Source organism: Necator americanus, chromosome II, assembly GCF_031761385.1.
Source record: "Necator americanus strain Aroian chromosome II, whole genome shotgun sequence".
In the NCBI taxonomy this organism is placed as follows: Eukaryota; Metazoa; Nematoda; class Chromadorea; order Rhabditida; family Ancylostomatidae; genus Necator; species Necator americanus.
Genome location: NC_087372.1, coordinates 34,747,596 through 34,891,774, shown reverse-complemented (window position 1 = coordinate 34,891,774; position 144,179 = coordinate 34,747,596). Strand labels below are relative to the sequence as shown.

The window sequence follows — 144,179 nt, the reverse complement described above, 5'->3', positions numbered from 1 at the left end:
TTACTAACAAGATTTCGAGTGACAAAACGTTGATGTAAAAATTCTTGTAAATTGACAGTATTATAGTATTCTTGATAAAATTCGACTTCAGCTTACAATTATTGAAGTGTGAAGGGTAAAAAATTCATTTAACCCTCTTTTGTTTATTTTTCATTCGATTCTTCTTTTCTCTCACATTTTATTACACTGTACTTAACTCAATTTATTCGCTTATTTATTTATTTAGTTATTTATCTATTCAATGTATCCTAGTAGTTGCACCACTAGTTTTTTTGATGACTCTCTTGTGATTTATACAATTAAAAATATTGAATAAATAAGTAAATAACTAATTCGAAAAACACAACGTTCTATGGATTTTATGTAGGCACCGAGCGATCCAGGCGGTATTTTCAAAGAATCCACACACCTCAATAATTGTTTTACAATTTCAGCACCTCACTAAAGAGCGCATGAAATATTGTGGCTGTACTAGAGCATGTCAGCGCTGTATCCTTGGGACCATTACGATATGCGGCACTAAAGAGGGATAAAAAATTTTACAGCCCCCCCAAAAAAAATTGGCGTACGTGAAATCCTCGAAGAGTATGAGTAACGCATGTACATCTTGAAATAAGTGAAATGAATATTGGGAAAATCGAAAAAGAAAGAAAATACGGGGGATTTCCTCAAACACTCCAGAAAATATACGCTACAGAAGCGCTTTTGTACTTACTTATGCGAAGATGTTTATTTATTCGTTTGATTATTTACTTCTTTTCAGAATGTTCCGCACTTAATAAAATATGTCCAATGTAAATTATAACCGGTTGATTTACAATAGAAACAGACGGATTCACCGGTTTTTAACCGTGGATGGGTCCTGTTTAATGTGATCATTTCTCAGGGATTTTTTTAAAAATGATTTTACTTTTGAAAAAAAAGATTAGTTCTATGAGATGCCTCCACGTTGATTTCAAAGTGAGAAGAGAATCGCAGTGAAATAGTTGTTTTGTTCATTTTTTTTTCGCTCTGGTAAATAATTGAAGTACAAGAAAGAGCAAAAAGTCAGGATAAAGTCTGTGACATATCGTATCCGCTTGGGATCCACCACAACGTACGTTCGCTTCAGTTCAGAATCAGATTTGAGGTTTACGAACGCACACAGGTCTGGTACCAATCGATGGCCCCGAAAGGCTTGATAGGCACCAGAGCGGTTTCGAACCTCCGATCATGAGAATATAATAAAAAAACGAAATAAAAGTAAAAATGAAACTATAAAGTGTGGAACACGGAAGAAATAAATTTATGATTTGTTTGAATGAAATACTTATTTTATCTGACGACACCATGTTCAGAGAAAACCACAGGAAATAAAAGTAAAAATGAAACTATTTATTTTTTTTGCCAGTTTTAGCACATCAGAGTGGTTTTTAAGATAAAAATTCTACAGCGTTTTCACTACAAGTAAAATATGTTGTATTTGAGTAAAATATAAACAAATATAAACAATCATATATCCGTTGATTGATTTTTCAAAACGTATTTTATTCACGCTATTTTAGTTCCTTAATTAATTCTTATATGGTGTGGTTTCCAGAATTAGCTCACTAGCAGATCGTACCCAAAATCCACGCTAAGCAAACAACGTATGTGAGCTGAAATAGCGTGTTTACAGTCACAGTTAGTTGTAGTTCTGTCATTCAGAATGACAGTAGGTCTATAATTGTCCTCAGTTACCGTTAATTACCCACTCAAATTCATTACTCTGTCCACATTCCAACGGTTTATGACTGTGTCTAACAAACAATGCATGCTTCGAAGCACTCATAAGTACTACGGTAACTCCTTCCCTGACCGAAAAAATCAACAACAAATAAAAGAGGATCAAGGAATGGGACTCAGCCAAAACGAGGTATAGATGAATTTAAAAAAAAATAAACAAGAAGTAGAACAGGGAATAAAGAACATCATCTTACCTACACTGATTATATTTGAAAATGCTGTAGATATTCGTGGAAAACAAGGATGAAAATCACATTTCTCAGGAAATTGTTTTTCGCTAGAAATTTGAGAAAGTGAATCGCAACGGCGAAGGTAGATAAGAACAGAAATGCAGTAACGGATAAAATGAGAATGCGAATTTGAGATTTTTGTTCGACTAATCACTATTCAATTAAAAAATTAATTGTTACGTGAATTTGCACAAAATTCACGTACGATCTTCGATGCACGAGGAAGAAAAATCGGAAAAAAGTTGTTGCCGTGAGCTAAGAGATCAGAAGAGGATAAACTGAGTTAAATATGTATGTATATTTGTCTACTGGATTGAAAAGGAGTACAAAATGAGAAAAAACCTTATTTCTTAAGTTCTGAATAAATAAATTATTAATAAATAAAAATAAATTCCTATTAGGTTACAATAAACAAACAACTGGTAGATAAGGATATGTGTTCCATAAGAAAATGTCTAGCAGAAATCAACAGACAAAAAAAAATAAAAAAACAGATTAGAATTTTTTTCTACGAAATAATCTACTGTTTTGAAAGTATATAGGTCTTTGAAATACTCCTAATATGCACCAAATAGATAGATTTTCTCATTTTTCTAAAATTTTTGGATTGTGGTCATGTACGAATTTTTCTTAGATACCGAAACAATCATAAATAAAACAATCGGAAATAATAAAGAAATCATAAACATATCACTATCAGAAAAAGAAACAAAAAAGTGGAGGTGCGGTGGAAATATTGAGGGAAGTTCCGGAAAATCGAATCTCGTTGGATTTTTTGCCGGTTTTTTTTTCCATGTAAGTACGTGAGAGCCAGCAATAACCAAGGAACTGCTTTCTGAAGTGCGAACCACTTACGGGTTCTTTTCAATTTCGACGAGAATTGTTCCCTAAAAATGGCTGTGGTAGGCTGGATTGTGACTTTAGACGAGGAGAAAAAGGATATGTACTCAGGAAGGCTCAGGAAAAGTCCTCCAGAACTGCAAGAGCAGCATTTCGAGATGCTCGTAAAGTAGAAAAAAAAAACAGATTTGGAATAAAATAAGCAACAAAAAAGAGTAGGTAGTTAAAATAAGCGCATAAAAGAGAAGCAGCAGAAGAAGAAGTATGCATGTAGTTTCCAGCAATTTTTTTCTGATAGAAATTTCCAGAAATTATTGATAGAGTAATAACAGAGCTGCAACAAAGGCGCTCACAGCAGATGAAGGATGGGAATATTCGTAGCGCTGCGAGGAGAAGTGAGACGAAGAATTCCAGAGGATAATTTATGAGATGCATTAGACGAGATATGAGATCGAGATCTTTGAAAAATCCGTCCACGAGGAACGCTCACATGATCGAGAAATGCAGTTCCGGTTTGCTGTTTAGTGAGTCCGCCAGTGTATGACCATAGAAGAACTCACGAAAACATTTCCAGAACGGAACCGACGAATGTTCCGGATAAACACATCCCGCCCGCAGTCAATCCCTTCATCAGGATAGATTTTTTCCCCGCGGAACAAATTTGGAAAAATCTGGGAATTGACATACAACAAGTTAAAGGCATCACCCCACGACTCTGAGGTGGTAGGGATTTCAGGTGGATTATTCGTGAACGGGATCGTAGATTATGGAGAGATGGATGATTTCGTCCATTTCTTCTTAATTGCTGTAAAAAATGGCACGGAAGATACGGCTTGAGCGTTCCGGAGCGCTATTTTCTACTACGAGTTCGATTGGAGCGCGCCAGCCTAAAATCCATACTACTTCAGATTCGTGGGGTGATGCCTTTAAACAACTTCAACTAACTTCACCTTGAACAACTATGTGATTTGAGGAAAAAATGACATTCGAAAAAGCCTGTCTTCTAGTAATGGAACAAACAAACGTCTGTTTTCGTCATTGGGTCCTGCAGCGAAATGATCAAGCTAGTGAGTTTAGTGATGTGTTCAACATATAATTATGAAACATAATTATGACTTCCTTCTTGTACTAACGAAAACTAGTCCCCTGAAAGATTACCTAAGGAGAACTACCAGATGGTTAGAAACGATAGAGGAGCTTATTTATCGCTAGGAATTGGTGACAATATTGAGCGAAAAATTGAACAAAGATGGGAAATTCCAGCTTAATTTCATTTTGTCACTTTTAATTTAAATCAGAAGAGAAAAAGTATTGCAGTTTTCTCATTGTACTAAATCCATAACTGTAGAAAAATGTTAGAAATAAGCAAAAAAAAAACAAAAAACAAATGGAGAATTTTAAAAGGAAAACAGTTCTATGCGCTTATAAGAAAGTCATATTCTGAAAGGTGAAGCACCGATTTCTCATCCACTTGCTGTCTTACTAAAAAATTGTTCTGTACAAGTAATTTACTTTTGTAATTTTTCTGTTTTATTTTTCTGTACTGTAAAATTTCCTATAAGAATGGTAACAATTTGATGGATGGGTGATGCACCGGTGTCTCACCTATTCACATGCTAATGAAGACAAAAAATTGCTTCTGATTTTCACACATAATCAATGTTAAAGACATGGGAAAGTGATAGAATAAAAATAGATAAATAAAAAAAATATAAATTTAATATAAAATTATAAAATATCAGTCAGTACTTATCGTTGCGGAACCGGCATCGTTCCTCGGAAATGAATCGTAATAAATATTCGGGAGCGAGGAAATAATCACGTCGAGAGGAATGGGGGTGAAAATGAGAAATCACATCAACGCCGAGCGTTTTAAAATGGACCCGCTAAAAATGTTGTTGTGGTCTGGGCGCACATATGTGTGTGCGTGTGTGTGTGTGGATGTAAACTCGCACCGGATGTGTGTAGTTTATTCCCGCCACCGGACATCTAACACATGTGCACAGGTGCAAGCAGCAAGCAGTACGTAAAACCCCGTCGTCGTCATAATCTGGCGATGAAAGGAGGTTACAGCGATTAACGGCGGCGGTAAAATTCACGCCGGAAGGAGCGTTTACACTTTGTAGTACGGCTGCACTTTTTTCCTTGCACTATCCGGCTGTCGCCGTTTTGCTGCACATCCGTGCTGTGCTTCGTGAAGAATTTCGTGCAAAATGATTTTAAATCCCTCGAAAATAATCGTTCTGCTAGGTTCATGGATAAGATCTTTGTGATCTTGATTGATCTGATTGGGATTTTTGATCAAACTTGATTGTGATTTTTGATCAATTTCATGCAAAATGATTTTAAATCCCTCGAAAATAATCGTTCTGCTAGGTTCCAAAATAGAACTTTGGCGGAATTTTCTCTTAGGAATTCTCTCCGAATTCTAAGGATTTCTCGGGAGAAATTTGTGTAAAGGGGCTGTTTCCGAAAAAATACTCGTTTGAATTTCAACGCGTTTTCCTAGTCGTTGCATTCCGTTTGCACTTATCTTGCATGAATCATTCTTCGAAGTGGATGATTTAAAAGGAAATTATTGTTTTGAAATCGCATGATGTTTCTAGAATTTTTCCTAAAAAAAAGGAAATTTTTGCTCGGGTTTTCCCGGGAGTTCGTGGAAATAAATCATGTTAAACATAAGAAAATATCTTTAAAAAAATGATAAAATTATTTGAAAGGCGATAAAAAATCAAATAAAAATAATCAAATCATTGGCATTACGCTGAAGTGACCGAAGCGACACTGGAACGGTGGGTTTTAAGTAAATGGATTTGCACACACGTACCACACCCGCAATCATTTCACTCCCGAAATGAACCGAGAAAACCGGTCCGATTTCGATGGCGCTACGTGGAGCGAGCTATTCCCATATCAGATAATTACGACTCACAGCAACTTTCAGTTTCATTTAGATCCAGTGAAAATAGTATGGTCAGCAGAAGGAAATGGTGGTCTTAGATGGAAAATCTGAGTTTTCACAAAACTTCAACAATTGCTTAGAAAATATTTCAATTCCTTTGACAGAACGAAAAAAAAAGTTGAATTAAAAACTCCTCAAGTTAATGATCCAGGAGTGAAGAGTACATAGTGCTATAATCATACTACAGTAATAAAAGATAGGAAAATAAGGAAAAAAGGAGAGAAGAAGGAGGAAGGAAAGTTTCGAACAACGATGCAAATACAACAATTCAATAAAATAAAGAAACAAACGATAGAATAATAGCAATTAGTGAAAAAATAAATTACAATTAATTGACATTACAATCAATTTAATTGCAGTGCAAAATTTTGAAAAATATATTCTTTCTCTAAATAAGCAATGGTAGCAGCCACAAAGAATGACAAGGAGCCACAAATTTTCAAAATAACTCGGACTGAATAGACTGAGTATTCCAGAATTTTTCTTATTTTCTACTCGCAGACCGTTAGAGAAAGCAAATCCCCGTCGTATACCCAGAATTTTTTTTCCAGAAATATTCGAGCCAACTCTAAGTGACTCCTCTACAGATGTGCTCATTTTGGTTCCGCTCAAAGTCTTCGAAGGTAGACGGGAAAAGGTAAAAAAATCTCTTTTCCTCGTTAACAAACGTCCATGAACAGTCCACTAAGGTAATTTCTTGGAAAAACCGCAAGATTTTCAGCAAAAAGAGGGAAAAAGACCAGGAAAATACAATAGGAAGCTCTGTCATGTGTACAAATTTCCAGGAAAAAAGGGAAACTTACCGAAAAATTTCGTTCCAGTAGCAAACGACTGGGTTATTCGAATTGATGTCGATAAACTGTAGTGTGAAGTGACTCGGACGAATCAGTCCAGTCTTTTATTCGTGGACTATTGATTCCGAAAAGATCGGCTACACCTTGTTCACTAGTAGTTCTACGAGGAATTTCTATTAACTCAAGTGTCATCGCATAGTATAGGGGGAACTGAGATGAGAAGAAGAAGAGAAAGAAGAGGAAGAAGAAGAGAAAGAAGAAGAGGAAGAAGAAGAGGAAGAAGAAGAGGAAGAGAAAGAAGAAGAAGGAGAAATAGAAAAACGACCGGCCAGGATCGATACGATACGGTGGATTCCGTAGGTTGTGGTGATTGAAAGATCGCAGATATCTCGATTTCGAGGCGAGAAATGCTCTTAAGTACAAAAAAACAACGTTGAAAGGGATTTCTCGGCATGTTTCTCGGCCGATAAGCTGTCGGAATCGGATGGAAGGAGGCAGAAATGAAATACCGTATCCATAACGAACTGAAATAGTACGTCTACCGTTTGATATGTGTCTGCTGCAATAGAAAATGCACGTTTCACTGAACTCGAACTGGAAATCCATGCCCCGCAAATCAAATTGCATTGTCAGCAGTGAACCACCGTAGACCTATGTATGCGCGAGAACCGTGCGTGTATCATCACGATCAGAACGATTACAGACGAAAAATCAACCTGATCACTTTTTTTTTGTTTTTTTTTCTTTTCTAGAACAGATCGGTTAGGATTATCCTTGTCTTTTTTTCTGGAGAGAACTGAAGTTTTAGGGTTTAGTGTGTTATTTTCTCGAGGAAAATATGAAATATGTCGCAAACAGGAAATGTTCCCCTTATCAAGGATGCGCCTTGGTCTTTGATGCGCTGGTAAAAGCAAGAAAAAAATGAGATATTCAGATTTTTAGAGTTGTCAGATTTTCCAGGATATTCGATAAAGAAATGTTCAAATGGAAATGGTCAAATATCCTGGAAAATTTGATTACTCAACAAATTTATTGCTTCTTTCTGTTTTTTTTTCTTTTCTCTTTTTGTTGAGGGCTCTGGTGGATGGATGTTCTTGAGCTGGAACTGAACATAAAACGAATAGAAAACTGTGTGATTTATGAATAAGGAAAACACTTAAAAAAAGAAAAAAGAGAGATGTATTGGGAAATATAGTAGTTGTTTTCACGTCAGCAGTGAACAGATCGAGTCAACAGGAACGGAACTATCGTCAATATTTCAGGATAGGAAAAAAAATCCGAAGCTCAGAATCGTTTGGAAATCTTTCCAAATGTTTGTGAATCTTTGGTTTTCCAAAAGAAGTTCTCTCCTTTTTTTACTATTACAGTTCTTTTTCAGTGATAAAAATAACTGTAATAGTATACATATGTTTTTTTTTATTTTTTTTATTATTTACAGTTTCCTCTAAGTGAGATGATATCTCGCAATCAATCGTTGACAGTTCGGACCGAGTTCTCGCAAAAAAAACAACCATCAAAAAAGCGAATACAATTAATATGTAGTTACAAGGGGTTTTTGATGAAACTATAATATTCATAGATCCAGAAAGATTTGACATAGGGGCCAAAAATTGAACGGGATAATCTTATAATGAGAAATAATAGTATTTTATCGAAAAACTAGGATGAATTAGTGAAAAAATAAAAAGAGAAAAACAAAGATGAAGAAAAAAATAATCTCCTCCGACGTCTGAATGATAAATGACGTCCTTTCACGATAATGGAAAATAGAGGAGCACACAGAGGTGCTGGGACTTGGCGAGAAACGAGAAATTAACGAAGCTCAATGAAAAAAGAACAGGATTGGACTCTTGGCCATCTTCGATCACATCACAACAGGTTTTAAGGCATTCAACTCTCAGATCAAAGGACTTGCCGCTTCTCGCCTATTTCCTTCCGCCAGGAATTGGTTGAGAAAACAAAAAAAAAACGAAATTTAAATAATAATTTGATGGTACGAATATGCAGGTTCTTTCTCCGTAATTCATGTGTTGCCAACAAACTCTGACAATAAAAATAGCAGTAAAAATAGAAAAATACCGATGAAATGTAACGACAGGGGATATTATTTTTTCTGTACGTCGGTAGAAATTAAAAAAAAAACCTGTGCAAAAACAGCATTATGAACTTCGGAAATAACAAAGTTAACAAAAATGAACATTTTACAAAGGTAAAGAAATTGAAATTAAAGAAAAAAAAATGAAAGATCAGGATTTTGGATCTGGAAAAATTTCCTGGAAGTCCCTTACGAAGAGCTGATGTTGACAAATTCTCACATTTCGCTATATGCAGTTAATAATGCAATTAAAGAGCCGAAATCACTCCAAAATTTTAAAGTAATGTGGTTCCTAACGAAGGGTTCTGAACGGCAAATTAATACACTTATAGTAAAGGAAATAAGTCACACCAGGATAGTGTAACTAATACGAATTAGAGGAAAAAAAAAGAAAAAAAAAGAGAAAGCAAAAAAAAATCGCTTGCTAACGAATTCATCTGTCTTTCAAACCTTATTAGCATCAATTTCTTTGATGTGCTGCAAAAGGGAGAAGAATTAGAATTCAATCTCTAATTTTACAGTGAATAAAAATATTTTTATTTGTAGTTATTACTGTTAGGAAAAAAAAGAGAGCTAAAAAATATTATTATTCTTACAATAATATTTTTTAATTCTTATTTTCTTGATAGGAAATGAATTACCTGCAAATAACTCACTTTTAAACGCTGAATGCTTTGAAAGATTCAAAGTCTAGCTGGGGGGAGAAACTCGGAGTAAAAATCAAAAATTTTCTTCGAGAGGGTAAAACTTTCTTCGAGAAAATTTTTCTTTGGGAGAAACTTTCTTCTTTCTTAAAAAAAACTTCGTTAAACGTAAGAAACGTTCTTGGAGAGGGTAAAAACCAAGAATTTCCTTAAAAAATAGGAAAATATCCCCGAGAAAAGGAATTAAGCTGTACGCTCGAGCACGTTGCTCATCGAGCGGATGAGCTTCGTGCACCCTTCATCATTCCCCCGAGGGGGGTCGAGAATTGAATCTCCACAATTACAACCGTCATGGAAACCAAAAACAAATCGTCGGCCAAATTTTTTGGCGGCGCCGACCACCCATAACCCGCAGCAAACAACTGTGAGTAACCAAGTTGTTGGATTGAGGAGTTTGTTGACGTTGTGGTGGTGGTGGTGGTGAGAAAATACGAGGATAATCCGGTGATGCACACGAGTACGAAAATCTGGGTGGTGGTTTTTGTGGTGTGAAAGGAATAGGCGGAAAACAAGTGAATGAATAATGCGGGTGGTCCATAACAACGGGCACCTCTCCAGTTCTTAGCCAGCAGTTCTTCCCGCGCATACGAATGGTCCTAGAAGTTCCAGCGGCGCTCACATACCTTTGCTTCACTTTTTTTTAGAAGAAAAAAATCGTTATGCGAAAGAGCTTAAGGAAATAAATGCTCTTTCTTTAGAAATGAAAAAAAAACAGATTTTTTGGATTTAAAATATTAGAATTTAAGCTAAGAAGAATTATAACTGAATAAACTAGCTCATCTTCTGAATAGGAAGAGAAGGAACTAAGCTAGAAGGATAATAGCTACACGCACATGAATTTATGCTATTGATTTTTCCATGTGAATTTTTCTCGAAATTTTTAGAACACAAAAAGAGCGAGTAGATCACAACACGAGACCACAAAAATCGAAGGGAGTGCTTCGAATCATTAATTTTAATAAAAAAAAACAGATTCATGGAAGAAAACGTGAAGAGATAATTTGGAGGGTAGGAGGCATTTGATAATAGTATGTTACTTAGATTAAATCTTCAAAAAAAAATTAAGAATTAAATTTGACGTCAACTAAAATTTCAAATGACGAATTTAGGACTTCTTGATAAACGTTGGGAACGATAAAAATGGAGAACAAGAAAAGGAAAAGGAAGAAGAATAGGGAGGAAAGAGAGTGAAACCAAAAAGAAAGGAATGGAAAAGAAAAAGTCGAGAGAAAACGAGAATAAAAAGAGGAAGGAAAGGAAAGTAGGAGACGTGAAAAAGAGGAAAGAAGGAAATAAAAGGGAATTTCACACAGGATAATACAATTACAACATTTATACATTTCACACAATTTCACAGGATAATAGATCCTATAACGGACGCACATCGCTCCGATACAACCACACAACGAAAATGTGGCCGTATTGCCATAGCAATCGTTGTTTTTTCGTATTTCGATAAAAAATAATCCACAAATCGTGTTGCACTTGTGCGATTATGATTCACTTCATGACGGTCAGCTTATATTTTCACCTCTTTAGTGCTTTAAAATTGAATTTTAACGAAGAAAAGGGGAAAAAAGAGGAAAGTGTTTAGTATAATTAAAAGTGAAATCATCCTCACATCTCCAAGCACATTTTCATTCATTCATCTTTTTTTCACACATTTTCACTGTGCCGTAGACGTTAGAATGAAGCCTGAAATATTTCCTGCAATTTTCTGATAAGGTCATCAAAGCTTTCTTTTTGAAAAATTCTTACCATCACCATTTTTTTTTAAAATAAAAAATGGAGTGCTAGTTTCGACCAGCTTTCTCGGATTCCTAACTCAAATTAGGACTACATTTCTCAATAAGAAAATAATAAATAAATTTATTATTTGATTTTTTTTGAGAATTTTTTGAGAAAGGAAAAAGGAAAATTATTGTATTTATTTATAGTACTATTTATTTATAAGATTATTATTATTTATAGTACTGTTGTTTAGTGGTATTTATTATTATTTTTTAATATTCATTTATTTAGTATAGCATTTGTTTATTTATAGTACTGTTGTTTAAAATACATTGAAATGAAATTCTTTTCTACAGTACTCCAAAATAAAAACGTATGACCGGTGAGGTTGCCTCAAAAAATCAAAACAAAACTGTCGGTGTTCTTTTGCCTCGAATTCAGCGATCACATTCAAAAACTTCAAAAAGAATTCACGTTGAATAACGGGAATATTCCAACTAAAATAGAATTTTGAACAATATTGACAATATTGCCGCCGGGGATTATGTATAGGATTGCGATTCAAATTCCACACAATGCGCCGCCCAAAATGCAAGCGAGCGCCCATCCCGATTCGAGCCAATGTCAACTCCGGAATGTTGCATCCAGTGATGGATGTGACATGCTGCGACGATCCCAGAATAAAGAGGAGCGGAATAGAGTAGGAATAGAATAGGATCCCGGAAGCGAGAGACAATGCAGAATAGTGACCGAAGAGCTGCATTTAGTATCCACTAGTATTTTCCAGGAGTTTTTTTTCCCTAGAAGTTTCAGGAAGCAGAAAAGTCGTAAGAAACGGAAAAAATCAATAAATATTCCATAAACATGCTGTCGGATCTCTTGATACGGTCATAGTTGATCGCGAAAACATTACTTTAAAGGAATAGAGTAGACAAATAGGATCCAAGAAGCGAGAGGCAAAGAGTTACAGAGCTCAAACACAACTAAATTTAACTAAATATTATTTTCTAGAAGTTTCAGGAAGCGTAAAATCGTAAAAAAAGTCGTTGAAAGAAAAGGAACTCAATGAATATTCCATGAAAATTCCATCTGATCCTTCAAAACGCTCACAATTAATCCGAAAAAGCTCACTTAAGCTAAGGATAACCAGCAAAAAACTAATTTCAGCTCGATAGAAATTTTCCAGAAGTTTTAGCAAGGGGACAGTCGTAAAAAGACATGGAAAGAAGAGGAAGTGCATAAATATTTCATAGAAGTGCTATGGGATCCCTCGATACGCTCATAGTTGATCCCGAAAACATTAGTTTCAACGATGAAAAAGAAATCAAAAAACTAAATTTAGCCCAATAGAATCTTCCAGAAGTTTCCGGAAGCGGAAAATCGTAAAAAAATTCGTGGAAAGAAGAGGAACTCAATGAATATTTCATGGAATTTCTGTCTGCCTACAGAACACTCATAGCTAATCCCGAAAACATTACTTTCAACGATGGATGACAAAGTGAAGAACAAAATTTAGCCCAATAGAATTTTCCAGAAGTTCAACATGTGAAATGTAGTGAAAAGAAGAAAAACTTCCATGTAAATGCTATCTGATCCTTTTATACGCTTAATATGCTTACACTCCGTACCGGAAATATTATTTCTTCCGAAATCCCCGGAAAAACGTACCTGTTGTTCTCCGAACGAAGTGAAGAAATCTGCAGAAATGTCCTGTTCAAAAAGCGCGCTCACGAAGAAAAAAAAACCGTGTCGACGAAATTTCGTGCAAACACAGCGCGGCGCGTGTCTGAAAACCTTCACGCACCATGCGCGTGTTTTCAGGAGTTTTTCCGTTGTGGTCGGACATTGAGCCCTCGGAATCTAAAGAGTTCCGGTTTCCTCCGAGTAAGAGAAATTTACTGGAACTTGAAACTCGGGGAAAAAATTCGAACGATTCCGTCCAGATTGGAGGGGGAGGGGGAGGATGAAAGGAAATTTTTAGCCTTTTTGAGATCCAGACTCAGCCATGAACTCGTTGGTAGCTGAAAGAATGAGAAAAACCAAAGCTTCTGAACGATAATTAACGCTTTTAGCGATGAAGCTGGTCCGGTATTTGAGTTCGCAAAATGTACGCGCCAAATATTTATTTTCCGGATCACATTCTGTTCCAGCAATAATCCGATAATGTTCGTCTGTCTGGTGTTTTTCGCCTAAACCGTTTTTTTTCTCTGCATCGCTGAAATGTTGCCGAAAAAAAAACATTTTACAGTAGATCGGTTTTTTCTTCCAAGGCTCACGTGGAAGGTCATGTCACTCCTGAAGGTTGTCCTAGGAAAAAAAACAGCAGATGCACATAATTTCGGGGAAATTTACATTGTTTCTTCCCCTCCCGAACTCTGTTTCTTAATTATCTTTTCTCTTCCGAGACAGCCCCACTTTTTTTGGAGTTAATCTTCCATACGGTTTACGTCCATTAATGTGGGTGATGAAGAATAAATCCGCAATTGTACACTGGCTCATTCCATGAATTATACTTTTTTCCACAGTTTCTCCATTTTTCCAAATTTGAAAAAAAATTTTCAAGTTCAAAATATATTTTTCTTTCGTTTCCAACAGTACTTATTCAAGTTTCCAGTAAATTTAAATGTGTATTCTTCCAGAAGGTTCTCTTACTCTATCTTACATTTATTTATTTCAATTTTCTCTACTTATTTAGTTTCTGGGTTTGGAATTTTATTAATAATATTTTTAGAATAACCTAAAAAATATTATATAATAAAAATATTATTTATGAGATGGGCAAGTAAATAAACATGTGGGGTGAAGTAAATGTCATAGCCCATAGGCATGACAAACATTTAAGATCTTTTACTAATTATTTTAATAGTTTATATTAATTTAAATTAATCATTTAATATTTTGGTAATAGTCATCTTAATATATTTGATTTTTTTTACTAATTAAGATAGAGCTACATTTAGGAATTTGCTAATTATTTGGAAAAGTACTGGATCTACTTTAGTGCTGCTGCTTAAACACAGACAGCTATGTATTCAGGTCTTATCCGGAAACCAGAGACACCTGAAAGGATTACCACCGTTTTGAACATTTTTCACGAAGTTACCGAGTCATAACAAAAAAAAAGTTCTCTGGTAACAAGAGCTTATAGAATCCAGAACGAGGAAAAGAAAAAAAGTAGGACCTTTGGGAAAAGTAATTGCATTTATGCGCTTCATCATTTTGAATAGAATGGCATTCAACGACATGACATCCTTTTCATCAAAATTATTGTCTCGCAATCCAATAAATAAATAAATAAATAGAAAAAGACATGTTTACAAGTTGAGAAAAAGATGAATTACGGTAGAATATTGTTTCATCCCTGAATTGCCTGATTCTGGTGGTTAGGTGTTTTTTTTTTGCAGAAACGAATCAACATTATATATTGAAGGTCTCACTAACGTTTTTTTTCCTATCCATATGCTGAGTACATAGCTAGGATGGAGAGAGTGAATACATAATTTAAATTTGCATTTGTCCTTTAAAATTTTAAAATTTTAACTCTAATTAACTAATTTTAACTTTAAAATTTGTCCTTCACAGAATTATTTCAACTGAAATAAATTGCTCGATGGGTTGTGGACATTGAGAAATTCCCGTGAAATTTTCCGAAGGGTCGCGACAGTCGCGACGTGCGACCTGCATTGGATAAAAATTATAATTTAAGGGAATCTACATTTAAGAAAAAAAATATACCTACATGGAGTAGGTATATTTTTTCCATTCTGTTTTAACATTTATTTCAAAAGGATTTAAACCAAACAGTAGATCATGATGGGTACTTGCTGGAATGCTCGAGTCTCGAATGCTGTTAGTTACAATGAGACGGAGCAAAGTATCGAAACAAAACCTTGTGGGGATTCATTTTTTCCCCAATCATTTGAAGTGGACGATGAAATTTACTTCCTTAAATATTGGAGCATTCTTTTCCTCTCAAAAGAATAAAGTATCTGAAATATTAATCCGCTTCGGATGCGTTCAAGTGCGGTGCGGGATTATAGTCCATGTGCCAAGTCACTGTTTTCACCCTCCCACCCGATTAACTTGTTAATTGATAAAGTAAATAATTCAGCACTAAATAATCTAGAAATAGATAATTTAGATGATCGTGAAGGTATGAAATGGGTTCAGGGAAGTCTCGAACTTTCAAGCGTGCAGTAACAGTCGAACCTCTTACCGACTGCGCTCCCGTTTTTTTTTTAAATTACATTTTAAGGAATGAAATCATCTCAAGGTTGAAAAAAATGACGTTCGTTCCTTTTAAAATAATGACATTCGTTAAAAATGACAACAAAATTCTCGAAAAAAATGATTAAATAAAATCGCCTCAAGCTTCAAGTCGAGAAGTATCAAAGTAGTTTTTTTTTTGAAAAAAAATCTTCTTGGCATGAAAAAATGAGTAAAAAATGAGGCGAATGAGGGAAGAAGTGGGATCGGAGCGATGTGAAAACATTGTGACAGGCTCGGCGTACGATCAACTCACGCACAGTTGTAATGTGTTGAGTTGCGAACATGACACATATGAGTCACACGGGGACTACTGTCCACGTTCAGAACGCAACGCAAAATACGACTACGTATACACAAATCACAAATTTTATCCAGATAGGTATTCGCTAGAAGACAATACGTTCCAGAACGTTTAAGGATCCTCACCATCAGGAGTTTAACCACACGCAGACCTCGGCGCTCCCCGCAAAACACACAAATAACGTACGAATTTGACAAATTGATAGTGTCCGGCCGAGGAACAGGCGTTAGATGAGCGGTGGATTCGATGGAGCGGTGGGAGGAGGAAGGAAGCGATTGCGATTGCGATTGCGATTGTTGTGATCAGAAAGGAACAAATTGAAACGAAAGAAAAAAACAAGAAAGAGGAAAAAGAGAGCGATGAGCATTCGACGAGGAGCCGTCCGAAGACGAAGCGAACAAAGACGATTTTAAAAGAGTCTAGAATGCTATTCGGGGAAGGAGGTGGAGTTAGAGCCAGGATGGAGCGAATTTTTCGCTATTCTCTAAAAATCTAAACGGTGAGAAAAGAGTTTTTTAAAGTTTAAATTTAAATTTTAAAGTATTTCAATTTTAACTTTAAAGAATTCTTCGTTGTACCGCCAAGTTCTATATTAATGTAATGAATTAAAGTCTTGGTAAAATCTAAGAATTCTTTGGAAATGTACCAATCGTTGAGAAAATTTGAAAAAAAAATTTACTGAGTTGAAGGAACGCAATTTTCCGAATTTATTTTTTCCCAAAATTTTCTTTTTTTTTTAGTTTTTTGTTGTTCTTTTTTCTTCTTCTTATTGTTATTATTTATTTTCATTTTAACTTTTTATTCTTCTTTCGTCGATTTTTTTTCGATAAAAAATAATGTTTTTATTCAATCACATAAATAGGAATAAATGAATATACAAATAGAGTGCAAAATTGAAAAAAAAGATAAAAAAAATAAAATCGGATCTAACCAAGTTTTCCTCTTTGAGATCTGTTGGATTATCCGAAACAACTGGAACCAACGAAAAAAAAACTGTTAAGCCTTTTTGATACTCATTGAAATTTTATTAGTTAACGAAAGCCGAAAATATTAAAGGAAATATGTGAAAATACGAAAAAATAAAATTTGTTGAGGTCCGCTGAGAAAATCAGCCATGCTGGCTGCGAACCTGAAAGCTCAGTGGTGTCTAGTTCCGCGATTATACGATTACTAGGACAAAAAAATGTCACTTAAGAACTGTCGCAGCACCGAGAAGTGGAGCTTAACGCGAATGGTCCGGAGAAATCCGGAAACATTATGATGTGAAAAGGATTAGCAAAGCTACTAAGTGCAGTTTTTCCCGAACTTTCCATCCCAGAAAGCTTTTAGATGGTAAAGAGCGTTGCCATTTCGAATAATTCCTAGGAATGCTGAAGGTTATGATTACTGTAAGCTAAAATGTTAAGCTTAAGCAGAATTTTAAAAAATAGCACCAAGTAGCTATCCAGCACAAATTCGATTTGAGCAAATCCTTAAGAGTTTCGCTCAAGGGGGAGCTCAAGCTCTTCTTGAGACTTGTGGAAAAAAGAGAGAAAATGTGGTTCTAAGAAGGATTTCTCCTGCTCAGCGCATCGTTCGACGTTTGAGGAATAGCTGAAGGTCTTGGACTATGGACTCAGCGACTCAACAAAGAATCTAGAATCCAGAAATGCAAGGATATTTTCTTCTTTTTTTTCTGCTAAGGATGTTTTGGGACCGTTTCGAGCCATTTCTCCTTCATTTCTTGGACAAGTTCGCGTTCTGGCTCGTGCTAGTGCTAAATTGAATTTAATTAATTAATTTTTGTCCAGAAAATGTTAAGTGTCCGTGATTTCATGTATTGCTGGTGAAAATGTGAGTATAGAGAAGAGTTTTCCTTGCTGAGCGAACCTTCTGTCTTCAAAATTTCTCTTTCAGGATACCAGAGAACTTAAAAATAACCTAAAGAAGCTAACCTAAAGATCTAAAGACCTAAGCTGAAGACCTGAGGAGCTTCATAAAAAGACAATTGAGGGAATATAAAAAAACTCAGTTTTTTTCTTCAAATCTAGATTTTTTCTAAAAATTTTAACTCATGATAACCTAGAATTCAGAGCGAGCTGAATGAAAAACCAAGGAGTTTTAGGCGAAGACAATTAAGGGATCTAAAAGAAAAAGATGGAGTCCGGGAAAATGAGGGACGCTGGACAGAGTTACATAGTAAGATCCGGAAGCGGTAGGTAAATGCTCTCCGAATAATTTCCACAAACATTGAATACGGATTCGAAAGAAGGAGAGAAGTGGAAAAAAAAACCCCAGAAAATCATCATCGAACGTTAGAAGCTCAGCGTCGCCCCAATGACCGTGTTCGTGAGGTTATGACGACAAATAATCGTTTGATGCCGACACAACATAAAAAGACGGATTGTGAATGTATACGTAAGACACGACGATTACCGACGACTAAATGAGAAACGAATAACTAACAACGGGAACGAGGAGGAATTTGATTCCCGATATGGTTTCGATTACCGCTACCGTAATGTGGGTCGTCACGTGGGTTCAAATCCACATCGTAGAAATTCGCCAAGGAGCAGAAGGAGGAGGAGGTGGTGGTGAGCCGGGAGGAGCTAGGCTTGGACCACCACCTACTCTGACCAACATGATGCATCTGATCTCAGTTTGATTTGTTGTGGACCGATAAACAACAACAAACAGGTGTGTTATGGTCAATTTTTGGTGGGATGTAAACAGACGTGTTGTTGGTCTTAAACTATATTCTATAGCGGTTGGAGATGTCATTTTCGGAGAAGATTATGAGATTTTTTCCGAGAATTTTCTCAAAAATCCAGAAATTATCTATGAAGGAGTGTAAAAGAGTTGTTTTTCAGAAATTTTTTGAAAATCCAGGAAAATCTTTCAAAAAGTATGGTCGTACTGTTTGTACTAACCGCGTATTTGAATGAATTCTGAAGAGAATGAAGTCTAATGTAAGCAATTCTGAGGAAGAAAGAAAAAAATTGAGTTTAAGGGAATAGCTCCGTGAAAATTTATGGATTTTCTGTTCTTTCAGTCTTGTGACTGTAGCTAGGCCGACTCCACTTCCTACAACAAAGAATTTCTGAACATTCCCAGCAGATCTTAGACTTTTCCAGATCAAATTTCAAGCAATTTTTCCTCGATTTCAGGATGGCGTCGTGGATTGTATTCGAGAAAATTCCCGAGATTTCAGGTAGACTAATGAGCATTTTCCAATATCAGTCTGGGCATTAGCCAGAAAAGAAAAATAATGAAATTCCCCGTGAGCAGCCAAGCAGTTGTGGTGTGCTCGAATGATTCACATCAACGACTGCGATTTTTCTGGAAGCATCGGGAACAGCGGTGAGTGCTGGGAGCACTGAGGTGTCCTCGAGTCATTTCACTTCACATTAAGCTGCATGTCGACTTCTTTACGGAAGAACATGAATGGATAATTGCGGGCGAAATGACGGTAATTGCCCGACCGAATCGTTTTGTCAAAGCACACCGAAAGAACATGAGAGATCCGTGGTTTTTTTTCTTCGGATTAATGCTAAAGCCTTTATTCTATGTGTATTTATTTGTTTATTCATAGTTGTTTATTTATGGTCACTCACACTTACATATGTGTATTTGTATTTAATCTTTTAGGTAATACATACAATTAAAAACAATTTTAAAGTTTTTTCAAGTTTAATTTTCAAGAATTTCACTCAAAATTCACTGAACAATAATTTATTTCTATTTGGAAACGAACAAAAAGTGATTAGAATACGTAAGGAAAAAAAGAAAAAGAAAAGTTTGAGTACAAAATTAACTGATGCAGAGAGAGATCAAATAATTCATTTTTTGAGCACAAAATAATAATTTTTTTGATCTCCTAAAATTTTTTGGAAAAATAATGTAGGGAATTAAAAATAGCGTAAATAAGTAAATAATAGTGAACGTTGAGTGGTGTGTTGTGAAAAATGTTACTGAACGAAAAGTCGTGAATAGGAATAAAGAAATAGATAAATAATAATAAAGAAAGGTGAAGAGTAATAATAAAAACAGCAAAAATTATAAAAATAATAAAAATAGCAACATTTTAAACAGTTTAAAATCCATTGTTGAGAAATCATTTCCGGAAAAAATTTCCGGAAAAATGTTTTGAAAAACACTAAAAAGTTATTACTATTATTAGAAATTAAGAAATAAGAAAGAAGAAATACATATGGGAGAAAAATTGGGGCCAGAACAGCTGCAATTGCTGAAAACACCCGGATTGTAGGTGTTCCCGAAGTGGGGGCGGGCCTGAAACGCTCCGGTTTCTCACCCAGGTGTGTACAAACTTGCTCCGATCATTCTTGGTGGTTCCCTGAACGCAATTTACAGGAATTTTTGCTTGAAATTTTGAGTTTGGCTGTCCACATGAAAAGAAAATATGATTCAGTTGTCTTCTTACTTTTTTCACAACTAATTACAGGAAGTTAGTTATGACCGGCTCAAAGCTTGTGCAAAAGAGGGGAATATGGATGATCTGGCCAATTTTTTTTAAAGGACGAGCTATGGTGGTTAAAAAATACGAAAAAATATCCCCCAAGGGATTGTTGGGCAAGGAAAAATGTGGGAAAAAAATAAAGTTGCAAAACTTAAGCTTTTTTTTCTTTGTTTGTTTTTTGGCTTCTTCTTTTGCTAATATTTATGGCACATGTTTATATTTTATAGATATTAGTAATTTTTCTTTTCTTTTTTTCTTCGCAAAACTCCAAGGGAATGTGTAGTAAGTTTATTCTAGTCTATGCTTTCGCGCTGCGCTTCAACCGCACAGGTGAATAAATGAATGTGACATGAATTTAGACATGGTCGGACAGCCTCTTATGGGTTTTCTTACTTCAAGTTCGTTGTTGCGACTAAAAGATACATACGAGCTATTATAAAAAATCGAAAAAAGATGAAATAAACAACAAAAAAAAATGTTTGCAAACGTAAGGTTTGGTAGTTTTTCTGGCAATATATTTAGATATAATCCATAATAACATCAATTTCAGATGGTATAATTTAGTGAAATATTGCCCGTTTGCTCCTCAAAGAAAAAATCCATACCCCTTTCTGGCAGGTATTCTGCGGAATTTTTCGCATATGTTTTTGAATTAACCAGTAGTGAAAAAGTAAGAACGCTGAAAAAAGTTGGAAGCTACTATAGCTTTACACCAGGATCGATGTTGGCATTCGGCCGCCGGTCCAGCAATTCAATTTTTCTTGCTAACCTTGGCAAATTCTCAAGAAAAACCAATGAGTTCCCGAGGCGAATATGTACGTACGGAGAGAGAGAGAGAAATAGAGAAAAAGAGAGAGAAATAAAGAGAAAGAGAGAGAGAGCTGGAGCATACGTTAATGTCGTCCAGGAAATCAGGTGAACAGGTTGGAAAACGGCGAGCAGCGTGTTTGCCTCGTGTTTGCCCTAAGAAGGCAGGAAGGCGAGCTGGAGCTGGAGCTGCAGGCAGCTGGTCGGCCACGTAGTCCGACGATCAAACAACGGTAATGGCACTTGAGAAGCGCCCACAATTTACGGATAGGGTGTGAAGAGATGAATAAGCATACTTCGGTCGCGAATACACACAACACATACCGTATTAGGTTCGGAAATATTCGGGAAATTTAATCCCGAGGACCCTAAAGCGCTCTTTTCCCCAGAAACGTTCGAGCTCTCAAGGGAATTTCGACGTTGTGGTTTCGAAAAGAATTCCTTCCACCCGTCTTAGTTGAAAACAAAAAAAAAGGTGAAACAAAAAAAGAAAGTTCACTAAATGTAAAGTTTTAGTAGTTCTTCTAATAACATATTTATATATGATTAATAATAATATTGATATTCGATAGTACAACTTAACGTGTAGCCTTTCAGCCCCTGGAAAAAAATCCGTACGCCTTTTTTGCACGTGTTTTCCGAAATTTCTGTTTCTTCTTTTTTTTTAAATTTACTAGTACTAAAAAAGTAAGAACACTGAAAAAAAAACGATTTACGGATACGATGTATAGGCATACTTCGGCCGCGAATACACACAACACGTACCGCATTAGGTTCCGAAATATTCGGGAAATTAATCCCGATGACCTTATAGGGCTCTTTTCTCGAAACTTCATGAAAAATTCGAGCTCTTATAGGAATTTCGACGCTGTGGTCCCGAAAAGAATTCCTTCTACCCGTCTTTGTTGTAAAATTGGACAAGGACCACGTTATAATGACCATTTCCGGTAATTTATTGAATTTCTGGTGAGTTTTTTTTTGTCCAGATAATGAGAGTCAATTGTTTGAAGGTCATGACCTGGATCTTTTTCCGTGCGCGTATAACCCGCAATCGAGAAAAAAAACATCGAACGACGTAATTATTTGATACCTATCCAGGCCTGCCCAAATAATAGTAATTGTTCAAAAAAATGATAAAAAATAAATTATTTACTGGTACTTACTATTAATTCTATTATTTATTTTATAATTACGTCCACGGTATTTATTACTATTTACGGTATTCACTTTTTAGCTGTTTATTCCGGAAATAATGTCATAGATCACAAATGTCACATTATAAATATTTGAAAATGACAACAAAATCACGTTTGACCTACAAAAAATGCATGAAAAAATGACAAATTTCGGCCGAATCGTGTCAAAAATGCGCGCTTCTGCGGAGTTTTTTTTTCGAGGATTGTCTGAAAATCGCTGGGTGACAGCGGTTAATCAACGTTTCAAAAAAAGTGGGCTTATTTCTCCTGAGAATCTCGAGGTCTCTAGGTAGAAATGTCGACATTCTGGTCCCGGGAAGAATTCCTTCCAGCTGTTGTTAGTTATGGGATCCAAATATTCGAATTACGCGAATTCATCCATATATAATAGTAAGATGTCCTCCTTTGTACTATGTATACGTAGGAACAATGTGTGCATTTATGCGTGAATGCATCCAGAAAAAAGCTACACAAACTAATAACGTTTCAACCTACCCTGATTAAATACATGTTTCATATTCATGGAAATTTTGACCTGGTTGATTGTGGGAAGAACTTTTGTGGCGGCAAAGGCAAAAGAGGGAGAGAGTGAAGGAAAAAGGAGATGATTTCTTACGGTAATCCTTAGTAAAGAACAATGAAATATCTTACATTATTTTATTTTCAATATTGTATTATATTTATTATTATTATCCATAAAATCAGAGCAGACTTTAGATATTTATTATACCATTATTATTATTATTATTATTATTATTATTATTATTATTATTATTATTATTATTATTATTATTATTATTATTATTATTATTATTATTATTATTATTATTATTATTATTATTATTATTATTGCCCATGAAATCAGAGCAGATACTTAAAATGAACACAAACGTAGTAATTCAAGGATAAGTACGAAATATTCAAAAAACGTATGAATCACGTAAGCGAAAAGTCACAAAGAAAAAAAGTGAGGGAAAATCCTGAATTACGTCAGCACACACTAAACAGCTACAGTAATTGCTAAGCGAATTTACCAGATGATCCAACGAAATCCCAACAAAAATATGGTAGGGTTGGGAATTCTCTTTTTTCGTTTCAGTGTAGCGTAAAAAAATAAAAGACTTAAAAAATTACTATAAAATCAAAAATTAAAAATAAAGATTCGAAAGATCGAAATTCTTCCCCTCCCCCTCCCCCTTCCCTTATCTTATAAAATAAATTTTAAAAAAATCAAAAATCAAAGAATAAGACAAAATTAACATAAAAATTAACATATGAGAACCAGTACGGTGATTAGTGAGTTGATAATCATTTAGAGGTGCGGTTCGCGCAATGACCTTCGTCATCCCAACAACAATCTCATTTCTCTGATGCTCGCCGATAATTGTGTACTATGGATAGTTCAAAAAAGAATAGAATGCTAAAGAGCAATAAAAAAATTACGCAAAAGTATTGGTGAGTGTTGAAAATGTGAAAGAGAATAGACGCGTATAAAAAAAGTTAAAAAAAAAGAAGTTTTAAATCGTAGTCAAGTAATTAAACAAAATTAAAACTTCTCACAATAAGAACTTTAATTTAAGAAACAATAATTACATATTCGAAAGAACCTAAGAAGTAATTATCGTTTGAAATCCGGACGCATGATCCACGAGTAGAAGGGCCTCGCCATTATGTTATTCGGGTTGCGTGAAGAATTTTCTATCCTCTTTTTCTCATCTTTAGAGGGATTTTTACAAATTTTAGCACATTTCTGTATGGAAAATGAGGACTCAGGTAGGAAAATAGTGTCCTTAAGATGTTTTACGAGAAACAACTGTATCAGGAATATATGGGACAAGTACTTCTAATTCTTCCAAAAGTTGACTGAATTAAATGCCAAGTTTTCCAGATTTCTAAAAATTTTCTTTTGTAGCCAATGAAAGGTTACCAGAAAAAAAGCTATTTAGAAAAAAATTTGGAAAAAAGTGAACAGAAAAAATGTTGAAAGTGAATGTTAAAATAATAACAATAAAAAAATTATAAATAATATTAAAATAATGAAATAAATGCTAATAAAAAAGTCAAAAAATGATTAGGGTAATACTTAATGCTAGGTATTTTTAGGAAAAAAAGAACTAAGAAAAATTGATGTATGTAACTCATTTAAACGGCTAAATTTCAAAAGCTTGGAATTTTGGGCGGTAAGTTTCAAATTCTCGCTTTTTCAACGCGTTCGACTAATTTATTCGATCAATAAAAATATGGATTGTATTCGGTCGTGGGTGTATTCTATAAATATGTATTTAAACGAGCCTTTTAATGTGCAAAGTGGTATCCATAAGAATAATTTATTTATTTATTCACATACAGCAACAATGTCGTGTCGGAAAAAAAGAAACACACTCTGCCTGAGTCAGAACATTGAAAGCCCGATTGTTCGATTTTTTTTTCCGTCAAGTAGTGGAGTGAAATTGATGGAGAAGTTCCTCGTACTTTTTTTTCTGCGATCACCGGAAGACGAAAAAAAAACACATTTTGCCTGAGTCGGAACACTGAGGAAAAAAGTTCAAGTGTTCGATTTTGCCTTCGTGAAAAAATTGAAGGAAAATGGAATTGTCGATGAAATCGCTCCATTCTTTCTATGAGTATCATCCAGAAGTCGCTTCTAGGAGTCAGTAAGAAAGTAAGAAACAAGCATGAGAATACGAAAAGAATAAAGAATTGGTCTGCGGCAATAAAGTAAAGTAAGTAGTGAGTAAAATAAAGTATAAAGTAAGTAGTAAGTAAAATAAAGTAATATAACAATAAAAATAATAAGGAACCGACGGTGCGGCACCGTCGGTTTTTCAGTGTTCATCTGTGATTATAAGTTATATTATACCTATATCTGTGATTATAAATTATATTTATTTATTGACATAAAATAGAAATTTAAGAACAATTTATATAGCATTAGATTAATCTCTCTGAGATCTATCCAAAACTGCAATATCGTTGAGAAAAAAGCGAAGTGACGCCAAATATGCGCCAAAATGCAAAAAAAAAAATTAGAAACTAGAAAAAAAAACTGGAAAAAAATTGGAAATAATAAATAATTGGAACCTAACAGAGCTTAGTTAGTAATGGTAACGTTGTGGGAACCACGAAGAAAAAGTCTAATGCAGCAGAAGGATTTTTGGCTTTATTTAATGAAGCTAAAAACTAATTCTAACGCGATTCAGCGATTAAGGTGTTCATTTGATCTCCGACAATCCAAAAAATGAACAGATCAATCGGTATTTGATCGCTTTTTCGAATTTCATTTACTAATTCATTTGTATTTTGTAACACACTGCATTTATCTTGCATTATTCATTCATTTATTCACATATATTTTCATTCATTCATTCATTCATTCATTCATTCATTCATTCATTCAATCGTTCATTAATCATCCGTTCATTCATTACTCATTCGCTCGCTCAACCAAATACACCAAAAGATGTCCGAGATGAAGAAATTATTCGTTTAAAGGATAAAGGATAAAGTCACTGCCAAATCAATGCACTTGGGATGCGCCAACGCGTTTTTTTCACTGGATTTCGTAATCGCTGAGGTTTCTGGAATGCGTGTTGGCCTACACAATGACACGCGGGGGCCAGGCGATGTATCATTCCGGTGTTTTTATCCTCCCAGACAAGTCCGGTACCAAGTTATCGACCCCGGAGGGATGAACCGACTTGGTTTGCACTAGGGCGGTTTCGAACGCTCGATCGTGTGGTCGTACAACGGACCTCTACGCCACGCGTGTCCTGTTATTCGTTTACGAGCAACAAATGCGAGCCAGAAAAATGAAACCAAAAAAAAAATGAAAAAGTTGTGCAAACGTCAAAAACTCAACTCAACTGAAAATTTAAAGAAAGCAAAAACTACTAGTTCTTCCCGAATAACTCTAAAATAACAACTTTGCTCACGCACTTTCCGAGAGAGATCAATTCAACCCAATCAATCAATCAATCAATATTCTCCCCAAACATGTAGTCTCAACGATTCTAGAATATCCTTTCCCTCTCTACGTCTAATATAAAAAAAAATTTAAAAAGTTACTATTAAAAATTTACTGTTGAAAATTTTCAAAAAAATCAGGCGGAATTCGTTCCAAAAGGCTAGGGATATCATTGATTATGATTTTTGACGTATGAACAAAAAAAAAAGAACCCAGAGGACAGTACGTAATTACGGACTGCAGCACAATGAATGAGTTTTGAACGATAAAATCCTAAAATTATGAAGCTAAACGAGACGTGAACGATTCCTGGAGCAATTCGAGAGGGAACGCCGCCGCCGTTGTCAGAGCAATGGAAGCGAAATTTGGATGAATCCATGTTTCCGTCCGCCTCTTTTAACTGATTCATGATGCTGATGAATCAATAGCAGCAATAGAAAAAAAGCAACATTCACACAATGTGTCAATGTTTTGAAGGGGAATAGAGAGCGACACTTTTATGTTCGAACAATAGAACTTGAAATGTTTATTATAATAAAATTTACTAGAAGAAGAAGAAAGTCATATGGAAGTTGTTTCGAAGTTGTTTTCGAAGTTCCAAGGAGTCAAGGAGTTTCCTATGGTTTTATTAGAAAAAGTGGTTCGAAAATTATTATCTCCATCATCTTTTTTTTTCACTTCAAGCAACATGAAACGATAGAAATATTCGAAATTTATTCGGATTCTATTTTATTATTATTTATTTACTTTTTTTTTTACTTTTTTATTATTTTTGTTATTTTAATTTCTTAAGGCATGGAGCGATAGAAATACTCGAACTTCATCACGGACAGGAGGTCTACGAGAGGTTCCCGAGCATAAGACGATCAAGCGATTGCCTGAAGCGATTTGTGTCACGGCCGGTCCTGAACAGAACCGACCACGTGGGACTTCAGGCAGATCGAGCTTCCCCTACAGTTCCGCAGAACAACTCAAATCCTTTGCGTTAATCTAATATAGCGGACGGAAATTGTGCTCTAGAATTCCTCCCTCAATCATTAAAAATATTGAAAAATAATAAAAAAATAATGAAAATAGCAAAAAAGAAGAATTAAAATGCTAGGAATAGATAGCGATTGAAACAAGGAAATCGTATAAAGTAATTTTAGCCTTCAATAATCTTTTCTTCGCATTATTTTTTATTTTTTATTTTTTTCGCATTTTTTGAGAGATATTTATTGATTTGTTTATTTATAGACACACTTAGGTGCACCATAAAACAAAAAAAAGAAGATAGAACTGAGCTCACTAGAATTTCGCCTAAGTTTCAACCGGCAAAGTTGACCCTTACCCCTTGTTTGGTGGATTGATGGGCTATCCTCCTGCCACAAGGAAGGTTAAAAATCCTTACGCGAATTTTTTTCCCCAAGTCCACAACGCTAAAGATAGAACAAGGGTTTGGATGACCAATTTAACCCCGGAAAACGGACGAGTCTGGTCATGGAAGCCCTTCTCCGTGAACGGGTGGTTGCAGTTCAAACGGGGGATGGGAGGGGAAGGGAAGGGAGGGGAGGGGGTCGCCAATTTTCAGCTATCCATGAACAGCTAACGAGCATTAGCATAGAATAAGGATCAATCATTAGTGCAAATTAAAAAAAAACCCTTCTGAAAGAATTGCCGAAAAAAATATAAAAAAATCTTTAATGTGCAAACTAATTCTAAACTGAAGCAAATTAAAGTGAAAAAACTCTTTCTGCAGGAATTTTTGAGGGATTCTATCTTGTTTATCTTTGATTTTATTCGATTCATAAGGGACTTAAGGAATTCCTTTAATTTTTCTTTTTTTCTCTGTCTATGTTCTCTTATAAAAAAATTCCCGTTATATGCCAAAAAGAGGGCAAATTAGATCAAAAGTCCAGAGACTTCAGAAAATTACTAGAAGTATTAGAAAATTTAAAGGCATCACCCCACGAATCTGAAGTGGTACGGATTTCAGGTGCAGTATTCTTATACGGGATAGTAGGCTATTGAGAGGGGGGTGATTCCGTCCACTTCTTCCTAATTGCCGTAAAAAACGGCCCGGAAAATGCGGGTCGCGCACAAGGCTGGCGTGCTCCAATCGAACTCGCTGTGGAAAGTAGCGCGACGGAACGCTCGAAGCGGTATCTTCCGGGCGGTTTTTTACGGCAATTAGGAAGAAATCAGACGGAATCACCCCCCTCTCCACAATCTGGTATCCCGTAAACAAATCCTCCACCTGAAATCCGCACCACCTCAGATTCGTGGAGTGACGCCTTTAAAATTAAATTTTTATCATTGAATTTAAAATTGGATAAAAATTTGAACTGAGTGGATATAAATGCAGCATGAATGACTCGCATATCCACGTATCCGTGTCATATATGAACAGATGTAGAAATCAATACATCAATCGCTTCAAAACGCTTCCAACGTCATCCGCATCTGAATAAACATCGAACGAGAATAGAATGACTGAAAGCTGTCCAGCAATTAGGTACTGGATATATGTACATGTAGTTGGAACATTGAACCAACGAGGGGAAGGGATTTGAAAATCCGAAAAAAATTAGAGGAAATAAATCAAAGAAAACAACGAGAGCCTTTGGCAGAATTACTTATTTATTTACATCTTTATTTTGCTGAGAATACTGAGATTTTCTCCCCAAAAATTAATGGCGGGGAATATTTGTGGCGGGAACTGTAAGGATCACTTAGAATCCTACATTTCCAACATGTCGTGACATTTCCCTCTCTGATTATTGTATACAGTAATACATGGTCAAATATATCGTAACTAATCTCCCAAATCATAAAATCCTGAATGTTTCGAATTCAGAATTGAGCAAAAAGCAAAAAGGAGAGATTGTTTTGTTGTCTGTTTTAGTTTTTGTTGTTTTTTTTTTGTTTTGTTGTTTCCACGCAGAAAGTTCGAAGAGGAAATTGAATGGGTACGAAAGTGCTGGTATTCATATAATTTATATCGTAGCAAAAAAGTTCAATTATTTATTTTCTTTAAAAAAATATGTACATAATTGGAACAATGAGACGAAGCAGCAGTTTTGCTTCAGAAAAAAAGAAGAGGTCCCATATCGCTGGCTTAAATTTAGGAAACTCCTGATGCAAAGCATTTTAAAGCAAGCATTATTTAAAACTTCCTGCAAAGTATTTTAGGGATTTTTAACTTTTTTCACAATTTCCTCCTCAAAAAAGTTGATATAATCGGGAAATTGGAACTGGCTGATAACCAGTATTTCTGGAGGAATTAGCAAGGAAACGCATATAATATAGCAAGAGGTGGCGAGAAAGTGAAAATCATCAGAGAGACCTGCAGCGAAGTTCCGGGAACTGGGAAATGGAATCGGCGGTGGCTGTGGGCTCGCGGCCTGATCCATGTGAACTCGTCCACTCGTTTCCAGACAAGAGAAATCCCAATGATAATCAGAGAAGAATGTGCGATCTGGACGAACCGGATACGTACATACGTACATACGTATGAGGTCAACGCAAAAGGGATCGTTCATAATGATTTGCGGATGCATGCGGCATCAGCATGTCGACTGCCATAAAATTAGGCTAAAACTAGGATTAGTGGCCTATGATGGACGTGTATCGTTGAATTAAGACGTTCTGGAATGTGTCCGGAGGAATTTGAATCCGTTGCCTTGGTGATTTTTTTGCTGCATACAAGCTACTTTTAATTATTCAGTTTCAGTTAACCACAGGTCTCCGTAAATGGATCAGAGTAAAGAAAAGACAAAAGAAAAGGAAAAGTGATGAAATTATGAGAAACGAAAAAATAACAGAAGAGAAATAGATAAGAAATAAGAAAAAATAAGAAAAAAGTAATGAAATTACCTGAAATGAAAGAATAGAATGAAAGGATAAAAAAATACGATTATTTTTAATTAAATTCTAAGAGTTAAACTTTTTTCTTGCATCTGATAAGTATCTTCGGCTAATCGTTTGGTGGTAGATTCTTTTCGAGAAAGAGTTTACAAAAAATACAGTAAAGTTAGTTACAATTATAATTCCAATAATTAAATTTCTAACGAAATAAAATGACTTAATAAGATTTCTGGTCTTAAAAAAAATAACAATTTTCTATTTTAATACTATTTTATTGGAATAAAAAGGCAGTATGATCTAAAGTTTTCCTTGTTCTTTTTGAAAGAAAGAAGTTTCTGGGAAAAATCCAAACACTTCCACTCGGAACAGAAATATGCAACGATGCGCCTTGAACATTTAAACACTTCGAAAACCTCCGGGAGGAGAAATTCGACGAGCTTTTTTTTCCCACCCTCGAAATTTCGAGAAAACGTCGTTGTCGGAAGTTCTTTGATAGAAGCAGTTCACTGAACACTGCAATTCTTGTGAAGATGTTTGAAAAAGAGGGGGAAAAAAACTATTCTCCAATGAGTCTCCGAGGACATTGTCCTTGGCAGCTGTCGAGACGAACGAACTCATCTATGATCGTTGACAATTTTGTTTCTTTGACACGCTAGAAAAGAAGCGGATGCGCTGATTTAGTGCTGTATCAAATACACACACACATACACACATACAAACATACACACATACACATACACACACATGTACACACACAAAGAATTTGTGGTGAACCAAACAGGCACCGGGGCCAACTATTGAATGGAAAAATTTACAATGAAAATATCTTAATAGTTTCTGATTTGAAGAATATTTCTAAAAAGAAAATTTTTTGAAAGAAAAAAGTTATCAATTTTGAAAAACTTATTAGGACATTTATCATTTTTTGCTCCATAGTTTTTGCCGACAAAAAAAAAGACCTCACTTAAGCTTTGCTGCTAGTATATTTATGATTTTTTGTATCTCTGTAAAAAAAACGCTCATACGCTTATTTTTACTGTAAACGAAATTGGAAAAACTGTAAATTTCAACCCATGTCTTCACACTCTTTTCAGTGATTTTCGGACAGGTATACTTTAAAAATACTTTAAAAGTTTTTACTTTAGATGCCTCAAAATCATAAAATTATTTAAGCACCTTATGTACAACTTACTAGAAGTCAATACGACATCTCACTATCCCGACGTTCATGGAAACTCGATCTTTTCGACTAAATTAAAATTATTTTTAGAACAATTTTTTTTCATATGTTCAAAAAAGAAGGAAAAGAAATGGACAAGTTTGTGGCTGTGTTTTATTGCGTGGACAGTTATGGGCTCTCTTCCTGCAGTGGATGGGGTTGTGGACATTTGTGGACAGATTTGGCAGCACAACATGGATTAGAGGCGCATGAAATTATGACGAAAAAGACATCATAGTCATCGAATTTCAAGTAACTATTTTTCTAGCCTTCTATGCATTAATTTTTCTAGGCCAGCACAATAAATTTACATCTAAACCACATTTTTTTCGATGGACCTTCCGAACCGAATTAGTGTGAAAATAGTAGGTTGTCCTATAAGCTTCTTCCCTACTTTTCTCATTTTTTAATTTTTTTTATTCAACCTACAAAGTTATCTACATCAAACTTGAGTCATGATCTACGAGCATGGTAAAAAGAAGGGTACAAGAATAAAATCGACCATGGTTTCATAGAATAAGTTCGAAAGTAGAATAGAAATTAAAAAAAGAGAAGAAAAAAGTGAGAGAAGAAAAAAGTGAAAGCAGGAGAAATAGAAAGTAACAGTGAGATAAGATGAGACATGTAAGATGATATCCACAACGACGATCTACTACTTCTGAATTTCTCACTGTACAGTGGAGATTGAAAGGTTTTCATTTTCAATTTTAAATGAGAAGAGTAAAGAAATTCCGTAGATCCTTAGAAAAAATCTCTGTGTTTCTAGATCAAGGATGATAGTATTGAAAAAGTGTTGTCAGATAGGGGGGGGGGGGACGTTAGTACCGATAAATTGATTAAAAGAAGTAAATTAAAAGAATAAAATTATTCACAAAGTAATAAATTGTTTGGAACAAATATTTGCTGTTTTAAAGCAGTTTTCAGTAGTGTTTCGTATAGCGCAAGAAATTTTTTCCCCGTTATTAAATGTATGAAATGAGTCTTGCGCATCTACAAGTATTTGTGCGAATAATTCTGAATTTTCAAACAATGGATATTCGAATATTCAGACCTTTGCTTGGGCCAGAGAAATTTGCGTATTAATCTTAGAAATTAGTTTCACCTAATTACTAATAGAGGAAGAAAAAACCGATCTTACAACGAATGATTCTAAATCTCAAATTACTCGTTTTCATTCGAATATTCGAAAATTCACAGCCTTGGTTGTGCTCGAGAAATTCAGTTAATGGTCTCAGGAATTAGTTTATCTTGGTGACTAACAGAAGAAAAAAATCGTTGGTGAAAAAAAAACAAAGAAAAAGAAAATAAAGAAAGAATACTAAAAAAAAATCTCTCTTGCTTGAACACTCGAAATAAAATATTTAGGTGACAGCGACTAGTAGTAGTCAGGAGCTTATCAGGCGGAAAAGTAAATAAATAAACAAACAAATAGATAAACAAATAGTCATACATTATGAGGGAAATCGCATCGAAGCTTAGATTAGGTCAGGTTTACCTGTGCGGCCTACAGAAACCTTGTAATTAGGGTTGGATGGAAGTGGGATGGTCAGGTGGGTGGCGCGTGCTCATCCATCACCGCAACGCGATCCAGCATTTGATAACCGACGGCATCAAGGTGACATCTACGTTCGTGGAGCGGCTATGCGGTAAATCACCCACGTTTCGATCATCCTGATACGGGCTGGGAGACCCACCCTAAAATAATCTGACATTTTGTGGAAAATATCGAATATTTAGGGACTTGGAATAATTTTCCCCCGTACTTTTTCCACTCCACGAGAAAAAAAAACCGAACTAATGCACTTACGTCTTCGATGAAACGTTGTCCTTGCCGAAAGAACTGCAATGGAAAATCGCAAATAAATTACCATCGTAAACATCACCATCACCAGGAAGTGAAGAAGGGGAGCCAGATTTTCATCCTATCTGGAGGGAGGTCGAAAGTGTGCGCGAAAAATACCATAAAAATTCAAAATTTATTACGTGCCCGGTGAAAAGTGAAGTCAGTTCACAAGACCCTTAAAGAAGAAAAAATGGACAAAATGGGAGCATAAGATTTCGTTTTAAGGTTTTTAAGGAATCTAACCGGGAATACAAAAGAAAAATAACTAGGTAAGTAATAACTACTAATAATTAGATAACTGGTAGGTAAGATAAGTAACTAATAATAATAAATATAAAAAATATAAAACTAAATAAATATAATAAATATGATGATAATAAATAATAGTATAGTAATATTTAATAAATACAAAAATAAATATAAAATAAATATTATAATCAACTAATTAATTAATAACTACTGACTAATAATAACTAGATAACTAATAATTAAGGAAATAGAAAATAAATAAAAAAACATATGAATAAACGAATAAAAGTGATATAAATGATAACAAAATGAATGAAAATTCATACAAATAAAAATAAAGTAAAATAGAAAATAAATATAACTCATAGAAGAAAAAATTGTGGAAAAGAAGAGAACGGAAAGGAATAATTTGGGCAAATTTCGCCCTTATTCATGATGTAAGGATACGGTTACTGCGATTACCTTGCTAAATGCTAAGATAAAACCCTGACAACAACTAGATGACTAATAATTAAACAAATAAAAATAAATAAAAAATCAGAAACGATTAAAGGTAACATAAATGATAACAATGCAAATATAACAATATCATCTTTAGAGTCAAATGAGGGGAGAAATCTCTTATTCATTTTTTCTTCAAAAAAAATTTTCAAAAAAAAAAGACTAGGCCATAGGTCGAAGGAGTGAAAACGGAGGAAACGTGTAGTAATGAGTACAACTATTTACTTATGGCTATACACCACAGCGGGAGTTCACAGCTCAGTAACTGTAGTAAACAAATAAGGTGGATACAAACAAACAAAGAAAACAAGGAACAGAGAGTAAAGAACTGGTGAAGTTATTTTACTGAAAGAAAACAACTGTTGCTGGAAACTGGAGTTATAGGCTCAAGATCCGTGTGTTGCAGCCACAGATTACTGTTTAGAAATAATGTAATCATAAATAGGATGAAAAAGAATTTAATGAATGATTATGAATAAGTATATAAATAAAAATAAAATATACTTATATAATTGTTCGGAATTTCAATGCAGAGTTAGTGCCTGTATCTCGTTTGTATTCAAAAACAACCAAAACTTGGGAATACAAAAAAAAATTTTCCCTCTTGAAATGAAAAAGAACAGTAGTTTTCATCTTAGCTCCTACGTCCGACGTAGAAAAACTTTGAAACAGCCGGCGAACGTTTTGCCTTTTCATGGCAGAAAAATCGATAAAATCCACTACAGTTCATGGGTGGTCCAGGGCCATCCATATGTGTGGTCTTGCCATAGTATGGAGGCAACGTGTGCGGTCCCAACGTGGACCACGCAGGAATTCTAAATTTTATCGATTTCTTCGGAAAAAAAAAACAAAGTGAGAGCTTTCCCTGTTCCATGCAACGCAAAATCTAAAGTTGACCTGCCTCCTGATTCTAACACGGATGTATGTCATCTGACACTTTCCCTGAATACGTACGAGTTTTCCGAAAGCTATAAAAATTCGAATTAGCCGCCTTGAAATTTGAAGAGAACTTGACCTGGAACAAAGTAATAAGTAATAAAGAACTAATTAATAACTAACTACTGACTAATAATAACTAGATGACTAATAATAAAATAAATAAAAAATAAAGTAAAAAATATGAATAAACAAAATTACGTAATATAAATGGGAACAATATAAATAGAAAGTAATATAAATAAAGATTAAGTAAAATAGAAAACAAATATAACTCAGTAATAAAAATAAAGTGGTGTAGAGAACGAAAAGGAATGAGTACGAATGAATGAGGAATGAATGTAGATATGCTGAAAAATTCTTCTGGAAAATCACAACGGAGAAGATCTGTGCGTTTCTGGAGCATACATGTGATAAAAATAACACTAAAGTAACCAAAATAATGTAGAAAAACTAAACAATTCATTCGTGAGCAGTTAAAAATTATCCATACCTCTGAAAAAAAGAAAAGAGCGATTTACAGGTAGGATTTTTCCGTAAGAGTAGAAAAGTTCCAAATTGATTGAAATCGATAGGGGGTTATGGAGTGGGGTTAGGTAGGCAGTGAGGCACCGTAGAGATGAGAAAGTGGATCGAAAATGACGGGGAACCATGGATTATCACTGTAGATCAAATATTGTGCACTTGTTCGATAAGGAATTTGCTCTTTTTTCCTCATTCTTAGGACACCTAAACCCTAGAAAAAAGTTTTTCTGAACAATTCCCTTTATTCCTTCTATAGAATCTGGCTCTTGGATTTTTTTTTACAGAAGATTACTTTCAGGTGGATGTTTCAGCTTAAAGTTCCTATAAATTCAGAAAATCCGTGGTTTTAAGTTTTAAAATGTAAATATTGTACAAATTGCTCAGCGCATAGATGCATTTTTGGCTCACCTACCGGACCAAATGGGATGATTTCCTTTGTAGATGGGTTCACTTATGTGAATTCATAAAAAATAAATAAAAAATATGAATAAATAAAGGTAATATAAATGAGATAAATAAAAACTAATATAAATAAAAACAAAGTGAAATAGAGAACAAATATAACTCATACATGAATCCCTGGAAATCTCATGATCACATCGAGGAATTGACTGCTGAGCGTGACCTACCGATGGGTCACGTCTTCACCTTTGAACTTTTCTATAAACTATTTATTGATCATATTATTTATTTTTGAATATTCTTATATTGGGACTGTGATCAAAAAAAAACATTATTGAGCTACATTTTGGTCACAATGGAACATATAATACCAATATAAAATTATTAAGTTCTTAGTAGATTATGTTGTTCAAAATGTGATATTTGCCTTATTTGAAAAATATTTGCTCCATCTATGAAAAAATAGAAATAAATATTTGCCCCATCTGTTCTGAAAAAAAATCTACAAAATTTTGTCCTCTATTTCCTATAAGAAAATCTTTACCATTTGTCACTATTTATTATTATTGAGTTAATGAGTTCACTATTTATTATTACTTTTTAATATCAATTTTTATTGCTGTTGTTTTATTATTGTTCTATGTGTTGTTTATTTATTATTTTTTAAAATACATTAATTTATTTTAACATATATACGTTTACTTTTTGCACTACTACGCTCGTCATCTTTGAGTTTTATTTTAAATATTTTATTAAAGTAAAATATTAAAAATTATTAATTATATTAAATGTATTACATTAAATTATTAATTATATTAAATATTATTATTATTAATATTTTAAACATAGAACTGTGGAGGAATTTTCATTTAGCTACATCCACGAGGTTTTAACCGCTATCATAAAATTAATCATAATTGCTCTTATTTTTTTTCCTAAAAAAATGATCAGCTACGGTACAGCATAGGAAGCGGACCATACAGAATCAAAATTGTTCTTGCAGACAGCAAAACAGTTGAGGTTCCTGGAGCCGTGCAGAGCGATACAGTAAGAACCACGAATATCCACACGCAACTCAGAATGATTTTTTTCTGCTGAAATCGGCAGCTTCTCGCCCCCGTACTCTATTTGTTTCGGCTATTGGATTTTCTCCACTCCAGAGATTTTCTTTTGTTTATGGTTACCATAGAAGTGTCTGTTCAAATCCATATGGTTAGGAAATAAAATAGTTGATAAAACAATCATGTGAATTAATATTAAATTAAGAATTAAGTTAAATTAAAAAGATTAATTAAGAATTATTACTAATTATTATTAAACGATTACGGCTTGGACATTCGTTGACTTCTACTCATATGTACACTGTGTCCTTTCCACAGAAGGTAAGGATTCGGTCTCTAAGCTGTTTCCCTCTCAAATGAGAAAATTTTAAAAAATTGAAGAATCATTCTAAGGTTAGAAGTTCACCACCTTCATAAATTATTTAGAGAAAGGCTACACTAGAGCTCTTCTTCTTCTTTAAATCATTTAAATCAAACCAATAAATTTCAATCATTCGATCGTTTAAAATTTTGCGCTTTTTATAAATTTAATTCATTTGGTTCTGGCTACGCTAAATCAATTAACTGTAATTTAAAATATACAAAGGTCCCAATATTAATAGCACGGGAGCTGCAAATAGGAGTTTCTACTAGCGAATTTTGCGATACGATCAGTTCTGGTCGGTAAAAATCTCTGGATCTGCGCTTTAAAATTTCCCGGTTACTTTCCATCTCTCTTGATACATTAAAAAAATGTCTCCTTGCGATGGGACCTACATATAGCAAAGCTACGACGACTTGTTTCCAAAAAAAACCGTCACAATCCACCCAAATCCTTGCTAGGGAGTGGTGACAAACTAAAAATTTTAAAATACTAGTCGAAAATGAGAATGCAAATGAGCCGCTAATTTAAATGAGCCCCTAGAATTTAGTTTTAGTCCTATATTTTGATGTCTCGCTACCTTCGTCAACTGCTTTCACACTCCCGCAATCCTGCCATAAAAATATCTTACGGAAACCTATTCGTGGGAAGAAAAGACGTTTGTAGAGTTCGAGCTTTTTCCTTCTCAAAATTAGCTAAAATATTTATTTATCATTTATTTATGATAACGAGGTCATTAAGAACATTTTAACGTGCACCGTGTGAACAGTACATACATAACAACAGCTTAGGTATCATGCACTGAATAATTTTGCTGAGTATTCAAAAATTTTCATCCTAAACAGTAAATATTCTCAAGAAGAAGTAGTGCTTGTCTTATCATTTCAAAAATTGTAACTAACTGTAAATTTTTATAAATTGTCAACTGTAAATATATAGAATTTTCACCTTAAACAATGAACATTCTCAGAAAATTCGGTGCTTATCTTATTATTTTGTAAGTTCCTAATCGGCAAATATATTTATTTATTTATTTATTTATTTATTGGAAACACCTGCAGGTGTGCCATAAAACAAAAAAAAAACAGGATTGAACAGAACAGATATATGAAATTTTTACCTTAAAAAGAAAATATTCTCGGAAAATTTGCTGTTTATTTCTTTTTTTTTTGGAAATGCCCGAGATGCAACTACGTAAACAGTGTGTTAGAATATTTATTGAAATATTTTCTATTTCTAGAACATTCTGCTTACCAGACAACACAGAGTTACGTGAGTTTTAAGCACATGGTTATGGCACATGTTTGTGCTCTGCTTGAATCGAGCACATATTCTTGTCGTCGTCGTCTCGTCGTCGTTGTCGTCGTCGTCTCGTCGTCGTTGTCGTCGTCGTCGTTACGGGATAAATATGCTGCAATTATATATGTATGTGTGCTACTTCATTCCTACTCCTACAACGATCCATCGCTCCAGAAATTCCATTATCGCGTGATTTCGCCCACTTCAAAAATTTCCCTCGTCAATACATGTGTCGTGGAAGCAGCGGAGCGCTCGAGAAAGAAATCCTAGCTGGACCCACCTTGATTTTTTTCTCACTCGCGTTTTAAAAAGAAGACAACGACTGCTGTTTTTTTCTCGTTTCTCGGATCTCGTTTTCTCCGAAATAATTTTATTTTTTCGTTCTTTCACCCGTCGTTTCATCGACAGCTTTTCGACGCATTTCTGGGGGACGACGGAAAAAATATGTCAGCCGCTCGTATTCGAACAACATCCGAAACTTCACATATCTTTGATATCCGCATTCGTAGCATTATGTGCGCTCGTATTTTCCATACTTGTAACTATTCTGACATCATCCAGAAAGTTGAGTTCCATTCTAGAAAGGTCATTGTAATTTTCTCAACTTTCTATGGTTTTTCGTGAAATTCAAGACTGCTGAAATGAAAGCGCACAACGTTTTGCGCAGAAGTTCGGCTCAATCATGCAGGATTCGGAAATTTTCTCCCCGAAACAAAAGTCAGCTATTTGAAAAACACAAAACGTTTGGCTTGGAAAACGTTTTCTTAAAAAGAAAAAAATTCTTGCTACTGACTGACCAGGATTATAAACTAGTAGTGGGACCATCAGATCGGATCTCTATTTAGGATAGTTGTTTTGAAAAAGAAGGGAATTCTCTGAAAAATTACAATTTCCAACTTCTCAGGAAAAAATTCCTTAGTTACTTTGCTATAGATGTGTCCTGTGTCGAAATGCTCATTATCTGGATGAAATTAACTCGTCAATGCTTAAAAAAGAGCTATAGTGAGCGTGCCTTGAGAAAATCCTTGAAAATCTAATCTATGCTTTAATGGGAAGCCTCCTTACGCGGGAAATTTGCTAAAAGCATGAGGAAGAAATTGCGAGGAACAAGAGACGACAGGAAATTTCTAGCTGTTGCATCCTTTAGACAGCATAATAATAGTATTTAAAAAAATAATAAAATAATAATAGTAATAATAATAATAATAATAATAATAATAACCTTTAAATAAATTAAATAGAAACACCACATAATCTTTGGATTCGATCGCTCGCTTGCTCTAAGGGGGTGGGAGGGAGGGAGAGATTTTGCTCCAGCAGACCACTAGAACCTACACCTCGATCCATAGGTAATTGCCGTCCAGGTAACTACGACTACTATTCATAAGTTCGCGCTAAATGTTCGACACAAGTCTGAGTAAGCCGCCGATGTTCGTTTTCGTCCCTTTTTCCCTCTAACTTTCTTAATCTCGTGAATATTTTCAATTTAATCAGATTTTCTTACTAAAAGGATAAAGGATAAGGTCTTTGGCGTATCAACCCTATTGGGATGCGCCAACGGGTTTTTCTGGAAAAAGTGATCTTTGGGCGTTCTGGAACGCGCGATGTCCTACAGAATGACTTTCGAGGAACAGCCAGTGACTAAGTTACTGGTGTTTTTATCCTCCCAGACAAGTTTGATACTAATCTATCGACCCCTGAGGGCTTAAAAGCCTTGGTTGGCACGAGGGCGAATTCGAACCATTGACCGGGCGGCTGCAGCGCACCTCTTTCCACACCCTCCTTATTTTCTTATCAAGTAATTAATTTATTTTGTTTTTTTTTTATATTTCCGACTAATATTCTACTATTTTTTTCCAGCCTTTCCGTACTTCCTAAATGATCCCTTCGCTTCTTCGCTGATGATATTCTGGAGCTTCAGGATATTTTGCATTTTTTCCATTCAGTTTTTTCTTGCATTTTTTTGCATCGTTTAACAGATCATTTTTTTTAAAGCAAGAAGTGTTCTCAGTGGCTAAATGTAGATTTTTTCAAATTTTCGTGTCTTAGTGATCATATAGGGGGTTTGGTACCAAGCAAAGGTGACCTAAGTTTTCTGCGATCCCGGAAAATCCCAATTTCGAGCGGTATGGCCATCCGAAATACACCGGTTAATCTCTGATGCTGCAAACCTTCATTTTTAATCAGACCGATCGCCTTTCCGCCGATGCGATTCCAGAAAATCTCAGGGAAAAATGAAGGATTCACTTTTCCCTGAGATTCCTTCACTTTTCCGCATCCATCTCCAACTGGAACATATGTTTTCCATCGAATAGAATTGTTTACATCAGTAAAACATGTCCATTCCCGCGATAAATTATAAACAGAAGAATATGTGAAGAGTTATGAGCATTACTATTTCTTCATTTACCAATGATGTATTAGATGGGAAATCCTTCTGCTATTCCGGAAAATTTCAACGGTTTCACGGAGGGATCGCATCGCTCCCGCTCCTCAATGTGTGTCATTTTCTCTACGTGTGTTTTGAGGAAGAAGTTTTTTTTTCTAAAAAAGGATTTTTCCGAGTTATTTACATACAGTTTAGCTCATTTTCAACTCATTGGATTTTCCTTCAAATACATAAAATTTTTATTTTCAGGCATTTCAGCTTGTTTTTGATTCTAGCAAATAGTTTTTTCTGCAATATCGTCATCAATATCTTAGCCTCCAATTCCTGCATGAACATTTTTTTTAAATTTTAAAATTAATTTGTTTTATTTTATTTGATAGTTACTTTGGAGTCACCAGGCATCCATAGAAGACAGTTCCCCCTCTGAACTCGTATTTGACCTCATTTATCCAATCGGATAGGAGCGCTCTTGCGGATAAATGAGGCTGGCCTAGCCTGAATACATTGCAGTAATTAAATAATTAATTTATTATAATCAGATATAATAAAAAGATAAAATAATAAGCCAGTAAGAATTTCCCGCGGGAAAATGCACGACAAAGCAACGAAAAAAAACTGCTTTCGTTCTAACACTGGTTATACCACGAATCTAAAGTGGTGAGCGAAATCACGGGATAAGTAAGAGATGAGCTTGTAGATTGCAGAATCGTCGCAAAATACCGCGTGGGAACTTCTTTAGTTCCAACGGGGCACGTTAGAACGCTCCGCTACACGTTCCAGCCCCTTCAGCAATCTGTTAATTGATTTCACGTGAATAGCCTGTGGTGAGGAGACATCATTGATCTTCGACCGCTCGCGCACGGATGCGGCGCGTCTGCAAGTGTGGAGCGTTGCTGAAAAGTGAAATTGTCGTGAAAAACAGAGCCTTCCACGCTTTTAGTCTTTTTTCTAACGACCATTCGGAAGAGGTGAGCGGGACCACCACAGGTGCCGCAATCTATAACCGCATCTCTCCAGCTTTTCCCGACAAATTCCCTCACCACTTCAGATTCGTGGTATGCTGCCTTTAATCAACCCAGTAATGTTCGATAGTATGATAAAAGTAGGAAGAAAAGTAGGAAGGTGACATTGGGTTTATTTCGATCGACTTTGTCCTTTCAAGAGCAAATATTTTGGATACGAGCTCTGGTTCAACTTTAATTCGTAGATCAAAAATTTGGAACAAATTGGAGTTGGATGTTCTTACTACTAGTTGGTCGCTTGTTTTCTAGGAAGCTGATGATTCTGAGCTGAGTGTTTGTTGAAATGGACGACGTTCATAGATGTTTGTGACGTTGCCCTCTGAAGCATTTGTATCCTGACGAGCAATCCTCGATGAGAGGCCATAAGTACGAAGTGTCCTTTATGTCGTGGACAAAGCCTTACATAGTTCAATTGCTAATACGTTCCTTCAGGCCTCGAAAATTCTGCACAAAATTTAGATTTTCTCTGGGATTTTTTCCCTATTGACTCTGAATATTTGAAAAACGCTAACTTTCAAACAATTAAGAAAGAAATAATCCACTGCAGAGAAAATGGCATGTTCTTCCGGAATTCTGAGAGATTATTTTGGATTCTCTTCACTTGGTTTAAGTGAGGTTCGGCACTTTTAGCATCGTCTCTAAGTCAAGGAACCCTAAACCTCCACCCTTATCAAATCGTTTGAGGGAAGACTGCAGGAAAAAAAAATTTTATATAATTATTTATATCCAAACGTTCTCGTGTCCTTGAATCTCGGCTTGCTTCTGTCTATGATTTCTATTAGTGTGTCTATGAGGTTTTTAGATAGAATCTTCACTAGTCTGACGTTCCGACGTTTTTCCGCTATTTTCTTTCGGAATTTTAATTTTTTACTTTTCACTTACTTTACAGCTTCTTTAATATTTTTTATTCATATGCTAAAAAGATATTTCAGTCGGCATTAATGGAAAATTCAATAGCTTTCTTCTCTAAGGGGTCAGTACTTGGAAAACATCCAGACTTAATTTTACACCTATTTTAAAAAGGAGACAAGGGTTTGCAATCCCTGCTCTGCTGCCAATTCTCGTGCCACGCGGGCCTATAATCTCAAACTTGGGTAATCGTTCACTCTCTTCTTTAAAGGTATCATCCCACGAATCTGGGGTGGCGCAGATTTCAGGTGGAGAGTTCCTATACGGGGTCGTAGATTATGAAGAGAAGGTTGATTTCGTCCATTTCTTCCTAATTGCCGTAAAAAACGACCCGGACGACGTGGTGCTGGCGCGCTCCAATCGAACTCGTTGTGGAGAATAGCGCTCCCGAACGCTTGAAGCCGTATCTTCCGGGCCGTTTTTTTCATAGCAGTTAGGAAGGAATGGACGGAATCACCCTTCTCTCCATAATCTACGACTCCGTATTGGCATAACTCACCTGAAATCCTCATCACCCCAGATTGGGGGGGGGGGGGTGATGCCTCAAAAGAGTAGGCGGACATAATATCTGCCTTGGCGTATCTCCATTGTATCCTCAAAATATTTCATCATCTTTGCGTTCACGTGAGGTTTTTGTTCAAAATTTGTCCCGTATATTCCTCAGGGGCGAAGCAGTCGAATTGAAGAGTTTTCTTGGTGGTTCACGACCGCAACTCCATCAAGCATTTACGCGTCACCTCAGACTTGGATAATTGCACCCATGGAAACACCAAGATAATCAGCTAAACACGCACAGAACACGAACACAATCGCTCACGAGAGAAATAATGATACAGACAACAAATTTATAAAAAGCATAAGATAGAAAAGTGAAATCTCCCCTGGTCCTATATGTAAGAATGGCATCTCGCGCGATGACAGCATAGATATTGCCACGAAGATCGCGTTCCTTTCCGTGAGATGAGTGACCAATAATGGCCTCATTTATCTACCTCTTTCGCCTCGAGAGTACTTATTCTCGCCATACAAAAGTTTTCGCTTTCCGCTGTAAATGCTTTTTGTGACTGCATCGTCCCGGCCTTCCCTTAACAGATATCCTAGCTTGGAGGGTATCACAATCAATAATAAAAAGTTTAAAGGATAAAGTTTCCAGTGTTAATCAGTCCGCTTGGGATGCGCCCCCACGTTCACCTCAATCGTCAGAATCGTTTGAGGTTTACCAACGTGTAACTGGCGTATACAATGACTTGTGGGGTCAAGCCGATGTGTTAAGTCAGTGTTTTTATCCTTCCAGACAAGTCTGGTACCAATTTATCGACCCCGGAGGGATGAAAGGCTTGGTGAGCACTAGAGCGGAATCGAGCCTCCGATCGACCGTTCAGGAAGCGGACCTCTAACCGCTACACTACACCCGCCCCATCGCAATCAATATCGATGATATTATAGCCTCAGGGCTTGTAGTTGACGTTAAATTCCAGATCTGATTGCACATAGTAATACTTTAGGGTTTACAGGCGCCTGTCACTGTTTGGACAAAATAATATCCTTTCCTGCAAATACCCCATGTCTTCGGAAGCGAGATGGACTTGCTCGGCCTTTTCTGTAATTGCGTCAGTCTTACATAATTGGAGATTATGCTCGCATCCTATAGTGCATCCCAAATTTGTAGAGGACTAACGTCACATTGCTGGCTCTTAGGATGTTCTTCCGAGAATGTATGGATTGACAAATCCACTTTATTTATTGTTGGCAACTCTACTTCATTTGCAAGTTGCCTCTGGTTGAACGATCCAGCTCGAGCTCCTGTGTCCAAAAGAATTTCAATATCTTGAAACTTCCTTGACTTCTTATTTCGTACTTTCGTATGTCCTTTTAATGAAAGACCATTGTTTTGCCCTAAGTTAATTTCACTCTTGGAAACGTACAGGCCTTACTTTCACTGTCTTCTGCTTTAGGCAACATCCGAGCACCCTCGCTCACAGTGAAATTTTATTTCTGTGAAAATTTTCCTCTTTCTTGTTTAAGAGTTTGACGTTGGTAAGAGTTCCTATTAAAGCATTTATTCTTTTTCACTGACTCGAGCTTAACCAGATGAAACTGTGCCTCTTTTCGAACACTTTTGTCTCCTTGCAGTTCTACCTAATCTGTTGGTCTGTCAAGACTCGCCAAATTTGCGTTGGTCAGCTTGTGTGGTCATTTGCGCGGTGATTCAGTGTCGGTAAAGCCTTTACCACAAAAAGAATAATTTTTATCTAATCCCGGAAGCGACATAGCTGATATCTTCTAGCGTCTGCCTGTTGAAACAATCTTTTTCATCAGATTCTTGAACTGTTCCTTGAATCTTGACTGTAATAGAGTAATGATAACTGGATTTAAAAAATACTGTTAACAGTTAGAAGGTATCCTGTAGTGTGCACAGGATTATAACACACATAGTCACATGTTTATGCGTTAAGAGAGTAAGAAAAAGAATACAGGGAATAAAACGCGTAACTAAATTCATAACCATACACCTAAGCATTAACAGAGCAAAGAAAATAGGAGTGATGCATTGACGTCCGGAGCTGCGCCTTCTCTTCAACTCTAATTAACGGATCGTTCTTCATGCAGGGTAGCTATCATTGATGGAGGAATAGATAGCACTGAGTGTTGTGAAGAATCACGCTACTTGCTAGCCATACTCACTGTTTGGTGGAGAATATTGATTTATCCCATTCTGAAGTCAGTTGGCTGAGGTCCATACATCTTTTACAAGTGTGAACAGCATAGATTGAGAACAAACAACATCCAACAAACTTCTCATCACAAGGGATGGAGTCAGTGACTGTGAAGTAGCGTTTAAAGGCATCACCCCATGAATCTGAGGTGGTACGAATTTCCGGTGAAGTATTCGTTTACGGGATCGCAGATTAAGGAGAGGGGGTGATTCCGTCCATTTCTTCCTAATTGCCGTAAAAAGAACGGCCCGGAAGATACGGCTTCGATGGTTCCGGCGCACTATTTTCTACAATGAGTTCGATTGGAGAGCGCCAGCCTTGTGCGCGCGCCGCACCTTCCAGGCCGTTTTTTGCGGAAATTGGGAAGAAATGGACGGAATTACACCCCTCTCCATAATCTACTATCCCGTATACGAGTACTCCACCTGAAATGAAATACCACCTCAGATTCATGGGGTGATGCCTTTAACATGATTGATTTGGATGTGAAAGTAATAGGTGTTTAGATTCCCCTTGCACCATCGCGCACTCACAGGACAGTTACTGTCATCGAGGGAATGCCCTGTTTTGTCAGCTGGTCAGTTTCTATGGGTGACAGTAACCATAAATGCATAAGCTAATAGTACATATCGTGAACGAATCTGGCCAAGCGTGCTCACTGGTGACCACTGCGCTTGACAGAAACCCGGTAGATGCACACACCCAAGTCACCAATTTGGCCGTGCTGATGCTGGTTCGGGCTGGGTTATAGGTGTGGGACGGGTGCAGGATTCTTATCACCATTGCTACGCCTTTCCCTGTATTATTATAACCGGTTCGGTGATGGTAAGGAAACCCATAGATCTGGGAACTGTATTGCTTCCTAACTAGATATAACGATCTGACTTAGAACCCTTAAAGATACAGGGCACATTATTGAACAGAACCGTATTAACCGTATGTTTTTTTTTATCGGATGGTTCAATGGTTCCGCACACGGCGCAAGCACTTTATCTAGCTTCAAAGTTAGGTAATTAAACAAGAAATTCAATACAAAGAAACACAGAGATGAAAGAAGATGAACGAAAAAAAATGATGAATGCAGAAATTGTCGTATGAACAATCGAAGGCGCCTTTTATCAGCTCAGAAGCATTCCAACAGCAACATTTCAAACATTTTCAAGATGAATTCTATGTTAAGTGAACACAAAATAATCAAAGCACATTTCGGTCGCTTGCGAATGAGTCGCCATACCTTTCCTTGATTTTATTATTGTTGATTCCTCAGATTTGTTCTCGTGTTCCGGACTGGTATGACATTTGTTGGGAAATGCAGGAAGCGGAGCAGGAGCAGAAATGAAAGCACTGGTGATACAGTGGTACCACGCGGGCTTACAATCTCAAACTTGAGTAGTTAACTTTTTTTTTTTAGAAAACAGAAAGATTCAGAAAAAAGAAACAACGATCAAATAAAAACGGCGAATAGGAATGAAAAGCAGAAAAAAACAAAATAAATGTGTAAGTAGCAGTAAACAGTACAAGAAATTCGCAGAAATTAAATAATATATACAATGATGAATTATTCGCTCAATCGCAAGAATTTAAACAAGCAACCAGAAAGTACAACGCAACGTCGGATTTCGCCTTTCCGATCTCTTAATACTGTCTCAGCGCAAGGCTCCTACACATATTTTCTTCGCTGATCGCTTGAGATAAGCGTTATCTCCTTAGAGGAAGCCAGATGTTTTTGAGGGCAAGGAAATTTGATCCACATTCTTCCTTCGGTACCGCTAGAATTTGGGAACATTCCTTGGAGTATTAGACATTCTTATCCTTTTCATCAGTAGTTAACATAAAATGATGTATAAGGTAGTTAAAGGCATCCCCCTACGAATTTGAGGTGGTACGGATTTCAGGTGAAGTATTCGTATACGGGATCGTAAGGAGATTATGGAGAGAAGGGTGATTCCGTCCATTTCTTCCTAATTCCCGTAAAAAACGGCCTGGAAGATACGGTTTCGAGCGTTCCGGGGCGCCACTTTCTACAACGAGTTCGATTGGAGCGCGCCGGCCTTGTGCACGCGCCGCATCTTCCGGGCTGTTTTTTACGGCAATTAGGAAGAAATGGATGGGAATCACCCTCCTCTCCATCTCCTCACCCATCCCGTATAAGAATACTCCACCTGAAATCCACCTCAGAGATTTGTGGGGTGATGCCTTTAATCTATGATTCTTTACGAATCTTTGAATAGTTATGTGATCTCACCAAGTAAGTAATTATTCATGAAAAGAAATCTGATACATCGTCAAGCTCAGCATACGTGGGTTCGTTCAAATCATGATGTGTTTTAACGTAAGAGACCCGTAGTCGTAGTTTCTAAAGTCTGTCAGCCGAAAAAAGTTAGAAAATATTTTTGAGTAGATGTAAAAAAACAATACTTACAGAAACTTATAAAACTAACGCTACTACTAATTAACTACTAGACAAACTAAATCTACTGGTAATTAACCAACTAAACTACCAAATAATGAACTCTTCTCTTGATGAATTTTTTTTTGAGGTGATCTTCTTATGTGGAGCTTAAAAAATGACAGATTTTTATGTTTTTTGGTTAAACAAACATCCCAAAAAAATGATTTTAACCTAAAAAAAAGAGTCATTTTACGGAGGGAATTTTTTTTAAATAATAAATAAACAATAATTTGAAACAATTAAAAATAATAAAATAATAAATCATTTAAAAGTAATAATAGATAATAATTTTAAAAATAAATTAATGAATAAATAAAACAAAAACCGTGAAATAAAAGCAAAAGAAACGCTTAAATCAAACAATAAAAACACTTTTATTTGCAATATTCTTCTATTAATTTCCAGGAATTATGTGCTTGCTTGTGAAGACAGTTTTTTAAATTTTTTCTGGGGTTCGTATCATTAATTTCCTTCGAGTTTCAGTTCCTAATCGTCATAGCTGATGTCTTCTAGCGTCTGCCTGTTGAAACAACCATTTTCTTAAATCGGGTTCTTGAATTGTTCTTCGATTTCTGACTGTAAATAGAATACAGTGACAGCTAGATTTTAAAAAAATACTGTAAACAGTAAAAAGGTATCCTGTAGTGCCCATCAGGATGAAATCCCAAAGCAAAACCCATGTCACGCGCTATTTTTTTCCCTCTTCTTCACGTTGTTATGTTGGATTGTGCCCCACAAATTTGGTTTTCTCGGCGCCGATCCCCGGAGGATTACTATCAAAGCAGCGATGAAGTTGACGAAATGCAGCTATGCAACTATGTATGCGCCTATCGCATACACGTGAATCACGTCGATCGAATATTCGACTATTCGAGTTCATAGGTATTCTTTTTTATAGCGTAAAAGTCCTCGAATATTAGCTGGTGTCTGCGAAAATTTCCGCAGTCGTACATAGTGCTTTTCCTGATCAGGTTACATCCGAATTTACTTGTTGTCATACTCAATTTGTAGAATGAATTCCCTACGATGTTTACATAATTTGTTTTTGGTTCTCCGTACAAGTTGTGCGTTCATTATTATTAAAAATGAAATTTTTCCTACGATTTTCAAGTACATATTTTTGATCCATGATCTACCTATGTGATCTACATCGAATTTTGGCACAATCAGCGCACACATCCCACTTCATATCGCTCGGGACTCGTAGTTTCCCGGGATCGGTGGTTCACTTCTTTAAATTTCTCTAGTATTTTTTGGTATTTTCTACTCTGATTTCCCCTTCATGGATGTGATATTTTCAAACGTTTTATTTTTGATTTTACAGATATTTTCTGGATATATTCTGCTCTATTTCTTTCTTTATGGATGTTATACTTTATAGGTATTATATTTTATTGATAGATTAATTTTTTGTAGATTTATTTTAGATGTTCTCACGACTTTATAGAAGTTTCTCGAATATTTTCTGCTTTGTTCTCCCTTTTATAAATGTTATCCTATCAATAGTGTGACATCTATTTATTTCCAGTTATTAAGAAAAGTTGTCAGCAAAATGTAGATCGTCTGGGTCCTGAAACAATTTCTGTTCGACTTTCAGTGGAACTTGTTTCTTCTTTTTAGTCGGACTCTTGCTCTCTTGATTTTCTACATAGACATCTACATTTTTTTTTGCTTTTGACGCTTTTTTTTGGCTTTTTTCTGGTGAACTGAAACTGTGGTACTCTTTTACTACGATTCCTCTTTGCTGTAGTTCTTATTGCTGATACAAGAGCCGCGAATTCGAGTCATTGCCGTTTTGGAAATAAGGGCTATATAATTTGCACAGTCATATGACGAAAGATATCCAGACATTGCAAATAAGTGCTGTTTTTCAACATTGTGTCAATGCCCAACCCAAGTAGGTCAAATACGTAGAGGAGGCATGGAATCTTTGGTGACAACTCTCCGTTTCGATAAGCTGAACTTCCGGACATTGTCGACCTCAAGGTGCTCGGGTCACTCCGTGGGGGGTAGGCGCTTCACGCCAGACGCCAAATGTCTCGCGGGATACGGAACGGTGACGAATAGATGAATTCTGTGCGAGCTCTTCCTGTAGATCAAGGAGGTGGGAAAACCACATCTCGGCGAAGCTGCGGGTAACCGCATCCGGAGACAATACCAGCCCAGCGATTAAGTTAGAGTAGGTCAAATTAGACGCCAAACTATGACTGTACTGTGGAAAAACTTGAAGATAGCACAAATATTTTTATGTACCTCGGCATTACTTCTCTTTCCTGGTAAACGTTGTTCACTACGGACTGCTACGGTAGTAGATAGCTCCGAGTGGAAGCTTATAACCACAATATCTTCCCGATAAATTGTGGTTTTATTCGGCACGGACCCATAGTTCATGCAACCACCGCAGCACAACATGTTTCTATGGTTAAAGACATCGCATCATTAAAATTAGGATGCTTGGATCTCTTGTGGACAATATAGTGTTCGGGGTGTGGATTAAGAACCTCTAACCGTCCCCGAAACGGCGTGGGAACTACTTCCTGCACTTTATTTCCAACGAAGTACGTTAGAACACCTCATCCCAGCACACGCTCTGGTTCCTTCAGCAGCCTAATCGTTGGTTTACTTGAATGACGTGCTGAGCGGACTTTATTGATTTTCGACCGTTCGCTCGTGGACGCGAGCGCGGGTGTACAAGTGTCGGATAAACCAGTGTCCGGCAATAATACCAACCTTGCGAGATTGAGTTATGAGGGAGAGATATTGCTGATAGTGCTATGAAATGTGAGTCTGCACACAAGTGCACCTCTATAAACCAATCGTTGAAAGCATTCTTTTAAACAAAACAAGCAGCTGAAGAGTCAAGTTACAGTCAAAAAAGAAACCAGTGCGCTAAAAATACAAATGCCAAATGGCCGCCATATTTTTTTCCGTCAGAGCCGTCATATGTTCAGTGCAAACTTCTTACAGGGTTTGACGATTATTTCTCTGGGTGAGCCTAAAAACAACGTAACGGGATACATTGATAATGTTTGAATATTACCAAGGATAGTGAGTGTAGTCCACAAGTAAGAGCAAAATTGTCTTTTTAATTTAATTTTAATTCTAATTTTTTATATACATTACCAAAGTCGCATTTATCGCTCTTTTCCCTTATGGTGATCCGGAAAGAAGCGTGTGAAAGGACCTTGTGTGATTTCATCATCCCAACGATGCAACTTATTACAGGCAATAGAAGGAGGACATTCCGCACCGTGTTCGCAGTTGTGCGGATGACTCAGTTTCTACTACCTGTTTGAGTTATATCTGAATTGTCGTCGACGGACTAACCTGCGTTTTATAGCGTAATAAGCTGCATCGTTGGGAAGACTTGAACACACTAGACTGTTCTACAAGGGTTTTTTTCTGGATACTTGGAAAAATTGAACGTTATCGTGCTCGTACTCGTGTACTACTTCACTAACCCCATCTATTGGTGGATGAGATCATGACATCGTTAATATCCTGGTGCATAGGTTGTCTTTAACCTGCATGGAATGTTTGGATGACTCTTATGACTCAGTGAATCCCAGGGTAAAAGAAAAACTTTTGAAAATAGGACTTCTGTGACTTATTGATTTACTGACTCGTAGTTAAAGTTTGTTTTGTTCCGAAAATAGAGGTACTTAAATAAATAATATAAATAGTTCGATACGTGTGTTCGCCCTCTCTCTCACAAAAAAAAATTAATCCCCTTTCTTTGTGTGACCTATTATTACAAACATATTCGTCATTTTTTTCTCTGTTTTCCTCCGATTTACAATTTCAATCAGTTGACGGATGAGTTTTACGTATGTGGCTGGTCTTCATCAGTCAGTGATCAGCTTTTTTTATATAATCTCTAAGAGGGTAACTTCTATAAAGGACAATGTGTCTGACGTTAATCAATTCTCATGGGAAGCACCTCGATCTTCTCCGAATTCTTGAAGATCTTCTGGAGTTTCCTCATTCAAAAAAAAAAAAACGCAAAAATCCCTTATAAATCGGAGATTTTGCGGCTACAGTCCAGAAAAAGCAATACATTTTCTTGGTACAAGCCGATTTTTGTTCTGGGGATAATATTCCGCAAGTGACAACTTCTCGTGAATTTTCTCATTTCGAAGCTTTTGAAGAACAAATTATTCCTCTGTAGCGGCGGTCCCACCAAGCCCTCAATGACTACTTCTTCCATCATTTTTGTAGTTTTTTTCCTTCGAAATAAAACGAAAAATACTGAGATTTGAGGCTCGCCCGTTGTTTTTTCTATCTTCTGTTTTCTTTTCATTCTTTTTACTTATTCTTCTCTTCTTCTTATCTATTGGATGTCTTCCGCTACAGTTTGCTGTTTCTTTGCAAGTAGCTTGTTTACAATTAAGTAAAGCGTTCTAAAAAAATTATTAAAGTAGAATGTTAAGGAAAGTAGCGTTGATACAAACTTTTTCAAGAATTAGCAATCTACCCATCCATATTATCCAAAAATTACTCTTTCTGTTGTTCATTGTTTATTTATTTTGTTTATTTTTGTTTGATTTACCTAATTTTGTTTTGCGCATCCACGGGCTCTAAAAATAACTTTATTTTAGAGATGTTTTGCGCAGTTCAATTGAATCCACAATGAAAAAAAAACCAGAAATTTTTCGCATAAATTCTTTCAACGCAGCCGCGTCCATAACCATACATATGTTTTGGAAAACATCCATAAAGTACATTATACAGTGTACACAAGGCATCTATCTGATCGTAAAATCCATACATAATCCAGAGGGGAAAAATTCCCTTACGTCAGCCACCTGGACACCATCGACGAAAGTCAATTTCATATGAATGAGGAGTATCGTCCGCAGTTTATACTCACTTCTTTATGCATTTATAGTCGGTTGGTGCATTCGCTGCACCTCTATACATATTTTTACATCGAACATACATATGCTGCCTCGGCTCCGCTTACAAACTTTATTTCAAATTCTAAAAGCTGTTTATTTTCCCTTCACAACAGTAACATACTTTTAACATACAAAATTCTACATTCTAAAATATGTTTCTTCTCCGAAAAATTCTTCAAATATCAAAAGAAAATCCTGAAAAAAAGATATCAAAAAATTCTAGCTCTTCTCTCAGGAGAAATTGTATTCTTTTAATTGGTAATGGAATGTTTAAGCGGATCTATTCGGGTGCATTATTAAATTGAACTCAAGGAATCTAACAATTTATGGATACAAAACCATGAAATTAAGGAATTTTCTCTATTATTTACAATTAATTTAATTTAATTTTAACTTCCTCTATTATTTATTATATTAGTTACTTAACAACTGAGAAAATATATTACGAGAGCTGAGAAAATTTAATAAACTTAATTTTTCACTTAGACGGTACAAGAATCGTTTTCACCCGTCCCCTAATAATTTTTCCTTAATTTTTCCTCTTTTTCTCTTTCTTTTTCCCGAAAAAATAAGGTGTCAGATTCAAGTTGACATACTTAAAAAAAACAACTCTAGCAAATCTATTTTTCTGTGAAGAAATCTTTTTTTTGAAAATGTCCCTTTGCGAAAATCAAAAATCCTAGAAATCTCTACCGCACACTCAAATACATCTATCTCATCGATCCCTTGCGTCAGAATTTTCTCGATCTTTCTCGATCACATTAATTGGTGTGCGTCAGCTGCACGACAGATTACGAATGGATCAGACAAAGCGACAAATTGCTATCGTATTTCTCAATTCTTTGCGTTTTTTCCCCCTACACACACATTCCATCGGAGGGGGCGGATGTAGCGCAGTCGGTAAGTGGTTAGGCTATAACTGTACGATCGATTCTTGGTTCGAGACCGCACCGGTGTCAAAGATGTCTTTCATCCCTCCGGGGGTCAATAAATTAGTACCGACTCGGTCTGGATGGATAAAAAAACACTAACTTAACGCATCGATTCGCCTCGCCGGTCGGTCGGTTCTAAGGCTGCATCCTCGGACGTTCCTGAAACCTTAGAAGACGTCTGAGTTGACGTCAAACGCGTACGCGTTTCCCTGTAAGAATTCACCGACACCGCGTGTACTTTTTATCCTTTATCCGTCGGATGTCCGTAAGTACCACGCCTCGGGCGGGGATCCGGTAAGTGCCGTTGCAGCATTGCAGTGTAATTTATTTATGTGCATTACGAATTGGCGAAGACAGCAAAAAAAGAAGAAAGAACAGAAAAAGAAAACCACTGCAAAGTCGTTCGGCGAACATTCGGCGTTACGATTCTAGCGTCTAACTGAACTATGTAACACCTGTTCGTTTCAGGACCCGCCCAATTGTGCTCGTATGTTTGTGCGCGTGTGTTTCCCACCCTGACCACACATTATGATGTGAATCCGAACGTGCTTCGAGCATTATCCGCGTGCATTCCAGAGCTAAGCTTAATTTTTGCTAATTTCTTGTTGATTTTTTCGTACGGAATCCATGACTGAGGTAATTCTACTTCTAGTCTGCTTGTTTCTTATTCTTTTCGTACAGTATTCATGCTTTTCCAGAAAAAAACGAACTGCTACTCCAAATTTTGATATTATAGAGTAAAAATATGAATTAATACGCTAAATGTACACCTATACAGTGAGAAAAAACGTAGAAATTGTTGTTTCCTCTTTCCTCCCTTCTTTTTCGCCCCTATTCCCCAAGGAAACGCCGAAAATTGTGATTTGGGGGTCCTGAGAAGATGACACACAAAAGCCAACGTGTATGGCTGCAGTCTGTGTGATTTTCTCATCGAGCAGAAAAAACCCGGATATTTAGCTTAGAAAAGATGGCAAGATTCGTGGAGACGATTTTTCTGGATCTTTTCCATAAAATATAGCACCATATTCCTTTGCCTGGCCCAAATAATTTCCAGAAACTTCTTGGAGTATCATCCAATTCGAAATCGATACTACCCGAAATTTCTTCAGTCGCTTCACGATGAGATTTAGCTTCTATCCGTTTTATTTTTGGAAGCATCCGTGCGAATTTCTGGATAATAACTCTCCTCATCAAGACACTAAAGTCATATCCGTGACAGCAAGGGATATTTTCGAAAAGTTCGGGCACATTTTTGAAGCTAGTGACGAAAAAAATGGACAAAAAGAAGACAAGAAAAAAGAGAGGACAAGAGAGGAGGTTAGAAAAAAATTGTTTTGCTGCATTTTTTCGTGTATGTGTGCGACTGAATGCTAAAGAACCTCTTTCTCTCTCGTTAAATGTGCTTTGTCTGTGAGGAAAAGAGGAAAGCCGGGGAGTGCTAACTAAATTTTCACTGGGTGCTGTCGATACACATCCCATGAATAGAAAAACTTTATAAAATGAGGCTTCTTGAAGAAATTATTCCTCCTCCATTGCTTCTACCTAACCCCATATAAAACTTAAAGTATGTAACATAAAAGTTTCATTTTATATATTTTCATTGAATTCTTTTTCCTAGATATTTTAGTTCCAAAACGTTTATTTCCATCGAAAAAGCGGTTTTGATTGGAAAAAAAGTTGCCGGGAAGATTTTCAATTTTACTAAACTCCACAAGATCCAACAAATGAGTTATCTATAGTACATATTTTACAGAGATCGTAGATAAATTGCGCTCGCGTTTTTTACCATTTTCAGGATTGAATTCCTCTGATGTATACTCTAAATAGTGAGGATGGTCTGGATGGTAGTTGCTGGAAAAGTGCTTTTCGAGGGATTTGAAAGCATGGCAAGAAATTCTACTTCTGGTCCTATTGAAAACCTTTCTGCCTTGCGGGATAGCGTTTGCTACCGCACTTTTTTCTCTATTCGGCGATAATGTAACGATTTAGATCACCATCCCGCAGTTCCAACGTTGATTACTGTAGCCAGAAAATTCTGCTACACCTAGTGAACCTAGTGAAGAGTCCGTTTTGTACCGTTTTTTGTGCGGTTGCTCTCTAAGGATTCCTGCACTCCGTCATGCTGTTTGTGCCCCTTTACGGTAGTAGGAGCAGTGTTGCGCAGTCTGTAAGAGGTGCCGCTGTGACCGCACGATCGATCGATGGTTGAAAACCGCTCCAGTGCCAACCAATTCTTTTATCTTTCCGAGGTCGATAACTTGATACCAGACTTCTGTGGGAGGATAAAAACACTGACTTGACACATCGGCTAGCCTCCGCAAGTCATTGTAGGGAGTTCGTAAACCTCAAACGAAGTCTGAGTTGATGTTGAACGTAGGCGCATCCCCATAGGGATTTATTAACGTCTTGCACTTTATCCTTTATTATGGTAGTCGGTTGAAGGCAACGTATCACGAGATTGAGTACATAGTAAGGAAACCACGGACTCGAACTCGTATACTTGGGTTTGTAGATCACGGAAACGAGCGTGGTTACGCTCAACTGATCCTCGTAAAAAAAAGCGCCTGAATAGCGTTTTCTCCTGCGAGACGCGAGGAACATGTCCCATTTAGTACTTGTTCCGGCGCCCTCAGTAGCGTATTTATTGGTTTTACTCGAATAGACGAGCTAGGAGACATCATTGATCGTCGACCGCTCGCTCGTGGACGCGGCGCGTTCCAGACAAGGATGGGGTGCGTTCCACTTTATCTCGTAAAGAAAAACACCGTTTTTTCACGCCGTTTTTTTAGACGAATGTCAGGGGGAATTTGAGCGGAGCCATGCTGGGTTTCCTGGGGCTTAGGGTCTACCGCAATACGCGATGATACGCTGCCTTTAATCGATACATTTCTCGTCCAGTTGCTATGATCCATCGAAATTTCATGTAAATACGACCAACTGATGAAAATCAGACATCTAAGCACCAAAATTGCGTCCTACCAAAAGTATGAGCAGCAAGTTTTTTTTTTGACAGAAAAATATCTCTTGATCAATTATAAATGTAGTAAATAATAATAAATATAGTAAATGTACTCAGTGACATCAAAACCGCATCAAAATTCACATATAGTTGAGAAGAGCAGGAAAAGAAGGCAAAAAAAAGAAGAAAGGCATATTTTTTCCGAGAATTTTTGTTTTTTTCACACGTTTTACTATGACGTTTTGTTGCTAGCTGTCTTTTTTCAACGGAAATTAATATTACCGTTGCAAATATTTATGTATTCTTGCTTGTTATTTATTATTGTTTTTATGTTATTATTTTTTTATTATTTATTATGATTGTTTATTGCATGGATTATTGTTATTCACTTCATTTTTCATAGAAACGTAGAGGAAACGCGAACAGCTTGACGAAAGATTTTCTTTCTTTTTTTTTCTAAAATATCTACGATGTTTCATCCTCGTATTTTTTTGGTCTTTAAAGAATTCAGCAATTCAATGACGTCTTCAACATAATTCCCTGCGATTGGTCCATTAGGACCATTTATTCTGTGCATCTCTCGCGATAGGATTGGATTCATCCGTGATTTATTGATTTGCTTGATTTATCCCATTCTGTGGATTTATCTTACTGATTTGCTTGATTTATCCTATTCTGTGGATTTATCTAGTTACATTCCGGCGCCAAGATAGCCTAATAAATTTTTCAGCCCTAAAGAAAAAATCTCATACTAGGATTGGCGCGCTGAGAATTTTTACGAGAACGAGCGAGGAGCAGAAATGGGTCCCATTGCTTCGATCCAGGTGAATTAATGGGTAGAATGGATGGAGTAGATTCGCGTATTCACCGAGACTACCTCGGAAGGATCAGAGCTGATCTTCCCGTTTTAGTGAAATTCTCACCCGATCCTTTCAGAGACCTCATACGAATGGGTATGGATATAGTTAGGAAGAGGAAATAAATGGCGGAGAATTTCCCCCTAACCTCATCCGTAGCCGACTTGAAAAATCGCAAAAAAGGGGCATATGTAGGTGGATGATGAACTTTGAGTAATGAAAATTTTGCAGAAACTCACCGCAATGACCGCATTGGTGAAAGAAAAAAGATCCAGAATTGCTTTGTGCAAGTTAAATATGCTATTATTCGGAATAATTATCTCTCTCACTGCTCACTAAGAACTTTCTTTCTATTTCTCTTTTTCTTTCTATTAAACGTCATTAACAGGCGCTCCTTGGTTATAGTGTAGGATCATAAATCTGATCCAGACTCTCATATTTTTACTTTAAACGAGGCTGTTAGTCTTCTTACTGTAACTCCACAATGGAAAGAGCAATCAATCGCTACGTGGTTTTTTTTATAAGGGTTTCCACCTCATCGGGCCCTCGAATCCTCAATGATAAATCTTGATAAATCTGAGAATATTTTTCTTTTTCTCAGGGTTTTTCAGGCGTTATTCTTTTCATTAACGTTGTTTTTAATACGATAGCCCTCGACAATTTTCTCACGAAGGCTTGGTTTAGTTTCGGCAGGCGGATATCAGCTTGACGTCGTCGTTTGGCTTAGCTTTCTGGATGAAATGAACTTAATTTCTACTCCTTTCCAGCACTTGGTGATGACTCCTTCAACCACAATTTCACTATGTATCAGTTTTTCTTAGCTAGTATTTATTTATTTTCTTCTGTTTTGTAGCTAATAATAATAATAATAACAAATTAAATTAATAAATAACAATAAAAATAATTTAATTATAAAATTTTCAATAATTAATTAATAAAATAATGAAAATTATTCAACTCTTCATTAAAATTTCGAAAGTGAAAATTCTCGCCATCAGTTATTTAACTTAACTAGTATATATTTATTTTCCTCTGTTTTGTAGCCAAAAATAGTAATAATAACATAATAAATAAGTAACGATAAAAATAATAAAAATAAATAAAAATAATTAAATTATAAAATTTTTAATAATTAATTAATAAAATAATAAAATAACTCATCTCTATATTAAAATTTCCAACGTGAAAATTCTAGCCATCAGTTATTGCTCGAACCAGGAGGTGGGGGGAGGCGGAAAAGATCCTGAATCATAACATTTATAAATTCACTGGAATCAGCCGTAATTTTTTTAAAGATTTCGTTAGTTTTTCACGTGAACCACGGAGAAGAGCAGTAAAATAAACAGAAATATAAATAAAAAACAAATGCAAGTAGAAATAAACATGAAAATAATTATAAATGAATAAATGATATAAATATAAGAGGATGTGAATATTATAAACAATAAGATAAAATGGAATAGTAATAGTGAATAATAATAATAATAATAAAATAAGATAAAGTAAACAAATTTTAAATGAATACGCGAACTTCCTGAATATTCCATTCCTCAATTAATTTGTTAATTGATGCAACATAATTCTTCAAAAAATATTAAGATCAGATGACAAATTGAGAGCGAATGACGTCACTGGGATTTTGTTAATCGCTGCCAGAACGTCTTAAATGTCTTTGTGCAATCGAATGCCTAACTGGTAAATTTCATTATCTGCCTCTTAATGTCCTTTTCCCTAGGATTCCATGTTTTCCAGGCGTTTTTTCTTACGTGGAGTGTTGTTTCGGGTGCACACTCCCCATGTAGCGTTAATTTTTGGAAATTTCCCGGAATGATCGTGTTGCTCGACGTGTCCCTTTAAAAATTGTGGTTCTCGTCTGACGGGTCCCTAGAAAACTTCGCTCCTGAGAAACTATGAAAGATTTTTGATGCGTATACGAAGGTTGTGGGGGAAGCGACGCATAGCAGAATAGTCAGGAAATCGCATTCAAGCACCTCTATTTGCTTCCTAACCTCAATAGTAACTCTTTTTTTTCAATTTAGGCCTAAGGTAACGAACGTAAACAATTTCTTATGCAAGGAAGAGGTTTGTATTGAGGAAAGTATGCGAGGGTATGAATGAGTGACGATCATAACAAAACCACCTCCTCAGAGCTCGATCCGTACACCGAACATCAGCGCTTCTTCGGTAGCCGAGCACTTCTTTTCTGAGCAGCAGCAACCTAAATTGTTATCGATCGCTTTTTATTGATTTGCTCGAGCTGTAACCAAACTCTGTACCGATCTTTATTAGCAGCTAACGTTTTCAGCGGTAATCGCCTTCGTCAGAAGCTAAAAAAAAATTAAAATTAAAATAATCAGTGATTTATCCTCTCATCACCGTACAGAAGAAAATTCAGACGATTGCTGAACTCAAAAACGACAAATCGGGTAGTGTTTTACCTCATCTGCCTTATTTACTGAAACTGATAACGTAACAGACCACCTCAAACCATAAGTATGAGTCACGGCACGCCCCGTAGATCAAAACCTGCACATATCCTTATATTTGACTTATTCGTTCTCGGATCGCAATACACACTCATTCTTTCTGTTGATTTCTGGTCTTTTGGCAGTTATCCAAAAAGTTTCTTGTGTTTTGCGCGCTACGATCTCAGACTCGAAGGATCGTATCGTAACTTCTATCGATCATTTATCACTTATTACTGCTTTCGTTTCGGGGTCGTCGGTTTTTTTCCAAAAAGTTCTGGAAAATTGGAGAGAAACTTCCTGATCTGCACCTCCTCATCGGCAGAAACCCCCGCAACCTCGCTTTTTCACTCCGCCACCTATGATCTAACAAAGAGGAAGCCGAAAAACTACGTCAGAGAAGCAGACCGCTCACCTCAGCTCATGTCGGCTTACCTTGGCTACCGTATCGCTGTGAGGTTAGCGATTGCTAGAGTTGTGCCACTAGTAGTAACTAGTAATGATGCCCCCACGTAGGCCAAAACCCTCAAAAGCGCGAACTTTCGAACGAGTACGTGGATCGGGGCACCATTCAGAATATCCTGTTCCCCATTTCGTCACGAGTTTCCTTCCGGTCTTTGGGAATTACTTGGAAAAAACTCCATGCTGAGAACGAACGTTACCTCTAGCAAAATGTACGCAACCACTAGAAACAGCCAGAAAAATGTTTTATATACGGTGGGGCATAATGATATATTTTAAATACTTATATTTTATTTGAACTTATATATTTATATTTATATTTTAAACTATTTCTAGCTTATTTTATCTTTTTATTTATTTTTTAAACTCGCTATAAAGATCAAAACAGCCTACGCAGAAAAAACTGTATACATTCTTAAAAGTACATGAAATGTCATTTTATTTATTGAATTTTGAAAATTTGTGTTATCGGCTTTTTATTGAGACAGTTACACAAGCAGTACTAAGATGGAATGGGACGGGTCCCACGTGTCACGCACGCGCTCCTTTCAGCGCTGAAAAGCGTAAAGATGGTGTAGAATGGGTCCCGTCGCAGCGTCAGATTATGCATTCACAAAAAGAGAGTAGTAAGATGGGATGGAATGAGACGAAGATGAATTAAGACGGCAGAAAGATGGGGTGAATAGGGCCCCATCACCATCAAATTGGTGCGATGGGTCTTAAAATTGAAATCAGCGGAATTGCTAGTGCACCACCAAGGCGGAATAAAAAAAGGCTTTTTTGAGGAACATGGTGCAACAAGAAATGTGACTGCTGAACGACACGCTGAAATGTTGACGACCTTTCTGCCCTCATGGAAGGTCTTCAATTCCTGGATTCGGAGCATGATTTCAGAGAGAGAGAGAGAGAGAAAGAGAGAGAGAGAAAGAGAGAGAAAGAGAGAGAAAGAGAGAAAGAGAGAGAAAGAGAGAGAGAGAGAAAGAGAGAGAGAGAGAGAGAGAGAGAGAGAGAGAGAGAGAGAGAGAGAGAGAGAGAGAGAGAGAGAGAGAGAGAGAGAGAGAGCTTTCACAAGACGACGCTCGCTAGTGATTTTATGAGAAATTTTTCCCGGGCGTTTTTCCTTCAAGAGGAGACGCCAACAAAGTCACCAGATTTATGCACATATTGATTTTTCTCCTTTGGGATGACTAATGGATAATATTTTCAAATATAGTCCTCAACCGCCTGAGGATTTGTAGGATAGGATCCAGCGTAAGATGGACGCCATTCCTCCGGCACTAACGCTAAAAGTGATGAAGAACTTCCGGAATCGTCTTCAGCATGATGTATTGACAACGACGTCCGCTATCTTTCAGAAGTAATTTTTAAAATTCAATAAATATAATGGCATTTTATGTATTTCTCAGAAATATATTCGATTCTTTTCTGTACGGATTCTTCTAATTTTTATATCGCTTTAAAGTGTGGAAGATCATTATGGCTCACCATCTGTTAGTGACTTGTGGGACCCTGTTGCATGAGTGACCGGCCAGCTGTGATTTCTATAGGTTATAGCAGAAATGAGGTCTCGAGAAGTCGTAACAGCAATATAGTAGTGGCGGATTTTTGGTAAGAAATTTTTCGTCAGGATTTTACGGCACGTTTCGATTGTTCAGGTGGTGTTCTCATTGGAAAATGAGCTCGTGATCATCATGATACAAAATTTGATATGCAATTCAACATGAGTATGTGTCTTTTTTTTATTTCCTATGTTAAGATCACTTCAGGAAAAGATAGACCTAAGGTAAAGATTAAGTGTGCTAGCGTGACCACACCCAATTCTCTCTAATGGTCCTGAAAAGCAGCGTGGGAAACAGACTTCTGCCACTATTTTTCCTACGAAGTGTCTTATGACGCGCCACCTTTGCTCTGGTTTCCTCAACATCCTCTTCATTGGTTTTACAAGAATAGGCTGGTAAAGAGACCTCATTGATTCTTATTCGCTCGATCGCGAATGCGGCGTGTGTATGAGTCAGGTGTGTCAGGAGGTGCTATGTAGGAAAATTCGTGCAAAAAGACACTTTCCCACGCTGTTTTTCAGAACGAGGAAATCGAGGAGGAATCGAGCGTTATCACTCTCATACTCGTACCCTACCCAACCCTATCTTTTCTCGAAGAGATCCCAACATCGCAAATCTCGTGGTTCGCGATCTATTACTTACTTCGGAATAATTTTTCTTGGCAACTTTGCCTTTTTTAAAGTATGGTTAATAGCGATTGAATTGTCATATCAATTTTGCCAAAATTTGGCCAAGCAACTGTTCTGTACTGTGTTTTTCTTCGCTCTTCCAAATCTGAAGAGTTATTTGTTGTCCATGGAGCTTTCTTTGTATCACATGTATCGGGAGTCATTGGCTTTCACGATTGTTGTGGTGTGTTGTGTCGCTTCAATCAGAGTTTTATACGATTAGGAGATGTCGAAAACAGCTGTCTTTGAAATCCTGGATTCCTACATTTCCTTCTTTCATGCAGAAAAGCTATGGCTACACCGCAGGCTTTTTTTCATGTCATTTCGCCACATATATTCGAAATTAGCATCTGATTTCGTTAATAGCACTTCACTGAATTTTTCATATTTCCCGACTTGAGCACTGAATTCTTTTGTTGTCGGCGTTAGAACAAAATGTGGTCGTGGATCTACCCACCTATGATGGTTTCCGGTCTGGAGTGATGAGGTAATACCTAATAGCCGGCTACGAAAATGCTCCATTTCCCCTGCAATGCTCTACAGCTTCAACTGAGCTTCTTAATAGAATCTTTGGTGTTTATTTACGTGTTTATTTACTTATTTATATTTATTTGAAGTGTTCTTTTCATAATTTTCTTTTTTCCTAAAAGTATACATCCGTAAGCTTTGACGTGGATTTTTGAAAGACTTGAATAGCTATAAACGCTTAAGTCAAAATAATAATAACAATATTTTGCAGAAATCAAAGTAGAGGAAACCGTGTTTTTTTAGAATTTTAAGTAGTTTATAATATTAATTCATAATAATACATAAATTTTGTTTAGTTTAAAATTTTCATTTTTTATTATTTTATGATTTTTTACTTCTTGATGTATAATTGGTTTCGTAAAAAAAATTCTGACATTCATTGTTATCAAGTTGTAGAAAACTCGCTTCTATTTTGAATTAAATTCTATTTAGAAAAAAATCAAAAAGAAATAGGAATTAAAAACAAAAATTAGTGAAAAACTGGTGAATCAATGAAAATTCTGAATTAAATCTGAGAAAAAATCCAGAAAGCAAACGAAAGAGGGCAATTTGCATTATAGTGATGGAAGAAGCCTCGAACAACCTTTCAATCCTAATAGTAGTGAATAAATGAATGAAAATAAAATAAATGAATGAATTAACGAATAGTCACGAATAATATTTAATTAATTCATGGTATTAATTCAAAATTATACATGAATTTTATTTAGTTTCCATTTTTTCGATTATTTCTTAATTGTCATTGATTCATTGATTTTATTCATAAACAATATAATAATGTAGTCAAATAATAATAAATAATCAAAATACAATCTGTTAAGTATCATAATAAATAATAATTAATAAAAATGATAATTAATAATAATTATAATAATTGATACACTTGTTAGGATGGTTTTCACATTTCTTCACATTTATTTCATTCATAATTCCTGAATGTTCTCGTATGCCATAGTTGTATTAATTTCATTCATCAAAACCTTCTTTTTTTTGCCTGGTTCTCAAAATTTTCGTTGTTCATGCGGGGATATAATTTTATGCATATATTTCTCCAAATTCACATACAGTATTCATACTTTTCTGTCTCCAATTTAGATGTCATAAAGAGTGGACAGGCCTTCTTTTCTGCCACTAAATGACCAAATGTTCTTAGCAATCAAAAAAGATCTAATAGTACTAGTTAGATCATGCTCAATCTCCTCCAGTAATCCAGAAAAAGACGTGTGAAACAGCCTTATGTAATCCATCCCCCCAACGATGGGACTTATTACAATCAATAGGACGTGAGCGATCCGCACAACGTCTACAATTCTACAATCTGAATGGAACAGTTTCTGCTCATTATTTTTATTTATATCAGTTGTATTGTGGTTGCATCGTAGCAGAGACGGGATCAAAGCAAACATTTTCACACGCCTTTTTTCGGAATACCGAAGGAATCAGAGCAATGACAACGAATTGTTGGGTGGTTTCAAGATTGTGAAAATATGATAAGTTTCTTAACTCAGATAAGTTGTGTTTGTTGGGATAATTAGATTTCTTCGAAGTAGCTCGTGAAGATGTGTGTCGCGTCCTCGGCTGCTAGTCAGCCAGGTCCAGTTCCGGAGACTCATTGACGTGTGGGTCCGGTGAGAAACTGGCACCGGATCCTAACACCCCAGGGATACGACAAAGTGGATGCACTGAGCCAGAGTGCACTCGCGCATGGTATGCACTAGGCTTGCGTTCAGGCATCCATGGTTCACTCCCTGCCGCGTGGGTCACTACCTTGGGAGGCCCTAAGGCCCCTAAGGACCTTCCCATACTTTACCCTTACTCTGGCCCCATGGCGGCCTTACACTAGGCTCTAGCACTTGTGAGGATCCCCTGGCCGCCGCCCTGCGGGCACTGCGGCCTGGGCTCTTCGAGCTCTTGGCAATAAACGTACGTGTACTTGATGTTTAGGTACGGTTTGCTTAGCCACTCCCTTGTGGCTCCTGTGTACTCTACTGCATTCAGTACACTGGGTACATAGTCTTCATTCAACTCTACACATATTTACACAACTACAATGCTAAAGGGCGGGGCCTAACAAACCACTCACTACGGGCCAGGCAAGCACGAATCTCCGGACGTATGAGCGAAGTCCTGGTCGCGGGATAATGTGCTCCACTCCGCCTCAGGGACGCCGGTTACCTCCTGCTTGTGTCAGCTCTTCCTCCTCCCTTTAGGCAGATGGTATTGCTCAAAAGTGGCGCTGATGTCCTGTATCGATCGCATCCGCTCCTTGAGTCCGTTCGGGTTCCCGCTTGCCAAGTAACTTATTGATGGAATGAATTACGAAACACGGAACGGCTCCTTTTATAGCAGCGAAAATGGGCGGAGCGAAAAGCGAGCGAAACGGAGGAGAGCTGTGCTACCTTTGTCGCGTCCGCTGCACGCGCCCTTTAGATGTTGTAATAAGAGTCGCGTCGAATCTCCGACAATACGTAAGAAAATTATTCTTATTAATTTTTATATACTATTTATTTTTTATATACTATTTATTTATGAGTGTGATCACGGTTAACACTCCCTTGTAATGCAGAAAATGCGAGCAAAAAGGTGTGGTTGGATTAATTCTCCCTACTATGCAACTTATTACGGGAAATAGAACTATTCTTGAGATTAGAATACCTTTCCATAAGGTTAAAAAAAGCGTTGCCCAGGTTCAACGACAAGACTTGTCAAAGAGAGCATACCACCAATTTGAGGTAGTGAAGAAATCTGCGAGAAAAGCTAGCTATGGGTTTGTAAATTGCGGGATCTAGGCTGTTCCCCATCTCTCCTTAGTCGTTTTAAAAGTCGGCGCCAAAGACGTGAAACCAATGAAAAAGCCGGTGAGTGCGGCGGAACGTATACATAGAGGAGACTTCTAGGGTACCTCGTGGGAAGTAAAGCGGTTCTTACGCCGTTTTTTTTAACGACGATTAGAGAGGGATGTGTGGAACTATCCAAGATCTTTTCCCCGGGATGCCATCTACCAGGTCCAATTCCGGAGGATCAGTGATGTGTGGGTCCCAAAAAGATCTGGCACTGGGATTCCAACATCTCGAGGACAGTTGGGCAAGAGTTTATCCGCACGAGGAAATGGTAGCCACTAGGTTCACACCTTACCTCGCGGGATCACAAACTTTGGAGGCCCTATGGCTACCGCCGCACTTTCCTGTGCTTTACCCTTAGTGTGACCTCATGCCGGCTCGTACACTATGCTCTGGCGCTTGCGGCACATTTGCTATGGGCGCTCGTGGCCGGGCTCCTCTAGGCCTTTCACGGTACACATGTACATTGCTATTCATATGGATTGTTTTGTAACTCGTTGTGGCTCCTGTGTGCTCGATTGCAAACAGTACACGCTGAGTTATTGTTCAGTCTTCATCTCACTCTACACATATACGCACACTACAATCTGAAAGAGACGGGCCACTCACTACGGGCCCAACGAGTACAAATCTCCGGATGAGCGAAGTCTGGACGCTTAAGTTTGTGCTTCACTCCGCCAGGCAGCCGCAGGGACACCGATCGCCTCCAGCTCTTGGCAGCTCCTCCTCCCTTCGGTGTTGCTCGAAAGTTGCTCGCATCCGCTCCTCGAGTCCGTTCCGGTTACCGCTTCCAAGGTGACATGTTGATGGAATGGATTTCGAAACACGGAATGGCAACTTTTATAGAAGCAAAAGTGGGAGGAGGCGAAATCATGGCGAAGCCACGGGTAACTTCATTTGGTGATAACACCAACCACGCGATTAAATCAAGGAAGGAATATGATAAATCGTCGCAAAGTGCTATTTCATTCCATATCAAGTATATTTTGATAATATCCATCCTAAAACTGAAAATCCATTAAGCAAACGATAAAATTCGGCAATGATTTCCTGAAAAAAGAAATGTGGAGTCAGTTAATGAGAGTCATAAATTAAAATTTATTACAAATGTCATACTCCACCGAGCACAATATGTCAGCATTAATGGTTAATTCATATGCGCATAGTAGCCATTTAGGAAGCGACCATCTATTGTTTTGAATTCAGCAAACCTCATAGATTTTTGGTATCCTAGCGAAGTATAGGATAAGGAATCCTCGTAAGCATTTAATCTTCTAGTCTTACGACAATGGAAGGTTTATTAGTGAATTCGATTAAAGAGGACATAGTGTAGGATGCGCTTTTTGTCTGACTTTTTTGCTCCTCTTTTTCATTTTTTCAAACATTTTTCGATATTTCCAATGAAGTTCTGTTTTTTTTTTTCAAAAACTTTCTGATATTTCTTAACTTTTCCAAAGTATTTTTAGTACATGCTTCTAACATTTATTACGTATGCCTGAAAAAATGATGAGACAGAAACATTTTTCTTTTTTTCTGAAAAGAAAACTCATTCATGTTTCTTTGAGGAAAGGGAAATGTTTCTTAGAGCTGGAAACGTTTGATGGGAAAATGAAGAAAGGGGTTGGTATGGATTAAGAAAAAAAACCTCAAGGATTCCAAGGAAATTAACGATTAAGTGGAATTTTTTTGCGGTATTCTCAGTGTTCTTCACTCTTCATTAATGATTCTGATATTCGTGCCGAAATGTTTATAAGTTAGCGTGTGTTTTCTGGAATCGTTCCAATAAAATATTTGTGCACCGGTGAAGATTTATTGGTTGTGTGGCAGTCGGCTGGTTTGATGTCGAGTCATGTGCTCAGGATGAGTTCGGGAAAATCGTTTCGCAGCTCTACGCTGATTTTTTTTCTCTGAAGATGTCGCTTTGCTCTGGATAACTCAATATAATCGTGAAAAATCTCTATTTATTACATTTCCGAAACGGCTACGCTTCGTCTGTTCAATTCGTCGTCGTCGTCGTTCGGCTTTTTTTCCCGTGAGATCAGGGATTGCCTCAATCGCCTCAATGTGGGTATACCAGAATTTTTTCTCACTAAGAGAAGGTCAATGCCCCTGCCTTAGTGAGGTTTCCGAGAATTTTCCCTCACTTAGAAAAGATCAACAAACATTATTCGAGTTGTTATTATCCTAAGAAATTTAGCATTGATTTCTCTCGCGCTTTTAAATCACTGAACTTTGCATAGATATCGATTTGTTTCTCTCATCTGAAGAGCTACTACCACCTTTTTTCCTCTAATTTATATTTTATGCACTCCGAAAGTGTTAAAAGTCGACCTGTAAATTTGTCACGGACATTCTCTTCTCCTCCTGGACTGGAAATGGAAAAAAGAAAGAAAATAATTTGGGGCTCAACGTTTCCTTTCATTGTAACTCCGTTTTCAAGTGATTTTCCTCGTTACCATTGCTTTTTTTCTCAACCGGTCCAATTTTTCAAATTTAGTTTTTGATTTTTCGCCTCTGTGCATAGGGATTTTTTCCTTCTCGGTTAGATGGATCAGATTACATTTCCTAAGCGGCTACCGTAATGAAATGTGGTGTTCTCGACTTTCGCGGGAAGTCACATGCGTATATATTCTGCTGATCGCGATAATTGACAAGATCAGCTGATCTAGAGATCGATGGACTCATCATTTCCAGTTTTTTTTCTCTTACATTCGTCTTCGTCTTGTTTTTATATAAAATCGCCGTCCGTTTCATCAAGCTCAGAAATCACTATCGTTATCGATAGGAGAAATCGCCATCACGTTACCGATCGAAGATTTCTAATCAATATTCACTTTGGAGCAAATATTCTATAACAAAAGTCTGCGAACCTATCCAGTTCCGCGTTGGAATTTGTGGAATTTTTGTTAAAACCGACATTTGTTGGGCTCGTTGTGCAGCCAACATAGTTCATTTTCCTCATTTCATCTTTTTTAAACCTCATTTTCGAAAAATCATCACCCCTTCTAACAACACATGTATTTTTTGAATTCTGTGGTTCTTTATTTGTTTACATTCGTATTTAAAATAAACTTAATATAATTAGAACTAAATGACGGACAGTGTTTGCCCATGTGTATGAGTGAGATTGACGCTAATCAAGTGTTTTTGACTGTATAAGATTTTAATATGTGGGTGACAGTACGTTCGGGCAGCGTACGGTATTTGATTGAAGGGAGTTAAAGTATGTGAAGCGGAGTGCGCGCGTCACGGCTACACGAGTAAACAAAAGTAGCAACTACTGTTTAATTTGCCATATTCTATACCTTTCTTTCTCTTTTTCTTCTTTCTTTTTTCTCTGGTACTTTTCGTTTTTTATGTCATACTTATAGTTAGATGAATTTATGAGGAAAAATTCTCTGCGGCCCATTTATCCAATAATCCCAATTAATTCTTTTTTCTTGGGCGGATAGGCGGTTTGATCGGATAAATCACGTTCGATTTCATTGTTTCAGGATTTGAAGGAGGCGATATTGCCGGAACGTTGGCCACGAATAAAGAATAATAAAAATCTCGTGTCCGGCTCAGTTACAGAAACCAATTATTTAAATTAAATTACAATTAAATTGAAAATTGAATTAAATTACAGTATCTTATTTTTTTTAGTATAATATAGTATTCATAGCACTATTTTTCTTCTAAGAAAATCTAGAAAAAAAAGGATAACAGTAATGAGTAATAGCTTTATGCTCAAAGTGCAGTGAGTAAATAATGGTTTTGTATGTAAATAGTGCAAATAGTTTTTTTTCCCTGTCATAAATTTTTAATTTAATCCTTCATTCAATCCAATTTTCCCATTTAATCATTTATTTTTAATTTATTCCTTTAATCCTTTAATTCCTTCTTTAATCCTTTTTAGTTTCACCCTTCCCTTTTATTTCTTAAATCTTGGCTATTCATAGTCTAATCCAGTGCCTCATTTGATCGATACGTTTTTTTTTAAAGCAGAAATTCATTGAATGATTAGAATTCAAAGGAGATTTATCTTCCTTTCTTTTTCTCCCTTTCTTTTTTCTTTTTCATCGTTCGAACATTCGTAATCTCTTCAGCCGTAGCCAACTGACCGTCAAATGCTGCATTTTGCTAGTTTTATTTAATTTTTCTCTATTTTTTGTACCAGCACGAGCTAACCGCTAGTCTCCTAATGTCCCTTTACCTCATCCTTGTAGCCAGAGGTGGAGAACATCTTCCATTCTTCCATTATTTTCCGGGATGTCATTCTTGTGTTTACTGATAAAATTGACGATTTAATTAAACCTTTAATAATCCCCTTAAGTAGTACCTTTAAGCAAAATTTATGAAAAGGGCACTTCCCTGAGTGAACGTCGATCGACAATTGAATGCCCAAACAAATTTTCCTTCATTTTTTGATATCCTCCTCTTGGTTCCTTTTGGTTGCAAGGTTATAAATGAAAAATTAGCTGAAAAAGGTTATCCAGAAACTTTATTAAGGACCTTTGGACCAGACATTCTGAGCATTTCCTTTATACCCGAATAGCGCTCACCACATCTCGCAAAACTAGTCTTCAACTAGAAAATCCTACTATTTTTTCTTCCGCACACTGAAACATTTTCCAATTAAATCACTATTTTTTTGGTGTAATACTGAAAATATCGTAGAGTTACCGTAGCTGACAATATTTTGACGTAAGTTTTCTGTTGTTTTTTTCTCTGATGGTGATATTCGTTGATATCTTTTTGTGGAAATTTCCAAAATTAAAATTTCCAACTAAAGTTTATCCCATCTCTCTGGTTTACTAAATTGAGAAGATCTATGAGATCAAAACTGAACTTGTCCCATATACCAGATGCACATGCTGTTAGTTGAAGCTAATTTCTTCATTTTTTTCAAACTTCAACTGAATATTAAAAATTTAAAAATAAAATAGATTTGAAAATTTATCTTGACACTGATACTCCTAGCTACTGAATAATTTTCTTCTCTGTACAATTTCCTGATGATTTTCTCTTGATTTTTTTCTTACAATCGTATTCGCTCCTGCTATTTTTTCCCGTTCAGAACTGTGAAACAAAAAATAGACGCTTTTTTTATTAGTATGCAGTATTTTCTAACTAGCTATTTAGATTCAGTTCGATTAATCCCTCTATTTTTTCTACAATTTTCTCTCTTGCAAATATATATTTGTTTTCGGGTGCTTGAAATTAATTTAAATAATTTTCGTTCCTTTTTTCTCTTTTAAATCGTTTGATTTCCTAACCTTCGCTTCATCCACGAATTTTAATTAATTAGTTATTTAATTCTAAGCCAATTATACCTGGTTCTGGCTCTGGTTCTGGTTGTCCTTGTTTTACTTGTTATTAATTGAAAATTATATAATTATAACTATATTGTATAACAATAAAATTAGAATAAAATTTATATAATTATAATAAATTCTTTCACGGATTTTTAGATTTTTTTAAATACATATTTTCTTTTTTTTCGAGTGATCTGTTGTTGTTCTCACGTATCCAATGGTATTAGTGAATTACACCAGGTCCAGATCATAAACAACTGCTGATCCGGAGCATCACAAGAAGTATCGATGTGTTTTTACTTTTCTTCCAGCATGTGCTATTATTATCCGTTAATCTAAAAATTATTCAAACGTCCATTTCCTGCGTTTCGTTCTTCTGCTGCTCGTTGCACGTTCACGTGAAATTCACGTGTCTATTTGTCTAAATCAGTGTGGAGTTTTAGGATCTATGGTGGAAAGCGAAGGCAGATCAGTAAATTCAGAGTGGGACAGCCTGTCCTTAGAAGAAACAACATCGTTGGGGGTGAGTTTTTCTTTAATTTTCTATGAAAATGTCTCATTTTCTCAGTTTAAAGTTCCAATATTTTATGCACATATTTTTTTATATTTATAAAACAGAAATGAAGAAGATTTTACAGTAGAATAAAAAAATATTGGCGTTACCGAACACTTTTCCGCGCTGCATTTCGTTGTCGCGCGTCCACATTCGAGGAATCCACCGTAGGTGAGCGCGCGCGAACGCGTCGTGTCACTCGCTTTACGTCGTCCTTGGCTTTCGAATAATTGTTCGAAATGTTCGAAAAATGACGTCATCCTGGAGAAATGATTTAAAACTCTATTATTGTGCAGCATACCAGCAAGATTTCTTCCTAAATCTCATCTTATTGGAAAAAAGTGATCTTGAATTATCCCGTGAAGAAAGATTTAGAAAGTTTGCATAATTTAATTTGGTGGTTCACACAAATCCCGTGGAAGTCGAAATAAAAACACCGAACTCCCTGTGCTAAATTGCAATTGCGTCGATGTGTAAAAATCAGAAAACATTCCTTGCACCGATTTTTTTAAAGTCTGCTTTAAGAGCACGTGTAGCGCAGATGATAAGAGGTCGTCTGTAGCCGCACCGTCGATGGTTCGACACTGCCCTTGCGCCAACCAAGCCTTTCAACGCTCCAGGGTTGATAAATTGGTACCAGACTCGTCTGGGAGGATGAATCCACTCACTTGATGATCGGCTGGCCCCCTCAAGACATTGTATAGGCCAACACTCGTTCTAGAACCTTAACGATTACGAATTGCTGTAGAACACATTGGCGCATCCCGAGTGGATTGATACGCCACTATTTTATCCTTTTTTAATGTGGATCTCGTTTCCAAACCAAAAGAACTATAAGTAGGACCTCTAAAACTCTTTTAAAGGTACCACCCACGAATTTGGCATTGTATGGCAGACCGTTGGAGTATACTTATATCGGATCGTAGATTATGAATACAACGGTGGTTCCGCCCATCTCTCCCTGCATCACTGTAAGCAGACGGCTTCGGAATGCGGTTCCCTGCGAAGTTCTCTTTTGTAACACGCCACCGCCACCCGCCACGCCAACCGCACCCACCTGGGATTTGTCGAAAGTCAATTCGGACGCCCCGATGGGAAAATCATTCCGCTCGACCAATCGCAGGAGGAGGCGGGGCGCAAGGGTGGCGCGTTCCAGCTGAAATAGTCGCGAAAAACGAAATCTTTGACGCAGTTTTTCCTGAGGACGATAAGGAAGAGATGGGGTTGTAGATTGCGGAACCACCACTGATCCCGCGATCTACAACCCCATCTCTAGCTTTCCCCGCGGATTCCCTCACTACATCAGATTCGTGGTATGTGGCCTTTAAGAAGATGCACATCCCCGGATCTAGGATGAATAGCAGAATTTCTGCGGAACAGTGGCAGCTGGTGCCATCTTTATTCAATCTACTCTATTCAGAAGTGCAAGTTAGGGTCACAAACACTACGAAAAAAAATTGAGTAGATAAGGAAAGAAAGTGTCTGGCGTTAACCAATCCCCTTGGGATGCTATTCTGATTCAGTTTGAGGTTCACAAACTCGTGTCTAGCCTATACAATGACTTATGAGGGCTTGCAGATGCGTCCAAGTCAGTGTCTTATCTACTCAAACCATTATAGCGCTAATTTATCAACCCCGAAGGAATGAAAGGCTTGCTTGGCACCGTAGAGCGATTTCGAACCATCGATCGATCGTGCACTCATAGTGGAACCTCTTTCCGATTGTGCTACATCCGCCCTGCGGAAAAAAACCGCAGCGTAAAAATTTTGGGGGAACGTAATTAAAAGTAAGTAATTAAGGGTAGACAGCCAGATGTGAAGAGAAATGTGAAGACCCATAAAATCATTGCTTCGTCAGTTTCGTGTTTTCGCAGAGTTTATTGAATCAGTGATTATAACACGAGTATTTTAGAGAAGAAAAGTTTACAGCATCGCTTACTCCATTATTTAATGTTATGGACGTAGTCGCTTCATCCAGAGGTGCCATTGATTGAAAACGTCAACTCCTATACTGAGGAAACCTGTTGGGAATTCCTCTGCATGAAATTTGCTCAGAAATGAGAGAATTCCCTCACATTGACGAGTTGTTTTTATTTGAAAGGCGGTTTCAGACCGTTTCAGCTAATTTAGATTAATTGGAAAAGTATTTACACATCTTCGACTTCTGGCTTTTAAATACATTTTTTCGTATGTCAAGAACAAGTAATAAAGTGCTCAAATTAGGATTTTTGGAAAAATTCCTATTGGTTGTTTCTACAAAATTCTCTTCTTCAGAATTTTAAAAGTAGATAGTTGCTTTTCGCCTGCTATATAAACTAACGGACGTTACCAGAGGTCAATACTACTAAAAATTCCGATAGAATAAATCCTGGTCTTGATGGCTGGAGGAGCAGAACAAGCAGTAGATGGGGTTTATTATGTGATTTTTTTTGGAAATATATAGATTTTTGGAATTTTTCCTTTCCTAGTTTTTTTTTCAAGCAGTCGCTGTAATGTGGTAAAAATACAGGTAGTAGCAAAAATATATCATACATACCACGATCTCTAAAATATATTTAGGGCGGATCTGAAACGTTAACATGTGCATCGTCGACGAAATGCCTAAAAAGGAGAAAAATTTGAGAAAATTTGCAGTTGGTGATGTTTCCAGGGTTTCCAGAAATAATATGGGTGAAATCGATGAATCTCAATGAATCTGTCCAACTAAATTGATTACCTTCAGCAAGCAAGGAAAAAAATTAAAAATGTACGAAAAATAATATGAAGTGGATAATAATAGTGAATCTGAACTATAGTATAAATAATACAATGAAATCTGTTATCTCCCATCTATTTTGGCTCTGAAAGATTATTTTGAGAGTTATTAGTCAAATGCACTCAACTCATTAATGCGCTCAACTCCCTTCTGTATCGGTCGTAAGTCATAAGCGATAAGTTTTCCAGAGAACTCAAGGAGAATAATCAGAATTTTGCTTTCAAGGAGGAATTTCACAGAAAAATCTCACTTCGCTAAGCGGAAAACACATTTTAGGCGCGGAATGCTAGAACGTTCTTCCAGAGAATTCGAGTGAAATCTCCATATTTGCTTTTTGTAAAACAGTTAATAGTTTATAGCTGTTCTTGGAATAAACATCGATAAGTTCTCGATTTTTCTCCAACTGAATATTTTCTTAGAGAGAAAAAACTAATTCAGGAAAATTTCTCCAACTGCTGAGAATATCTGTAAATTCCTTTCATTTGTAAATGCTATGAAAAACACGGGAAAAAAACAAGCTATATAGCTAGCTAGCTAGTTAATCAAGCATGAAATTTATTTAGTAATATTTACTATTATTTTTATATTACTATATATACTTCTTATTTATTTTATTTTTATTTTTGTATTACTTAATTTTTTTTGGGGAGGGGGGCGTAGTGTAGTCGGTTAGAGGTTTCGCTGCTGCACGATCGATCAGAGGTTCGAATCCGCCCTAGTGTCAGCCAAACCTTTCCCCCTCTGGGGTCGATAAATTGGTACCCGACTTGTCTGGGAGGATAAAAACACTAATTTGACACTTCGGCTACCTCCGAAGGTCATTGTATGGGACAGCTACACGTTTGTAACTTCAACCGATTCTGAATTGAAGTGAACGTGGTGGCGAAGGTCCCAAGCGGATTGGTTGGCGCCAGACACTTTATTTACACTTTATTTAATTTTTTTTCCAGCGACCATACCCAATTATCGACATTCCGCAGATCATTCACACATCACCATCAGCGCTTTCGATTAACGGAAGAGGGATTAGTGAGTTCGACGATCTGATTGTTTTATTTTTACTTTTTAAATGTTTTTTTGTGGATTGTTTTGCGACAAGTTTCGCGTGTGATTCCTGAGCTATGAACTACTATTCGAGTTCTGGATGTGGGTTCCGTGATGATTTATTGATCAAACCTTTGAGAAGTTTTCCTCTAGTAGAGTCTATCTGTTAGATAAACTTACACATGAACGAAATAAATGGTAAATAAATAGTTTAATAATAATATCTATATATAATGAATTAATGTATACTTATTTATTTTATATTATTATTAAGTAATAATAACGTTATTAAGTAATTTGTGACAACCTCGTGTCCTGCTCAATTAAAGAAAACAATTATTAAGTAATAATATTTAATAATCGAGTAACTCTATCAAACTCTGTGAAAACTCGTCCACCTTTGGGACAGTTGAGTGTAGGCGCTTGATGAGTGAGCGGCGAGATAACCCAGGATACAATTTCTGACAAATCCTACTCACCTCAAAGCACCTCATCTCACTCAACTTTCGAATGTGCATCAAAGATCTTTCGTCGTTCCTCAGGAGAATTTCCAGGATAGCCGTCAAGCGGAAACTCTTCACTTGTCTCGTGCATCATCTCGAAATCTCTGTCTGTCCCGACTCCCGAGGTCTTCCGAGGAAGTCTCGAAGTCTCGAAGAAATCCAGAGAAAAAAGTCTCGAAATCCACTTTGCGACCTCGTGTCGCCGCGATGCTGTGACGTATGGGTATGGACTCGGATGCATAGTTTTTGCCTGAACAGCTGCTATAGTTTGGTGAGAACATAAATACGTACGTGTTTACGTGAAATGTGAGTGCTGCTGGGAGGGAAGGCCGGCCGGCCGGGCCGCCGACGTGGACCCGCGGATTCCCGTCCACTTCAGTGATTTTTGCAGCCAGAAAAAGCTTGTGTGTATGCCGTCAGGCTCCTACATATGTAGTTGTGACGTATATTCGCAAAGAAATCCCATTAAACTTTGATTATCGCCGTTCGACACGAATCATTTGCTAATTCCCCGGGGACACGGAATCCATAAATTAAACTTTCAGCTGTGTCTGTGTGTGTGTGTGTTTCATTGTGCTCATCCAACATCACCACATCCGGAATTTCGAGGATTTTCTCAGGGAAATTTTCATGGAAAACTATTTTTGAAACAGAGTTTTATTTTATTGCTATTTTATTCATTTTTATTAGTTATTTTATTGCTGGGATAAACGTTCTCCTTAGTTCGAAAAAAAAAAGAAATAATTCTGCAGCACCAAGTATTTTGTTTCGTAGAGCAATCGGAAGAACCGCAGCATAATAACGGCGGCAACGAATGTCGGCTCGAAACTTTTCCGCTACGTAACTGTTGATATTCAGCTCTAACGTTCTCTCCAGCTCTTTTTTCCTCCATATATCCATTTCCTGGATTTTTTCCTTTTTTCTTATTTTCTACGTCATTCATATAATGACAGGAATGGAATGCATTGCTTTTTGCTCAAATCTCTTGCACAATATTTCTACACAGCTTACAAATTTAGGTTCTCATGTGCTCCGGTCCTTCCGAGATTAATGCAATGATCTCTCGAAACAATTTTTTCCCCCGCTGGACTCTGGCAAAAGCCATAATTTTCACTAACTCGAATTCTTTTCGAAGCATATCCCAATAAGTATAAATAAATGATATAAATAGCATCCGAAATATCAAGAAAGAAAAAGAAAATATAAATAAAAAGAAAAATTAGAAAGAGAAAAAATGAGAGATATAAAGATATTGAATCATTTCTAAAAGTGTTCCTATTTTTTGTTTTTTTTTTTTTGGTGGCGAAAAATTTTTATTGTATATGAAAATCCAACGTCGTTGAGACGTTCACGGTCCACAACAACAGCTGCTTTCTATTCACGATATTCTCTCTCACATTATTTTGTCGAGATCAAAAAACAAAAGAAAATATAAGTATGCATAAAAAATTATTCTAAGCATAGTTTTAATACTAGAAAATTTTCTGGAATGTGTAAGCCAACGTATTGTTTCATTGCTTTCCTTTTTTGCTCGAGAGACTTTATTTTGTGGATGACGAGGTTTGACGAGGTATCGGCTCGTTTTTCACGCTTCCATGAATCTTCCCTATGATTTTCTTGGAGCCAATATTTCTCATCTCGGTTCACCTATAATATTGTGAAGGTACATACACGGGAAAATTCCAGAATTTCTGCAATTTTGTTTGTTACAGGGTTTCCGCTTCGTGATGAAGCACGAAAATTTACAGAATGAAGCCTGAAATTAACTCCAGATGTGCATAAATCAATATGCATAACCATAACCGCAACCGTGACGTGCATCCACATCATTCCTGACATTCCAATGACCTTAATACGATTCAAATGATTAATTCATTTTAAAAAAAAACGAGCTCACAGCAAAAAAAAAGAAGAAATTTACGGGGAAAAACCACTCAAGAAGGAGTAGCGGATGTTTCTATGCTTCTTTGTGTAGCGTCCATATAGAAATACTAATAGAATTTTTCCTTGTTTCCTTTTGGTTTTTTTTTCGTTATTTGTACAAACTTTTTTTTTCTGGAATTTCGAGTTATTCAAGTTTCCTCCAATTCATCAAGTTTTTTCGAGAATTTCTACACATTTTTATTCTCTTTAATCACAAGTAAATATCCGGAAAACAATTAAATTAACATGCTCAGTGGCACATTTGAGAACACTTTGGGATTTTTTGAAGGAAATATTTCTGTTTTTTTTTTTTTTTTATTTTAGTTACATAGCTTCTTTCAACTCCGGCTTCGTAGTTTGTAATTTTGATTATTTTGAATCTCTTTAAAAATTTTATTCACATACCATATCCTCCATCTTCTTGTAGTCTGTGATTGTTAAAATTTTGAAAAAAATTCAATATTTTGGCACTTAAAGCACTTTTTTTTGCTAGAATACTACTCAAAAGTCTCTGAGGTTGGTTTAGAAATAGCTTTTCTTCCCATATTTTTTAGGTTTTTACTTGTATTTTGAATCACGAATTCGAAAAATTGGCTTCATTTGCATTTTTGATTATTCCTGGTAGAACTGGAAAGTTTAACGTGGGTGGATTCGTTCACGTACTTATGTTATATAGAGACTTATGAGTGTAATATAAAACGTTTCATACTTAATAGCCTGCACACGTTCGCATAAAAATATATAACTGTCTAATCTCTTCCAGAATTATCCTGAAAATTCTCTGAAAAACTGAAAAAGTAACTAGTAACGCTCGGAGAAAATCCGGTGTTTTTATGCGAACGTGCGAATGTCATTAGGTATAAAACGTTTTATATTACATTCATAAATCTCTAAATAAAATTAATACGTGAGCCGGGTTTACGTACGGTTGGACTTTCATGCAGGTTTCTTTGACTTTACCTTGATTTTTCTAGGATCTCAGAAAATTTTCGGCCAAAATCTGGAAAAGATTAGGGAAAGATACCATTTTACTGAGTTTTTTTTTAACCTTTTCACGAAGCTTCTTCCAGGGAAGTGGTTCTGAAAAAAAAACCCTTTAGAATCATAGAATAATTAGAAATTTTCCACGAAAACCCGAAGTATTCATTTTAAATTTTTTAATGGAGTAATTTCAAATACAAATATAAAATTTACATACAAACTCTTTGTCGCCTCTCAAACTGGATCCAGCCACAATACCGGGGAAATTCTAAAGAAAAAAAAAAGAAATGAAATAAGTTTTCAAAGAAAATGTGATGAATACGTAGTACAAATTAGAAAAATACATGTAAATAAATAACATTAATAATATAAATGTAGTAAATTAATAATACAAGATACTTTTCGAAATATAAAAAAATGGATTAAAAAAATCATGCTATATAATAAGTTCTATTGTTCTCCAAATATAGAACCGGCGCGTTTAGGGAAAAACCATAAAATCTTAAATCTATGCTTAAATTTTCGGGTGAAAAAATTGAGGAAAGCGTTGATAAAAAAGAATTCTAATTTTTCAAAAAATGTCGCTACTGTTTTTTTTTTCTTACTGATCGGTGAAAGCGAGCGAAGCGAACACCAAAATAAGCCTGGAGTCCGGCTTTAGCCGCACGTTCAGGCTGGTAGATTATAAAAGAAAAATACTTTAAAATACACCTTATTGTGATCTATGATCTGAATTTCTGTTTGGGGAAAAATTGTGGGCAACAGCTCTGGAACGGCTACGAATATCTATTCTAGAACTCTTCATCAATACTCCAGAGATTTCCACAGATAAAAAATACCTCCGTGTCTCGAGGTCCCAGGAAAGATTTGCTCCTTTAAATTGCCGCCTGGTGGTGGCGGTAGCATGTGTACGTAGCCGAAAAAGAATTGATAGGGTGGGCCCCGGCCTCGCCCCCGGCCTTATTCCCCTGAGTTACGTTGCGCTCTGCACTCCGCCGCCATTCAACTCCGCAATCGGAAGCGAGAAGCGAAAGAAAAAGAAAAACCGCTTCCTATTTTCCGACGTCATTCCTCATTCTCTCGGATTTCGGATAACGATGCGAACTGATAGATTGCTAGGAGCCGAGAATAGACCCAGGATTTTAACGCGGTTAAAATCGGATTTTTTTTTCTTCTCTGTCCACCGGGAAACGTCTTCAAAACTGAATTCGTGCACCATTTACCACGAGACGAGATGTTCATGTGAAGATATTTTAATTTTTTTTTATCAATTCCCTAATTCATTCGATTCCCATTCATTCCGCCTCCGAAGTGATTATCGATTAATTTCCTCAATTTACTCAGAATCCATCCATAATTAATGCTCTATTGCTTCAGAGCCAATAATAAAATTTCTATCTTTGACTTATAATTCGATGGATTATTTTGTTGGAGAAAAAAATGTGGTCTTTGAACATTTCCGGGATTAAAAAAAAATTGGTTTTGCTCAAAATTGACCAGATACTAATTCTAAAGACGACATACAAGTATCTTAATTTGAAAATTCTCCTATGAGCATATTTTTCACTTCAGAACTCCTACTCCTACTCAAAGATCTTCTGATCTCCTCTGAACTGAACTATGTACATAGAGTCCTTCATATTTTTTTTCTGCTTTTTTCGTGAGTGATCTACATTTTTTTAGCCCAGATTTTTCTGTGAATAATTGATATTTTCGTTAATTCGGGGCTGAAAGATGTTCTTTGACCTTTGGAAATCCCATTTTTGTTTTCTTATATTTTTTCGTCTCTTTTTTTCGTTGAAAAATTTTGTTTTCAATTTGATTTGAGCTAAATGAATTTAAAAAGTGTTCAGTTAATACAAATATTTATACGTAACTCCTAGTTGCGGAATTGAGTGAGTTCCCCGCGAAATTTCAATAATTTCTCCAGAAATTTCAATAATCGGTTTCTCTGAAATTTTATCGTCTATTTCACTGCTTCAATTTCTCGCATGCTAACAGCTGTCGAATTATTGTTGGAAAAAAAGTTGCATGAAGTTCATAAATATTTCGTGCAGGAGTTAATTACACCTATAAACATTGTTTAAAACTCTTTGTCCGGATGAATGGACATAATATGTAGCTTCAGTCAAACCAGGTGAATTTCAAAAAATTCTCAATATTATATCGTTTTGCTTTCGGTGAAATCGGTGAAATAAAGCCTTGCGGTGTCCCAAAAGTGCTTTCCAATTTTGCCTTCTTATTGCTGGTTACATGGAAAAATTTGCAGCAGCATAGCATATGAAAAATTTTTGCAACAGCGTACAATTAAGGCACTTTTTTTGCCGCTTGAAAGAATTTCGGACGACGTTGGCGGACAGCATTCACAAAAATAAAAAAAGAAGCTGAAAAAAAACATCATAGAAAATAATGAAGATCATAAATAATAAAGATTTGCATCATAAATGAAAAATGGAAATAAAAATAGGAGTTATCAGATCTTTGATGGTATTCGTTATCTGTAGTCTTTTTTTCCTGGGAAATTTTCCGACGATGCCGCCGGACATTCGACGAGCAAAAAAAAGAAAAAAAAGAAAAATATGCGGCAGATGCACAAAAAGCCGCTTGATTGTCAATATGTTAATGGATAACGGATTAAATTTCACCATATTCTCCTTCGATTTTCGAGAGGAAAAATTTCCATAGATAGATTCGGTAGATATAGCATTAAACTGAAATACACGCATTTTTTTAAAGAATCGTTACTTATTTTGTTATTTTTCTTGAGCATTTCAGACGTAAGGCGTACTTGTATGAAAGATCTTTCCCATGTTTATCGTTTTCTCCCTTTGCTTTCTTGTTTTTCGGTCTCCATCGATCATTTTTATTCTTTATATTTTATATATTTTTTGTATTTTTTGCAGAGAACCAATGTTTTCTTAGGAGAAGTTCTCAGAGTTCTTTTAGAACATTGCTTTTTTTTATTTAAATTGGTTTCAAGAAGCCATCAAGTTGCAGTCAAATCCTCGGCTCATAAATTTTAAAGGATTTTTTTTTGCACCTTTAAGTACCATGAGCGCAAAGGAAAGCGATCAGAACTATGTGCTGTCGCAAAAAAATAAATGGTCAGAAGTTCTCGGATCAGACCAATCGAGATCTGGGATTTATGGGATAACGTTGGGATTATTTTTTTTCAATAGAGCATGAGATGGGTATGGTCGGTAGTTACTTTTGGGTTACTTCTGGAGTGTGAGGAAAAATCTGCAAATGCTGAGACTGATGCTAAAAAAAAACTTTACTCTGCTTTTTTCAATCAGTTATTTTCCTCTATCGAATCACTTGCTAAAAATAGCAACAGAAAAATCTCAAATACAGGATAAAGGAGGAAAAAGAAGGTGATTTTGAGATGAGATTTTGGAAACGTTGTGAAATTTTGCAACAGCTAAAACTAGCTTCATGTAGTTTAAGCAATTTAGTTTTGACATTCTGCTTTTTTCTCACGTAAATAAACAATGATTATTTGGAAAAGATAATAAAAAATATTACCAATGGGAAGTGGGCAGACGGCTATATGTTCTGATACTATTTAGGTACTATTTAGATGCAGAAATAATAGCAATTTTTTTCTAAAAATTTGAATTTGCGCACAGAAAAAAAGAGCTCAGCGTTTACGAACACGTTATTTGAAAGAGGATTTTTTACCTATAAGATGTTGTTTCCGTTTTTTCTATGATAATTTAATTTTTTCAAATAATTTTAATTTTTAGATGAATATTATATGTGCTGTGTTTATGTGAATAACTTTTACTACTTTTACTAGAAATTCCGTCGAAATTAATTGCGCTATTAAATCCTTTTCTATTTTCTTATTTATCTTTATGTTTTTTTTTCTTTTCTTTTCCAAACCTTTAGCCGCTTGGTTTCATGTTCGCATTCTCAGCGAACCTCTACAACAAAGCGTCGTCGGTCGAAAATATGATACGTACGTACGTGGGTGGTCCCCACGGGGTAAAGCATTTCTCAGACTCGACTCGCATTGCGATCAAATCCAATCCCATTGCAGTCGCAGTTGTTCGCGAGTCATGTTTGTTTGGCATGCAAAGAATTTTTTCGCCAGTTTTTTACCCTCAAAAATTGAATAAAATTAATTTTGTTCACCGTAATACCCTGAATAATGGAAAACTGACTTTTAAGTGGCCTCAAAATTTGCAAAATTAGTTCTTAGCACTATTTTACGAGAAGAAACTCAGGTTCAAAGTGCGTTCCTTAATTATTAGAGGTTTTTCTTAATGGGAATTATATTATTATATTATATTATATTATATTATTTATTTATAATTATTATATTGAAGGTTTTTGGTTCCAATGTTTTTTTTGCATGCAATGGTTAATTAAATGCCATTTCTATCCGACATACATCTTTTTCTTGCACATTTTATTGCATCAGCATTTTTATGGGATTTTTTCAACGAATTTCGAGAATAAAACTTTAAAGAAGGATGCAAGGATGAAAAATTTGAAAAGCTATTAGTTCTCATTAAAAAGTCTTGGAATTGTTCCCAACAAATTTTTTGTTTTCGCTAATCTGGTATCTAAAAATAGGACAAATAGAGAAAAATTGTCAGAAAAAAAACCTCCAGAGATATTGATCTACGCAAATTTTCGCTCAAGATGAGATCGTTCATTCCCGTCGCATTTATTTCCTATGATACTGTGGCTTGCTATGATACTGTAGACAGGCAGTACATATTGATGATCTCGTTGCGTTTAGTTAGCTAACAATTTTTTTATGACTTTTTTTGTTCCTCCCCCCCCCACTTTTTATACTCTTTTTTCATTATTTTCATTTCGCTTCCTCTTATTGCTTTTCTTTCGCCCCTCCTTTCTTTTTCATTCTCTTTTTTCATTCTTCTCATGTCGTATCCTCTAATTATTCGGTGTTTTTGACATCCTAGTTCTGGTCAGCATACCTAAGGTGAGTAAATAAATAAGTATTATGAAAGCGTAAGTGAAAATTTCGTAGATCACTATTTTTGGAAGAGTTTTGCGAAAATATAAGTTTTAGAGGGATAGCAGCCATAGTTTTATACTAGCTCTCTTCCTAGAATTCCGTGCATTTCGTGAAAGCAAATCTGTGCTTCGAATGTTTTTTATCCGATACTTTTTCTCAGCCATTTGCTATTTTGTTGAGTATTGGAAAAGCTAAAAATTTAGATTTTTTTGTCAAATTATGATAAACAAAATAACTTTTAATTCCCAATTATCCTCAAGAAACGTCAAATCCTCCTAATTTAAAGTAATCAATAACCCTCTGAATTTGATGGGGTAAATTTCCATCCCGGATCTCTAGAATTAAAATGGTTTTTGACCGAGAAATTGAGTTAAACAATTGTGAAAAGAAAAAAAAGGTGAAAAATTATATTTTGCTTTAAAACTAAAAATAATTGTATGGCAATTGGGATTTTCTTGGAAATTTCTTTAAATAATTCCTCTAATCCTCTTTTGCAGGCCTTCATTGAGTGATGATTGAAATTCCTCAGGAAAAGACGCCAGTAATTTAATACATCAATTCTATTTCTATTTCCCTGTGAAATCTAATATCCAGGATCAAAAGAATAGCTCCAGAAAAAGAAGAATTGAATCTTTTTTTGGTAGTAAAGGATGTTGGCCGTGGACTCGTTCGTTTAGACGTTGCATACTTCTAGCGCAGGATTATTTACTCTTTATGGAACGCATATTCTGGAAGACTTACTTCAGCGTTACTCTTATTGATGCCTTAAGAGCTACATGGTCACGTGTCTCCGAGGTTTTTTTTATGCTCCAGTACTTCCGAGCTTATTGTTTTCCTCCAGGACTAAGCGCTCTTTGTTGGATTTTGACATCAGTTTAGTTTTAACTGACTTGTGAAAGTTTTTCAATTAATTTTTACAACATTTTCATCTTCAAATTCTGCAAGAAAAAAATTCCTAATAATTGAATAAATATAATAAAAATAATAATAATAAAAATTAAACAAATATAAATAAATATGATAATTAAATAATTTCTTTGTTTTGCTTGGAATCTAATTCTATCCTCCATCCTTCTATCCTAGCATTTTTTCACCACGTAACGATATATTAAGGTTACTCACAACTTCAGAAGATCTTTCTTTTTTATTCTATAGGAAGTTTTTCCATTTCTTTTAAAAATTTTTACAGCTATTTGCAGAAAATATCCTTTCAAGACTAATATTAGTTAGTTAAGTCCTTCTTTTGACCTCCCAGTAAATGTGAATAATTTATTTTCGAGAGCTTTTTCTTGAGGAATTTACTCCTAAAAACAAGAACAAAAAGGATTCCTCCTGCAAATAGCAATCGCCTGATGGAAAATGTGAGCGGAGAGAGCGGAAGATTTCTGATTTTCCCCCTACTCACCTATGAAACTCAAAGATCTACCATGAAAAAATCCCAATGACTTGGTTTCGTCAACAACTTTCCGGCACGCATTGGTTTGTGGATGTGGTGGATGTGTATGGATATGAAAATATCTGGGCGAGGAACAAGGAAACCCAGTCGCGTTGCGGAGAGCCTTCAAAAAATTAATTGCTCGTTTTTTTGTCACTTGTTGTTAAAAATTTGAAAGAGTGTGAACGAATTGTAAGAGAATGAGAATTTTTCTAAAACAAAAATCGACAACGACTTGAAACTTAAAATGTTGTTCCTTTTGAAATTTTAACCTTACTAATTTCTAGAGTTTTTCTTTCTCCTATGAAATTTTCTAGGATTCCTGCACATTTGCGTGCTTATTGCTAGGGATTTGGCGAAAAGAACCTCTTCTAAATTCCATTATTTCTCGAGCGATATTCAGGGAAGATTTGAATATGGATTTTTTTGGATATTTCTTCGTGAAATATCCATATCTATCGGTAGCAGTTTTAAGAAAGCAGACGGTATGCGTCAGGTTAACTTATTCCTAAGCATTAGTATTTATTTGCTTATTTATTATTATTGATTATTATTTGTTCTATCAAAAAAGATAAACTGCTGGTTCAACGGAGAAACTTTGTTATCAACAAAAAAACTCTTACGATTCAAATTTTATCGTAGATAATTATGGATTCCTGGATAAATGTGAATAATAGATGATACAAGTGATTAAAATTAGTGTGAATAGAAAAACATGTTTTTGTTAATCAGTTAGATTTTTTTTAAAATTTTGTTTTTGATTGAATAGCCAAAAACCGGTAGCAAGGAAGGAAATTTCAACGAGATTCAATTTTTGTTTCCTTTCTCGACACATTGAAATTTTTGTTTCAAAAAAAGTCAAATTTTTTTGGATTTAAGTTTAACAGGCGAAAATTTTACTCACTAATCCATTCCTGGATGATGAAGTTAATTTAAATTTATAAAACAAAAGTTTGATACCGTGAACCAACATTTTTTCCGAAACTGCTTCCATCACTTTAATTCGGAACAAAATGTTATAAATTTTTCTAGTTGTGAGCTGTTGAGGTAAGAAAAAGTTAGGAAAATTACTTGAAACAAATTTGAAACAAACATTAGTAGGAATTTGTCATATGTGGTAATAATAAGTACATAATAGAACACAATAACGAATAAACAATAACAATAATGAATACATAATAACAAATACATTTATAATAAGTGATTATGTTACAAATTTTTATAGTTGAGTGAGTTGGTGGGAGAAGAAAAAGTTAGGAAAAGTACTTAAAAGTTTGTTTTGAATTTAAAAATTAATACAAACCTTTTTGTTATTTAATTAAATAATATTAAATAAATAAATAAATAATAATATTTATTATAAAATACATGCTCTCAATGCATCCTACGTAAAAATAGGAAAAAATTGCTTTGAATTTAAAAATCAGTGCAAAAGGTTTTGTTATTTAATTAAAAACTTGCTCTCAATGATTCCTTGTGATGATTTTTCTCATACTTTTTTTCTTTTCTTTTTTTCCTGATATTATATGGATATGATCCTTCCGTTTCTGATTTCGGTTCACTTCTTTTTTTGCATCGAGGAGAAGTGCTTCCAGCACTCTATTCTATGTACTCATACACTCTCCGCTTGTTCTTTTCTTACGTCTCGGATAACGACATCCGATCCGCTCAGCTTCTCCTTCATAACCCTCCAGAACTTGCACTCATTCTTTCTTTTGAAGAATTTTTCTGACTTTTTATGCATAAAATAAGATACATAAGATACATATGAGAAAAATTTAAATTTTATTCCGTTTTTTTTTGGTTTCCTCTTTAACTGTACTCTGCCCTTTAATTCACCCGTTACAGTATCCTACCTTATCAAGTTAAGATCCTAATTTCTAACGTATAGGGATTTTTCCACCTCTTTAATAAATTTAACAGTTGTCAAAATCCTTGCTCCTTATGCCATACGTTTATTTTTTCCCATTTGTTTATTCTAACATGCATCAAAACAAAGGCGCTAATCCAGAAATTGTCTGTGATGTTCGAGGAGGAATCGGAACTTCACGTCAGTTGGTCGCTTTTGTTTCTGTATAAAAAAAACATGGATTTTTTTAATCTGAGATCATATTCTTAGATTTGGAGCATTGTTTCCAATTTAAATGTTTAAATAAATGTTTTATGTGAATTTACGAAAGAATGCTTACGAGTGAACGGCATTGAATGAAAAGAGTCCACAAATTTTCGTTCCTGTGAACCCTATGAGCAGAAAAATCCAGGTTCCGCTATCTACCATGCGCCTAGGTGAGAAAAACATAACTGAATCTATTGGAGTTGAAAGGAATTACTTAAGAGCTTTTTTCTTATGAGTAGCATTATGAAAAAACAAACATTAACGTCTTAGAAAGGCAGACAACCGGAAAAAAAAACCTCGGATATTTTTGGAAACAACATTGCTTCCGAGTGCTGGTTTTTTTTATCATTAATTTAATCGTTCAGTCATTTTTTTGGCCCTGAAAATCATACTTGACAAAAAGCGTTCATTGATACCTCTTATTCACTTTTTTACTTAGAAATTTTACATTCACTCTTTTTACTAAGGAATTTTGCGAATTCTTCCAAATTTTTCAAATTTATTCTATTGTTCCAAGCATATGTTTTTCATAGGAGTTGAAAGTTGGCGAACTGTTGAGAAAATTCTCAAAACTATGTACTTAGATAGTAAATCCCACAATGCCAACAAATGTGGCTAGGCGCTTTCGGGAAAACATTTTTCGCTGTGGAAAATCTTAGCGGAACATTTTGACAGCGGACAGCATGACGTATACTTTTCTGTCAAAAATTAAGCCGTTACAATTTCTTTCGCCTCTTCTCGTCAATCATGACATGACACACCGGTGAGTCACCGTTTCCGGATATAATGTTTCTAGAAGTACACGGCGGGAAATTTTTTCTATCTTTCCTTTGAATGAGGTCGAAGAACGATAAAGCAACGCTTATGCGGAAAAAGGATTTCTTACTATTATATATTATTATATTATGTTATATTATTGTTGAGACATCATTATTTTATCTTTAATCATTATTATATTTATTTTCTTTCGTTATTTACTGCTTTTACAGCTACTATTATATATTATTATACTATATTATGTTATTGTTGGGACATCTTTATTTTTTTCCATTATTTACTGCTTTTACAGCTTTCTTCTATTTTTAAAAATTACTCTTTCGCAAACAAAATTTAAAAAAGGTCCACTTTTATTCAATCGCCAAAATTCGAATTTTCTCGGAGATTTTCTCAAAATATTTTTCAAAATATAAGATTTTTCTCTAACAACAACAATCGTGCTTTTCACCATCAAATCGTACAACGTTATCAAGTGAAATGATGGATTATGATATATCTCTCTGTTGTCAAAGCTGTCCAGTACAAATAACAAACAGAATGACATTCTATGTCTATTCTGTAGCCAGCCGCCACATGTCCTCTCGTAACGGCTTTTAGTGGGGGAAAATGTACGGTGTACGGTGTGATTACGGTATTTGGGTGGACTGAATTAGGTGAACTTAACTGAATTGTTTATAATTAATTCTATTTTCTATTATTACTATTATTATTATTACTTTATTTTATTCATTTACTTGCTTATTTATTTATTGTTCTTTATCAGTATTTTATTACATTAATCATTTTTAATTACTTTAAAACTCTGTTTTGGGATTTAGTTTACGTTGTTTTGTTTGGTTTTAAGATTGTGTGGAAGAATAAAGATGTTAATGCTCGTAACTCTTCCTTAACGACCTCCTCTGCGGTCTTAAAACTCTTCCTTCCCGTTTCCCTCCTCTTCCTTTCGCTTGGAATGGAAGTGATCGTAAGTGAAAAAGTTAAAGGCATCACTTCACGAATCTGAGGTGGTACGGATTTCAGGTGGAGTATTCGTATACGGGATCGTAGATTATGGAAAGGGGGGTGATTCCGTCCATTTCTTCCTAATTGCCGTAAAAACGGCCCAGAAGATACGACTTCGAGCGTTCCGGCGCACTATTTCCTACAAGGAGTTCGATTGGAGCGCGCCAGCCTTGTGCACGCGCCGCATCTTCCGGTCCGTTTTTTACGACAATTAGGAAGAAATGGACGGAATCACTCACCTCTCCATAATCTACGATCCCGTATACGAATACTCCACCTAAAATCCGTACCACCTCAGATTCGTGGGGTGATTTCTTTAAAAGAAACCTCAATGAGTTCAGGGATGTTGTGATTGCCAGATTTTGCCTTCTGAAAAACGTGGATACGAATCGTTTTCATATTTTCATACTGCTAATAATTCAGATATTTTCGGATAAAGTAGATCAGAGATGATTTAAAAAACGGAACTTTAGATATTTTTCTAGAAATTCTCAACAGTTACCCCATGCTATGCAGTAAGGACTAAGATATATTAGGTTGTCCCATAACTTTCTTCACAACTAAGTTTTAGAATTCTTTTTATTTTTCATTCAACTATGTACAAAAATATTTCAGGCAACATAGTGTCTTTTTCTATCGATCTAGTACTGAACTTTTTCTCCATCAATTAAGTTGTTGATTATAAAATTCGAATTAATTGTTGATTTTTTGACGTTCTCAAATCAAATCCTAAGTTGCTGTGAAATTTAAAAAAAAATGTTGACGACCGTGGAAAAAGAAAACTTACGGGTGAACCTAATATTTATTGATTTTCTGAGCAATAATATAACTTCTCACATCTGTTGACTCGTCGTTTAACAATTGTCACTTTCACCAACGATCGTTCACTTATTTCTCCTCAAAAACCGCTGCGCAATCAATCTCTTCTTTCACTGAGGTAAACCGCAAGAAAAATTTGGGAAAAGAGTGCAAATCGAGAGTGGAAAAATGTCGGAAAACAAGTTTCTGTGGAGAGTTGAAAAAGCGACAGCTGCTTTTTCGGGATCTCCGGATGTCGTTGGCTGCTGAGACACGGCGAAGCGTTGTGATTTGACATGTTATGACTTTCTGAAGAATTATGAGCTGGTCGTTCTTTCTCGATGAACATGTGCATAGAAAATACGCATAATAAACAAATAAATAAATAAACATGCATAATAATATATAATAATAAGTATACAAAAACATCCAGCAACTTACAAAAGCAGTTAAGTTCCTTTTGTTGCATGGAATGTTCAGTAAGTCGTTATTAATTTTCTTTCGTATGTTATAAAAACTCTATTAAAATTTAAAAATTGATCTATTTGTACTTCATTTAATTATTATTAAAGTTTTTAAAAATACTATCTAAATTTATAACATATTTATCAGTAATCATGATGTGGAAATGTGGAAAAATCGCCAGAACTCGCTCGATCAATTAAAAAGAATACCGGTATCGAGGCGAAATGATCACGATACCGCTCAATACATATGTTTTCTTAATCTATGTCGGCTCATATGGGTAAAAATTGTTTTTAAGTAGAGAAATGTATGCATTTGATTATTTTTTCCACCTCAAACATTTTTGAATGGTGGCGATTTTGTCAATTTTAATGGAGTGTTCTTTTTCATATTTCAATGAAAAGAATCGTTTGGCTCGTTAGGCTTGAAGTCAAATTTTTCCTGGAACATACATAATTTGAAAGGTGGTGATTACTACATATTATTATCCGGAGGATTTTCAGAGACTTGTACTTGAATTTGTTAAAATTATTGCACAGTTGTTATTCACAGTTGTTACAAAACCGCTACTAACTTATGTCCCAATATCCGTCGCAAACCGTCGGAATCCTTGGAAGTAGGCAAAATTAAGATCTGAAAATACCATTCGAAAGCAAATGAGCTGCTGATTTCAAATATATTCGAAGAATTCAGTTTTGTCAAACGCGTGACCTGAAAAAAAGCAAAGTTTCCGCAACCCTCGTTATCTACTTTCACATCTTCCCAATCCTGCCATTGGCATATCCCACGGATACATCTCAGTGGAAAGAAGAGGAGTTCATAGGAGTTCATCGTACTTTCTTTTCTTTCTTTTTTTCGCTGTTTTTAATGTTTTCTTCCCCATTTTCCCACTGCCTCAGTTTTTTTTTTAGTATTTGGGTCCTTATGATGTTTTTACACTCACACTAACGGCAAAAACTCTTGAAAAATTGAGATATTACGGGCACTAAGAGAGGATCATTGAGTGGGTACAGCAAGGTAGGATTAGAGAGGAGCAGTTGCTGGCTGATGTCAAACAGTTCTCCTTCCAGACAAAAATTTCTCTTCTTTCCATGTTTTCTCTGTGATTTTTTGCACTTTCTTATTTTTCCAGCGATGCGACCTAAAGTTTTACACGTGTGGTTCTTTTCTTTCTCAAATCACCTCTTTTTCTTGTAGAAGAAAGAGCTTTTTGTTTTTCGCACCACAATTTTCTTCCAATTTTCTTTTCCGAACGGGTCATCCATACGAATGGCATCAAAGAAGCGTTTCCCTCAGCGATTTTTTCGTTCATGTTCATTGCATGATTAGTTGGCTGGGCTTATCAACCGTAATTGAACTGTATCGTACCGTAACTGCCTACTGTATCCTACTGTAACCGTACCGTGCACTGTATAAAGCTATTTTCAACGAAGAAAACGAGAGGAACATCTTTTTTTTCGGAGAGCAGTTATTCTTAGGATTTATTATTAGTTATCTTCATAGCACTTCAAAAAATCTCCTATCCGTTTTTTTTTCTGTAGCAGAAGTTCAGGGATGATCATTTTCCTAAAACTATTAAAATATTGAAAATATGACATGTTTTCTTTTTTTTTACTATTCAATAGAATTCACATCTTTAATCTCCCACTTTTTGAACTTTGACGAATTTTCTGAATTTTCTGCGGTAACAATGGTAATAAGATAGTAAATAAACAAATATTGCGGTAAATTAGTAATTGTGGTAGATCGTCTTCTCACAAACAAAGCGGTTTTTGCCGCATTACTGGAAGGGTATTTTTGTCACTGGCCAATGAATTCTACAAAAAAAAATTCTTAAAATTCTACCAAAAATGGAGGAAGAGCGTTGTGAAATGTGAAAGAGAATATATTTTAAGTTTGAAACGAACTCTGTTCGTATTAATTTTTAAAAATAAAGGAAGTATAGAAAATTGCATTATTTATGTTATTTATTTATTTTCTTGAATACTCCTACAAATGCGCCTTAAGTCAAAAACAAAATGAAACTTCGCCTAAGTTTTACACAGCACACCACAAAAAATTTTGCACAAAAGGTTTTACTTTTATTTAGTTAAAAATTAGTCATGGAAGTCCAGGAAAAGTTCCTTATAGTATGTCCATAGAGGCGTAGCTACACATTTCGACGTTCACATGTTTTTTCCAAACAAAATCACTTCCAGTGTTCTTCTTGGATCATTCTTTAGCGTGGGGAAAAATTTCAAAAGTTAGTTTCTTAGTATTTTTTTTGGTACCATTCGAGCAAGACAGCTGTCTTTCGAGATGGAACAACAGCCGGCACGGAGAGTTCCAGCTCAAGTGCAAGAATTGAGCGTGTCGCGGCCTACTTTGCGCTCTTATTTATAACTAACTCATTCCATTACCGCATCCAGCACTTTGGTTTTTCCTAGACGGACACTTAATATCAATTAGCAGGTCGCTGTCATCCATTAATTGCAGGAACGGCTGAAAAAAAGAAAGAAATTGAAATAGGAAGATTAGAATTTTTTGCTGATTTTGATGAGAGAACGGCTGCAATTAGGATTCAATGAGATCTAGCCGTTTGAGGAAATGTGCAGAATTTTCTGGATTCTCTGCTCTTCTTACCTCAGTAAGGTTAGAGATGAAAACAGTTCTGAGCTTTTCTCAACTAACCACTTTTCCAACCGCTTTCCTCCAAATAGATGGATATATTTGCAAGACCTAACTTCCTATTTTTCCCAAGTTTTTTTCCCTTGTATCGTTTTCCAATCTCATGCAATATTATGCAGTTTTTTTTTCGATTCGAAATTTCAAATTTATGCATGCCTACGCTCATAATTTTATACTTTATAAATTATTGAAATTTCAAAGAACGACTGCTGTAATAATGTAATGTAATTTCCTGAAAATCCAACAAGAGATTGAAGTGTGTAGAAAGTAAACAAATCTTTTCAACTCCTAGATAAGTTTCAAGTTTCTGGATATCTACATTTTACCATTTTTTCATATTTTTCAAAATATTATTCATTTATATACATTTTTTTATATTTCATTCATTTATTTTTTTACACCTATAATTTCTGTAAATTATAGATACGAATATATATATATATATATATATAATTATGGATATCAACGAAGACCGCAAGAGACATCCTCTTAAAATAAAAAAAAACTCTTTGAAAATTTTTTGAATTTATTTGGACCAATTTCTTTAGACTTATTTCTGGAGGACTTACTTGGATTGCACTTAATTCTACAATTTTTATGGATATATTTTATATTTATGGATTTTTATTTTCATGGATATATTTTATATTTATGGATTTACTTGGATTGCACTTAATTCTACAATTTTGTACTTCATCATATATTTTTCAGTTATTTAGATCTTTTTCTTCCGATGTTGCTCATCAATTAATCTTCGATTTCAATTTCTCTCCTTTTTTTACCTAGCTCTAGGAAAAAAAAATCTTCAATCGACATTACTGCATGGATTTTGTTTCGAAGACGTGGAAGGCTTCACTTATTCAGCAGTAAATCGGAGTGGAATCCATTATTGTCAAATTTTCTACTTTTGCTCATTTTGGATCTGAGAAATTCCCAGTGAAAAATATCTTTTTTATTTTATTTTTTTTTCAAAAACAACAAGTTAGTTTTTAATGTCCATCTTGAAAAGGAATAAAATATCTCTTGAAAATTCCTGAAAAAAAAACTATGTAAATATTCTCTGCAATGGTAGAATTTTCCGCCGAATAATTTCACAACTCATTCGTAGCTACAACCAGCTAAATATGATTTCTAGGGAAATCGATTATTGATCCCGTTGGAATTCAGAGTTGGTGAAAGCTGAGAAGCACCGCTGGTCGCGTTGTTTTTCTCGCTTTCTTGTCGTTCTGAGAAGTGTATCCACGTGCTCCATTTTTTTTTCTTGAAAAAAAAAACGGCCACGATCATTAAGGTTCTAGAACTCATTTGAAAATAGTTTTTTTTTTTTCAAAAACGTTTCATCACTTCTCTCATATCAAATTTTTGCTATAATTATAGTCGAATATATTTAATATATTCTGAACTTATTGACGAGTGGCTTTTGGCTTTTGGCTCCTAAGACCAAATAATGATAGTTTAATTCTATCACACCACACATTCTGGTTTTAAATTGTTGAAATTAATATTATTTATTGCATTGAAGAATAATTTTTCTAGCAGAGATTTTTTTCTAATTTTTTCTGAGATAGGATTTTCCTGGTCAAAAACCTAATTTAAAGGTGCGAAGAGAAATGGCAAATGCTATCTTTGAGCATTTCTTCTTCTCTATATAGCGCAAATCTTTGCATCAATAACTTTGTCGTCGAAATCAAAAAAAAGAACAATTGATATCAAGAATGCTTCATCCTGTCACACTGACACTCTACTTTAATGATATGAAGAAAACAATGTGAAAAATTCTTTTTCGAATTTTATTTCTATGTGCACTTCTCGTTTTGAAAAAAAAAACGTTCACATTTTATTAATAAACCTGACACATCATAGACTGCACTTTTTCTTTCACTTACATGAGAAAATCTGCCATATCCGATAATTAAAAATTTCTGAGGAAATTCCACGCTTTCTTGACTTTTGCTAAGAAATAATTAATTGGATACTGATTCGTTTTTCCGAATGAACTAAACACATTATTCGTCTGCGCTTATCGTAATTTTCCAGGTCGCTTGATTTTTTTAATACATCTCCTTTTCTCCTGTTCATCTACCGTTTGTATTATCATCCATTTTCCTTCTACGTTGCTATTGTCCTCGTATCGATCGCGACAACACAACAGTGACGAAAACAATCAGCGTTTATAGTATGGGTGATTCATCGCCGGAACCGTTGGACGAGTTGGATGAACCGACTAGTAGACGAGTTATCCGATGGCAAAGTGTGAGAGCGGTTGGTGAACCGAATGGCTCACCCGCTGCACGTTGCCTACGTCGTACCGGCACAATGCCGGCTATGCGTCGACCACCTCATAGAGGTATGCCGGTTGGAAAACATTTGATTATCTAGGAAAGTGTGTTCTTTTTTTTAATTTCTATGATTTCTGGAAGAAAAATTCACTTAGAGGTTTTATCATTCAGATATTATAGCTTTACTTTCTTTACGAGTTAAGAAAATAGTGCTTAGATTTTATACTTTGAGGTTATCCTGTTAATGCACATTGCTATTGCTATTATTTGCTACTATTTGCTACTATTATTATTACTATTTGCTACTATTTGCTAAGACATTTTCTTCCATGGTTTCCTTCAACTTAATTTTTCTCATTACCGGACTTTTCATCACCTACTTCTCCTATAAATTTTTTTTCTGTCTCAGCACTTTTTTGGAGAGATTTTGGTGTTTCTCTCCCTGAAACTATTTTTTTTCAGAGGTTGCTGCCTTTGTTTGGCTGTGTAAAATCAAGAAAAAATGCAACTTATCCGTTCTAACTCATTCGCAATAACTTTTGAATGGGCTATTACTTTCCAGTAAAATATATAACAAGCAGACGGAGTTACAAAAAATAAATGAACAAACAAAAAAAATTGAAATAAGTTTTAGTAAAAGCCATAAAAGATTGCGAGTAAATTTTGCTCCCGATAATTTCTTCTTCACATTCTGAGAGCTATTTATTGACTTGTTTGTTTGAAAACATCCATTGTGATGGTGTAAAGCAAAAACGAGGAAGGACAGAGCACACCAGAATTGCACCAAAGTTGAAAAAAATGCAACAGAACAATAAAATACTTAAAATAGACTCAAAATATTTAAATTACAACAAATTTAGACTATTTTAGACATATAATGTCTGTGGATTCAGGTCATTCCGTTGTTGTAACGTTTCCTGGTGCTAGTCTCTCAGAACCAGTTCCAGAAGCTCACTGATGTGTGGGTCCCGTGAAGAACTGGCACTGGGATTCTAACACCACGGAGAAGGCGGTGTGTGCGGACAGTCGGGGATAGAGTTCATCCGCACGTGGTCATGGTAGCCATTAAGCGTCTGTGCGGTATCCATAGAGTTCACGCTGACCTCGCGAGATCACTAACTTGAGAAGCCCTAAGGTTACCGCCGTACTTTCCGCTGTTTGACCCCAACTCTCGCTTCATGCCGACTCGTACACTGTGTTCTGACACTAGTGTCAGAACACAATGTACGAGTCGGCATGAGGCGCCGCCCCGCGGGCGGTCGCAGCAGGGCTCCTCAAGCCCTTTCACACACATATACAGTGTATCCCACTCTCTTTCTTAATAAATAAATGTATGTCTATACTTACTTCAATACTAAGAGGGGCACGGTCTAGCTAGCCACTAACTACAAAGCTCCTTACACTCTTTACCTGTCGGAGTTCCTAAACAGTAAAAGACCAACAAGACTTTATTATTGTATAAGAAGAGAGATCTACATGAAATCGGCAACTATCGCCCAATCTGCTTACTATCCGTCACCTACGAGCTCTTTACAAGCTCGCAGATCTCTTTACAAGACAAGCACAAATCTCCGGACATATAAAGTCTGGACGTGGGAGCGTATGATTCACTACGCCAGACAGCCTCAAGGACGCCGGTCACCTTCAGCTCGTGTCAGCTTCTCCTCCTCCCTTCGGCAGGTGGTATCGCTTGAACGATCTGATCGCACCGGCTCCTTGACTCCGCTCCGATTACTGCTTGCCAGGTGACACGTTGATTGAAAGAATTTCGAAACTCGAAACAGCTGATTTATAGAGGAAACATGTGGGACCTTGTCGCGCCCGAGGCACGCGTCTTTCAGATGTTATGATAAAGAGTCGCGTGGATGTTATGAAAAAGAGTTGCGTGGAATCCGCAACAATCTGCTATGGAAGGTGAGAAATTTTTACCCGAGATCCATTTCCCCAATATCAGAACGCTACAGCAAAACAGGAGTCGTAGGGTTTGTGTTGCCAACTTAATCAAGAACGGAAGGGTAAGTCAGGGGAGCCAAGCGAACGAGTGGGGGAGACCTCGAGCGCTAGGGCTCACCAACTTTTGGTATCTTTAAACGGTAGCTCGTCAATAAGAGAGAATAAGGGACTAATTTAAAGACGAATAAAAGAACGAAATTCGAAAAAAAAAACGATTAAGAAAGCTAAATAAAATAGCTTGAAAAGGCAGAGTTCCTGCTAACTTGTGTCACTAGAGAACAGCATCGAAGAAAACTAAAATGCCCAGCTAGAAACAATGACCAACATTATATACTTAGTACATGTTTCATCTCTACACTTCAATACTGTCAGTTTCTTGCCAACAGCTCTCATAGCTATTCCGATCTAATCGCTAAATCTGTAGATTTTCAGCACGTTGAAGAATGCGTGACACACCGGCGCGTCACACAGTTGTTCGGGTAACTTCCACTACGAGAGAATAAGGATTATAATATAGGACCAATTAAGATCAATTAATAATTAGTTAATTGGGATACGATAAGTACCAATTATAGGGAAGGACTTTTGAAAAAATAGCCTGGGAAGGCGGAATGCCAACTAGCAAATGCCATGAAAAGACAACAAATTAAAATGATAAGTAAGTGAAACTTCGGGAAACGTGCTTCATTGATTGTCTACGAATATCCATCGAATCCATCAAAATCATCAATTTAGATTAATTCCATTTCATTGTCTTTCTTTAACTAGAAGCAGTAAACCCAATAATGTTTCCATTGCTTTTTTCTATTTTGATCTTATCAACTGATCCCTAATTGGACCAATCGTGATCTTGGTGTTCGGTCCTACCACCTCTTCGTCTATCGTCAGCTGATATTTTCCAAAGATTTTGTTTAGCATATCAAAAACGGTGACATCAATCATCAGCTGATGATTTATCTGAGTGCTCTGCGCGTTTTCGGCCGGTTCAATCACAGCACTGAGTGCTGCCGTGATGTATTATTATTGGATCTAACCATGCTTTTGAAATGACGATCCTAAAGATCCCCGCTTCACATTGAGTACTGATTGGTGTGGGACAAAGAAAAGGTGAGAAACCGAGAAAGAAAAAAAAAGAAGAAAATAGTGGAAACGGTAGATAACTTCAATTATTTCCGTAATAATTATTGATTAGCCCAATTATTTGCCAATTGTCAATGAAATATTTGGAATTTTTTGTTAAAATTTTGCCAATGTCAGTGCTACGTCGAAAATTTTATTCAATGTTCGAGTATTCGAATGTTTGTCATTTATTTGAGTTTTTTGCCCATCCACTTGCAAAATAGATTTTTGAAATAAGGATTACAGAATAATACTAATAGTAATTCCATAATTGAAAAAAGAGAGAAAATTGACAGAATTGGTCTAGAATAAAGCGGCATGTGGTCTTTTCCGCGTATACGACGTGACTCTTTTCCATTGCAGGGTCCGCCGGAGCCGACATGACAACGTTCTCCAGCCCTTCCACATTGCGCGCGCTTTACGCTCCGCACACTTTGTAAAAGCCTCTGTAAAAGCCGCTGTTTTCATTTTGTTATTCATTAGAGCCATTGTTGAGTCAGCGAGCGGAACGGGGAAGAGAACGTCAGCGAGCGGAACGGAAGTGAGCCAACGCACAACAAACGCAATTCTCGAGCAGTAACATTAGCCAGTGGAAAACCTGTCCCGAGTTGGAGGTAACCGGCGTCCCTAAGACTGTCTAGCGGAGTAGAGCACACGCTCAAGCGTCCAAGCTCTGCTCATACATCCGGAGATTTGTATTTGCCGGTCTCATAGGCTGGTTAGACCCCGGCCCTTTTATATATGTATAAATTTTCATATGTAGGGGAATTTTGTATATATATGTAAAGTTTATATATATAGAGTGATATGAAGACTGAGTAATAACTCATTGTGTACTGTATGTAGTCGAGTACACAGGAGCCACAAGAGAGTGGTGAAGCAATCCGTATGTATAGTAATATACACACAGGCCAGTGGTACCGCGCTAGTGTCAAAACACAGTGTACGAACCTACACGAGGCCAGAGTAGGGTAAAACACAAGAAAGTACGCTGGTAGCCTTGGGGCCTCCCAAGTTAGTGATCCCGCGAGGCAAGGCGTGAACCACTGATGCAGTACGCAAATCTACTGGCTACCATCTCCTCGTGCTGGTCCACTTTGATCAAGTGCATCTCTTTGTCGTATCCCTAGGACGTTAGGATCCGATACCAATTCCTTATGGGATCCACCTATAAATGAGTTTCCGAAACCAGACCCAGACGACTAATATCCGGAGTGTTTTTCATCCAATTCTTTTTTCTTCTAGGATTCGAAACTTTCTCATCATCAAGCTCATCATCAACGCTTTCTTTTTTCTTTGTTTTATCACTGCTAGGTCGAAATTCCGCAGTTACCACAACTGTTTGGGATAAATAATCGAATCGAGTCTAGCAGTTAATCTCTCATTTTAATTAAATTGAGCTGCTACCTATCATCGCTAAGGAAAATCACTCATTCATTATAACATTGCTGCTGTAACGACCAATCGTAAAGCGTAGAAAAAGTATTGATGGCCGCGCTAGAACTTACTTCATAGATATCGCAGCATTAGGCATACCGAGTGCTCTCAATGGGTCGGTTTTGTTTTGAATTTCGCGGCGCGAATTCTCGTTCGAGGGCTAAGATTCAACGTCAGTCAGGTGCGATTCAGTTTATTCCAATTCGGCGTTTTCTCTTTTTTGAATGTTTTCATTTGAATCATTGGTTGAATTTACTGCTATACTTTATCATATTAGGCATAAATTACTTAAGCATTATATTTCAGACTATATTTGTATTGCCTTAGTTTTCTTCAGAGAGGATATTCAATGATATTCAATGTATCTTCTAAGCAGTTTGTTTTTTTTTAATTTAAAAAAAAATGAAATTTAAAAAAAATTGGGCGACACAAAGATTTTTATTCAATATTGGTAAAGTCATGAACTTTCTAATTCTATTTATTTTGAACGGAATAAAATTAAAATTAATTCTGACTTAACGAACTTTTCCCAAAGAGGTATACCGTTATTCGTTGATGAACTTGTTCTTATTTGCGCAGATATAAAAACGATTTCAGTAGTAAAACAAAATAATTGTAGCTACGATAATAACATGAAACAACCGTGATAATTGTGAATTGATCAAGTTTCTGTCTAAATCACATGAGCGCTCTTTCGTTGCTGATCGTAGATAGAATGAAATTTTGTGAATTATACGACCAACCTTGGTCTCACTAACATCAATTTCCGGACTGTCATCCTAAAATTTCAGGATTTCCTCGCCACTTATGGCTATTTCTGGGCTCTAACGCTTTTTGTGGGATAAATACTTTGTGCCATGGGATAAATATGCTTTAAATTTGATTGGAGCTAATTTTTCAGAAACCGAAGTAGAAAAGAATTATTGGAAAATTGAATACCACATTGGAAATTTCGCTTAACGCAGTCATTTGCCTTTTACCTGGATGCCTGAGCAGTTTTACAAATCTCGAAATATTATCCGGTTTGAATCTACTGTAGTGGCTCTTATAAATATACTGTAGCTCGTTTTGGCATGGGGTGTCATGGAAGAGATTCGCAAAGCTTTGCCTGAGAACTTTTACTCTAATACCGACTGCAATCAAGGTCTTAAAAATTTCAAAGAATATAAATTCATCAATTTTAAAGCCAAAATTAAAATTAAAGTCCTAACAGTTCCCCAAAATAGAACCAATCTTGTCGCCGATGAACAATTAAAATGAGGAAATGCAGTAATCACTGGAATGGTGTCTGGAAAGACAATGAGGAATGGTTACTCTTCAATATACGATATTTTTTGCATTCGTTCAGGGTATCGGTATTCTACCCATTAGTTCCTTTTTAAAAAAAGTATAGGCCTTCACGTGATGGCAGCCAAGATAGATGCACAAATACTTCTCTCACCTCTAACAGCCCCATTTCCTTTAATTTATTACCTCCAACAGTTCAAAATCATCCGCTAGTTCCCACCTCACAGTGTTAAGGAAGAAAAAAATCAGTCGAGATGCTATAGGGAATTATTAATTAATTAGTATTAATTTTGCTGCTTAGGGAATGTTTTAATTAGACTCTATTTATCATGATAAATAATATGGCTGGAGAACCACGATTAATGAGGAAATCCTGTAATTTCTTGACGAAAATCTGATAATTGATATCAATGACGCTACGGTTGCCGGTTGGTGAGCTTTGATAAAGGTTTTCTTTCAATGTTTGTTGTTCACTTTTTTTCAAATTAGAATTTGTTGCATTTGCACTCTACGGAATTTGGAGAAAAACCAGTCTTCGACACTTCCAACATCCAAGGATTCAGCGGAAAATAAGCCTTTTTAAAAATGGGAGAAATAGTTAGTTGAAAAAACAATAAAATTAATAATAAATGGTTTAAAAAACAATGATTGATAATAATCAGAAATTCATTTGAAAATCCCCTGAAGTTTGGAATTCTCTTTTCAAAGCGGCTGATACGTAGACGATTCTAGGCCAATAAAAATCCGTAAATTGGAGATTTTCTCCGCAAAACTCAATTGAAAGCAATTTGTAGGCGGAGCTTGCGTTGGCGAAGCTGATTTATTGGGAACAGTTAAGAGAAATGAAAAAAAGAACGTAATCATTTATCATCACGGTTCAGAAATCAATAAACCTGGGAACAAAACAACACTAAGGTTACTTGGGAAACCTATATGGTTTGATATGTAGATGTAATTGGGACATGTGATATCATTTTTTCTATCAAAAGAAATATTATAGATGTTTTTTTTTCTGAAAGTGTACTTTTAACAATTAATATTGTGGTTGATTATCTAATTAGAATAATGTTCTATGCTGATATTGAAGGTTTTCTGGAAGAAAAAGTCTTGGTGAATTAGTGTCATTGCTCGTATAACGATTTTTCAGAATTCATATTAGTTGAAATTTTTCCTACATCTTAATTCTGTCCTTTTGCTTCTGCAATTGTTTTTTTTTTTTGAAAAAAATTTTATCCAATTCTCTTCTTCTTAAAACTCCGACGTTGGAAACTGTACTCGTGCTTAGATGGAAATTAATATTAAACAAAGTGTACGATATTAGCCCAGGAGAAAGTTTCTGGTAGGAATGCATTGAAAGGATTCTGGATTTCTATAGGGAATTGTCCTTGAATAACAAGAATCAGTGCCTATCAATTACTAATGACTTTATGCCGTTCGTAACTTTGTGGGCTGTAAGACTGTCCAAGATACGGTTCCATGACCCTATCCAGACGCCAATAACTAAGGATACTGCACAGCGCGTAGATTTCATTCGCCTTGTGTGACAATCTGCAAGAACGCGATGGTTCACCGACCTCGCTAGTCGGTGAGACTGGTCAGCTTGTTCTCCTGTTTAGGTTACTTGCACGGTGTTCTTAGAAATATATCGAGGTTTGACAAAGGTTGAAGAGGATTTTGATGGGGTATGCGTAGCATAAAATAACTCAAACCATTCTCAGCCCCTTGATAATGATTAGGTTCTCAACATGGCAGGCAATGAATGAATGAAAAGTTCCATCAGTTTTTTGTTTTTAATTCCTAACGTTTCTTTTCTATTAAATTTCGTCAGCTTCTTTTCCGGAGCCATTTTCCCTCACAGGAAGATATTCGATACCTCTAGTGTTGCGACTCGGGGCTCTGTCTCGTGTTAGAGGGATTCTCTCCGTTGGTAAGTGTACCTGCGCCTACTTTCCATCTACGCTACCCACGTACTTCATGTCTCCGGCCTTGAACCCAGTCTTTCGTGAATGTTCTGCTGCCTCATTATTGCATCATTGCGTATTTGTTGCCTTCTCTACTATTGCACACTACGATATCTTGTAAGAGGTGAGAATTCATACAGAAACTACTCAACAGGGGAAAGTGTATTACGTGGACCATGCCATCTAGCGCCAACCGCGCGCCACCAGGCCATACCGTGACGGCGTGGCTCTCCCTGCTACGTCATGATCCACTTTGTTCATTTTTCTGTTCCCAAGATACTGTACTTTCCCAGCACTTGTTATACACGTGCGCATGACATTCATCAAACCGCGACACCCAACGTAACACCACTGCATGCACACGAAGACGATATTAATACTGAGATACCAAACCAACTGTATTACGAAATCATAAGGAAGAAAAAACAGACAGAGGCTGATAAAGCGACTCATTTATACAGCCCGGGCTCGAGTGGGGAGAGCTTTGCGGGAAAAGTCAGCCTACGCGCCAGCTCGCTGATAGGAGCGCGCGCATTTGGTACCAGGCGCGGTTAAGCAGTGCTCCCGGCCAGCCTTTGATCGAGAAGATTGATGCGAGTCGCGACATCTAGTGCTGTACGTAAAACGTCATAGACCACTTTCTTTCCTCACTGATCAAAATGAAAATTTCAAGAAGATAACGGAGTTCTTTTTTTGTTTCCATTCTGTTCGTCACTCGCATATTGAGAATACATAAAAAAGAAAGTAACGAACCACGGTTTGCTTGAACTTCTGAACAAACTAATCTATTTTATGTTTCGCTGTTTTTTTCTCAAACTAAGGTTTCTTTACATTTTGCTGACATTCTTTCTACAAAAGAAATAATGCTAGTAGCAATTTTCTCGCGTGAAAACAATAAGGAAAACGTAGAGTTTTAATGATAATATGGGCCTTTTTTTGAACAAGAAATATGTTTGAACTTAATGTACGACTTCAAAATTTTTCCTTCCACCTTGTTGAAAATCTAAGCCATCGAATTCCATGTAAGCTCCTGATATGACTGGATTCAAATGTATTTCTAAAGAAGAAATTTACCACAAAAGCTGATGATCACAAAAATCAAAAGAAATGGTGGTGATGTGCTGTAGAAATCAATCAAAACATTGAGCGAACATTTTGAAAAAGTGATTGATGCTGAAATAGTCATATCGAATTTTGAGTCATGGTGACTCACTATTTATTTCAGTTCTCATTACTTTACAATACTCTGCATGAACATTGAAAAACCGACGGTGAGTGACGGTGCTGCACCGTTGGCCACCGTCGCTTGCTCATAAAAGGGAAACTTCAGGAGAACTCATATATCATTAGATTCCTCTCTTTGAGATCTATACAAAAACCGACATATTGTTGAGAAAGGAGCAAAATGACGCCAAGTATGCGCCAAAAAAAACAATAATTGGAACCCAGCATAGCCTAAGGTTATAGTTGAAAAAGTGTTCAGAAACTCAAACTTTCACATTTGGTCAGAACAGCAATAAATTGTTGTAGGCAAGTACTTGAAATTGTTGATTTGTTATTTTTTTGTCATTTGTGAGTCATTTTAATTGTTGTATAAAATAGCGAGGGCGGGTGTAGTGTAGCGGTTAGAGGTTCCGCTTACTGCACAATCGATCGGAGGTTCGAATCCGCCCTAGTGCTCACCAAGCCTTTCATCCCTCCGGGGTCGATAAATTGGTACCAGACTTGTGAACAACACTGACTTGACACATCGGCTGGCCCCCGCAAGTCATTGTATAGGCCAGATACACGTTCGTAAACCTCAAACGATTCTGAATTGAAGTGAACGTGGGGCGCATCCTAAGCGGATTGATTAACGCCAGAAACTTTATCCTTTTATCCTTATAAAATAGCGGTTCGTCTTTGCTTTGAACGTTTGTTGCAAGGAAAGACGTTGTCAAAACAGCCTATAAAATCGCGGTTGAGCACAACTATTCCTGAATATTGCGAGATCTGTATTGGTGATTAACGGAGATGCAAAGTAGAGATTAAATGAAAGGAAAAAGACGAAAAGTGGGATTTTCAAACTTTGCGATACTCTAGTGTCCGAACGGGGTTCGTCTGTCTATAAACAATACAAATCTCGCAAAATTCAGGAATATTTGTGCTCAACATTTTTCATTTTATAGGCTGTTTTGACAAATTCTCTACTTGCAACAAACGTTCAAAGCAAAGACGAACCGCTATTTTATACAACAATTAAAATGACTAAAAATGACGCACAAATGACAAAAAAAATAACAAATCAACAATTTCAATTTGCCCACAACAATTTATTGCTGTTCTGACCAAATGTGGAAGTTTGAGTCTCTGACCACTTTTTCAACTATAACCTTAGGTTATGTTAGGTTCCAATTATTGCTTTTTGGAGCATATTTGGCGTCGTTTTTTTGTATAGATCTCAAAGAGAGGAATCTAATGATATATGAGTTGTCCTGAAATTTCCATTTTATGAGCAGTTATGAGCAAGCGACGGTGGCAGACGGTTCCGCACCGTCACTCACCGTCGGTTTTCCAATGTTCATGCAGAGTATTGTACATTCACAGTTGTTATTTTTTGCAAACTGTTATTTCTCTCTTCTTTAAGGTTATAGGTCTGTAAACCATTTTTTCCAATGAATTCTTTTCACTTAAAAATAAATGTTTTCATAGAGAATGGTACCATTCAAAAAATGTCTGTTAGCTTTAACGTTTAGCTGAATGCTGATGTAGGAAAGCGACAGGTTTCGGTGTTCTATCATCTGTGGTAAGTAGTGTCGTTGGAAAAACACCTGACATTGTGGCGAAGGTGGTGGAGGGAAGAAAGGAGCGGGAATTAAGCCACCCCTCTCCCCTTCCTCCTACATTCATCCATACGTGGAACAATCCCAGCATCGTCAATTTGTACTGTACTCTTTCACAATCGAACAACAAACCTCGGGTGGAATCATATGGAAAAACCGCTGATTGATCTCAAAGACGAGAACAGTAGTCTCATGGCGACTCTCGTATGCACTTCCTTCAATTTTTGCACGTGTACATACGTATAGAGTCAACCATAGAGTCCGAATTTTGCATTGTACTCAGGTAATCATAAAGGATGAAGTCACTGGCGTATCAATTCACTTAGGAGGAGCAACGCGTTTCTACTGCAATTCGTAGTCATTGGGGTTTTTGGAATGCGTGTTGGTCCATACAGTGACATGCGGGGCCAGCGTTTTTATCCTCCCAGACAGATATGGTACCAACTCATCGACCCCGGAGGGTTTTGAACTTGGTTTGCACTACGGCCGTTTTGAACCATCGACCGTGCTGCTGTAGTAGACCTCCGAGCTTTAGAAGGCAGGTGTAGCGCAGCCGGTAAGAGGTTCCGCTGTCTGCACGATCAATCAGAGGTTCGAACCTGCCCTGGCTCAATCGAGCCTCTCATCCCTCCAGGTTCGATAAATTGGTAACAGTCTTGTCTGGGAGGATAAAAACAACCACTGACCTGACACATCGGCTAGCCACCGCAAGTCATTATATAGGCCAGTTACACGTTCAACCTCAAACGATTCTCAATTAAAGTTAACGTGGGGGCGCACCCCAAGGGGATTGATTAACGCTAGAAACTTTATCCTTTCTTTTTAGGATTCAGAGCATAGCTCTAAACTTGCCCACACAGTGTAAAATTCATGAAGCCTGTCGTCTTCCTTGTCTGCTCCAAGGAGGAGCGGCGAGCATCGATGGGCAGGACCCGGAGCCGACTGCCCGTATCAGGAAGGGCTTGCGCTCATAACACCACTACACGGAAACAACATATATACGATAACAGATGATGATGGTATTGATCGGGACCTATCAAAATGGCTGTGCGATATGTGGTTCTCGGCTTCAGGATGGATAGCGATATGCAGTTCGGATCCCATGGCAGCCAGCTATGGTATTGCGGTTGTAGATGGTCAGTCGTGAGCCACTGACTACGACGATTTACGAGAATGCGCACCACAAAAGGGAAGAAAAGAGACTGGATTCCGAGTGTTGGGACCCACCACTTATATACCGTGTACTGGCGTGAGAAAGTTAACGCAATACTTTGCCACTGGCAAAGTCTCCCATGCGACGCATGAGAAAATGGTGCCGGCTGGCTGGGAAAGTCGTAAATAAATAAATATCAAATGCGCTTCACCTTTAGAATAGAAATAATAAATAATGATAATAAATAGAATAGAATTTTCTTGAGACTGAAATTTTCTACATTTCTTCTCTATAGAATTTTGTTTCTCTAAGTTTCTTACGTCTCTTCGAAGGCCACAATTTTTTTCTCTCCCTCTTACCTCTCACCAGAAGTGTTCAACTCAGCTGTGGTAAGCATGTTAACCTTCGCCCGCCTGGAGTACGTGACTTCTGAATCAACGACATATGTCACACTTTTGCCGCCTCAGCCGGCCACCAAGCACTATTCATGAAAGCACCGCCGGTGGTGGCTGTGCTTGTGTTTTGTGCAGTGAAATCATCTACTCAATCCTCATCCGCTGCTAGTTGCCATGCTATGCTATTGACGACTAATCCGCCTTTAATTTCATCAAAAAGTACGTTCACAATCGATATCTATTAATTCTAAACCTTCATTTTTAATGTTAAAATCGCTGTAACGTTTTTTTCATGTTCCCTCTCGAGAATTTTCTTTTACGGATATTATCACAACTTTTTGCCTTTGAATGGTTTTTTTATACTGACCTACATATAATAGAGTCCAAGCCCTTTTTTACTTGAGAAAATTAAAGTATCAATAAACAAAGAAATAGTGCTCTATTTTCCACGCATACTTTCTGTTTAATTATTTTCTATTTTCATTTTATTTTTTTTAGCTTTTTTTTCGTATGTCATAAGGCAATTTTGATTTTTTTGGTGAATTCCACTTGATTCTATGATTTTTTATTCCTCTAGGAGAAACTACTACGAACTTCTTCTACTGCTGGATTTTTTTTCCAGAAAAGAAAATAATAAGTCGTTCGCTGGTGCTCTTTCTGTTTTTGTATTTTCAAAAGAATATCTTTATTTTTTTCTCATTCTCTTTGTTGTTTTCAAAGTTACTCAGTCCATTACAGTAATGCAATACATGGATTTGTTCCCACTTTGTTCCTCACCATGTGATGAAATAATCAATACTCGTTGTTTCTGGATTTTTTTTTAAAATGATTTTTATGCGCTTCTTGAAAATAAGATAGCAGACTAAATTTTTACAAAAACTCTATATCCTGGATGCAAAAAAGAATGACTGCATAGCTAATATGATCAAAAATTATCTCATTTGGTAGGTAATTATATATTCGGTAATAAACAATGACATGAATAATTTTTAAAAAAAGTTAGTATGATTGCAATTTTATTATCATTATTATTATTGTATGTCCTTGCCCTTTTATGTGGACATATTTATGAGTTTCATTTCTTTTTGTAGTCGACTTCTTTTCACTGTAGCCTCTTAGATCATCTCGTTGCAGTTGGATTTGAATTGAACCTTTTTTTTAATGAAATGGTGGAATTTACACACGATTAGGACTAAAAATAGGTAATACCGGAAGAAATTTCTTTCTCTTTAATAAATGGATGCACCTATCAGTGTAAGAATACACGCACGTGTTGAAAATTGGCTTTATTTTTCTTTAAAATGGATTTCTACGGCAGATGTGAAACGTTTTTCGCATTTTCGTGCACTTCACACCATTTTAAACATTCGTATATACACAACTTCAAACTTCTTGTTAAAAAAAACTAGTTTTTTTTAGTTAAACTAAAGGAATGACATTGTGCGAAAAAAAGATATTTTTATTTTACATATTAATATCCTTTTATTTTTATATAACATCTTGCCAATACTCTTATTATATTATATTTAACCCTTTTGATTAATAACATTTTTATTTATTATTATCCGATTTTCCCGAAAACAACATGAATCATCCTTCTCAATGTAATTTGTTTGGTTTCTTCATTACAGTTTCAACCGTAACCATCGAACATAAATTTGCAATCCTTTTCTTTTTGTGATCTAACAGGCGTGTAGTAGGCATGGAGCTAATGAACATAAGGCTAGAAATTACTAAATTATGTGCCTTGAAAAAATAAAAATAAAACACTGGAATGATAAATAGTATGATAGAATTATGAATAAAATAAGAAATGAAAATAAATGAAATAACAGATAACTAAATAAAAATAATATTGAAATATATTTATTTGTCCGTTAAAAAACATTAGGTATCTCATTACTTTGTGTACATGGTACGATGCACTGTACTTATCTCCGTCTGATCTACTGACCTCTTGAGAGCAGCTGAACAACAGCTGCGGTTAGGAAAAAGACACGTTAAATTTCTGACGCAAATCCGCAAACATCTTCTTGCTTTTTATGAAAGAGTGCGAAGAATCACGGGGTTAATTCGCTCTCACTGGGAATATTTTTCCAAAAATAAACCCTCCGCCAACACGGCAACATTTGAGCATGAGCTGTGCTGGAAGGACGCCCAGTTGATTAGCAAGTTTCGTATAAGTCATTTACAAAAGAAAACGATTGGCTTTCGATCCAGAGCAGAATCAGTCCCTAAAAAGTCAGATTAATGCATTTGAAAGTACACATAACCCACAACATTGTTTCAGGATTGAGTTCTTCACGCTTACGTATACGTCCAACTCTTTTACTTTTGTGAAAAGTAGTGCTTTTTCTGAATGTAATGCGTCACTGTCGTGGCACCTGCGGGTATCTTCAACCGGACCTCCGCATTGCGACTCCTCGGATTCGGAGGGGTTTGCTGAGCCGAATGATACCTCCTTTGGAAATGACGTGGGGTGGATGAGAGAGCGGGAAGGGGAGAAGAGATCCTGGCTCGTCTTCCCTTTCCACCTGTCTTGGAGTTTCCAGACCACCCTCTATTCCTCATACTTTTTCTCTCGGCACCGCTGTATACATCTGTGGGCCCTATATAATATGTAGGCGACACAAAAAATCAGATGACACGCTTTATTTTCACTACAATTGTTGCATACATATAAAAACTTAAAATTACATTTAGTGCTTGAACAGCATTTAAACACTGCGTTACAAAAATTGCAACCACCGCATAATGTAGACAGCGAATTGTGACACAATCCGTGACTAAGTGCTATCCAATGGTAGAAAAGACGCCTTAACTTGACCTATTCACGTCTTTTTTATCATGGTTAAAAAATGGTTCCGGCTGTAGGTCATCAATATGGGTTAGACGACATTGGGGAACACACCAGGCATGGAACAGCAAACCCAGTTGTTTTCTTCTAGGCAATTTCGAAAGAAAAGAAACGAAAGGAAAAGATCCAAGAAAACGTGAGAAATTCTATAGGTGGGATGACAAAATGAGTGTAGAGAGCTTCACAGTATATGCACGCACAACCGTATACTGGAACGTTTCTCTTACATATACCGGGAAGTTCAGCAAGAAAAGCTCGCATCGACATGCTTGAAGTTACGACATTCCCTTTCGGAACAACACTGCACTAAAATCAAACATCACAGAGGTCTTGTCGTGCCCTGGTCCGCTCCAAGGAAGAGCGTCAGGCATTGGTGGGTAGGAACCCGGGTCCGACTGCCCGAATCCGGAGGAGATCGTGCTGAGCTAGACGCCACAACGCCGCCTAGCCTCTCTGGATCCAATCTCCCTGCCCCGATTCCCCCTTTAAGGTCCTTGGAGCTGCGTATCTCATACTACGCCCCAACCCTGATGGTGTGCGGATTGAGTGGTACTATGTGGTACATGCGGTTGACGAATGTAGTTTAGCCCTATAATACCAATACACGGCAACAACAATACAAACACGACATAGCATATGGATGATGGTATCGATCGGGGCATGTCAGATGGTTATGTGGCGAGTGATTCTCAGCTTCAAGATCGATCGTATTATGCGATTCAGAACCCGTGGCAGTCAGCCTTAGTATTGTGTTAGTAGATGGTAAGTGGTGAAGGATCGAATACGACGACATACGAAAACGCGTACCACAAAAGGGAAGAAAAGAAACTGAAATCCGAATGCTCAGAGCCATCCTTTATATACTGCATCTGGTGCCAGAAAGCTACCGTAATGCTTTGCCATCGGCAGTGTTTCCTGCGCCCCGCATGAGAAAATGTGGCAGGATGGCTAGGAAACTCGTGCCGGGCACAACAGGTCTCAACATTTCCAAGATATACATCTGCAAGCGTACCCATTAAATGCAATATTTATGAAGTATAATTGTAATATTATATTATTGTTACAGTATTATTCTATTATTGATGGCAATATCAGAATAAAATATGCGGGAATTTTTTGCTTCCTTAGCATTAACTGGTTGCCTTTTTTTTTGTTCAACAAAATACACTCAATCATTTTAATAAGGACTACGAGTCGGAGACACATAAAACTGGCCTCTTCTCCACTTCATTTAATTGCAACAAGAACAAGCAGCGTGTCGTTTTGAATTTTCCATAGTTCGTTAACCCATTTACTGTTGATTACGATGGACTACTTCAATGTGAGGGTTTTCGGCCTCTCGTATGAAGCACTTGAAAAATTGTAAAACTTTCCGTGGGCATAGCCACGGGAACTTTGTTTTCAGAAGACACAACATTGCCGCAAACGAGTTGCTGACCACCGATTTTGAAAGGTTACAAAGAGTTTCAAACCTTAAAGGAAGCGTATCATGAAACTTTTGATGTTTCGATCTCTCGTGGGCGTACAGAGTTTATGTGTTAGATTATGAATGTAAGTGTCACCGCGCTCAATTTCGCTGATCCTCTTGAAAAACGGCGTGGAAAACGGTTTACGAGCTAATTTAGAATCCGCCACCCTACTACATGCATCGGCCCCCTCGGCAGCTTGTTCATTGGTTTTACTCGAATGGGTTGCTGAAGAAATCTCATTGATCTTTTGAACGCTCGCATAAGGAAACAGCGCGTTCGAAGGGTGGCGCACATTTATGAGTGTCTTCTAGGAACTGACGTCGTTTCTCACGTTCATACTCACTTATTACATCCATAATATCATATTATTTTATGTACATAAGAGCCGAATAATAAAAATTTGATGATAATTCTTCTTCTGGTTTTTCTCGTGAACAAATGTTGTACCTTGGTGATCGTATGCAGAAATTTTACTCAACTATTAGCTCAAGTCGAGTAAAGCTATACCATTTACTTCCAGGATTTACTGTTTTGCGATGCGATTCTCCCCATTCTTCCACTCATTTCTTGCACAACTTAAAGGCAACGCACCATGAATCTGAAGTGTTGTGGATATTTTCTTATAGAAAGCTTGCATGCGGAGTCGTAGATTGCGCAAAACCCCGAGGTTCCGCTCATCTCTCTGTGATCGCTGTAAGAAACGGCGTAATGGTCGCTTTAATTCCTGCGAGATGCGTTAGAACGCTAGTTAGTCTCTTTGTTCACATTCCTTCCTCTCAGCAGTCTATTCATTAATTTTACTTGAATAGCCTAGTGAGGAGACCTCATTGATTCTCGAAGGCTCGCTCGTTGACGCGGCGCGTGCACATGGGTGGCGCGTTGCAGTGCAAGCCGTCGTGAAAAGCGGCGGCTTCCGAGCACTTTTTTTTACAGCGACTGAAGAACTCAGCGGAACCACTTGGTTTTCCGCAATCCACGACCCTGTATGGATGTTTTCCACGGGAAATCCGTACCACGTCAGATTCGTGGTATGCTCCCTTTAATCCTTACTCTACTAGTCAATCAACTAGTACTCTGAAATGCAGCAAACCAGACAGACAGTTGAGACGATCGTAAACGCAGAAAAACTACTCATACCGTACCTTGGCGCACTGTAAACCAAAAACTAGGTAATCAACCACAAATAACAGCCATTCATACGGTTTCATATGGCATCGTCGTGTTCTGGAAGGTGATCATCAAACCATGTACACTTGGGTCTTCTTGAAAACAAAGAACTCATCAAGCTACAATGTGTTTGGGCTAAGAGTTTGATATTCTATGATCTCATGCTTGGAAACTGTTGGTGAAAATATGCAGAGTATCAGATCGTTGTTACTCGTGAAACTTTTTATTTGAAATTTAAAAAATAATAAAAGCTCGCAAAAAATTTATCCGAGTGTTATGAATCTGAAACTCTTCGATTCCTTTCCAGAAACAGTAACCAAGTTCACAATTTCGAATATCAATTATTTGATACGTTTAAGGTTTGGGTGATCGCCTGGATGCGTTCAATGGGCAACAAACGTATCTGCGAGTTCCTGGTCATTCTGGAAGGACTTCACCGAGTGTCGCTTCGAATTTATCTGAACCAGAATCGTGTATTGACGATACTCGTTACGACGATGACGATGTTGGTATGGGTGAGTATTTATTCGATTTTTTAGTCTATTAATTGTATTGATTTTCTGATGTTGATCATTGGCTCTGGATCCGCGAAGGATGTAAGAGAGCGCGTCAGGAGAGAACCTAATTTTTCGTCGTGTACTAAACAGGAACAAATACATTAATAGAAAGGAAGCACAAACAAACCAAGCGAGGAAATGATCAAAAACAGGCGGTGTGCTCAAGCACGGAAGGATTTCTCCACAAGGATCCATGAATCATTTTTAATCGCGCCAACATTTCGGATCCGATGGTCCTGTCGTGGAGAGCTAAAGAACCATACAGTGAATGGGTCGAAGAAGGAAACGTAGCCAGCCAATCCGACCTTTTTGCTGCCATCACAAGGAAAACTTACCGGATCTACTCGGTTCATTCTAATCACGCTCGGAAATTCAGCTTATTTTCCAGAATCTAGATATTTTTTTTACGTTGACGGAAGGTGCTGGATCGGAAATTGCATGATCGATTAATTTTCCTTCGCTCGGCATTCGATTCGATTCTTTTTGCATAGATTTCACCTCATTTTTATCCGTGGATGCTGATATTAATCCGCCGATTACTGTACATTTTCATTTTCCTCAGAACTTCACTAAGAAAAAGGAGTAACTCAATTTCCTTACTTCTTTCTCTTTTTTTCCTTTTCTTTCTTTCTCTCTCTCTTTCACTTCACCTCATCCTCACAAAATTATTGAATTCGTGTTTTGTTGAACTTCTTCTTTGAGTTATTGCTGCTCATTAACCTCGAGAATAATTTCGTGGTTTGAGTGGGAGTCAAATTCTACTCACATTTTGTTCTCGAAATCAGTAATTTCGTCGAATTGTTTTTTATTTCTTGTGTTTCTTCATATAGCTGGTCCCTATTTGATCCACTAATTTTTAACCTGACCTTATTTTCCAAAATCTTTTTCCTAGATCCTTTTTTCTGGACAGGAGTACTGTATATCAATGCGTGGGAACTCTTGTATGTAGATAGGGAATTATGTTCGATTCCCAAGAAAGATTCACTAAGTGCTACCCACCGCTACCTATGCGATATGTGAAAAGTATTGTAGATAATAATAATAATAATAATAATAATAATGACAATAATAATAATAATAGTAATAATAATAGATCAGTAGAATAGATTGGTATATCTCCTCCACCTTCTGTTTCCTCACACGGCCGGGTACATCTTTTGAATCTCAGGAGGAAGCATCTCACAAAATCTTAGGAGGAAACAGGAAACAAAACAATCGAACAACATTCGCTGAATGATTCGAGAGAATATTTTTTTCCTCTTCTTCAGAAAGAAAATAAAGGCATCGGAAAGTTTCACGGCACAACACACACACGAACTCATCTCTGACACACACACACACACATACACACACACATACACGCCACACACCATACGACACACACGCCACATACACCACACACCCAGACGCATCCAGATATGCATCCGCATCGTGTATATCATCGAAGACGTGACGACGACGACGCCCATTATCAAATTACCTCAGGCGCGCGAGCGACACTGCTCGGATTCAGTCAGACACACACACACACACACGCACACACACGCACATTGCCACACTCACTGATTGCTGTGAAGCCACGCCTTCAATCCACCCTCAACCTCATTCCTCCTCCTCTCCTCCACCAATGTATCCATAAAGTATAAGCAAAAAATAAGCTCATAGCTGGACCAAATGAGAACATTTTTGGATCTTTTTGTTCGTTGCAGTACAGCCATTTCATTGTTTGCGGAGATTTTTCCCCGAGATCGTTAACGAAGTCAATTTTTTCTCACTGAAAGCTGTTAGATCAACAGTCATGAGATTTTTGATTTGGAACACATCTGGACGCTATTAGCACATGTTCAACTTTTTCGGATATGGGAGTATGTTCCACAGCAAAGAATCCTCGGAAGCGCTTAGCTAATTGGCTGTAGGGTCGGTTCGGTCCTTTTCTTTGATTCGATTCAAATTTTTCTTGGTTTTAGGTGTAGCGATAGGAAGATAATTTCGTTTTTTATGTATCAATATTTGATCAGAAGATCAACTAATTATTACTGATCGAATATTGTATATGTCAATATTCGATCAATAATAATCAGTTGATCTTCTGCGCTGAAGTTGTGGAGAAAAAAAAACAATTCAAATGTGATAAAAGTTTTTGAAAAAAAGCAGAAAAAAATAAATCATACAAATATAATATAATGAAATTTTTAACTGCGTTAATAGGTGAAGGTTCTACTTTTTACCTTTATTTTTGCCGATCAATTTGATTTTTTTAATGTCCTCTCAAGAAATTTGTATTCTAAATCCAGAAGAACTGCATATTTCAAGTCACGTGTGTAATTCGAGTTTGGAAACATCTAGTAAAAACCACAGAAAACTTTTTTTGTGTAATTTGTTTTGTGCATTGTCTGTACATACATGATGTCAGAAGTGATTTTTTATTTTTGACGGAATTATTTTAATTTAGCGGAGAAAATAACGAAATTATTTCCTCGGTGCTCCTATCATGTTCCGACGTATCTGCTTCTGCTTCATTGAAAAGTAGATGGAAATCTCCGAATCACAACAAATTCTCTTTCCTTTCTCGATTTTCCGAAGAATGAAAAAAATTTATATTTAAATCAAAAATAAGGTCGAACGTCAAAAAGTGTTCAAAGATGATGATGTACCCCAAAGTCTTTGATTTTTGTATCGAAAATTTTCGAAATTTGAAAAAAAAATCTGTCAATAAATCGGGGAAATGTTGCACCTCATATACGAACATTTTCTAAAAGCAAATCTGCAAGCCGTTGAATTCCTGATTTTTCTATCCAGTGTTCAATTTTCTATTCAATTTTCTCGTCAATTTGATCCAGAAGTCTATCAGAGTATCCTGATTTTTCTCGAATAGTCACTAACTCGAACTACACATTTTCTTCGGTTTTTTTTTTCAAAATTTGATTTCTATTATAAAAGTAAGGCTTTGCCCAAGATTTTGCAGGCTTTTTATTATTTATTTCTTAAGTTTTACTTTCTATTCTCATTAATTTTTCATTCTTTTTAATTTTTTTCTACGTTTTATTTCAGTTCGTTTTTTGTTTTGTATAATATGATTAGTAGCCGTTTTATTTATGAACTAATTCCTCTATTCTTAATATTTTTATTTTACAGTGTAGGTGTTATTGGATTGCAATTAAGCGCCTGCCAATCGTTCTTCCTCCCCCTAAAATATACAGGAATTACTTTTAATCTCAAATTTGACTCATTCCTTAAATGTCAGCCTTCGATTCGAGTGAATGTCAACGTCAATTAAAGCGGGCGGAATAACAACAATTTCCTACTTTTTTCAACTTCCGGAGACAAAATCCAATGAAAAGAAAATCCTGTTTGCTTTCGCAACCCATTCTGCAATTTATTGCTTAGCGGATAATCTGAGCCAGGTGTGCAGTTGAATATTTTCTCACGAAGAAATCCAGAATCTGAGTGGAGTGAGTTAAATTGGCAGGTGTTGCGATATTTAAAATTTGTTGTCGTTTTCACATTTTTTCCCCCTCGAAGTTTTGCGTATTTCATTGATATCACATGAACAAGAAGTCAGAGGAAAAAAAAAGAGGAGGACGGTTCAGAATGCGAAAAAAAAAACTGACCTCTTTCCAACGTTAGTCAGTGGTCCTGTATCTACGGATTCTTTTCTCCCGGAAACATTCCAGAACTATTCGTGCTAGCACCTTGTTTCTCCTCTTCGGTGCGTTGTCAGATTACTGACAACCATGAAAATGTGTGAAAAATGTAGCATTTTGAGCAAAATTGCCTACTTTTTTCTATTCTGAACTGTTCAAATATTCATAGGTTTTTTGCTAAAAGGGCATCCCCTCAGGCATTTTGCAGCATTTTGTAGTGTTCAATGAGAGAGGCCAACGATTCCCGTACAATGTTGTTTTGTTTCCCAATGTCGCCAGCAAATCCTTGAACGTTCCCTGTTTAAATCATAGGCAGAAAACAAGAAAAAATCAAAAAAAAAAATCAAAAAAGCATGGAAATTATCAACGTAATTGTGGCTTTGTTGAAAAAGTGCGATAAAATGTGATACCAGATAATTTAGTTGTTTATTTATTTATTATTTACTATGTCTTATTTATTGGTTTTTCTTTCACTCATTTAATCGACTTTTATCTTTGGAAATCCATGATTTATGTGAACGAGAACTCTGACATAATTAACTCCTCTAGTAATTTTTTTTTGGATTTTTCTCCTTTAAGTCTTTAAATTCTTTAATTATAACGGATTATAGCCGCCTTTTTAATTATTTTTTTGCTGGAAATTTTTGGGATTTTGAAATGAAAAATTTTGAAGATAGGAAACATATTCCGCTTCCACTGCTTTTTTCTGGAAATATCAATCAATCATAGATCTCTTCATCGATGAAACATGCCACACAACTTTGCTCCTCATAACAACTGTTTTCGAGTTTTGCTGTGACAAGACTTGATGACTTGGAGGGATTTTCAGTAAACATGAAGGGAAATTCGAAAAAATCTTGAGAATGAAATCGTTCGAGAAGCTCAAACCATACAATTTCATCCGTCTGTTTAGTGGAGGGAATGAAAGTGTCGAGGGAATTAGCCATTATTTGTGGAATTTTGAATTATCTGGAATCTGGAGAAGTATTATTAAATCTCTCAGAATATCTATTTAACTAATTTAACCATATTCAATGCAGGTTTTTCCTTATCCACGAATTTCATAAAATTTCCGAAGCTAAATAGCAGCTTTTATCGCTATTCTTTCCTCCTAATCTATTCTAATTGGATGGTATCCTCGGTGTTGCTAACGGCTATTTTAAGACACCAGGAAACGTTTGGAAAGAAACAATGTTTGATTTAGAATATTCTCAAATGTCAATTTGACAAAAAAAAACATCCATTGCAGAAAATAATCTCATTTCTATAATGAATCGATGCAAAATCTCGTCATCAATCACTTCTCATGATTCGAATCTCATGCAATTTCTGCATCGTTGCGTGCTATACATTTAACATGAATGCAACGAATAAATGTCCTCATTTCTAGAAATCTCTTCCAGAGAAATGTGCTGGATCAGAAAAAAATCTATACACATTTCTTTAGTTCCCTTTTCAGCCATATTTCATCTAGTTCTAGGAATTCTTCGTTGTTTATCTCCATTACTAAAATGAGTCCTTTTTTTTTCGGAGCTATCCTCCATATTTCAATATTTTCTCAGAGCGCAGACGACTCTAAGAACTTTTATATCACTTGATCCAAAAGTAAATATCTATAGTGGTCTAATTTTTTATATTTTACTTTACTTTATCTCATTTTATTTCACTTTATCATGTGTGCACTGTGTTCGCTTTAGCCTTAAAGGCATCACCCCACGAATCTGAGGTGGTGCAGATTTCAGGTGGAGCATTCGTATACAGGATGGGAGACTACAGAAAGGGGGGTGATTCCGTCCATTTCTTCCTAATTGCCGTAAAAAACAGCCCGAAAGATACAGCTTCATTCGTTTTGGCGCACCATTTTGTACAAGAGGTTCGATTGGAGCGCGCCAGTCTTGTGCGGCGCCGCATCTTCCGGGCCGTTTTTTACGGCAATTAGCAAGAAATGGACGGAATTACCTCCCTCTCCGTAGTCTCCCATCCTGTATACGAATACTCCACCTGAAATCTGCGCCACCTCAGATTCGTGGGGTGACGCCTTTAAATTAGCTTTTATTGATTGTGATCTAGAGAAAAGTAGGGACCTTTTTCCTCCCGTCTTTTACCTTTTACATGAATTTTTTTCCCGCATTGGCAAAATTCTCGTACACGTACTCGTTCCGCCTGGGTAGTATTATTTTTGTCTTTTTTAAATTCGTAGGGAAAAATTCTGAAAATTTTCGAGATTGTGATATATGTATCTCAATGAGGAAAAAGTAAGACAAAACTAACTTGAATCTTATAGTCGACGGAAACAATTTCGTGATAAATTTACGAGCAGTAGAAAAAAGTTATATTTAGAAAGAGATGGTCAAAGTTCTACTAGGATTTTGCTGAGCTTTTTCAAGAATAGGTTTTTGTGTACTTGGTAGCTGTTACCTTTTACGGTAACCAGATAGGAGTTAATTTCAAGGTTTTAAAACTGGTTGTCGGAATTTCGGATGAAGTTATGCGTCTAGTTCGTGCCGCTTAAAAATCCTTATATCTACAGAAAAGTAAGCTGAGACTAAGTGACTATCTTCCGTCGCTTTCTGTTTTTCTCCTTCTTGGCAGATCGTATGTCATTTCCTGTCCTTAAGGTACTCAAGCAACCTTGACTCCCGGGTTTTTAAGTGCATACCAGCTCCACACCTGCATAGCTACATAGATAAAGGTTCCACAAAAAGAGACAAACTCCTTCAATTTCTTGTTCTTCAACTCATATGGACTCCTTCCTCACCTAAATCAAAAACACTGTGTCGTTAAACCCTACCCTTCCCGAATCTGAGGAATCATCCAGGGTTTCTCGCTGGGGGATCTCTTTCTATTCTTCAGATTCAGAATGGTTTTAAAAAGGGTATTTGATACTCACAGAAGAGAATTATAGCTAGATACAAGTTCCTACGCCTCTTTTTGACGTAGGTCAGATCCTGACATATCCACCTTCCTCCTATGCATCTTCCTGACCTCCTTACGACCTCCTAAGGACGAAGCTATTCTTCCGATCTATGTATTGGATGCTTCTGGTGGAACGATGGATGAGTAGCACTGACGGTAAGGGATTCGGCTATGAATGTGCACGGTCGATGGTTCGAAACCGTGCCAGTGCCAACCAAATATTATCATCCCTCGTAGTCGATAAATTAATGCTACATTTTTCTGGAAGGATAAGAACACCAACTTAATACATCGGCTCGCTTTCGTATGTGTCAGACGGTTCACGAACCTCAAACGATTCTGAGTTGACCTCAAATAATCTGAATTGACGGACCTCAAACAATTCTGAGTTGAATTCGAATTGTTTGTGTGTGGGTTGGGGGGGGGATCCCAACGGGTTTTCTGAAAGCTGTGCTCTTCATCCATCATACTATATCAAACGAACGTCATTTCTCATAAGTTGGGAGTGTGAGGATGATTGAGAATGTCCATAGAGTTTAGAACATCGGCACGGATTGCAGTCATGGTGTCAGTTGAGCTTTTTTTTTTGATCATCAACAAAAAATCTAACACTTGTTGGAACATTGTTACACATTACCAACATGCACATAGCATGTTCTTTTTTTAGAGGATACTGTTACCTAACTTGATACTAAGGTATGTAGGATTACGGTATTTTAGCTGTGTTCATAGCGCTTAGAAAAAGTTAACCGACAAGCAGTTTTAACTGAGGGATAATTTTAGCTTTCCTCCTCGACTCTTGGAAAATCTTGTTGAAACTATGAATTTTTATTGAGATTTAACTTTGCAAATTTGTAAATAATTTATAATTAGCAAATTTTATATTTTAATAATTAAACTGGTGTGACTGGCAAACATGATCAGAGATGAGAAATCATGACATGACGATTATTTAAATTCTGACTGGTCAAATGCAGTCCGTCGTAGTCGCTAAACGGTAGGCGTGGAGCTTGCGGGATTCCCTTGCTCATCTTTTTAACCATACATATTCCACCTATCTGAGCTTTTTCATCGGGTACCCCACTTAAAAAAATATTTTTTTTTCCGAGCTCCCCTTATCTTTTTTGCTCTTTTCCATAACTTTTCAGATTTTGTCAGAACTTATTTTATATCATTAAAATTAGAAGAAAATCTTCTCGTGGTGGAACCTTCCAGAAATCATCAGAGGAAGGTCACGAGTCCATAGTACTTTACTACATAGAAGTGGTTTTTGGTCATCCATGTACTTATAATCCTAAGTGATCGTTTAGATCTCGTTTTCGAATGAAGAAATGGGGAAATTTTTGATCCTTGAGAAAAATGCTTTCGAACATTGGCAGAATCGTGATAGAATGTATGAGATTTATAGTTTTTTATAGTATAGTTTTTGAATTTAAGGCAACAATGGGTTTTTAAAAGTTTTTTAGAGCTCGAAATTGAATTTCTATTGCTTAGAAAATTTGGCGTACCACCAAATGTTTGAGTCACTGGAAATTTCCAGAATATACCGAACGAGAGGCGTCTACGTGAGGATTAATGCAGATATATACCTATGTGAATACTGTATATATGTTCATATACTGTATGCATGTATATACTGTAAATATGGTGGATAGATATGGATAAGTAGACATGACATGACGGGTAGATATAGATATGTGGATAGATATGGTAGAGAATGTACTGTATACGGTAGGTATACTGTACAAATGTTGGCCTGGGTACTTTTTCCATCATTCTCGGTTTTTCCTAAAATTGGTAATTAATAATAAAATTATAATTAAAAAAATGATAATTATAATAATATTAGTTAAATTACACGTGATGTCAGTTTTTGAAGACGTCAAACGAGAGCAAAAGATTCGGGAGTAGTCCAGGCTAAGATTCTCGGTAAGTATTCAGTACGGGACCTGTCCACAGTACAACCTGAATCAGGGCCAAAAATCTGTGTCATAGAGAAGTCTTAGCAATGGTACTAAATAAAATCCTCGGTGTTTTTCGTTCGGATCCTGAACTCTGGGACTTCTAGACCATCCTGTAAGTGCAAACACGTAGTTTACGAGTTTTTAAGTGGATTCATTCATTTTTTTTCCGTTTGGTTGTGTAACGTTTGTGTGCCGCAAAAAAATGCACTTTTCTTTTCTGATTTCTCTTGAAATCCCTATATCTTTCTCGTTTTCACAGCATCGACGTTGAAAACGTTAACTGTTAGGAGGTGAAATTACAGTAAACGTAGAAAATGCTCGGATCTGCTATTTGTTATTATTATTTATTAATTTTTTATTTTTTTATTTTTTATTTTTTTTGTTATTTGCTATTTCAAAAATAAGTATGTAGTAATAAGTACCTAATTTAAGTCTAATTTTCTTCTTAAATAAGTACCCAATTTTAATTTATTAGGTTAATTCCGATCCCACTTGATAGATAGAACGTCCGATTCCGCTAAGCACCATATCGGCTACCGTATTGTGGCGAATTCACTGTCTGTGCTATTTCCTCCTGAAAATCAGGATTTCACCACTCGTTAACCGATGAATTACAACATTACACATCATAGCCGCTAGGTCAGCTGTTTCCAATCAGTACATTGTCGCTCATCTTTACGTCCAATCGCTTTCAGTGCGTTCGCGGATTTTCATATCTTATCGGCGGCTATAGTTCCTGGATGAAGAATTATCTACACCCAAACATGTGTACGTGCAAATGTCAATCAAAAATTAGCAAAATTCTTTTTTTTACGAGTTCTTGGAATCTGGAAAAAAATTCTGGAAAAAAAAATTTATCCTATCCTGGAATTTTCCCATCAAAAAGGAGTTTCTCTCCATTGTTTCTTTTTTTTCTCTACCAAATCAAGAGATAGTCGAGATACCCGTGAGATCAGCTCCTGAATCTTAAAAAAACCTTTGCGGAGATTTTTCACGATATGAACTAACAGAAATAAGCAAAAGAAAAATTCCTGGTAGGTAAAATTCTTAAAATAAACAAAAATAAAATCTAGAAATGTCATACGTCAAAAGGTAAAGTAAGAAAAGCGAAACAATGCTTCCAGTTAAAAAGCCTTCTTCCTCTCCCTCTATTTCTTTCCTCTCCTCCTTTTTTTTCCTTTTCACGCTTTTTTATAGGGAGAAAACAGCAGAAAGCTAATATATGCAGGTGTTGAGTTGATTGATTATCGACAGTGTTTGGTAGTGGCGTACTGTAATCTAACTGAATTTTTCTCACGGATTTGGTAAATTATTTTATTTTGGATCAAATTCATTCGTAATTTTCCTATTCAAGACTTTTCGATTACCTTTTAACTATAATCTGACTGAGTTTTTCTCTGGATCTAGTAAATTATTTTATTCGGGTTTAAATTCATTCATAATGTACCTATTGAAGATTTTTCTATTATCTTTCGACCAGTTGACATTTCGAGTAACCCGTAATTCTTTGGCGGTAATTTCAAACTCGATTAAGCTTGGTTAGTCGCTCGTATCCAACGGAGAATTGTATTTTCCACAACATGGTGTCGTTACTATTTCCATTAAAGAAAAAATAGAAATAGAAATTTTCTCTAGAATTGTTGAGGAAATTCGTGAAAAAGTCACTATTTAGGTTTAGAAAAAATCCCCAAGGTAATCAGAAGACTTTTCTTAACTGTTTTTTTTTGTTATACGCTTTATAACGACCATTATTTATAAGATTTCTTGGATCGTTCAAGAATTTCTGATTTTTCTCGGTATTACTTATATGATTAACGATTATGTTGCAAGCTGAAAAATGTGACTTGGTGTAAGGAAATAAAAAGATTTATTCACAAATAAATAAATAATAAATAAAACTCTTTCTAGCCCTTGCTCATCACTACGTTTATTGTTGAAGTATTTAAGGACGGAGGATAAAGTGCTTAGCATAATTTAATCTCTTCAGCTTTAATCCCTTTAACCCAAAGGGTGGCGGTGGAACATCCTGGAACTTATCAAGTCAGTATTTTTTTTAAAGAAAAAGTCACTCCAAGACAACTCTCGTACGAATTTACGATCGAACACGAAGGGAAGGAGGCTTTGTTCACGGTAACGGGATTTTCAAACAATCAAGCGTAGGAGCGAAATCCTTTTACTGCACTGCCCTACACCGCTATATTACTCGTATATGTACTTACCACTATTTTTACTGTAGCAAAATTTTTAAAATATTTTTTCACCATCTAAAATATGTTTCTAATACGCTGATAGCTTAAATAATAATTTTTTTAGCTGTTATTGTTTCGTTAAGCTTTTTTTTTTCTTTATTTAATTGTATCCTAGAAAAGCATGGACATTTTTTAATATGTATTCCTGTACATTACCGGCTCCTTTCTCCACCATTCTCCTTTCTGGTTTCTTTTCTAAATTCTCTCTCAATGCTTTTTTTTCAAATTCCAAATTTTACACATATATGGTTTTGGTTATTAAATAACGTAGCTAACGCCTCTAATCTTAGCAATTTCTCACTTTCCCGTTTTTTTTTCTCGTCTTTCTCTCTTTCTCCTCTTTCTAACTTCTCCTAATTTCCCCTATATTTTTTCTTCTTCTATTTGGAAAACACTTTTTTTCCCAAACGTTTGGAGTCAACCAGCGATGAACTATACAACACCGCTACTAACTTGTGTCCCAAAATCCGTCGCAAACCGTCGGAATTCTTGGAAGTGGGCAAAATTAAATTTTGAAAATACCATTCGAAAGCAAATGAGCTGCTGATTTCAAATATATTTTGAGAATTTACTTTTGACAAATGCGTGGCCTAAAAACAGGCAAAGTTTCCGTCTGTGTTAGGGCCTAATTCACTTCTCGCAAAGGAAGAAGAGTTCTAAGCAGGTACCTAATCGCGAGACAGAAGCGTTCACTCTAAGCCGTTGACAGCTGTTCAAAAATTGGACCAAATAACGAAATAGAGTAATGTTGTAAGTTTGACACTGGAAAAACTAGACATTTTCAAAGCTAGAAACTTACAATATAAACTATTGTCAATTACAAGTTGTTCACTGAAAAACGTCCGAGGAGATTTTTCACAGCTTGGAAAGTCTGGCCTTTTACTAATCTTCGATGGAGCGTTTTCGTCAATTTCTGAAGAGAACGGAAATTTCAAACCAACATATGATGTGGGGTACCAAAATGCTCTAAATCACCTCCTGATTACGGATGTAATAAACATTTTGTCCAATTTCGAGAAATAAACGGAAATCCTATGAACAGCCCTTCCTTCCATGGAGATGTATCCGCGGGATATGCCAATGGGAGGATTGCGGAGGTGTGAAAGTAATTAACGGGGCTTGAGGAAACTTTGCCCGTTTTTAGGCCACGCATTTGTCAAAAGTAAATTCTCAAGGTATATTTGAAATCAGCAGTTCATTTGCTTTCGAATGGTATTTTTTAAAATTTAATTTTGCCCACTTCCAAGAATTCCGACGGTTTGCGACGGATTTTGGGACACAAGTTAGTAGCGGTGTTGTATCTGAGTTCTATTTCCTGTTATTATCGTTATTATTTTTGTAATAACAATAATAATAATAATAATAATAATTAGTATTAGCAATTATTAGTAAGTATTAGTAATTTAGTAATTAGTATATAATTAGTATATTATTATTGCTTGTTTGTTGGAGATTTGTTAGATCAACCGATAGACGGACAATTTAGAATTATTCGAAACTCATATGAATTTCTTAGGAATTAATATGATGTAATGGTTTCGGGGCGGGTGTGGTGCAGTCGGTTAGAGGTCCGTTGTAGCCATACGGTCGAGGGTTCGAAAGCGCCCTGGTGCAAACCAAGACTTTCACGTATTCACTAGGATAGAATATATACAGTATGGAGGTTACTAGGAATTATGTACTGCATATTTGGGCGATTTTCTATAATATAGCCTTTTATTGTTGACTACATGTTTATTTATTATTTGTTGTTACGTCATTTATTTGATTATATTTATTTTATGTTTTTGCTAATTTTCGTAGTGTCCACAATAAGAAATCTCTTAGAAAATAAATTAACCCCAGGTTGTATTCTAATAACTGAAAGCTAAGTCATCTGAAGATGGATTTCCTAGGGAATAAATTGAATTCCAATGCTTAACGATGCTTTTATTGATTAAATTCGAAGAAATATCCAATACTCCACGTTTCCACTTCGATTCTATTCATTCACGATTGTTTGCACGATTATTTTCGTGTTGTTTTTTGTTGATGCTGCAGGCGGGTGGGCGAGCGAGCGGGAAAACCTCGCTCATTTATTACTTGGACTGGGAGGCTATCGTTATGTTGTCAACTAATCCATGCATTGATTATGTAAGGACACAGTGGAAATTCCCGTTCCAGGATTGTTGAGAATAGCCTCATGGAAATTGGGAAGAAGTGGGCTGGGAAAGCGTTTTGCTCCGCTTCGGCCCTTTTTCTCCGCTCACTTTATTTATTCCATGATTTCTCCCCAATTTCTCTCCCAAATTTTGAAAATATTCATCTTCGTCGCCGAAAACGCCGTTAGTGGTTAGTTGTTAATAAATATCAATACCAATCTCAGGCCACAGCTCAAACAAATCAATAAAAAAGCTACGTATTCATCTTTCGTTCATAGAAAAAAAAAATAACTTCTTGTCTTTTCCCACTCCACAACGTTTTTTTTTCCCAATTTTTTTTCCCTATATGTCCATGTAAATTAATACGAAATTATCTTCTCAAATGTGGGTTTTCCTGGAATCGTCGTCTTAAATTTGTCACGGATGTAAAATGTGAAATTTCTAATAAATACACCCGCACATCCAGAAATCTCTGGAATCTCATATCCACCCGTATATGTGAACATTAGACAGAAAAATATGAAAAGGAGATGCCGAGCGGCGAATAGCTTCGGCTATGCCATATTGTTACAGCGTTCATATAGATCATGCTGACAGCGGCTGAAAAACGACCACACATTTTGTTCGGAGCAGTTTTTTTTTCTCCGGTCGTCGCTTACCCCGTTTATCGTCTACGTATTTCCTCGGCAGAAAAATACTCGTCGGCCCGCTTTTCGCATTCTGACCACATTTTCTAATTCCACAGAGTTCAGAGATTTAGAAAAATGTCCTCATGGGGCGATGAAAACTTCCATGTGCTGTTCCAGAGTTTATGTCGATTTATGGATCTTCGCGCGTTTCCTTCAACTCCTCTTTTTTTCTCCTACTACTTTCGTTCGAGTTTTTCCGCGCAATTGTTCAAATTTCTGGAATTTTGTGTTGAGAATTCAACTTATCTCTTCCCTATTGACGTTTTCTTTTCGCTCAAAAATGAAAGCGGAAGTCCCAGGAGGAGAGAACGGAGGAACGGATGTGCTCCCGGCCACGATCTTAGCAGTATGCATTACTCTCCAGTGTGTAACATAATATATTTGCACTCCGACAATCCTAAGGAAATCCTTGAAATTGTACCAGAATTCATTTATTTTTTGTTCTTCGATTAGAATTTCTTTCTAGTCTAGCTACGTCTGCTGTTCTATTTGTTTTTTTCATTCTGGCATATGTATGTAGATGTTTTGGACAATAAAAACACATGTACATGACAACTGTTCCTTTGTCGCCCTTTAAACATTTTTCATCACCAACTTTTTCTGGATTAAAGATAAGTCAAAGTGAACCAAACTAAACGATAAATAACTTCTGGAATCTCGTCACAAAAAAAAAAACTAAGGGGAAAGCAGAATCCGCAGAGATTGCATGAGATTTTATCGCTGTTCATCCATGCACATTGTGTTTCCATCGTTTTCTAAATCCATGAGGACGAATTCTGCTCTCGGAAATTTTTGATTTTCCTCAAAAAAAAACCTACAAGAGAATCCCAGAAATAAATTTAGAAAAGTAGATGTTTGAAACGCCGACCTTCGACTTCCAATCGATTATCGATTTTTCCGCTTCTTACACCACAATTTTTCCATAGCATCCAGAATCTAGCCTTTATTAATTCCAGTGGGGCTCAGAAACACTCGTGCGCACGCGTATTCACCTTTTTCTTAGTTTATGGCAAAAATTAACTTTTTTGATAGAATTCGAATTCTCCTTTAAAATTGTAGCGTGGAAAAATCTAAAAATAGACACAAATAGCTATGACTTCCAATCGATTATCGATTTTTCTTCGCTTCTTGTGCTTTCTTGTGTCTCGAAAATTCTGGGATTTAGCCCCTATTAGTTCCAATAGCGCTCAAAAGCAAGTCATACTTCGCTGGATCCTTATGCGCTGAATTGAATTAATTAATTAATTAATTGAATGAAAACCACAATTTTTATCGGTGAATTTTATAGATGTTTTCCAACCGGAATGTGATAAATGAAAAAATTAAATGCCGAGCAATCAGAAGAGAGGAAAACGGACCTCTGTAGTGTGGATTCTTTAGGATATGTATTGTGTTTATGTGTAGCCACTGTCACTAGATAGACATAATTCCATTCGTAGACGTTTACATCCGTCGAGCACGGCCACGCCCTCTTCACTGTTATGATCCTAGGGGGCAGCGCATATCTTTCCGTGAAGATTCATCGCACACTCGGCGCGTTTTCATGCCTTCGTTTCTTTTCCTAGAGGGGATTTTTTTTTTCGTCTCTTACAACAGTGCAAAAATAATAAACTGGTGGTTACCTACAGTACTCCTAATCTTGTGGTACTGTAGGTCTACATTTAAATGCCCGTTTTTGAAAAAATTGAACGTTTTTGAAACGTGTTCGAAATAGATCTTGTTCTTTTTTTCGATTTTTAATTTTTTGATCTACATTTTTTTTCAATATACCAACATTGCAAAGGAAACCATGGTTATTTACAGTATTTTTTCATCTTTTCCACCAGGATCTGGACCAGTATCCGTACCTAAACGTTTTGTTTAGGAAATTAAACGTTTTTGAAGTGTTCAAAAAATATCTTGTTTTTTTTTCAAATTTTTTGATCCATTTTTCTATTCGACTACATTGTACCGTTCTTAAGCTACGTGGAAGAATTTTAGAGAAAAATTATAATTTAAATTTATTTGACCAATTCAGTGGATTTAATTAAACTAAACAATAATAATTAAAATTTATTGTTGTTTAACTAAATTCAAATTAAATTAATTTATGTCTTTATTTAATTATTTAAGTAGCGTTCCTATCCCGTTTTCTCACCTCAAAAATGCGACAACAAATGCTGAACGCATTTTTTCTCGTAAAACGTCGTCCATTGTCCTTTTTTAGATCACTTTATGACGTCCGCTTAAATTTGTTTCATTGAGCTAAAAATAATTCCTGCTCTATTTTACAGCCATTCTTCCCTCAATTAAACGCTCTTCGTTGTATATTTTTGTGAAATCTATACCTCTCCGAACGTCATCGTTCTTTACCGCTTCGCTATCGTCATAGTCGATTAGACTTTCACGCATTTTGCACGATTTTCATCCAGCAAAACTTTTTTTTCGTGAGCAATTCTCGGAGTTAAGTAGGGGTTGGCTAGAAATATGAACGAGAATAAAACCCTTCTCTTATGATGATTTTCTATTATTGATATTATACTATATATTTGTTTATTGATGAAATTTATTTTTTATTATTGATATTATATTATTAAAATTTCTATTTTTCAACATTAATATTGAATTATTATAGTATTCACTTGTTATGGTTCGGGTGTAGTGTAGCGGTTAGAGGTTCTGCTTCCTGCGCGATCGATCGGAGGTTCGAATTCGCCCTAGCGCTCACCAAGCCTTCCATCCGTTCAGGGTCGATAAATTGGTGCCAGACTTGTCTGGGAGGATAAAAACACTGATTTGACCCCGCAAGTCATTTTATAGGCCAAGTTACACGTTCGTGAACCTGAAACGATTCTGAATTGAAGTGAACCTGGTGGCGGGTCCCAAGCGGATTGATCAACGCCAAAAACTTTATCCTTTATCCTTAACTTTACTTCTTATAATTGATTTTACATCATTATGATTTTTTTTTAAATTTTACTCTTTGAATCAAACTATTACCTAAGTACATATATCTTTGGATATCTATTAGCTTTAAGTCTTTGCATTTTTCTGCATAGAATTTTCTTATTTTGAACAAATATTCAAATCCCAGTTCACCTCTTTCCCAAATCTATATACACAAACATGACTATTCTTTCAAAAACACATAATTCTTGTCAAAAAATTGGAATAATCTTTTTAAACAAACTTACATGATTAAACATTACATTAATTAAATTAAAGACATTAATTTCCCGTTCTCTCGGTCTTTTTATAACTGTCTATGATTCTTTGATTATTTTTTGTTCTTCACATCAGTATACTGTACATCGTTCCCGACAATTACTGTACATATGTAGTTGCTTACAATTTTTGAGAAATGTTTAGCGGTTATTATCTACGGCTTTTTATTTAATAGACATATTTTTAAGAAAACATTCAAAAATCGCTACCAAAAGTGCACAAATCAAATAAATCTTCATCCTGCTTATTTATTTATCTATTTTTATTTTTTATCGAAGCATGGCAAATCGAGGTGTACGGGAAAATTAGGCAGAAAAACTCCGACTCACGCGATTCTTCTACCATTCTTGATTACTTTTTCACTAGTATAACTTCATTGTTCAATGACAATTTTATTAAATACACATAGTGAATATTTTAATAATATAGATAAATACACATTTCATAAGTCCTATGTTACACATGGGATCCCGTCCCACTGATTTGTTTGCAGACTTCTGGAAGAGGAAAAAAAGAACGTTTCTCAGAAAAAAAAGACGTTGGGGTTGTTTGGAATGACCCAGTTAAGAATAGCAGTTTTTTTTTGCTAAAATTTAACCTTTTCTCACACTATTTTCTGATTTTATTTTTGAATTTTTGGTTGATGGGATCATGATTCGAGGAAAAAAACCTAGTGATTTAGAGCTGAGTAGACATTTTGGCGTTTACATCACTTTAATTCTTTTATTTTTTTTCCTTTTTTTCTTGGAAGAATTGCTGTAGAAGAATTTTTCACAGCTTTTCGCCCTATCTTCTACGTGGATTTTACTCCTTAACACTAACAACTTGTGTTTTTCACTACAACAAGCAAATAAACAAATAAATAATGAACGAATAGAACAAAGTAACAAACGCTCGTGAGCCCGTCTTTCTTGTTTATCCTCATTCAGTCGGTCGTCGACGGTGTGAAAAACTCGGCGCTCCTCCGCCCCGCGCTCGCCTCTCCTCCCCTCAGCCAACACTTGCCGTAGGCACTGCTTAATGAGAGAATTTGCGGCATACGTGATGAGTTAGGGTGACGACGACGAAGAAGAAGAAGACGAGGACGAGGACGACCGCGACGACGACGACTACGAGGAGCACATACATTGGGGAAGGCCCACCCACGACAGTCGCATTCACCCTCGCTCACAGATTCGTGTAGATCCAGAGAAAACTCGTACACCAAACTCTGCTCACACTACCTTGTGCCATACTTTTCAGAATGCAAAATGTGCGGGTTTTAACCCTCAGAAAATATTTAAATTGATCCAGAGAAAACTCGTACACAAAACTCTGCACTCTGTCTGCATGAAATCTGTGTTCCCTCGGGGGATTTTATTTTACTAGCCTCAACGAGCACAGAACTGTTTCTTTGTCGTGTTTCAAACTAAGCTAACTATTCATGACCTTATGATAAAAACACGGATTTTAAATTTTTTCACTGGCTTTTTTATTTTATAGCACTGAATTGTCGTTGAGATAAAGCACTAAGCTCTTATTTTTTCTTACTTCGAAATAAGCCCTGTGGAGGTTCATTTCGAGCTTGCGAATAAATCGTCTCACTTGAGGTTGTGTTCCCTCGGGGGATTTTTCTTTACTAATAATGTTAATATAATAAGTTAGAAATAATGGGAATAGAAAGAGAAATCGGGAATCCGCCCGGATTTCGTTTCTCATAACTTTCTGATATTTGGTGTTCTTGGATTTTATTTATTAGATTTTCAGGATAGTATTGAAGTAGTAGTAATAGTAGTAAATAGCGAAGAAATTGAAAAAGAAATAGAAATAGAAAGTAATGGTAGTGGCTGTTGAAATTCAAATTCATTTTTTTTCCGCTTTGGAAGAAAAAACTTTAGGATTCTAAGATTCTAAGAGAAAAATAGGGATTCTAAGAGAGAAATTTACTTGTTTACTTATTTACTTTTTTTTTAGGAATTTTTTGGTGAGTTCTGATCATTTGGCCTATGTATGTGGTGTTGAAAGTATGTACACAGCTGCAAACAACTGCAACTTTTATTCGTTCCTGAAAATTTCATGGATTTTAAGTGAGTGATAATTGTGACCGGGAAAATGTTGACGTTGTCGCCTTGTCTGCAAATCGCTGATATATTTTGTTCTAAGCTGAAAAACATCTTCTTTCTTGTACTCTTCCCACATAAATGTTGTCCTTTTTACTCGTCGTTGCTCCCGTTAGTGGATTCCTAGAACATTTCCGGATATGACATTCACCATATGAAGTGTATTGGCATGTAGTATAAGTGTATGTTTTAAAAGGGGAAGATCAATGAGGGAAAGGAGTTCCCGTGACAAAGCGATTTGACCTATCGTTGCACTTGTAGTCAACATCTAATCTGGCATAGCCCCTTGTTGAGTATTTTCTCCAGAGATTCCTCCTGGAAATTTTGGGCATTTCTACGAAATTTCTACGAAATCGACCTCACACGTGAAAGTGTTCATTAATTTCTGGAAAGGAAGAAAATGTTTCTGGAAAGAAGAAATTATATTGCCTGAAATCACGTAGTTTATAAGAGCAATTTTTTGTTAAAATTAAATCCTTATACATTCCATTTATTCTATTTTTTCATTCTATTTTCTATTCTCTACTCATTCCACTCGCTCTACTCATTCCATATTTTTTGAACGTTGATACGGTGTGTTTTTGTTTTTGAATTTGAATTTTTTTGCAACAATTTTTTTCTGCAAATTTTTAGGAGCACATTTCACTCTGATGAAGTCATTCGGGTCATTTAATGAACAGATAAATTTAGAACTTAGATATTTTGGGCACTTAGAAACCACAGCTCCAGCTATATGAACGGGTCCTCCACCGACCGAGCACCACCTTCCACCGTACCAACGAAATTCTGCTGAAGAAATTCTTCCCTTTATTCCGACAGGTCGATTGGAGAATCTTCTAACGACATTCTTTACGGGGATAATTACGGCTATACAACTTTTTTTTCTGAAAGAAATGGCAGAGTTTTTTTTGTCGACAATGACGAAACACTAATCCATAGTAGCGACATGAAAAAAGCTCAACACTAGCTGATGTACTCATTTCCCTCATTTCCATGTTTTTCCCTGGTTCTAGAGAAAAAAAAACAAATTCACATGTTTTTTACCGGAGCTTACGAGAAAAAAAACTCTCTCTTTTCTCTTCTGACCACATTCAACAATAACTGATATCAGAAATTTCCACTTTTTTCTCCTTTCTCGTTTAATTCCGAATTTATTTCGAAGAAAGAAGAGAATTGACTGTTTATTTTCATAATCAAGCAATTTTAGTCTCTTAATACTTTAATTTCCTAATCAAATATATAATTCCACAATATAAGCACTGGTTTTGGCAAAATATGTACCGTAATTCTTTCTGCTATTTTTTGCTTCTCTCCTTTACAAAAGTGTCCTACTTCTTATGTCGACTTATTTTTATTTTTATTTCATCAAAATTGGCTTGCTTCATTCTTTACCTCGGTGATTCGTTGATTTTTTTCCCGGATTGAAATTCCGCTCTATTTATTTTCAAATTCAGAGTTGATTTTCTGAAGTTCATATTTCTAGATACGAAAATCTGCGAAAAAATGCCAATACAAATAAAAAAAATAAATAAAACAATAAATAATAATACATAATAATAATGATACAACAAATAATGAATAAATAGAAACAGCGAAGTAAGATGACAATTTACTGAGGATTAAAATGGTGAACTTTAGAAATAAATGCTGGTAAATTTGCCTGCAAAAGTTTCTTTTGAAATCATTGTTATCTAGGTTCGCTTCAAAAAAATCATATTTTTGAGTCCCGTTCTTTTTCTCTTGAAAAAGTCCGTGATCAAGAATTAAATCTGTACTTTATTTTTTCTGCATACATCAATTTCGCACCAAAAACTAACCATATTTTCTTTGAGTCAAAATAAGGAACACAAAAAAAAAAACAGAAATAAAAACTCTACGCTTCATTTATTTTTTCTGGCAAAGGGAACTGTGCCGGTTTTTTTTTCGACTGGTAAAGTTTTCTTTGCTTGTCCTTGGTAAACAAAACAACGTTCTCCTCTTACAGATGAAGAACGGTCCTATTACGCGATCTATGTCTATCTTATCGTAGGAATTTCAATAGTTTTCATAACTGAACATAATTTTTCTTTCCTATAATTCAGCGAAACTACACTCATTTATTTCTTTATGAGGAATGGATTCTTTTTTTCAGACGAACTCGAATTTGCTTCCTACTTCGAAGAGTTCTTTTCCATTGGGACTTTTTATTGCTTACATCCCATTCCTATCCAGCTTCTCGCTTTCTCGGCATCAATTAACTCAATTTACATGCGATATCTCGTAGCGCCGAAAGAGTCAGATTGTTTTTAGCGAGTTGAGTACAGAATTCATGAAAACCCCGAAAAAAAACTCATATTTCAACCATAAAAAATTGTATTTCTCACTTTTTTTCATTTTACTTCACCACTCCACTTTTCCTCACATCCCTTAATCTTCTGGTAACGGGATATGCTTGAGAAGACAGATTATCCTTAAGGAAAACCAGAGAATTTTTAAAAATTCCTTTTCCTCTCCTCTCTAAGAAAAAAGGATAAAATTGGTTTCAATGAGTTTCTCGTGCTGTATGATTGAATGATTGAATTCTGTGAATTAACGGATCTGTAGAAGACGATTTCTTCGTCTTTTTCCCCTTCTATTCCCCCCTTCTTTTCCTCACATCGAGTAATCTGGCACCTAACAGATTCTGGCTAAGAAAATTGGGAAAATCCCCTGAATTTCAATGGCATCTAACAAAAGAAAATGAGAATGAATCCCATAATCTTCTGTTGACGGATTATATGACCAAGAAAATCTCGGAAATTCACTAAAATCAGGTGGTCTCTAGGAAAAAAAAAGAGGATAAAATTGGTTTCAGTGAGGCTCAAGTTTTTTCTTTAGTTTTTTCAAGTTTTTCAAGTTAATTTGATTTTTTAGTTTGCCTAATTCTGGACAACGTTTTTAAAATCTTTTTCCATCCTTCTATTTCCCTCTTTTCCTACTGAATCTACTTCCACTTCTACTTCTCCACATTCCGCCGTCAATGAGGATGATCCTAACGTTTTTTTTTTCCCCGTATTCATCTCTATTCGTCAGCGTCTCGTCTGCTTGTTCCAATTAATTTCAAAGCTTGTCAGTGCCCGTGACCAATGCAAACAACCAGCCAGAGTCATCCCCTCGGGGATGACGGGCGAATTCTGCCAATACGATGAAGAATCGGAGATATTCTCTGCCATCGGCTGTTTTTTTTTCACCATCGATACATACATTCGTTTCTTTTACGAAAGAATGAGAAAAGGGGGGGGGGGGGGGGAAAGAAGAAAGAAGTTGGCCCGGTGCTGCTTATGAGTGCTGCTCGCTGAGGGACATTATTTATTCCGACAGCGACAAGGCCACCACTGAATATTTGGGGTTTTTTTTGCTCACTTCTCGTCCCGTGTGATTAAGCTTGCCAGAGTCGTAATTTCAGTTTTTTCCCTCGTTCCTCCTCGTTTATGAAGTATCGTTTTGGTTTTTCTGTAGCTGTTTCTGGACTTTTCAAGACATGCAAAATTTCTGGAAGGTTATGCCAATTGGGACCTACTTCCATACTCTTCGCAATTCTGCTTAGTACTTCAAGAACTAATTTTGAGAACGGGTAAAAATAAGAAAAAGGAGGAAAAGTATTCTGGCGAAGTATGTAGTTGGAGAGTTTTGAGGGATAAGTATGAATTTTTTGGGCTTGAAGTGAGTAGGTTGAATTTTTTATTTTGGCATATTATCTGTAGTAATTGTATATATATATATATATATTAATATTTAAAATAATAATACTTATAATAATAATAATGGTTTAATTCGTAATATTAGGTTTTTTCCAAGCTCAAAACAGCTGCAAATTATTTCTGACAATTTTCTGGAGGTCAGCAGCTTCCATTGATTTCTCCTCTGATTCCCCTGTTTACTGGAATATTCATTTAATTCCGTTAATAAATTCCATTTCATATTCAGGCCATAGATATATCACCTTCTTCCAGAAGATTCCCAACAAATCCTCTATACGAAGACTTGTGTGTGTGTGTGTGTGTGAGTGGGCATTTCTCTCCGTTATTTCGGCAGTAAATCTGAGCATTCTGAGGGAGAAGCAGGAACAAAAAAACTGCCGTTTGTTCTTTCTTCTATGATATTCCCGGACGACGAAAAACACAAAAGCTATCCGTCGGTGGCCGGGAATTTTTTGCACGTTTCTCCACAAAGCCAATTCCTCTTACCCTTTCTTTTGCTTATGCTTCTTCCGTATTGATTGTTATTCACTTGGGGAATGTCTTCACTCCTGGACCTACTCTCCGGATCAGTATGCTACCGCGAATTCTACGTTTACTGTTAGAATCCTAAACCTAATAGGGAACGTTTTTTTTTACAGAAACGTTTCTTTTCCCCCCCTCAAAGGATTCTCAGCGGCTTACATGCGCATTAAATTCGCAATGCTAAAGGTATAATTTTAAGAAAATCGCATTCTGAATATCCCGAATATCCTGGAAAATATCCTGGGGATTCCAATTCCATTGAATATTCCTCATCATAGTCTTTGTTGTTGCTGCTGAAAAGTACTTTCGAATACTGGCGTTCGAGTGCGCTTCCCGTCACGATCGAATCCCCCCCCCCGGGGACCTATTCACTAAATACGAAACTATTGCACTGACATTTCCTTCCATCCACAATCGCTTACCGCTTCAACTTAACTCTGCCCTTCCGTATACCTAATCAAATAGATAAATGGAGGAATAATTAAGTGAATTATTCTTCTCATTATCCTTCCACAGAAAGCAATTAAAATAATTTCCATTCTATTATTTTGTTTCGTTTTTTTTCTTTCAAATCTTCCAGACGTCAAAATACATCTTCTTTTATCGCCCCCATGTGATTATCAATGGATCCAAATCCTGAAAATAACCAATATTAGAGGTTTTGAAGAAGATATCAATTTTCTTCTATGTCCGGGTACGTCGAGAATTTCTCCTGAAATCTGCTGTTGACTCACCAAACAGTTCCTGAGAGATTATCGAAAATCATTGTTTTGATGTAAACTAACTACCGTATCCATAACAAATTTTTTCAGTTTTTCTTATCTTTCTGTTTCTTCGTTTTACGCTTCGCTTCAGCAAATGCTTCAAAATCACCTTTAGTTTTCTTTAATATCCAATTTAATTTATATTGTAGTGTTTTTTCATGTCTAAAGTATTTTTCCCATCCATCTCTTAATACATCCATTCTATCATCATTTTTATTCTTCGTCTTACTCCCCAGAAAAAATCTTTACTTTTTGTTCATTATTTTCCAGAAAGAAGCATTTTTCCTTAAACTTAGCGTATGTTTACGCTTTTTTTTCAAATCACTTTCTTCAACGTTACAATTCGGATCCTGATCGATTTTCTGGAAGATTTGTAGTGGATCAAGGAAATTTTTTAGTGAAACCAGGGAAACTGTTGAGAGTTTTTCAATTAGATTTAAAGATTAGAATTTTTTTCGAATGTTTTAATGGTTCAAGAAAAATATTATGATTCTGAGTTGGTTTTTCATTCGATTAAGCTAAGTCAGAGTACCTGACAGAAAATAGGGAATATGAATATTACTACCATAATCTTAATTTATAATTTATATTTACAAACAATTGTTGTTTACGCTTTCGTGGACCTTTTTCTCGTGCATTGTCGAATATTTTCGGCTATTTTTACTACCTGAGACCTCATAGCATCAGGTCTTTTCCTTCCTTTCGCCACCACTTCAGCCACGTCATCAACCGTCGTACGAAAGAAATATTCTTGAGAGAAAATTCTGGGAAAACAAGAACAATTTATCGGTAGGACGGGTTCAGATATTGTTTAGTTTCGCGCTTGGATGATATTGATATAGATTTTATTGACGCAGAAAGAAAAAAAATCCGAGAAAGTTTAAAATTTCGCGCCACAAAATCTCCCTCCATCATTTGAAAAATGGGAAAAATCTTGCACATTTTTCATTCGTTCGCCTCTCGGAAGAATCGCCCTGGGAACATTTTCGCCGGACGAGAAAAAAATGACTGAAAAATATAACCTTTGTTTAAAGTGTTTTCTGCGGTTAACCTCTACATCTGGATCGTTTATTTTATACGTGGATCATATGTGAAGAAGATGATATGTTCAGTTTAGCACTTATTTTCTATCCACCTATCCCTCCGAAATCCATAAATTTCCCCAAAACCTATGCCAATGCATCTTTTTGTGTAGTTTGGTGTTTAGTTTCGATTGAGAAATCTTACTAATCCTTTAAATTTAACGGACGTTGCTTGCGGGCCCACAAGGAAATATCATCCAGAAAAAACAGCAGTGTCCAGAAACAAAGCAAAGAAAAAGAATTGCTGTGAAATTGAAAATTTCTTCGCAAAATTTTCCCGCTTATTTTTATTTTTTCTCATTTTCTTTTCGCTTTTCGTTTTCCTATATGAGTGAGTAGATTAGTTCAGAGTTTCTATTCTTTAGGAGAAGAGCGTTATTCATTTATTATTATTATTATTATTATTATTATTATTATTATTATTATTATTATTATTATTATTATTATTATTATTATTATTATTATTATTATTATTATTATTATTATTATTATTATTATTATTATTATTATTATTATTATTATTATTATTATTATTATTACAGGTTTACTTTATTATACTTCTATAGAGTTCTTTTTGTTTTTTTTCCGTTTGATCAGCTGACTGTTGACTCCCCGAAAAGAAAAATTCCCCCAGGTCAACTGACTCAAAGAACTTCCCCTCAGTACTCGTTATCGTTTCCCTCAGTGCTCCCTAATTGCTTCAGTGAATTTCTGATCGACAGCAGCTAGGGATTACGTTCCATTAATCAAATAGTTTTTTTTTCTTCTTCACCGCTTCGTGCTCTATTCACCGTGGTTCGGAGGGATTGTGCGAGATTGGAGTGGGGATTCTTTGGACGTTGGGATTTGGCTTGGCTCCGCTCCAATCCCACCTCATTCTCATTCATCTCAATTCTTTTTCACACGGACCAAGCTAGTATTATATTTGCAGAATGAGAATGTCAATTGATTCCTGCCGCTCGCTCGCTTGCTTGCTTGCTCGATTTTCCAAAGATGAATGCATCCCGTCCCATCCCTGTCCATGGATGGACAGAGTTCCAACAAATATCAAATATCTTCTCGCCTCATCTCACCATGGCGCGTGCGCTGCTCATTTCAGCAGCTATCGGGGGTGATTTCGCGGAGAAAAAGCAAGGATTGGAGACAGATACATACAATCCGCCGATTCCAAGGTTTCTTCTGTGAACGATTAGTGGATTTCTTAGAGTCTCGGGGAAGAAGAAAAAAATTTACTAGAAAACTCTCCAATCGATCTTCTCGCTCGCTAAAGCGAACTTAAAGCGTTGAGCGATGATTTAATTTCGAAACTGCCTCAAATCGAATTCCTCGCCTCAACAAAGGAACATAACAGAATTTTCGAACATTTTCACGGACATCCCGGAGGGTTAAACATGTGAAAAGGGAGTCGTATTTCGACGTTACCTACGAAATAAGCTGTAGTGGAGAATTTCAGGAAAAAATCTTACGAGGAGGTTTTTTTTTCGTCCTAAGTGGTGAACGAAAATTGGCCACAAATTCTTGAAAAGAAAATTACAATTTCGTTAAATTTGAAACAGTCAATTAGAGGATGAGTCCAGCCATTCTTCCGGCGATATATCAACGAATCGTTCCTCTTTTTTTCTCGGGTGGCTTTCTAAGGCTAAACCTCTTTTTCAAATGAGGGCATAAAATTCACGATGCCCATCAAAGAGTTATGAGAAAATCAACCGTTTTGCGTGACTTTCCGGAAAGCTTTCAGACATTCCCGCACAAGTCCTCTAGGTGCACATTTGATATCGAAATTCTGGATTTGTTACACATTTCTGGATTCTGGACTTGCTTTTTTTCGATTCTCAACCGTTTTTTTTTAATTTATGGCTGCCCTAAGTCCCCTTCGAAAAAATTTGATCTCGTGAAAAATTCACATATTTCGTTTTTCCAAGTGAGAAAAAAGAGGGAAAAGGAAAAATCTGGCATCAAACAAATATGTAAAACAAAATATATACCAATATAATGAAAATATTTGAGTATAACATATGAGCTTCCTCGTGGACATTAAATCTTTTGACGGATGGTCGCTTATTGGAATATTTCACTTTTTTTTTTGCGAAATCCCGGACATGACATACAACGGCGGGGCAAGGGGGTTTTCCTAACCGACTGGCCATCGTTAGCGAGTTCCTTCGTTTTTTTTTTGTTCTTTTTTTTTGTTTTTCTTATATGAAATGCCAGCCAACCAAACCAAATGATGTAAGGAGAAATAGAACAATATAAAAAAATCTGTCTAGTATAAAATATGAAAAAAAAGAAACAAAAAAATGAAATACGAAGAATGCAAGAAACTGAAGTGCTGCCCGTACTTTGAGTAAATTTTATTCCAAGTGCAATCCCTTTTTTGAAAACCTAATTGTTTGATTCGTTACGGAAAAATCCTAGGTAGTTCCAGAGAAAACTGTGAATTCAATTTTTAAGGCACTATATGTCAGATTTTTCCACCAAAAATTTTCCTCGTAAATCTGGGACTTTTTTTCGGATTAATTTTTGATGAACCCTCAGAATTTCCTGGTCTTTCTACCGGGTAGATTTTTGCAGAAAATAATAGAAGTTAGAAGTTGAATGTTTCGGAATCAGTAATTATAAACGATAATTTTCCTGAAAAAATAAACGAAAGGTACGACATCGGGCCAAAAAGATGAATGATTGTGAAAACGGGGTCCAAATCCTGTACAGGACAAAATAAATTTTCCATGAAATATCAGGAAACGTTTCGAAAAAATCGATAACTATCTTGTCTGTCAGTTAACCTCATGATGATTATATTACATAATTCTTCATATCGAATTTCGATTCGAGGATTCGAGGATGAGGAAGGTCAGCACTGAATTTGCGGCAGCAAAGCAGATCTACTGAAAATTAAAGATTCTTTGAAAAAAAAATCCTCCAGTTTTTATATTTTCACTATTTTTTCCGTCGGAAAGAAATATTTTCGTGGATTCTTCTTGCCTTTTAGCAATTCTTTCTTTCTTTTAATAGAAAGTTTCTATTACTTGCATTAAACAACAGCAATTTACATTCTAATAAAAAAACCAGTTCCTCTTATTTCCTCTAAATTACAGTCCATATAGATCCGTTACGTATCCTTCGAGAGTTTTTTCCCCTCTATTCGTCCTCACCATATTAATACCTCAAATTATAAGAGAAAAGAGTTTTTTCTGTTGCACTTATTACCTCCGAAGAAATTGTGCTCCACGAATAGAGAAGTGCACGTCATTGAAATTTCATAACGCCTCAGTCTTATATCTCATATAATTTCTCCGGAAAAAGCAGGAGAGAATAAGAAAAAATCGATTACCTTGAAAGGACTAGCGAATCCCCGGATGAAACATCTATTTTTGCAGCCCGTAGACACTTTTACATCGCTCTTGATGGTGTGGAAATAAGAGATCGGAAATATTTACAAAGAGTAGAAATTTTTCTCATAAATCCATGCAAGAATCCTTCAATAATAGCGGAATAAATCCAACGATTTTCTTTGAAGGTTATTTACTCGCCAAAATATTGCCACATAATAACACCTTCCGCATTGTAATCCATCAGATGAAAATCCGAAACGCGCGCCGCGCCTCGTCCTCCTCGTTTTCTTCGTATTTTTCTGATCCCCTTCAGTCCGTTGAAATACGAGATGTAACTTGAACTCCTCTTAGGAAAGCTTTTCCGAATTTTTCAAGAAGCTCACTTTTTCTACACGTTTCGACAGAAATCTGGAATTTTACACTTTTCCGTTACTGCTAACCTCACCCAACCAGCGACATAACCAAATAACAGAATCATAACAGAACTTAGCACTCGTATCTCGACTTTGAATATTTCCATAATACATTTATTTTATACTCTTAATGCTATAATTGTAATATTTCTTCAAATCTTTGTATTTTTGCCGTCAAAACTGCCTCTGTTCTTCGTTATTTGAACAGATATGATCTTAGGAAAAAAAATTTCAGCTGATATATTATAAGGTCGGCTGAGGACTTATAGGAATTTGACTGAGGTGATCCTTCCCTCCTTTAACTCTGAACATCTCATCTAACATCAAACGTATATGCTATGGATCCTATTTGGTCTCATCGCGTAGCTGCTGGTTTATTGCTCTCATTTTCTGTGTGCGACTGCTGTGTCGTTTTAATTATACCGCCTTCCACCTCCACCACCGCCACCACCACCGCCGCCACCAACGCCACCACCACCACCACCATCGCTATCGCTTTCTTCTTTGGCAGTCTACTTCCGGGAAATGTGTGATCAACTCATCACACCCTAGGCTTTGTAAAAGATGGATACAGAGACGTCTGATCCGCTGGATTCATTCTCTTAGCCATTTCTGAGTCTTAGATTCTAATTCATATTTTATTATACGTTCATATTTTATATTTTTTTTATTTTTATTTAAGAAAAAAATGATTCTACTTGCAGGAAAGCATGACTTAGTCTTCCTCATCGGAGTAAATAGACGCCTGAATACCGATCCAACGAATATTTCTGTCTAGATTTTTATTTTATATTATTTCCGTTCACCTTTATTTTGTCCAGGACCCACTTGTACCACCTATACGGTATAGGCTAGCCGATGAGCTCTGTCCCGCTTTTCCTCTTGTTTATTTGCAGAAAAAATAGAAAAAATAGAGAAAATACTACAAAATTCTAATTCTAGTCTTCTACGTTACGTTTTATGAGTTTCTCTCACTATCCTATAACCTTATTAATATCTCCTTAATAAAAATTATTAGATCAGCATTAGAAAAATTTTTTATCTCCTTGCGCTTCCTTCATTGGTCCCCGTGTGTTCCGTGGACTACAAAAATGTGGTAAAAGACAATTTTTCGACATTTCCACATTTCCTTCTTTTTGAAAAGCAAAAAGAGGAAGATGTAGAAACGGGTCAATTCGGGTAAATTAAATTTCCTAGTCAATTATTCCGTCTGTCTAAAATGGTAATGCAATTAATTTTTTATAAAAAACGAAGCAGAGTGAAATTTAAAAATACAAAAAAAAAGAAATTTCGAATATTGTATGGCATTTTAGCGCTAAACAAATCTTTTGAAAAGAAAATCGCGCTTAAATGGTCGGGCAAAAATTATTTTCTATGACGATTTTGCAATCGGCGCTTCCGGAACACTTCAAAGGAATTTATGGTTTGAAATGTTATTTTTCATTTTCAGCCGCATATGTCCAATATTCTCCTTTCTGCTTCCATGAGCGCATCCAGGATGAGTTTCAAGGGAACGTCGCTTGAATAATTTGACGACGATTCACGGGAAATACCGAAGAAAAATGACCAGAATTTAATTGGAAGAGTAGGCGGGAATGGGAAAAGCGATGTCACCATACAAATACGTTGTGTAAACCAAAATAGAATTTATTTCGAAAATATAGCGAA

General features: G+C 36.2%; 4 protein-coding genes across 6 annotated transcripts; 3 read left to right on the top strand and 1 right to left on the bottom strand.

The window, feature by feature from the left end:
• Positions 1-18,166: 18,166 nt before the first annotated feature.
• Positions 18,167-23,058, top strand: RB195_020432 (uncharacterized protein; the record flags this gene model as incomplete). Its single annotated transcript, XM_064188720.1, has 2 exons — positions 18,167-18,328; positions 22,867-23,058. 2 exons carry the CDS (start codon positions 18,167-18,169, stop codon positions 23,056-23,058), a joined length of 354 nt encoding a protein of 117 aa, XP_064044601.1.
• Positions 23,059-32,800: 9,742 nt separating this feature from the next.
• Positions 32,801-34,701, bottom strand: RB195_020431 (uncharacterized protein; the record flags this gene model as incomplete). 2 transcript variants are annotated; one of them, XM_064188719.1, is made up of 4 exons in its annotated part: positions 32,801-32,873; positions 32,986-33,018; positions 34,492-34,586; positions 34,669-34,701. In XM_064188719.1, the coding sequence occupies 4 exons, from the start codon at positions 34,699-34,701 to the stop codon at positions 32,801-32,803; spliced, it is 234 nt and encodes a 77-aa protein (XP_064044599.1). The 2 variants fall into 2 exon arrangements, with proteins under 2 accessions (XP_064044599.1, XP_064044600.1); XM_064188718.1 differs by lacking the exons at positions 32,801-32,873; positions 32,986-33,018 and having other exon boundaries at positions 34,406-34,586; positions 34,673-34,701.
• Positions 34,702-71,757: 37,056 nt separating this feature from the next.
• RB195_020430 (uncharacterized protein) lies at positions 71,758-115,760 on the top strand (the record flags this gene model as incomplete). Of its 2 annotated transcripts, none has more annotated exons than XM_064188717.1 (3): positions 71,758-71,832; positions 75,567-75,645; positions 113,576-113,763. In XM_064188717.1, 3 exons carry the CDS (start codon positions 71,758-71,760, stop codon positions 113,761-113,763), a joined length of 342 nt encoding a protein of 113 aa, XP_064044598.1. The 2 variants fall into 2 exon arrangements, with proteins under 2 accessions (XP_064044598.1, XP_013296889.2); XM_013441435.2 differs by lacking the exons at positions 71,758-71,832; positions 75,567-75,645 and adding exons at positions 95,496-95,664; positions 115,741-115,760 and having other exon boundaries at positions 113,576-113,731.
• Positions 115,761-137,079: 21,319 nt separating this feature from the next.
• On the top strand, positions 137,080-139,332 carry RB195_020429 (uncharacterized protein; the record flags this gene model as incomplete). Its single annotated transcript, XM_064188716.1, has 2 exons — positions 137,080-137,106; positions 139,132-139,332. 2 exons carry the CDS (start codon positions 137,080-137,082, stop codon positions 139,330-139,332), a joined length of 228 nt encoding a protein of 75 aa, XP_064044597.1.
• Between the last annotated feature and the right edge of the window lie 4,847 nt (positions 139,333-144,179).